We start from the raw sequence: 131,850 nt of genomic DNA, 5'->3' as shown, positions 1-131,850 counted from the left end.
AAGGCTCAACTCATACTTACGCGACTCAGGTGGAGAAGAGACTGGACTCTAGTGGAGAGCATGTGTTTTCAAATGGTGACACTCAGACCAGTCGATTCTAGTCTCTGCGACGTCACCATTTGGAAACACATGCTCTCCACTAGAGTCCAGTCTCTTCTCCACCTGAGTCGCCTAAGTGTCAGTTGAGCCTATAGGAAAATTCCATATAGAAAATATAATTGGATCTAAGAGGTGACAGATATTATGCTGGGAAAAAATATAAAAGATTATTCTCCATATAGAAGAAGAATTTAAATTTGAAGAAGAATAATCTTTACTTTCACTTACATGTTATTAGGTGGATGTATCAGGGTTTGGTGACCTTCTCCTCCTCCTTCACCTCCTCCTCCTCCTCCTCCTCCTCCTCCTCCTCTCCTCCTCCTCCTCCTCCTCTTCCTCCTCTGTGACCTCTGAATTTCTGCTGGTGATTTTCAAATCGGTGGTTTTCATCTGTGGAGTCTGTAGTCACTGTTGACTCTATTCCTCCTCCTCCTCCTCCTCCTCTCCTCCTCCTCCTCCTCCACCACCTCCTCCTCTCCTCCTCCTCCTCTCCTCCTCCTCCTCCTACTCCTCCTACTCCAAGGATGAAATTGATGACGTTGATGATACACTCCGCTCTAAGCCGGAGTCATCCCCCATTTGTTGGGTCCAAGGTGAAACTTCCCTGTACAAAATTAGAGATTAATAAAATTATTGATCTATGATAAAGGAAAGAACTGGCTTATACACGTAGTGGATAGGAAATTCACGAATGACGCATCATCACGTCTCAACTACTCAACTCATTAACTTGAAATTTTGCATATAGATTCTTAATTTACCGAGGATGATCATAGACCTGTTTTCAGTTCATCTTCAAGACTTCAGTACGTCAAGTTTTCAGTGTCTTAATTTAATCTATTTGTGCTTCAAATAGACCTTTGAAGAGTAAGGGTTACCCGCTAGTCTGTGAATAAATGAATGAGCTGATAGCCTAAGTCAGGGCTCTCCAACCTACGGCCAGCGGGCCACATCCGGCCCGCGGATAGATTTTGTCCGGCCCGCCGAGAGTTATTGCTACAGATTTTTTAAAATATATATTTATACACATTTTTGAAAACAGCTGTGAGTTCAGTACTCTTCACTTACCAGCCATTCCATTTCTTAATAAGTGTAAAATTAGCTGTAAACAAGCAGCGATCAACCATTGCGAGATATTAGCAAATGGTCTGCACGGACTGTACATGTCTCTCCCAGAAAAAGACTCCAAAAACATTAAAAAAAAACATGCTCAAGCTATGTTTTCTTTTTCTGGATCTACCTACAAGTGTGAGCAGACATTTTCAAAAATGAAGTTTGTTGAATCCAAATACATATCTTCCTTGTCAGATGAACATTTGAAAACAATTTTAATGATCGGAACCACACAGTTTGATCCTAAATGGGCGGACATTTCAAGTGGAAAAGAAATGCGATCTTCTCACTAAAAAAAAAGCAACTTATTCTCTTTTAGTTTGGTAACTTTCTGTGAGCTCGTGTATTGTCAAGTTGTCTTATTACTATAAAAAAGTTATTAGCATTTTGTTTAACTTGCTAAATTCATGCATTGTCAAGTTTTCTTATGACCTTTTTACACCCAATAAATTGGACTTTGTATTAAAATGAAATGAATTGGTTTGTTTTTTCCTTTGTTTTAATTAAACCTACTTAAAACTCCTCATATTATTTTAATGGAAATATAATAGTTTTACACCCCCCAAATCCGCCGTCGTGTGTGTCCCCACTAGTCGAATTCCACGTACATCCTTGTTGTTGGCCCTCTAAGCTTCCCAAGAATTAACAATGTGGCCCTTGGATAAAAAAAGGTTGGAGACCCCTGGCCTAAGCAAATGAATCAAATCATCAATATAGTAATGTATGAATGAATCAGTAGATTATGAAGTAAATAAATCAGTGGTATATATATATATATATAAAAGCGAAATGGCACTCACTCACTGACTCACTCACTCACTCACTCACTCACTCGCATAACTAAAAATCTACCGGACCAAAAACGTTCAAATTTGGTAGGTATGTTCAGTTGGCCCTTTAGAGGCGCACTAAGAAATCTTTTGGCAATATTTTAACTCTAAGGGTTGAAAGTTCGTCTTTTAGCATGTATATTCTTCTTCTCCCAATCTCTTAATTATAATTGAAATTTCCATATCATATGTTACTATAGAACTATAATCTAGATAGAGTACCTCTTCGAAACAGTTGTTAACTGGCAACTAAATTAATAATTTTGTCAGGTTGGCATTAAGTTGAGTTGACTTTGTTAGGTTGGCACCAAGTTGAAGATCTAAATGCATTTATCGCGAAAAAATTGATTGGGCAGTGCTACTTCAATCCTGGGAATATTATATCACTAGCAGTCAGGCTCGCTTCGCTCGCCATATCCGTTTAGCCAGACGTTTAGTCTGGATCCCCGACTGGATCGTCCTAACATATGATAAAAATGCTCAAATCGCCTGCTGATCTCATTCTTGGACGATCCAGTCAGGGGTCCAGGGGGCGGAGCCCCCTGGCTAGACGGATATGGCGACCGAAGCGAGCCTGACGGCTAGTAATTGAATAGAAACTGCAAGTAAAATCTTCCCTTGATGAATAAAAAATACAGCCTTGAATGTGAAGACTATACACTAGGGAAATTGGTTCAGGGAATCAAGTTCGTGTAGGATTTGGCCACACACTGTAGTGGGGAGAGCGAACAACCCCTCGTCACTTCAGTGTCTTTCGGGGTCTAGAGATGACTGTTTCAAAGTTTGCAGCTGCTGTGGGGGGAATATATATAAATCTATATAATAAGAGAGAGTAGGGTTGTGTTTGTTCGTGTGTTCGTTTGTTCGCATCAAAACATGTCAATTTGTGGATTACATACCGGAAAACGGGAATGATTTAGATCTCCAAATTTTGAACATAGATTCTAAAACTATATCAATCTCGTGCACCTGGAAGCCCAAATTTCAATCTTCCTTCTAGATTTTTCAGAATTAATGTTCAAACTTCATTAATAGTACATACGATTTCATAAAAAAATCACCAAATCATATGGTCGGAATTAAAAAAATTTAGTATATTAAAGAACTGGATTATACACGTATACAGGTGTAAAGTAGTATAGGGAAATTATGTTTGACGCATCATCACGTCTGAACTACTGGACTGATTAACTTGAAATTTTGCATATAGATTCTTGCTTAACCGAGGATGGTTTCAAACCTACCGTATTTTAAATTCTTCAATATTTGATTTCATAAAGTCTTCAGTTCGTCAGGTTTTCAATTATTTGTCATGCTTTCAGTTGTTGTAAGGAAGCAGCAGAACATTTCTCTTTAAAGGGAAATTAGAAGATAGGTATGATTGGGGGAATCCTTTTCGAATGATAAAAACAGGTTTTCCGTCGCACCCAAATTTTTTCCACCATTTTGAATACAACTTCTTTTTTTAATTGAAAGGTGTTCATAAATGATACATGATTCCGATACAGGATTTCCAGAGAAAAGGTATGGTGAAAACCGCACATCGATATCTCAAACCTTTCAAAATTTATTCTCATTCATTTCCTCTATTATAGTATAGAAGATGATAGATAAATGGATGATATATCCATCTATCTATCATCTTCTATATACTATAATAGAGGAAAGAACTGGCTTGAAGATGTACACACACGTGTAGAGGATAGGGAAATTATGTTTGGCGCATCATCACGTCTGAACTACTGGACTGATTTACTTGAAATGCTGCTTATAAATTCATAGGCCTATTTTCAATTCTTCTGGATTTCATTACGTCAAGTTTTAAAATAAACCCTTGCGAAGCACGGGTTACCTGCTAGTAATATATAGATAGAATATATTGCCCAGGCGGACGAACTGAACAAAGTTTTCAATCTAGATTGAAGACCAAGTTTGTCACGAATGTGGTTCGTGGTTCGCCAATGTTCCACATACACTGGGATAATTGGTTCCCAAGAATCAAGTTCGCCGATCCAAGCTCCCTAGTGTATGGGGCCCTCTACAAAGGATTACTTACTTATTTATTTATTCAACAGAGACAAAAAACATATAATCATTGAATGATTGGAAATGAAGAAACAGGATTTAAGTCAATTATATAAACAGAGAATATGGAATGTACTCTCAATATATATTCAACTAGCCGTCAGGCTCGCTTCGCTCGCCATATCCGTCTAGCCAGGGGGCTCCGCCCCCTGGACCCCCGACTGGATCGTCCAAGAATGAGATCAGCAGGCTTCGCTTCGCTTCACTGTAGATGGAAATTTAATGAGCGCTACTATTCAAAAATTATTTATCAGCCTGGAGAATAATATACAAATAATTTTTGAATAGTAGCGTTGTATATTATTATATTATATAGTTGTATATTATTCCCAAGCTGACAAATAATTTTTGAATAGTAGCGCTCATCGAATTTCCATCTAGCTGTTTACCCTGTTGTCAATATTTTCAGTAGCAGAACACTTCGGGGTGATTTACAGCATTTAATTTGGATTCTCGTTCAATAATTATTAGTTCATTAGCATTTCAAACAAAGAGAACATAGAGAACAAAGCCCTTCGAGTTGGTGTAGTGCTAGTGAAGTGAAAAAAGTATAAATCAAATAACTGTGTAGCAAAATAATCTAAAGTAGAGAAATAATTATAGATTAGAACTGTAGGCTTCACTGGAAGACTTAAGCAATAAAAATTAATATGTTAGGATAAGAAATGAGAGTACAAAATTAATGGTTAGTCCTAGTGACTAGTTTTAATATAAATAACAAAAAAATTAGCATTTGAATAATTGCAATATCTCAGTAATTTCCATCAGTTAATTTGAAGACCATTATTCCCATGTACCATGTATAGCCTATACTACATTAGTCAATAATAATTCCATATATAGTATCATGCCAATGTTCCATTATACCCTATCATGAGGTTCCATACCTTCTTCTTCCATTATGTAGAGACTGATATCTCAGATTGTAATCTGATTGATTATTCGCTTGATGATTCAATTGATAGTTTGCTCCTTGAAAATTGTCGATCAGCATTTTTTGGATTCTGATACTGATCGTTTTTCTGATTGCTTTCAAGCTTCTGATGTTGGTAGTTCTTCTGATTGTTTGCAGGGCTCTGATTGTGGTAGCTCTTCTGATTGTTTGCAGGATTCTGATTTTGGAAATTCTTCTGATTGTTTTTGGGAGGACTTTTTGTCTGAAGTTGGAAGCTATTCTGATTGCTCCCAGGACTTTGTGTCTGATGCTGATAGCTCTTCTGATTGTTACCTCCAGGGTTCTGTTGTGTTGATAGTTCTTCTGATTGTTTCCAGGACTCTGTGTCTGATGCTGAAAACCCTTCTGATTGTTGTTCTGATGTTGATAACCCTTCTGATAGTTATTCCCAGGATTGTTCTGATGCTGATAACCCTTCTGATTGTTATTTCCAGAGCTCTGATTTTGTTGATAGCCCTTCTGATTGTTTCTGCCAAGGTTCTGATGTTGGAAATTCCGCTGATTGTTCTGATGTTGTTGATAATGCTTCTGATTGCTGTCGGAGCTCTGTCTGTTTTGGTTGGATGGTCTCCATCTGGTGTACTGCATGTCTAGGCCAATGAGATGCAAGAGATCACAGCCGGAACTGCCGGAACTAGTTGTCATTTTCTCGACAAGAAAAGTGGGAATTCTTGAAAAGTTCAAAAACTGAGGGTTAGGCTCAACTCACACTTAGGCGACTCAGGTGGAGAAGAGACTGGACTCTAGTGGAGAGCATGTGTTTCCAAATGGTGACACTCAGACCAGTCGATTCTAGTCTCCGCGACGTCACCATTTGAAAACACATGCTCTCCACTAGAGTCGAGTCTCTTCTTGACCTGAGCCGCGTAAGTGTGAGTTGAGACTTACAAGTTGAAAGTTCAAAACAAGTTTATTCGATTTCTGATACAAAGTTTATGTAAGATTTCATCCCAATCAGATATAGTGAGGTCAACTTTACAATGGCAGTGTAGAAAGTGTAATATTACATTTTTCTTCTCACATTGGAATCGAATCTTCAATTCGAGATCTATGGAACTTTATAGTAAATGTCAGAGTTATCAATAGACGGACAAATTTTTTGACGGAGAATTTATTATCGTAAATGTTTGTTGCATTGTTCCATGGTGTCACCGAGGCAGGGTTAACAAATTACTAAATAAATCGTTTATTTAAATAGAATATATGTATAAAAATTTAAAATAACATTTTCAAAATAAAGTTTTATTGAGAACAGATGTAGAATGTGAATTCTAAACTTGTAAATTATAATTTTGTGTTGACGTGTCTGTAAAAATCGATACTGAACGAGGCGTTGGCTTTCGTGACTTGCAACTTGTGGTCTTTTTTTTCCTGTTCGACCTTCTTCTGAAAAATGGCTGGCTACAAGTATTGTCGTGGAGTTTTGCTCTAAATCATTTTCGTTTATTAATGTTTTAAATTGAGTTTTATATAAATTTTTGTGCATAATTAGCTATTAGTGTAGTAAAGCCAATAGCCACTGTGTTTCAACTGTAAACTAGATAAGTATTTTAGTTCGTAATAACTCTGAAATAATTAGGCTTAATATATATTCTCCTTCTGTATTTTGTGTAAATTCATCTGAAGATTATAAGTTAATTTGCTCTGAAAACTGGATTTCTCATTCATAGGCAATAGATCCATTCACAGTTTATCAAGAATCTATTTTATTGGAGCCGACAACTATTCTTAGGTTGATAGGTGTTAAATGCTATTCCAACCGTTTAAGGAAAAAATTGGTAGCACGGCAAATGGTACGCCCTGGTGTGGGACTCAAACTACAAAATATATCCCTGGTTATAAAGAAATTATTAGTGGATAGATATCTTGATAGGTTATGAATGGTTTGTTGCTGAGTGGGAAGTCGGTTCAAGAGAGATCAAGTTTTAATGAATCAGTGCATATTACAAAATGGCAAACATTAGAAATGATCTGAATCTTATAGCATTCTTAACACAAAAGTTTGATGAACAAAATGCTAGGTTTGATGAGCAAAATGCTAATTTTGATGCTAGGTTTGATGAGATGAAGCAAGAATTTGCTAACATTAGACTAGAGCAGGTTAGTATAAACCTTCTATTGAAAGATGCACATGAAACATTGAAAGATAGTCATGAAAATGAAAACAAATTGAAGCAGGATGATAGTAGTGTTAAGTTACAAGATCAACTCATTCAAGTTTCTGACAATGTAGGCCTAGTTACTGTTGTTGAAAAAGTCAACCATAGTGAGACAGTAGAATTGAGTAAAGAAGTAAGTAGGGAGTTGTCTTCACTGAAAGTCAACTATCATGAAAGTAATATTGCTACATTGAAGGTTAGGAAAACTATGAACACCACACACACACACCACACACACACCACACACACACACACCACACACACACACACCACACACACACACACACCACACACCACACACACACCACACCACACACACACACACACCACACACACACACACCACACACACACACACACACACCACACACACACACCACACACACACACACACACCACACACCACACACACACACCACACACACACACCACACACCACACACACACACACACACACACACACACACACACACACCACACACACACCACACACACACACACACACACAGACCAATACCCAAAAACCACTTTTTTGGACTCAGGGGACCTCGAAACGTATAGAAATTTAGAAATTTAGAAATATTACCTATGGTAATAGGGCAAGGAAAGTAAAAAAGGATATTTTGAGATATAAAAAATTATAATTGATACCTAGTAAATATTTTAAATGATTTTAAAACTCTACTGCAGTTTAGTTCTGTTTCATTCACAATATTAATCTTCCCACGCCTGTGTTAAAAACAACTAAGAAGGTTTCCAGTACATTCGTGAATTATTGTTATGTTACTGTAGTTGATTTCCTTATACCATGTGAAGAAACTCGAAGACCTTCATCTATATAAAAGCGAAATGGCACTCACTCACTGACTGAATCACTCACTCACTCACTCGCAGATCTAAAAATCTACCGGACCAAAAACATTCAAATTTGGTAGGTATGTTCAGTTGGCCCTTTAGAGGCGCACTATAAGAACGGATTTGGAAAAATTTCCAAATATACTAGAGATGGGAAGTTCGGATCACTTTACTGATTCGGGTCAGTCGTTCACGTTCACTGCCGCGACCCGTTCAATTGAACGGTTAATTTTCTATAGCTTTCCTATAAACAAGCAAAAAAAAGTCCACCACAGTTGATGTGTAAAGACAGTAAAAACAGGGGTTTATCCCAGTTGATGAACGGGTTTTTTGAATAAATGTGATCCGGATCACTCGTTCACCTTAATGACCCGCTTAATTCGAACGGGTCATGACCGAACGACACATCTCTAAAATATACGCCCAAAATCTGCGTTTTTCCAGTGTTTTCTCAGCTTTATCGAGAACAAATGAACAGAAAATGTTTAAATTCAGTACAGAAGCTCAGCTAGGGTGTAGCCTAATAATGCTGTGTTAGAAGAAATTTGCAATAACGACAAAGATACGCCCAAAATTAGCGTTTTTCCAGCTTTTTTCTTTTTTTTTTGCTTCTTCTCAGATTTATCGAGAACAAATGAACAGAAATTGTTCAAATTCAGTAATCCACACGGAAGACTTGTGCTACTGCAAATATTGACAACAGAGTAAACAGCTATAGTAAGGTCCACGTTATAATGCCAGTGGAGAAAGATAGGAGAACAACGTTGCCGATCCTCTGTCTTGTCAACGCCTTCTATAGACAGTAGGTGATACAGATTTATTGATGTAATATTAACTGTTCATTCTCGTTTAAAATAATCATTTATATTTTATTAAACAAGAAACTATATTTTAATCATTTCATAATGAATTTTCAAAATTAATATGAAATATTTTCTTGATCAATTATTAATTCGACATTGTTAAAAGACGATCTGGGAACATAGCAAAGCAAAAAAGAGATAGTGCTATCTGTTTTGTTGAATGATAGACAAGGATAGCAATACCATTGCTAATCAAACACTGCCATTATAACGTGGACATCACTGTAGATGGAAATTTAATGAGCGCTACTATTCAAAAATTATTTGTCAGCCTGGGAGAATAATATACAAATAATTTTTGAATAGTAGCGTTGTATATTATTATATTATATTAGTTGTATATTATTCTCCCAGGCTGACAAATAATTTTTGAATAGTAGCGCTCATCGAATTTCCATCTAGCTGTTTACCCTGTTGTCAATATTTGCAGTAGCAGAAGACTTCGGGGTGATTTACAGCATTTAATTTGGATTCTCGTTTAATAATTATTAGTTCACTAGCCGTCAGGCTCGCTTCGCTCGCCATATCCGTCTAGCCAGGGGGCTCCACCCCCTGGACCCCCGACTGGATCGTTCAAAAATGAGATTAGCAGGCTCGCTTCGCTCGCCTGCATTTTTATCATGTTAGGACAATCCAGTCAGGGGTTCAGACTAAACGTCTGGCTAAACGGATATGGCGAGCGAAGCGAGCCTGACGGCTAGTAATATAATATTCCCAGGATTGAAGTAGCAGTGCCCAATCAATTTTTCCGCGATAAATGCATTTAAATCTTCAACTTGGTCCCATCCTAACAAAGTCAACTCAACTTAATGCCAACCTGACAAAATTATTAATTTAGTTGCCAGTTAACAACTGTTTCGAAGAGGTACTCTATCTAGATTATAGTTCTATAGTAACATATGATATGGAAATTTCAATTATAATTAAGAGATTGGGAGAAGAAGAATATACATGTTAAAAGGTGAACTTTAAACCCTTAAAAACAACCCTTAGAGTTAAAATATTGCCAAAAGATTTCTTAGTGCGCCTCTAAAGGGCCAACTGAACATACCTACCAAATTTGAACGTTTTTGGTCCGGTAGATTTTTAGTTATGCGAGTGAGTGAGTGAGTGAGTCAGTCAGTCAGTCAGTGAGTGAGTGCCATTTCGCTTTTATATATATAGATTAGCATTTCAAACAAAGAGAACATAGAGGATAGAGAACAAAGCCCTTCGAGTTGGTGTAGTGCTAGTAAAGTGAAAAAAGTATAAATCAAATAAATGTGTAGCAAAAGAATCTAAAGTAGAGAAATAATTATAGATTAGAACTGTAGGCTTCACTGGAAGACTTAAGCAATAAAAATTAATATGTTAGGTTAAGAAATGAGAGTACAAAATTAATGGTTAGTCCTAGTGACTAGTTTTAATATAAATAACAAAAAAATTAGCATTTGAATAATTGCAATATCTCAGTACCTAATCTCCATCTGGTTATTTGAAGACCATTATTCCCATGTACCATGTATAGCCTATACTACATTAGTCAATAATAATTATTCCATATATAGTATCATCCCAATGTTCCATTATACCCTATCATGAGGTTCCATACCTTCTTCTTCCATTATGTAGAGACTGATATCTCAGATAGTAATCTGGTTGATTATTCGCTTGATGATTCAATTGATAGTTTGCTCCTTGAAATTGTCGATCAGCATTTTTTGGATTCTGATACTGATCGTTTTTCTGATTGCTTTCAAGCTTCTGATGTTGGTAGTGCTTCTGATTGTTTGCAGGGCTCTGATTGTGGTAGCTCTTCTGATTGTTTGCAGGATTCTGATTTTGGTAGTTCTTCTGATTGTTTGCAGGAATCTGATTTTGGAAATTCTTCTGATTGTTTTTGGGAGGACTTTTTGTCTGGTGTTGGAAGCTATTCTGATTGCTCCCAGGACTTTGTGTCTGATGCTGATAGCTCTTCTGATTGTTACCTCCAGGGTTCTGATGTTGATAGTTCTTCTGATTGTTTCCAGGACTCTGTGTCTGATGCTGAAAACCCTTCTGATTGTTGTTCTGATGTTGATAACCCTTATGATAGTTATTCCCAGGATTGTTCTGATGCTGATAACCCTTCTGATTGTTATTCCCAGAGCTCTGATTTTGTTGATAGCCCTTCTGATTGTTTCCGCCAAGGTTCTGATGTTGGAAATTCCGCTGATTGTTCTGATGTTGTTGATAATGCTTCTGATTGGTGTCGGAGCTCTGTCTGTTTTGGTTGGAAGGTCTCCATCTGGCGTACTGCATGTCTAGGCCAATGAGATGCAAGAGATCACAGCCGGAACTGCCGGAACTAGTTGTCATTTTCTCGACAAGAAAAGCGGGAATTCTTGAAAAGTTCAAAAACTGAGGGTTAGGCTCAACTCACACTTAGGCGACTCAGGTGGAGAAGAGACTGGACTCTAGTGGAGAGCATGTGTTTCCAAATGGTGACACTCAGACCAGTCGATTCTAGTCTCCGCGACGTCACCATTTGAAAACACATGCTCTCCACTAGAGTCCAGTCTCTTCTCGACCTGAGCCGCGTAAGTGTGAGTTGAGACCTAGAAGTTGAAAGTTCAAAACAAGTTTATTAGATTTCTGATACAAAGTTTATGTAAGATAGAATCCCAATCAGATATAGTGAGGTCAACTTTATAATGGCAGTGGAGAAAGATAGGAGAACAACGTTGCCGATCCTCTGTCTTGTCAATGCCTTCTATAGACAGTAGGTGATACAGATTTATTGATGTAATATTAACTGTTCATTCTCGTTTAAAATAATCATTTATATTTTATTAAACAAGAAACTATATTTTTCAATCATTTCATAATGAATTTTCAAAATTAATATGAAATATTTTCTTGATCAATTATTAATTCGACATTGTTAAAAGACGATCTGGGAACATAGCAAAGCAAAAAAGAGATAGTGCTATCTGTTTTGTTGAATGATAGACAAGGATAGCAATACTATTGCCAATCAAACACTGCCATTTAACGTGGACCTCACTATAGTTTTTCTATTGTAAATTATCTCAGTTCTTAATACGCCCAATATCAGCATAAAACTATAAAACTGAATTCAATCTATTTGTGCCTTCAACAGTCCCTTGCGATGTACGGGTAGCAGTTGCTTGTTATTGATATCATATATTATAGCATACCTGGCAATAACTGTAGGTTACCGGTATTAGAAAATATTATTTCCTACAGTTACGTTGAAACGTGGCCATTGCTGCACTGATTACAGAACGCAAAGAATCACTTTTCCGCTCTAGTGCGGGAAAAATTTTTCTGCACTCCAGATTTGCAACATGGCAACGCAAAATACTTAGTAGGTTATATGGAGCAACAGTGCAGCAAAATCAAAATGAAGTTGGTAACAGTGACTGCTGTGGCTGCTATAGTGAGCAGAGGTGCAACCAAGCACAACACGCTAATTATTATTCATTATATATTATAACCAAGGACAACGAGGACTTTAGGATTTAGGATTAAGGTTTTTATCAATAATAAAATTACACAGAAAAACATTTGATGCATTTCAGGCAATTTTACCCATAATTACCCACTTTTCATATTCAATGGTAACTGTAGGAAAAACTTAATGTGAAATACGTGCGCAAAGTTCCTCTGCTTCACTGAAGAAACCATTCCGCCCTCGCCTACGGCTCGGGCATAAACGTTTCTTTCGGTGCAGCAAACTGTCACTTTGCGCACTAGTTGCACAAATAACTATTCTACATCAGTAAAAGTTTAAGGAAAGCATGATCGTGAATAAATTAAATACAACACATGAAAAATAATTGAAAAAATTAATAATAGCGTATTATAGTAATAATGTGGAACTCCAGTTGAACTCATCTCTCCATTGGTCTTTTTTGGTTGGACTCAAACTTTTTTGGAGCTAGCCAAAAATTTCAATAATCTCATAATGAATTTCCAGAGTCAAGATAAAATATTTTGTTTATTAGTAATTATCAATTCTACATTGTTAAAAGACGATCTGGCAACAGAGCAAAGCGAGAGATAGCACTATCAGCTTTGTTGAATGATAGACAAGGATAGCAATACCATTGCTAATCAAACACTGCCAGTATAACGTGGACCTCACTAAATAGTCATGTCTAGAATGAAACATAACAATAAGGGAACTCAACTTTATAATGATGATTCTTTAAGATAGTTCTTAAAATTTTAAGCAGGTAGCCCCAACAAAATAATATAAATATTTATAGTTTCTTAATCCATTCCAAACTACCGTGTAGTAGGCTGTGCAAAGGCTAAAAATAAACTTTTTTACTGGTGATATTTTTCAAAGTTTTCCGATATATATTTATATTATTGTTTTGTAATGTTTTGTGTATTATTTATTATTGTAAATTGTAAAGTGTGTCAATAAATGAATGAATGAATGAATGAATGTATATCATCAAGCTATCAAAATGAAATAGTTTTCTCAGGTAAACATTTTTTTTCCAGTCATTACCTTTTGAGATATCAGCGCCCAAGGTTTAAATGTTTGGGACAGAACATTTCAACTTCGTTTAGAGATAAATCCATGAGATTTAGAGGATGAATTCTTCATGGTATTGTTGATTGAATAAAACAAAAATCTTTTGAAAATATCAATTTCCGAGAAAGTTATTCAATTACCCAAACATAACTCAACTAAAAGTTATTTTTAGTAAATTGAATAACTTTCCCAGGAATTGATATTTTCAGGAAGTCTTTGTTTTATTTAATCAGAATTGACATGAAGAATCTATCTCTATATCTCATGGATTTATCTCTTACCGAATTTGAAATGTTCTGTCCCAAAAATTTAAACTTCAGGCGCTCATATCTCGAAAAGAAATGATTGGAAAAAAATGTTTTCCTGAGAAAACTTTTACATTTTTATAGCTTGATGATATACGAATCAAAAAAACTTTAGAAAATATCACCAGTAGAAAGTTTATTTTTAGCCTTTGCACAGCCTTAAGCTTCTACCAGTCATTGCTGTATAATTTGTAATTATTTTATTGATGAATGTAATAGAATAAATATATAAATTGAGATGTGGGCAACAATAAGATGTATTTTTTCTGATAGGTAATTGTACCAGAGACTGGGGAGCATATATACTTGTAAAGGCGAGCGAAGTTCATTTGGAAAGATGTCTAGATGATTTGAAAGAAAGGTATTTATCTAATTTTTATTACATTTATTCCATCAATTTATTCATAATATTTAAATTTTTTTCTCAATTGTTTTGCTATAATTAATTTCATAAATTAATGCACTCATTTATTTCTGATGTTTTTAAAAATAAAAAAATATTATAACAGTCTCCATGTTACTGATTTAAACAACATATTGAAATACAGTGTAAATAAAATACAGTTCTATCAAGTTCCTATTATAATAATAGATACTTTATTAATAGATAGGTACTGCATGTCGTTGTTTCAAACATCAAAGTAATATCTATTAAATATCTATTTAATCTAGATAAAATACCAGTGAGTTCCTATTCCAGTAAATCATAATAAATAGTGGATAAAAATATCTTTATTATAACGGTAATGAAAAATATTTGAAGAACATAGTTCAATAAAATAACCTTTCAACTCACCGTTTGATAATGGTCATTATTTTTTATATATTTTATTCTTTGATATAATTCTTAAATTTTAAATCAGCCCCATCAAAATACGTCAATCGAATAAACATAATGGTTTCTAGATTCACTCCGATCTGCCATATGTATTGAGGGTACATTTTTTATTATTTAAACTGAAATTTTTAAGTGGTCTCATAAGCGAGTTATGGATTGTTGGAGTGCTAACTCCGTTTTCTTTCCAAAAAACGGTTTAGACTATATTATTAGAACTTCTCTTAAAAATTCAAAAAATGTATCTTTCCAAACTAAAACATTAATTATTACCCATATCGTACATAAATAGAAGAGTAACATTTTTTGTAAATTCTATAACTTGTTTGTTCAGGCATTAATCGCGGAAAACGCATATTAGAACAAAACCAATGTTATATCATAGAGAAACAATAGCGTAAGTAGATATCCCATGGTATAGGGCGTTTATGTCGCAACTTTTACTGTTATCTCAAGCCGATAGTCCACGTAGTTCTTTCCCATGAAGCTGTGTGACACTGGTAGTCTCTCATATTGTGCCGTTCATACACTCTCACCCCAATAAAACAGTACAAATCGACAATAATCGACAGTAATCGGCTTGAGATAACAGTAAAACTTGCGACATAAACTCATTAGACCATGGGATATCTACTTACGCTATTGTTTCTCTATGGTTATACTAAATGTATTAAAAAAAAACTCCAATGGAAAATTCGAAACCGTTCATGATCTGGAAAGAAAACGGAGTTAGCACTTCAACAACCCATAACTCGCTTATTAGACCACTTAAAAATTTCAGTTGCTACTTTTTCTCACTCTTATCTTAATAATTATATTGAAAAAGATTATCCAATTTGAATAAAAATAAACAGCCTTAATAGTGCTGAACAGCCTTAAGACATAGGCCTACACTATTCTGATTTATTCGATAATAAAAAATCAAATATCATAACTGAGTCCATGCCGTGGTTGTTTTAAACATCTAAATAGTTTGTTTGACTTTCGATCTCAAAATTCTATATTTTTTTCAAAGTTTGGAATTTTCTAATTAATTGTGATTGATTCAATTCAATTTAGAAGTATTTTTTTTTAAATTAGGACTGATTTTTTTGTGTTCTGAATTTTAAATTGAGTGTGTAATTGAAGAATGTTGAGTGACACATAACCTAGCTACATTTGGACTCTTGTATAAATTAGAATTGGAACCGTTTTGGGCGTAAATTAGCCTGTGGTACTTTTCTGTAAGTTGTGTAATTCTGATTGATTAAATAAATAAATAAATAAAATAGTGTGTAAATAAGGCCTTTTTAATAATTGACCAAGAAATTGTCAAATAAAGTTTCAATTTTAAACCATTTACCACCAAATGTTCGAGGTTTGAAGCTCAGTGAATTTAAACTAAGAATTAAGATTTTTTATAAAAAATTGTTTTTATAATGTGGATAAATATTTCAATGCTAACATGAAGTCTATCTAGTATAGCCCACTGGGACACGTCAAAAAAGTAAAAGAAAAACAACTCAAATCAAATAAGTCTATCTAGAATTTTAGGTAATTGCAACTGTTGTATGATCTCTAATATAGTTTGTAAAGGTGCGTACAGACTGTCGCTCTGCTCCGCAACCGAACGTCACTCCAGCAGAGCGATTGATGATCGACCGGCGAGCAACAGTGGTTCGACCGGGGAACGCGAGAAGATCTAACATCTTCCGTAACGTTCATGATGGGTGCGTGGGCGGTGCGACTGTCGTTCGATGGTGGTACGAGGGCGGTACGAGGGCGGTACGAGGGAGGAGCGTGCTCGGTGCGGGTTGGAAGCACGAATATGTGTACGCAGCTTAATATTGACGTGGCCGATACAAATTGTAAAGTGGTCTGTGACAATAGATTGATTTGATAAATTGATAAGGAGCTATTATGTTCCTATTTAAGTAGATACTATACATTCAAAGAATCGGACTCTCAATAACTTTATTGGATAAGATAATTTTTGTAATAGTTGAACGTCATAAGCGATGTAGCCTTACTTTTGTAGGTACCTTACTATCATGTTTTGTAAAAATATGCCACTATGTAGCCTTTGTCAATCGGTTTGTTGAATTAAATGTAATTAATGTATTAAATATATTTATTTATTGTATAAAATACTATAATCATAATACAATTATGACATTGGAGGAAAAACTAGGCTAAGCCTGTACTATTTCTCTCCAAAAATTTTGATAAAATGTTAATGTTGTCCAAAAGATATAAGGTTATATAGTCACACACTGCTTCGTCACTTGATTTTCGGTCCAGAAATGATGATTTAAAATTTTGAATTTTGAAGGTTGATTTTATACTCTAAATGAATCACAATAAATTAAAAACTTTAGAAATATTGCACTTATTTAAAAAATTTGAATACAAAATCAAAAACCTACTCACTATTTTTGTTATTCACAGCTCTAAAATATATTTAGACTGATATATATATTCCACCATGATGTGAATTAATATTTTTTGTGTGGAGGATTTGTGACTAGATATAGAATAAATTATTCCATATTTCTGATAAAACTCTTGAAGAAATTTTGGAGGTATGTTGTGAAGAAAATCTGACTTTAAAAATTATAAAATTTGTTGAGAATATAATCTAAAGAACAAAAAATAAACGCTGACTTACACTCACTTACAGATATAGTGGATACAAAACTATTTTTAATAAAGTAGACTAGAAAACATAGTTTAAATAAAAATAATTTGGTTTATAACCTTTCAATTACTTACCGGTCACTTGGTACTCCTTGAATAATTTGTATTAATAAAAATTATTAGGTGGCGAAGTCATTTGGAAGGAACTTTTATTCACTTTTCTATACGATGTGTGTAGTTTTCAAACTAAAAATTACAGAAAATTTAAAACTTTTGTAGAGTTGAGTTGTGAATCATGTTAAAACTTCCTTCTAACCCTGAGAGATGGAAGGCTGAGAATAAAGCTGCATTTTTCTCCTTTCCGATTAACGCAGTCACTATCTTATCAGATAAAATGATTTGATACCTCACAGAGAATAGGCTACAGCAATCTAGAATCTTTTAAAGCGTATTTTCAACATCAAATTATTTCTCTCCTTGTTGATATTTTATACCTTGGTTTATTTACATACTGAACAAGTAGCTATAAAGCTGCGCTTAAACCAAAGCTATGTTAATATCATAATCTTTATAGATTCTATTAGATTGAACATAAATTATCATACACATGATGAACATATGTGTTTGTCAAGTTCCGTTTAATCTAATAGAATCTATAGGTAAGGATTAAAGCTGGGTTTACACCAAAGTTATTAACGAAATGTTAATAACTGAATCCTTATAGATTCTATTAGATTGAACGGTACTTGACAGACACATATGTTCATCATGTGTATGATAAGATATGTTCAATCTAATAGAATCTATAAGGATTATGTTATTAACTTTGGTGTAAACGCAGCATAATCTTCATAGATTCTATTAGATTAAACTTAACTTATCCCACACATGATAAACATATGTGTCTGTCAAGTTCCGTTCAATTCAATAGAATCTATAAGGATTAAGTTGTTAACATTTTGTTGATAAATTTGGTGTAAACGCAGTTTTAAAGTTGGATACATATTATACAAAGTAGACTACGGTAACCTACCAAAACTGTTTAATCAATTCGATAAAATAAATAGTACGACAGATGGAGATTTCTGAGATATTGAAATATTATTAGAATCAAATTTCCATCTAGCTGTTTGTCAATATTTGCAGTAGCAGAAGTCTTCGGGGTGATTTACAGCATTCAATTTGGATTTTCGTTTAATAATAATAAATAGTACGACCATATAATTTTGTTTACAAAATAAACTGTGGTTAAGATTGCATACTGCAAGTCCCAATCCTGTTTTATATAGTTCACAAAATCATGATTATCCTCTAAAGCATCAAAATTTACAAATAATTAGTTACAAATCATTTTTAATTTCAAGAGTACCAGTGTATGAAAGGTAGCTTCTATTGTAAGTTATGAATTTGGCGCTATAAAAATTGTCGAATAACAGGTTGAGATATCGATAGTACTATGTTGAAAATCGATATTGTTGAAGTCGATAGCTGTGATGAGTTGAATCCAACGAGCTAAATAGTAAACTATAGAGTGGCTGAGTGGCCGCTATTCCTGTTACGGGCAGCCATGACAGAGAGAGGCAAGAAGTGGCGGAAAATTTGAATGGCCTTATTGATATAATGGGAACTTGCATAAAATACATGTCGCAAATCAGTTATATTTAATAAATACTACATTGAATTTTTATCGAGCATTTTAAATATACGTATTACAGTTGTTTTGCATCCATTGTTTTGGAATGCTTTACTTGAAGCCTTGGTGGAATAAATGTAGCCTAAGTTACAGTGTTAATACTGCTTAGCCGTACAAGTGCTCTAGTAAGTTGAAATGCCATACCGTAACTGCAAATTTTTTTTAGAGATTGAATTATTTTTTATGTTATTTTGAGTAAGGAATTTTGAGTAAGAAAAAATAGTTCATGAAGACGTTTCTTTAGGTGCGTACAGACTTTCGCTCTGCTCCGCAACCGAACATCACTCCAGCAGAGCGATTGATGATCGACCGGGGAGCAAGAGTGGTTTGACTGGGGAACGCGAGAAGATCTAACATCTTCCGTAACGTTCATGATGGGTACGTGGGCGGAGCGACTGTGGTTCGATGGAGGAACGAGGGCCATACGAGGGCGGAGCGTGCTCAGTGCGGGTCGGAAGCGCGTATATCTGTGGCTTGATGCAAGAACTACCTATGTCAAAATTTCAACTTTCTCACAAATCAGCATGAAAGTTCACCTTGTATTTTCGAACTATGGCATTTCGATACGGTAATGCGAGTGCTAGAAGCTCAAAAGTTGACATTGGTAGTTCTGGCACGGAATATAAAAGTATGAATGACAATCTAAAAACATTATGTCTTCATTGGTAGTTTTTGCACTCTGAGGTTTTCCACCCCTGAGTGGAATAACTAAATCATGACATTGGTAGTATACATTTTATAACTTTTTATTGCTTTGAGATAGGACATTGGCACTTCTAGAACTGAAAATAATCGATACTAGTGATGTATTAGTGTATTGAACTCATTTTTGAAAAAAAGATTGAAATTGGTAGTTTTTGCACCAAGCCACAGATATGTGTAAGCAGCTTAACGAGCTAAATAGTAAACTATAGAGTGGCTGAGTGGCCGCTATTCCTGTTACAAATTGAACATGGGCAGCCATGACAGAGAGAGGCAAGTAGTGGCGGAAAATTTGAATGGCCCTATTGATATAATGGGAACTTGCATAAAATACATGGCTCAAATCAGTTATATTTAATAAATATTACATTGAATTTTTATCGAGCATTTTAAACATATGTATTACAGTTGTTTTGCATCCATTGTTTTGGAATGCTTTACTTGAAGCCTTTGTGGAATTAATGTAGCCTAAGTTACAGTGTTAATACTGCTTAGCCGTACAAGTGCTCTAGTAAGTTGAAATACCATACCGTAACTGCAAATTTTTTTTTAGAGATTGGATTATTTTTTATGTTATTTTGAGTAAGGAATTTTGAGTAAGAAAGAATAGTTCATGAAGACGTTTCTTTGATATCGGCTTACGGTACTTATCCACATAACTCTAAGTTCATAACAAGAAGGCAAAATATAATAGTCAAAAAAAAAAAACAAACTAAGGTCGGTATTAGACGATAATATTTCTGTCATATGCAGATCATATGAAATAAGTTGCACGAAATTATATTTTTCCTACAGTTACGTTGAAAAGTGGCCATTGCTGCACTGATTACAGAACGCAAAGAATCACTTTTCCGCTCTAGTGCGGGAACAATTTTTCTGCACTCCAGATTTGCAACATGGCAATGCAAAATACTTAGTAGGTTATATGGAGCAACAGTGCAGCAAAATCAAAATGAAGTTGGTAACAGTGACTGGGCTGCTATAGTGAGCAGAGGTGCAACGAAGCACAACAAGCAAATTATTAAGTATATATTATAACCAAGGACAACATTTTTATTCAATTTGACAATAAATTAAGGTTTTTATCAATAATAAAATCACACAGAAAAACATTTAAAGCATTTCAGGCAATTTTACCCATAATTACCCACTTTTCATATTCAATGGTAACTGTAGGAAAAACTTAATGTGAAATACGTGCGCAAAGTTCCTCTGCTGCACTCAAGAAGCCATTCCGCCCTCGCCTACGGCTCGGGCGTAAACGTTTCTTTCGGTGCAGCAAACTGTCACTTTGCGCACTAGTTGCACAAATAACTATTTTCATATCATAGAACTATACCGTCTAATACCGGCCTAACATATTATTATATTTGCTGTGGCTACAGTTACGGTAACCGGAACTCCATTCGCGTTCCGGTAAACATTTGCGCAGGCGCGGCTACCGCTATTTACATGTGCATTGTGGTGTTGATGGTTTTTGGGACATCATTATGATAACCTATCGTTTCAATGAAGTTAGTTAGAAATAAGTTTGTTAATAATGAAGTTAGCTAGTTACTTAGAAATCATAACCATGTGACCAAAAACCACAAGCACCACAATGCACATGTAAATAGCGGTAGCCGCGCATCCTCAAATGTTTACCGGAACTCGATACGAGCTACGGTTACCGTAACTGTAGCCACAGCGTATTATATTATGATCATGTTAGGCCGGTTTTGTTTGATGTTAGGCCGGTAATAGTTCTATGATATGAAAAAATATGATTTTGTACAACTTATTTCATATGATCTGCATAATGTGACAGAAATATTACCGTCTAATACCGGCCTTAGTTTGTTATTTTTTTTATGTAATATAAGCTGATGTCTATAGTTCATTCCAGTCAAGTTTGCAATACCATCATCATAATCATAAATATCATAATGATAATATTTAGTCATAGAAATCAATTTAACTCACAAAAACACACCTATTCCTGCAGTAGCAGACTGGCAATAGAGGCTCTTCTTGCCTCTTTCTGTGATGGCTGCCCTTAGTTGGCCGTGTAACACATTGAGAGCGCTGCGCTGAAAGCACACCAACAGCCGCTCTATGGTTTACTATATTTTAGCTCGTTGGTTGAATCAGTTTGTTTATTAGGTAATCGACTGTCTATCCACTGGTCACAGTGTCACAGACAGAAGGAAAATTGAATTGAATACGTTCTCAGTTTTTTGTAATAATGTTACAATATGATTTGTTTTAATTTTGTTGTATTTAATAACGTAATAAGTGTTTATATTGATTTGATCATAATCTTTCAAAATAATTATAAACGATAGTGTTTCACTTGATCTGAGAGTTGATCTCGGTAATCAACATTGACTATCGATATCTAGAAACGATTTTTATATTTTTGTAGGTTATTTTAGTTGTCATTCTGCAGTTGCATCACAGTGGTTGCATTTTACAAGTTAGTGATTGTTGAAACTGAGAAATAAAATTTTGCTTCAATTTTTACAATGTCGTCTCTATTAATTGGGATACGTTCATCTTCAATTGATTTTCAGCGTATTAGAGTGGATAATGTTAGCTTTGAAAGTAAAATTAAGAATTTGAAAGTGGAAGTTGCCAGTAAAGCTAATCTGTCAAAAGATTCTTTTGGTAAGGTCTTTGTTCTAGATCCATCATTACTATTCTGTAATTCTCATAATTAAGATGAAATATTTTGTTAATTAATTATTAATAATTCTACATTGTTAAAAGACGATCTGGCAACAGATCAAAGCAAGAAAAAGATAGCGTTATTAGTTGAATGATAGACAAGGATAGCAATACCATTGCTAATCAAACACTGCCATTATAACGTGGACCTACCGGAGCAAACTATAGATGATATGGCTATGAAACAGTCAATGATAGGCAATGCCAAGACTATATTATCTCAGCTTAAGCTGGGTTCACGTTTTTGCATAAATGCCGTCGTCGACCACGACAGGGAGAGAATCTCAGATTGGGTAGATTTCAATTTGTCTACATAACCTAAAAGATTATGTTCAATTATGTTTTAATGGGGCAGGTTGAGCTTATACTTTTTTAAGGGCCGTTTGCGCAGTATAGATTGCTAAACTCGATTGAGTTAATCTGGAAGTTTAAACTTGAATCGGTTTTCTCAGTGCATTTACTAATCCAGTTCGAGTTAAACTAGTTTAGCGTTTAATGTCCTCGTTTATAATATAAGGAAGGCTGATTTTAACAGAAAATTTGTTATTTGTTTACAAACCATCAGTAAATTGAGGTTATGTAGCTACTATTTCCTTGTTCAAAATCCGCAGAGCTGTAAGCTGTACGGTAATAAAAGTAAAGAGCGATCAAGAAATTCTTCAAAAAATGATGAAATGCTATATTACTTTTGGATACAAACTATTTAGTAGGCACCAAAAAATATATTTTAGAATGTTTTTAAAAAAGCGATTTTGTTACGCTTAAATCTACTACAGTCTTCCTCGTTTATTAGAAATCTCTTGAAAGCAAAATATCTCAGTTATGTGTTATTAAAAATATGTTTCCTAATCAAAGACCATTGTTAAAAATTGTATTTTTTCTATCAAGGGGTTTATTTTATCAAATACTGGATTGGCAGTTGCTTTACTCAAGCAAAACCATTAAGAAAATTCTCCATCATCCCAGAAATTTAAATCATTCGTTTTTGCCCAATTTTTCTCAGTTTAAAAATTACCTCGCAGTCATCTTTATCAATCGCATTAAAAATTTTTATCAATTCCTCCATTATAATTATTTTTACATTCAAATAATGATTTACTAAAACTCAAATATTATTATCGTGTACAGAAGCATTAAAAACAACCGTCGAAAAATAATTTAACATCAGTTGTTTCCCCATCAAATCTTTACAGATGTCAAGTTAATCCAAATTATTTGGTTCAAACCTCCTTGCTTTGGAGGTTTAAACTTTCCCAGAGTTTAAACTCAATACAGAGTTTAAACTGATACTGTGCAAACGGTATTTTAGTTTAAACCAAAAAAAAAAATCCAGATTTGGTTAAACTTACACTGTGCAAGCGGCCCTAAATGGCAATTTGTTGATATTATTAGAAATATTCTTCAATAATAAAGACAAATAATGAAAATTTATTTGATCAGCTGTTTTAGCACATTTGAAATTTGGACAATATACATGTCAACCATGCTTGCCGTCGTCGATTGCGGAAATTTACGCACAAACGAAAATGCACCTTTTCCTACAGTTACGTTGAAAAGTGGCCATTGCTGCACTTATTACAGAACGCAAAGAATCACTTTTCCGCTCTAGTGCGGGAAAAATTTTTCTGCACTCCAGATTTGCAACATGGCAACGCAAAATACTTAGTAGGTTATATGGAGCAACAGTGCAGCAAAATCAAAATGAAGTTGGTAACAGTGACTGCTGTGGCTGCTATAGTGAGCAGAGGTGCAACCAAGCACAACGCGCTAATTATTAGTCATTATATATTATAACCAAGGACAACGAGGACTTTAGGATTTTAGGATTAAGGTTTTTATCAATAATAAAATTACACAGAAAAACATTTGATGCATTTCAGGCAATTTTACCCATAATTACCCACTTTTCATATTCAATGGTAACTGTAGGAAAAACTTAATGTGAAATACGTGCGCAAAGTTCCTCTGCTGCACTCAACAAACCATTCCGCCCTCGCCTACGGCTCGGGCGTAAACGTTTCTTTCGGTGCAGCAAACTGTCACTTTGCGCACTAGTTGCACAAATAACTATTACGGAGGAGGTACAACACTCTCCACAATTTCCTGCATATTTGGTTGACATGGTGCTTCCAACTCAATCTCTCATTCAACCAGAATCCTAAGGCTCAACTGACACTTAGGCGACTCAGGTGGAGAAGAGACTGGACTCTAGTGGAGAGCATGTGTTTCCAAATGGTGACACTCAGACCAGTCGACTCTAGTCTCCGCGACGTCACCATTTGGAAACACATGCTCTCTACTAGAGTCCAGTCTCTTCTCGACTTGAGTCGCCTAAGTGTCAGTTGAGCCTGACTGTTTTCAAGGATATCAACATCATAAGATCCATATATCATGCTTACTCACTCCTTGTTTCAATATGGAATATAATTATGGGGGTTTCCTTTTACACGCAGTTAAATAGACTCTGCAAAAGCATTCAATTAGAGCCGCTCCAAGACAGCCCAGACTGTATCCTATCTTGTTTGTTACTTTCCTTGCCCTATTACCATAGGTAAGGAAAGTATTGCTTTCCGAAAAAATTAACGTACCCCAATTTCTAAATTTCTTTACGTTTCAAGGTCCCCCTGAGTCCAAAAAAGTGGTTTTTGGGTATTGGTCTGTATGTGTGTGTGTGTGTATGAGTGTATGTGCGTCTGTGTACACGATATCTCATCTCCCAATTAACGGAATGACTTGAAATTTGGAACTTAAGGTCCTTACACTATAAGGATCCTACACGAACAATTTCGATCAAATGCGATTCAAGATGGCGGCTAAAATGGCGAAAATGTTGTCGAAAACAGGGGTTTTCGCGATTTTCTCTAGAATGGCTCCAACGATTTTGATCAAATTTATACCTGAAATAGTCATTGATAAGCCATATAAACTGCCACAAGTCCCATATCTGTAAAAATTTCAGGAGCTCCGCCCCATCTATGCAAAGTTTGATTTTAGATTTCCAATTATCAGATCTCAGATATAGTTTAAACGAAAAATTTCGAGTGGAAAAGATTGAGCATGGACATCTCTTCAATTAATGTCCAGTAACATTTTCACCTAAAATTGAAAATAAGCTTGAAATTTGAGAAAATGTAATTATTCAATTGCAAACTGTTGGCAACTGTTGATTCTATTAAATCATTCACTATGAAGAGATAGCAGATCTCGTGTGTATCCAGCGTTATTGAACTGTCACCAGCTGGCTCAGATCTTTGACTTGAGATGCGCGTTTACACTAGCGTCAGGTTACAATTTTCATAACGGCAAGGAAAGTTGTGTGAGTGCGCCACACCAGATTTTTACTCTAATATTGGCGTATGATATTATTAGAAATATCCTTTTTCTTTTTATATTATCCTTGAAATGCAAAATTTCAAAAAACCTTGTACATACGTCGACGCGCAATTAAAAAAGGAACATACCTGTCAAATTTCATGAAAATCTATCACCGCGTTTCGCCGTAAAATGCGCAACATAAAAACATTTAAATATTAAGAGAAATGTCAAACCGTCGACTTGAATCTTATACCTCACTTCGCTCGGTCAAATATTTATACCCTGCAAAAGCATTTAATTAGAGCCGCTCCAAGACAGCCCAGACTGTATCCTAGCAGGAATTTGTTGAGTTTGGGGTTCCAATTCTGAGACAGGTCGTAGGGATGTTCCATGGGAACAATTTGCACCAGTCACGTGATTGAACAATTCACCACTTTTTCGTGTTCCCAGACCGTGCCCATTGGTTCAGAAATTTGTTTTGCTGTTGCCTTTAGCACAAAGGTTTTTTCGCCACACTGCACAGAAAGCAGCTGTTTTCCAGTCCCTGAGTAGATCTGAAAGACATTGTTTGCAGACAACTCTCGTCTGACGTCAGAACAGGTTTCTTTCCGGCCTAGGCCGGAAAGAGTACCCTTTTCCAGCCGCTAACATGGAACTAAGAAAGGTGATCAAAAAACAGCTGATCAAAAAACTTTTCATTATTTGTGTTAATTATTCAATAATTAAATCATTATTTATAATAATATCATCTTATTGTCATTTGAAATAATAAAAAAGTATAAACTCAACCTCCCACATAATTGAACATCATCTTTTAGGTTATTCAGACAAATCAGAATAAAAAATGAAAATATTGGACAATTTCCTGATATTCAGATTACCTCAGATTTGCTAGAGCTATCACCTTCCACTTCTGCTTTCGGAAGTGCTTAGTAAACAACTATTTTCATATAGGCTATATATTGTTTATTTTTGTGTGTGGCGAAAAATAGCGTTCGCACCACGGGCAAAAATGTTTTTCCGGCTCTCAATCTTTTCTAGTCCTCGGCCTACGGCCTCGGACTTGAAAACCGATTTCGAGCCGGAATAATCTCATTTTCTGCTCTAGGTGCGAAATATACTATTTTATTTGGATAGATACCGTAATTCGAAACATTTTCATTCTCGGTAAATTAAGAATCAATAAGCAAAATTTCAATTTAATCAGTTGAGTAGTTGAGACGTGATGATGCGTCATTGGTGAATTTCCTACCCCCTACATGTATAAGCAAATTATTTTCTTTATCATATTATAAATTATGTGTATTTTGAAATGAATGAATGCAGTAACAGGGTTTTGTTGATTTTCCAGAACTGGTTTACTGTGGAAATATATTGGATGATGAAGCAAGTCTCACATCTTGCGGCTTGAAGCATGGCGTGATGGTTCATGTGCTGAAGAAAAAAGCAAAAGGTAAGAGTGATCAGTGGTCTAGTGGATAGAGTGCTTGCTTAGTAACCTAGAGATCCCTGGTTCAAACCCCACTCAGAGCCAAAAGTTTTTGAACAGGTGACTCCCGTGTTATCGGATGGGCACACGATAATTGTCGGTCCCGACTGAAGCATGACAGTCGTAAGGCCCATTGACGGCTAAAATGATATATTCGGGCGAGGTGTAACTTCCGTCTGGAACTCCTCACCAATAAAAGCCATACAAATATCCTTTATAAGTCCGGTGTCCTGGAACAGTGTCTCTAGAACTTTTAATGGAGAAAATAATAGATGACAATCATGGCTAAATCTTCACAATATACTGTACTGGCCCATCTCATTAGTTTTAAAGTTGTATTCATGAGCGAGGTCTACTGTTCGCAGAACTACTAGTTATTAAGCAAAAAGTAAATGTTGAAAACTTATAACTTACTAAATGCTTAGAGAAACAATAGCATAAGTAAATATCTTATGGTATAGGGCGTTTATGACATAACTTTTACTGTTATCTCAAGCCGATAGTCTACGTAGTTCTTTCCCATAAGGTGGGACCTCCACTAAAAGCCTCGCCCGGGAAACTATCCTCATACCGTAAACACTAACTTTCTGTGCTTGTAGCGTAATATACTATTGTGTCTAAAGTCTGAGATATATTACTTTTAACATGAAGAGGAGAAACACATTTCTCCCTCCACAGTTTGTAGCTTAGACACACACAGACAGACGCACATCTTGCGCACAATTGGATGCGCCGTGTCATTTTGCTTCATGCTCTTGTGATGAAAACAATATTATACCTGCTGACCAGTATATGACTTGGAACATTGCCAGCAATAGCTGGAAGGGGAGTGTTGGTGCGTCGCGTTGGAAAGCTCTCTCACACAGACACAAAAGAAGGAGAATGCTGCTAGGTAGTGGGAGTGATTAGTGGAGGATAGAGCATCGGACCTCTCCGTCTTTGAGGAAGAGCCGTGTTAAAAGTAATTTCTCTCCCACTGCTAGGTAGTGGGAGTGATTAGTGGAGGATAGAGCATCGGACCTCTCCGTCTTCGAGAAAGAGCCGTGTTAAAAGTAATTTCTCTCCCACTTTAGAACTGTTTTCGTCCGAACTAGCATCGGCCGAAAACTACCGAACTCGTCCGAACGATCCCCCAACAAAGAAAGCTATAGATGCTCGTCCATTGCAACAGGTTCATACGTCCGTGCACGGCCGATCAAGTTTTCGATCCGGGATTTTCCGGCTCTATCCGGCCGAACTAACTAGTCGAGCTGAGACAACAAAGTGTTCCTAACATAAAATTGTTTCACAGTCTTGTTTGTTTTTTGTTTTGTTTTTTGAAGTTGTTCTGTGTCATAAAGATGTTTTACAAGCATTGTTCTATCTATTTCAATGACGGCTGAAAATTCTCCACATCATCATACTCTATAAATTTTGTCATAACGTTCATCCGCAAATAACCCTCCAAAGTCATTAAACAATATCAGTTTCCAAGATAAAATACTTCCACCTTTGTTGATATTTAGTTAATAAATGAATACTTAATCATGATTTTTACTTTCCTTGCCCTATTACCATAGGTAAGGAAAGTATTGCTGTCCGAAAAAAATTAAGGTACCCCAATTTCTAAATTTATATACGTTTCAAGATCCCCTGAGTCCAAAAAACTGGTTTTTGGGTATTGGTCTGTATGTGTGTATGTGTGTGTGTGTGTGTGTGTGTGTGTGTGTGTGTGTGTGTATGTGTATGAGTGTATGTGCGTCTGTGTACACGATATCTCATCTCTCAATTAACGGAATGACTTGAAATTTGGAACTTAAGGTCCTTTCACTATAAGGATCCGACACAAACAATTTCGATCAAATGCAATTCAAGATGGCGGCTAAAATGGCGAAAATGTTGTCGAAAACAGGGTTTTTCGTGATTTTCTCGGAAACTGCTCCAACGATTTTGATCAAATTCATACTTAAAATAGTCATCGATAAGCTCTATCAACTGCCACAAGTCCCATATCTGTAAAAATTTCAGGAGCTCCGCCCCATCAATGCAGATAGATTCCGAATTATCAGGCTTCAGATACAATTGAAACAAAAAAAATCAAGTGGAGTAGATATAGAAAATTCTGCTGATGTGGAATTGGAAAGTAAAAATAATTATTGTGTTATAATGTATTAATATTGTGATTTTGAAATGTAATAAATAAATAATTGATAATTAGTAGGTACTTTCAAGTAGCATAACTACTGAACTGGGCTGACGTAAACGGTTCCAATGGACGACCATATTCGGCCGAATTGACGGCCGGCAGATTCGTCCGATCATCCAACGGCCGAACGGATCGATTGAATACGGTTTTAGTGGACGGTTACCCTTACTGTTATCACAAGCCGATAGTCCACGTAGTTTTTCCCTTTTAAGCTGTGTGACACTGGTAGTCTCTCATATTGTGCCGTTCATACACTCTCACCCGGCAATAATCGACAGTAATCGGCTTGAGTTGACAGTAAAAGTTGCGACATAAACGCCCTATACCATGGGATATCTACTTACGCTATTGTTTCTCTATGTCTTCATCCACTTACCCTTCAGCAGTATAATGTTCTGATTTGGAGTTTTGAATAAAGATTCCATTGAGATTTCAAGTATATTTGTTTAATTTGAAACTGATATTTTTCAGATCCACCCAAACCGGCGCAAAATATGTCGGAAGCTGAAATTCAAACTTTGGTCTTAGCTTTCAGAGCTTTGACCCGATTTGCAACTTACAGGAACGCTTTACAGGTGAGTAGAACCATAGAAATAGTTATTTGTGCAACTAGTGCGCAAAGTGACAGTTTGCTGCACCGAAAGAAACGTTTACTTGAGTGCAATGGAATGGTTTCTTGAGTGCAGCAAACGAACTTTGCGCACGTATTTCACATTAAATTTTTCCTACAGTTACAATTGAATATGAAAAGTGGGTAATTATGGGTAAAATTGCCTGAATAATGTAGTAGTGTTTGAATGGCGGGGGGGCAGCTGTGTGGTGTGTGCTGTGGTGGCACTGTGCTGTCGTTGTCCTCCATTATAATATAATAATAGTAATAATTAGCGCGTTGTGCTTGGTTGCACCTCTGCTCACTATAGCAGCCACAGCAGTCACTGTTACCAACTTCATTTTGATTTTGCTGCACTGTTGCTCCATATGACCTACTAACTATTTTGCGTTGTCATGCTGCAAATCTGGAGTACGCAAAGTACTCACTTTGCGCACTAGTGCGGAAAAGTGATTCTTTGCAGCCTGCAATCAGTGCACAAATGGTCACTTTTCAGGGTATCTGTAGGAAAATAAAATGACTGTCTTTATTTTTGACCATGAAGATGAAGTTAGGGCGCAGTCGGCCCTCTCTTACACTTATACTTTGTTCAAATTAACTTCCGACTTGGGATGGACATGCACAGCAGAGAAGGCATACAGCGGCAGGGATGCAACGGCTGTTATATTGACGTTTCAACCGGCCACTGCTCTCTAATTTCCAGTGAGTATTCAAGCGCTCATATTAAACCATAGAATAAGTAGATATCCCATGGTATAGGGCGTTTATGTAGCAACTTTTACTGTTATCTCAAGCCGATTACTGTCGATTATTGTCCATTTTTACTGTTTTGACCGGGTAAGAGTGTATGAACGGCACAATATTGATTGATTGATTGATTGAGTACTTTATTTATGTAGATTACAATATATACTGGCTTATACACTTATATACAATAGCTTACAATACAGCAAAATTATAGATGAATTCACATAATATAGACTAAGAAAATAATTATTGAACTGTATATGATATGAAAAAGCAATTTGTAATATAATAACTATAGATAATAATCATATTGTTATGCATCTACATAAATTGGCGGAGCTTTGGACATATCAATGTTCATTCTTTGGAAAGAATATTAAAAATATCCTCCCCACTAACTCTCTACCAACAATATGAGAGACTACCAGCGTCATAAAGCTTCACAGGAAAGAACTACGTGGACTATCAGCTTGAGATAACAGTAAAAGTTGCGACATAAACGCACTATACCATGGGATATCTACTTATGCTATTGTTTCTCTATGGTTGAACGTAGGAAGTTTCCTCTCTGCAATCACAGACTCGACTGACTCTATTCGACAAATTGACAACTACGCTTCCACCTATGACTCAATCCATCACTGTAATTGGCTGATCTCCCTCCTTTTCTCTGCGCCGCAAATTCCTCCAAGTCAGAAGTAATTTTGTCACGAAGTATAACCCTCAAGTCAGAAAAAATAGCATAAGAAGATATGCCATGGTTTGTAGAATTCATTCAAAGTTTAGAAGCTTTGTATCAATTATTTATGGTTTTGAGTATCAAGTTGAGATGATATTGTTGTGATACTGTATCATGTGATGTGATACTGTATCATGTGAGGTGATACTGTATCATTTATGGCGATAGAGAAGAGATAGCATAAGAAGATATGCCATGGTTTGTAGAATTCATTCAAAGTTTAGAAGCTTTGTGTATCAAATTATGGTGTTGTGTATCAAGTTGAGATGATATTGTTGTGATACTGTATCATATGAGGTGATACTGTATCATGTGATGTGATACTGTATCATGTGAGGTGATACTGTATCATTTATGGCGATAGAGAAGAGATAGCATAAGAAGATATGCCATGGGTTGTAGAATTCATTCAAAGTTTGGAAGTTCTGTATCAGATTATGGTGTTGTGTATCAAGTTGAGATGACACTGTTTCATGTTGTGGTGATACTGTATCATTTATGGCGATAGAGAAAAAAATAGCATAAGAAGGTATGCCATGGTTTGCAGAATTCATTCAAAATTCGGAAGTTTTGTGTAACAAATTATGGTGTTGTGTATCAAGTTGAGATGATATTGTTGTGATACTGTATCATATGAGGTGATACTGTATCATGTGAGGTAATACTGTATCATGTGAGGTGATAGAGAAGAGACAGCATAAGAAGATAATATGCCATGGTTTGTAGAATTCATTCAAAGTTTGGAAGTTTTGTATCAAATTATGGTGTTGTGTATCAAGTTGTGATGATACTGTATCATATTGTGCAGGCCTAGCCCAACATATTATCGAATTAGCCTATCTATATACCTAAAAAAAAATCGATATATATCAAAACATAACATATTTATCGAAAATTAAGGTTGATGTAAAACAATTTTCTGAACATTTTTTGTTGCTAATTCAATGTAGAATCTATAATTTCCGGCTGTTACACCATTTGTGGACATACTGTATTGTGAGGTCCACGTTATAGAGAACACTATTACTATATTAAAATATAATTGATTATTTAAAACGAGAATGAACAGTTAATATTACATCAATTAACCTTTATCAGCTACCGTCTATAGAAGGCATTGACAAGACAGAGGATCGGCAACGTTGTTCTCCTATCTTTCTCCTGTTTTTGGTAGAGAGTTAGTGGGGAGGATATTTTTAATATTGTTTCCGAAGAATGGACATTGATATGTCCAAAGCTCCGCCAATTTATGTAGATGCATAACAATATAATTATTATCTATAGTTATTATATTACAAATTGCTTTTTCATATCATATACAGTTCAATAATTATTTTCTTAGTCTATATTATGTAAATTCATCTATAATTTTGCTGTATTGTAAGCTATTGTATATAAGTGTATAAGCCAGTATATATTGTAATCTACATAAATAAAGTACTCAATCAATCAATCCACTGCCATTATAACATGGAACTCACTATAGAGGCAGTGGAGAAAGATAGGAGAACAGCGTAGCTGATACTCTGCCATGTTACTGCCTTTTGTTGGAGATATCTAATATTTTTCTTTAAATTTTACAGAGACTGAGCCGACCTGATATACTGGATAATATAATAGCAATCACTCCTGGATTAAGTCAGGACCCAGTGGCTATTTCAATGATACAAAATCCCGAGCTGCTTGCTCGTATGGGAGATATAGATACTGTGAGACGGTTAGTATTTTATTTTTTAATTGAAATTGATTAATTTTTGGATATTTAATTTACTTTTCCTACAGTTACGTTGAAAAGTGGCCATTGCTGCACTGATTACAGAACGCAAAGAATCACTTTTCCGCTCTAGTGCGGGAAAACTTTTTCTGCACTCCAGATTTGCAACATGGCAACGCAAAATACTTAGTAGGTTATATGGAGCAACAGTGCAGCAAAATCAAAATGAAGTTGGTAACAGTGACTGCTGTGGCTGCTATAGTGAGCAGAGGTGCAACCAAGCACAACGCGCTAATTATTAGTATTATATATTATAACCAACGACAACGAGGACTTTAGGATTTTAGGATTAAGGTTTTTATCAATAATAAAATTACACAGAAAAACATTTGTTGCATTTCAGGCAATTTTACCCATAATTACCCACTTTTCATATTCAATGGTAACTGTAGGAAAAACTTAATGTGAAATACGTGCGCAAAGTTCCTCTGCTGCACTCAAGAAACCATTCCGCCCTCGCCTACGGCTCGGGCGTAAACGTTTCTTTCGGTGCAGCAAACTGTCACTTTGCGCACTAGTTGCACAAATAACTATTTCAACTTATATTACTTCACTTCACATTACTGGTTCGATAATACTCCTTGAGAATTTATTTTTCCTCCACCTACTGTCTAAAGTACTTACTTTACTCCCTGAAACCTAATACTAAAGTGTCACTTTTTCGCTTTCGGTAGTAAAAAACAGAAAAACTCCCTAGGGAGTAAAAGTGACTCCATTTAAATAACATGGGGAGCATCTCTATTTTGAAACTTACATTGTAATAGGTTAGAAGGTCTAAGCTCAGATGAGAAAGCATAATAGAGGTGTCTGTCATTGAGTCAACTGAATTCAATACCACAACCAGAAATTTGATCAACTCATGAAATATATGTTTGTATGATATTATATTCTTAATATTAGTAGATGATAAAAATGTATACAATTTTTAAAATATTTTATTCTATTCAAAATACCAGCCAACAAATATTTTTGATCTGCAATTCAAATCTGAACCGCGTGATCTGGAGTCAGCCATTTTTGGTAGCTGCTCAGCTGATATAATTGTTACAACTTTTGCCGATAGATAGCGCAATCGGCAGTGCCAATCAGACGACCAGTTTTTAGGTTTTAGATTTAGGTTATGTTGTTAGGAATCATTGTCACCAATACGTAAGTTATTAGAATGATTTTATTTGCAGTTTCTATAAAAAAATGTAGATGGAGGAAAAATGTTGTGTACATCACGAGCGAAAAATACTTTTTCTCCCTCAGGAAAATTGCTGCCCTCGGCTTCGCCTCGGGCTTCAAACTTTTTCCCCACAGGGAGAAAAAGTCGTACTTTTCACTCTAGATATACAAATAACTAATTATTGACAAGTGGTGGAAATTTTGAATTTAGTGATTCTGTTAGAAGGACGAAAAACCACTTGAGTGCTTGATAATGGCCCATATGAATAAAACCACAGCAAATGCTCATGAGCAAAAGCATTGAGCATAAGGTTTTGCTCATGAGCAAAATGTAGAAGCAAAAGCATTTGCTCATTTTGATATGAATAAGCTTTACCTTATGCTCCTGAACTCTGGAGCAAATGCTCACGTATTTTAAAGATTTTTCATCAGCTGATTCGCTTTTGTAGCCTTAATTTGTATTTATAGCTCACGGAAGCGCTAAATATGCAAACAGGGGGCACCGCTTGTGTTTGCGTCGTCTGCTCTGTTTTCTATATTTATGAATACAGTTTTAGGTTAGTTGAGTGTAGAATTCTGAAATAATAGCGTGAGAAAATGTCATCTCTATAATAATCTTCTGCATATTCTTATAATATCAATAGCCTTCTTATAATCGTCTACACTCTCATATTCTTAAATGCCTATTTCCTATTTTGTGATGGCTATCTTTATAACAGGTAGCTTTTTTATTTATTCTTTTGGAATAATGGTGATATATATCATGGTTGAATCTAAAAAAGAGTTTTATAGTTCTACACTATTGGTTGTGATAGTATCTGGTATAGTTTCCTCTTCCTCATACGAATTAGTTGAGCCATTCTACTATGAGCAAAAGGTGATAAGCTGCTCTAGACTAGACTCACCTTTTTTGAAGCATTTGCTTCAAAAGTTGAGCAAATGCTCTAGTTTATTCATACAATTTTGAGCAAAAGCTTTTACTTTTGAGCAAATGCTCAAACTATTTTTTTGATGAGCATGAGCAAAAGGTTTTGCTCACGTTTATTCATAGAAAATGAAGCAAATGCTCCATATTTCAGAAGTATGAGCAAATGCTCAACTTTGTTCATATGGCCCAATGTGTTTTCGCCACACTGCACAGAAAGCAGCTGTTTTCCAGTCCCTACGTAGATCTGAAAGACATTGTTTGCAGACGACTCTCGTCTGACGTCAGAACAGGTTTCTTTCCGACCTAGGCCGGAAAGAGTACCCTTTCCAGCCGCTAACATGGAACTAAGAAAGGTGAAAGAGGAAAGAGTTTCTCCTACAACTGCGCGTAAAGAAAAAATTTACATACTCAATTCTTCTCGTATTTCTGAGGTGAATATACTTTTTCGCTCGCTAACCATCCGCGCATGCGCAGAAGAGTTTCTTTACGCTCGCTAATCAGCTGATAAGCAGCTTGCCAAAAGACAAACCACTCTCGGTCAGATCTTAACCTAAAAATTCGTTAATTGTTCCGATTCTGCAGCCATGATGGATATCAGTGTAGACGAATTATTATTAACTCCGCCAGATATAAGAGTGATTTAACAGGTTTGTGCAGTTGTAGAAAAAAATTTGTATAAGAATAAGAATAAGAATAAGAATTCTTTATTGCCGTTGAACAAAATTAATCGCAATAGGCAGTGTCAATATGCAGTAAAGCTTTAGAATACAAACATACACATAAAAAGTCATATTCAAATATACTTAATAATAAATATAAGTCAGGAAACATACAATACAATACTATCAAAATATTTAAAAGTTCAATAAAATATTATAAAAAAGCAGGCTATTGTAATTATTATTATTTTTGTATGGTACTTGATAAACACCTGGAAAACCACACTGTTACTGATTATACACTAACATTTACTACATTTCAAAGCACCAAACATCATCATGATTTTAAATATTCGTCGACCGAATAGTAACCATTCTGTTTTAAAATCAAACTAACTGCATTTTTAAATCTATTAACAGGCAGGGTTTTAACATTTACTGGCAACTTATTAAACAAAGCGAATTGTAAAAACATGTGACTTTTCAAACTCTTGGTCAGTCTTATTTTAGGGGTAACAATGTTTTCTTTATTCCTTGTATTATAGGTATGGTAATCACTGTGTCTGGGAAAGTTCTGTAATCTTTTTTTCACATGCATAACATTATATAGAATATATAAAGATGGCAAGGTCAGAATACCATGTTTAATGAAGTGTGGCTTACATGATTCTCTCTGGGGAAGGTCTAGGATAGCCCTAATAGCTTTTTTTTGCCATATGAAGACTCTCTTGTGTGTTGTCGAGTTCCCCCACATTCTAACACCATAAGCCAAATGAGAGTGAAAAAGACCATAATATGTCATCATTACTGTATCAGAGCTTACAGAATTTTTCAGTCGCCTCAGAAGATATACTACTCTGGCTAAGCGTTTACATAGACCATCAACATGCTCCTCCCAATTGAGTTTAGCATCCAAGATTATACCCAAAAGTTTCACTGGTTTCAAAACTTCTTTGTCAAGACCTGCTGAGTGTCCCAATTGAAATATTATTTTCTCCGTTTTCTCTTCATTTATCTTAAGCTTATTGGTTGAATACCATGTTTTAGCTTGTACCAAAGATCCATCAAGCTTCTTATTGATATTTTCTATGCTCACATCTGACTGAATTAAGGTGGTGTCATCAGCATACATCACGGAAAGACCCGATACATTGAAGCTAAAATCGTTTACAAATACCAAAAAGAGAAACGGTCCAAGTACCGATCCTTGTGGAACACCAGCATATATATTCAAGAAATTGGAACATTTACCATCTATGATAACCCTTTGCTTCCTACCCTGAAGATAACTTCTTAGGAGACTTAGCTCCTTGCCTACAATACCATAATATTCAAGTTTTTTACATAATATCTCATGCGAAACCAAATCAAAGGCCTTGCTCAGGTCTATTAGACTGGATCCTACCATACATTTCTCCTCAAAGCATTGCAAGATTAGGTCCACAATTTTTTCAACCGCATCAATTGTGGAGTGATTAGGTCGGAAACCATACTGGTAGGGATACAATAAGCTGTTATTCATGAAATATTCATATAATTGTATAAGCAGGCAAAATTCTATAATTTTACTGATAATAGGTATGAGAGAAATCGGTCTGTAGTTCGAAGGGTCATTATGATCTCCTTTCTTTAGAACAGGTGTGACTTTGGACAACTTCAGACAATCAGGGAAGCATCCCATGACAATAATCAGGTTTATAATAAACGTGAGGGGAAGCAGAATAACGTCAGTTATCTCTTTAATTAAATAATTAGAAATTCCATAGAAATCTTCACTACGGGAGTTACTCATTCTATTCACAATTGCTTTAACAGAAATCATATCCACTGTCTTCAATTTAAAGTTATATTTCGATTTAGGAGCTTTGATCAAAAATTCTAAAAATGATGCTTCACTTTGTTCCTGAACCTCATTTTGCATTGTATTCGATATATTAGAAAAATGCTCATTCAAAACGTCAGGAGGGATTGTAATTGGCTTCTTGAAGGTTTCAGTATAAGTTTCTTTTTTTACAATCGACCATGCAGCTTTACATTTATTGTTTGCTTTTTCGATAAATTTACTATTATTTATTATTTTGGCTTCTATCAACTTTTTTCGGTAAAGCTTTCTTACATTCTTATAAATTTTTCTATCATCTTCATTTAAAGTATTTTTAAATTTACTGTAGGATGTCAACAGTAAAATGTGTAATTTTCCAAGTTCAGGTGTGTACCAGTTTGTCACAGATTTTTTCTTGCTTCTACTTTCGAATGACAATCTAGGACAGCTGCTATTCAAACACTCCACTACAATACTTAAAAGAGCTTCAGCTGCCTCATTTACATTATTATTGGATTTGTAAACTTTTTTCCAACAAACATTCACAAGAGACTGTTTCAAATTATCCAACTTTTTCTCCGAAAATAACCTGATAGAAATTGTTTTTCCAGGGCTTTCATCAATTTCATTGCACTTATTTGGAGATGATAGCTTATTTTCTAGATTAAAAGATACACAAACACCCGCATGGTCCGATATCAAACCCTGTTCTAATTGAGAGACTTGAACGTATGCAGCAGAAACATTACTAATTACATTATCCAGACATGATTTGAACCTAGTTGGAGAAGAGTTTGCACAATATAAATCGAATGATCTCAACAAATTCAAGAAATGTTGAGTACTAGGTTCTAGGGTTTTTATTATATCAACATTGAAATCGCCTGCCAGTATTAGGTATTTGAAGCCTTTAATCCTATTGGTAACAAATGTTAATAGCCGCTCTAAATTAGTGATAAACTCTTCAAAATTAGAGCTTGGAGTACGATAAAGACTTATTACTAGGGCATTCCATTTGTTAAGCCTAATAGCTGACGCCTCACAACTAGTCTCACAACAATAAGATGATATGTCAATGTGTTTAAAATCTAGCCCTTCTCTAACTAAGATCGAAGAACCCCCATAAGGAGAACGTCGACAATAGAAGCTAGCCAAAACAAAATTTTGAGGAACATAGAAGCAAATTTCCTCCTCTCTTAGCCAGTGCTCACTCAGGCAGATTACCTCAACTTCCCTTTTATTTATAATAGCCTCCAGTTCAAAAAGCTTCATTCTTAAGGATTGAATATTCAGTGACCATACTATTAAATTTCTCTGAAGGTCCTGTTTTTTGCATTTAGAAATTGGTAGATCGCGAAAGATTTCAACAGGACCAACAATTAGTTTTCCGAGTAGCATTCTCCATACCCTAGTTCAATTACTCTTCTATTATCAACTGAACACTTCATTAATTTGTCAATCTTATCAGCCAGTGCCATCTTCCCTTTCCTATTTAGGTGAAGGCCATGCCTGGTAAACATATCTCTTTGCAGGTCTGAGATATCAATAACCCTCACATTACTAAATTTCCCACACAATTTTTTTATTTTACCATTTATTTTTCTAATTTCAACATTAACACAAGACCAGTCAGGCAGGTCATGTCTGACTGGAATTGTAGATACTAAAACATTAGTGAATACCAACAACTGCAGAACAGTGAGCAGACCTCTCAAAAATTTGGCAGACTGGTTGCAATATACATCATTGGCCCCTCCCATTAGCACAACATGGTCATCACTGGTCATATCAGCACTATCACTTTCAACATTACGGGCAATCGGGCTTAATTTTGCACCCGGCATAATAAACCCACTGACTGAATTAGATTTGCCTGAATCCACACTGTTGAGATAGTGAACCAGGTCACGACCGTGACTGTCACTGAAAATTTTAATCTTATTTTTGTTCCGCTTACCAAGATCAGTATTTGTTAATTTCTTCTCAACAGAACTATTTTTAGTTTTAGAAGTTCTTACCTGTCTAGAAACTGAGAAATTATTATGAATGTCATTACAAATTTGTGCCGTACCCTGAACAGTATTTTCTGAATTTCTACATTCTAGTAATCCTAACGACTTGCTAGACATTGTTTTTGGTTTCAGTATCTGACATAAATTACAAAGAATCCTCCATCTATAATTGGCCGCATTAAAATTAGAATCAAAAGAGAGACCCTCTGTTAAATTAGTTATACTGTTTTTTTCACGAAACTTGAACACTTCCTCAAGGAAAAACAGGGCGAATACTCCACAATCATAGTTGTTGTTCTGGCGAGGACAAGGTATATAAGCCAACCTATCTGAATCAAAAATCGAACTTACTCTCCCTATCAGAGCCTCCGCATATTTATCATTGAGTTCACCCATTGAGTCCAGCTTAAAAAACACCTTACCAATTTTATCAAACAGCACAATGCTCCAATGTGAACCACACCAACCATCCCTAGTACTGGAAGGCTGATTATCATTCACCACAAAAGCAATTATATCATTTTTATAGACAATTTCCTTAAGGAAGGACAAATCTGCGTTTTTATCATTAATTATCATGCTAGTTATCGCTGGTAGAACAACATAATTTTTACCTGAAAAAGAATCAATCAAATAGTTACAATAACAGTCCATATCCGTATCAGTCAGAAGTTCATTTTTAAGAAAATGACTAATCCGATCCATAAGTGTAGCCTCACGAGAAGACGTCTCCTCACTCTCAACTCCCGCAGCCCGCACTCGCGATTCACTCGCCGACACCTCCATCAGTCGAAAGTCGAGCTCCATCGAACGATTGATCGCCGCACTCCATTGCTCCTCGAGAACTTTTATCCTATCTCTCAACTGTAGATTCTCAAGCTCCAAGGCAGATTCATGGGTTGTTTGAGACTTATCACAAATATTAGAATCATTGAAATTGATCTCTTTGCCAACATTAGACGGAGATAATAGCAGCGACTCCTCGTCGGTTTCAATAGATGATATAGCCAGACTATCATGTGTATGCGACCCATTAATTTCTCGAATAATAGATGCACTGCTATTTGTCTTTATCGATACAGAACAGTTTTTGACAAGGCAACGCCAGGTAATATCACCTTTACTTGTGCAAGATCCTTTTCTAAATTTAACATTATTATATAAAATAGCAGGGTTGCCCTTTGACGTTTTGCTCTTTTCTATTGTCGATTTCATATTAATCTTACTCGATTTCACATTCATTGACTGTTTATTTGTTTCAATCGTATAGAGCTAATTCGCATACAAGGAAAAACAATAGAATTTTGATTATGCTTATCAAAAGAGTCAAAGGAAGAGTGAGTCAAAGGAGATTAACAGCGCCAAGAGGGCCTTCAAGGCAGGAAACAATTTGGAAGCCCGTGGAAGGAAAGAGTTGGAAAAGACCAAGGATAGTAGCAGACAATCACACGCAAAGATAAGCAAAATTGAAATTCTTTTCCGATTAAGTAAATTAATACGAAGAGAAAGTGACCCGGTGCGTATATTTAAGTATTGGCGCGGCCGGTTTACCGTAGTTATCGTTGGCGTAGGTCAGTTCAGATCAGCTGTTTCGGAATCAAAAGTTACTAACATTCCGTTGTCAAAATAACCAAAAACTCCGGCTACCAAGTATACAATTTACGCCAGTCTATATCTATAGATAGAAACAGAAAGGCCGCTCATCAAATTACCAGCCAGATAAGAGCAAAAGCCTAGTCTCTAGCAAAAACAAGCAGTATTCTCAGTCGCTTGTCAATCAATCTATCACTCTCTCCCTCCTTAATCAGTATACACAAGCACAGACAATCAGAACAGAACACTGCCGAAAAACAGTTTGTCACAGTTTAAAAATGAGGTTAGAAACCCTCAATCGCGAATAAAGTGGATATCACAAGTCTTTACTTACAGTTCACAGGGTCCAAGTGTGATTATAATATTGAACGGCACTATTTGGTTAGTATGATAAAATCTAAAACACTTAATTATTCACTTTAACTGGTAAAATCTCTAATAAATGAAGAGCTACTCATAATGTCAACTTCCCTGTACCTGCGCATGCGCAGTTCTCCTAGTATGTGACTCGCGCGTAATTCTTCCTTATCACTCTTGCAAAATTATCACGCTCCGCTTCGCGTCGCGTGATAACTGTTTTGCGCGAGCGATAAAGTCGCGCATTACGCTCTTAATACTTAATACATGAATAGCTATTAATGATCTTGGGTTTTTTTATCAAGGTTTATAGTCTAATGATAATAATTATAATGCATTTACGCATTACAAATTCAAATTAATTGACCGAGCGAAGTGAGGTCTAAGATTCAAGTCAACGGTCTGGCATTTCTCTTAATGTTTAAATGATTATATTTTGCGCATTTACGGCGAAACGCGGTAATAGATTTTCATGAAATTTGACAGGTATGTTCCTTTTTTAATTGCGCGTCGACGTATATACAAGGTTTTTTGAAATTTTGCATTTCAAGGATAATATAAAAGGAAAAAGGAGCCTCCTTCATAAGCCAATATTAGAGGAAAAATCAGACTAGAATATTATTCATCATAAATCAGCTGACAAGTAGTGATTACACAGATGTGTGGAGAAGCCAGTCTATTGCTGTATTTCCATAAGGTCTATAGTTTCAATTAGGCCGGTTACAGAGCTCGACCGACCGTCAGTGCGTACGTCAGTCGCGCTTGTCTTTTCCATTGATATTCCATGTATCCGTACAGAGTTGGACTGACGGCACGCATGCGCACGGACAGGACCATGCGTTTTATACAGCGTACGAAGACCATCGGTCGAGCTCGTGCGCATCCGTTCCATCGGTCGACTGACGCGCTATTGAAACAAATAGAATCTTTCAGAACTGTACTGATCAGTAGCCCGATCGCAACATAACCAATGTGCTGACTCCTCTGCCCGACAATCAGCTGATATTGAATTGAATAGCATAATGAATGAATTCAATTAATAGTGTCATATTTGAATTCAGAGTTTTGCTAAACATTTCTTCAATAATTTCTAAATTTTTTATTGAAAAAATTATATATTATTAATATTATCTACATTTATTTGATCCTTAGCTTAAAGTGACTGCAAGTATTCCCAATGGTGATACAAGCTCGAAATAACTCATCAAAATTTCTGATGAAGATTCTGAGGTAGTTGAAAAATGTATCTTCACCCCAAGCAATTATATATATAATGGTACTAAATTCCCTTTGGAATGCTCTTTGGGCGACCATCGGGTGAACTTGATATCTACGTCTTTTAATCTTTCGTTTACGAAGATAATAAGCTGCAATTAAACAATCTGTAAAGGCGTCCATTTTGTGAGTCAGAAAAACTGATGTATGGTCAGGATGGTGCACACGCACTGACGGTCGGTCGAGCTCTGTAACCTGCCTAAGATTCAAGTCGACGGTTTGGCATTTCTCTTAATATTTAAATGTTTATATGTTGCGCATTTAAGGCAAAACGCGGTAATAGATTTTCATGAAATTTGACAGGTATGTACCTTTTTTAATTGCGCGTCGACGTATATACAAGGTTTTTGGAAATTTTGCATTTCAAGGATAATATAAAAGGAAAAAGGAGCCTCCTTCATACGCCAATATTAGAGTTAAAATCAGACTATAGAATTATTTATCATAAATCAGCTGTTTAGTGGACTATAATACTACCCGTTCAAAAACATCGAACATCTTGAAATTGTATGTTTCCATCAACGTTGTAGACAGTTGCAGCCAGACCTGATAACAGCGCTCACACTCACATTCCGGGACGACACGTCACGGTAGGATAGGACAGAAAGTTCTATGTTTATTTAGGTTTTTCTAGGTATTTTAAATTCATAAATTATTCATTATTTTTTGAAAATACATAACAGGTCAATGTAACTTACTGAGCGCGAGGTCTACTGTTTACAGAACTACTAGTTAATTTAGTTTTTTAACTTACCATATTAGTTCACTTCCCATTTTTGATTCGATAATACACCTAGAGAATTTATTATTATTGACAAGTGGTAGAAATTTTGATTTTAGTGATGCTGTTAGAAGGTCGAAAAACCACTTGAGTGCCCGATAATGTGTTCAAATTAAAATTTCGTTTGAATTAGAGAAAAAAATTGAGCAGAAAATTTACATTAACAACTTTCACATAACTCACATAACAACAAGTTACATCATAACAACTGGCTGTGATTATCTATCACTATTATCAACCATCACAATATATGATTATTATATGATCTCTGAAGGCCAAGCCATGCGGAGCGTTTTTCCAGGCGTTCACGAACGAGTCGGTAGGGCAGGAATTTTTCCGATTGGCTTACTCTTACAATATTTAAAAAATATTACAAACTAGCCGTCAGGCTCGCTTCGCTCGCCGTATCCGTCTAGCCAGGGGGCTCCGCCCCCTGGACCCCCGACTGGATCGTCCAAGAATGAGATCAGCAGGCTCGCTTCGCTCGCCTGCATTTTTTCATTTTTATCATATTATAATAGGACAATCCAGTCGGGGGTCCAGACTAAACGTCTGGCTAAACAGATATGGCGAGCGAAGCGAGCCTGATGGCTAGTAATATAATATTCCCAGGATTGAAGTAGCAGTGCCCAATCAATTTTTCCGCGATAAATGCATTTAAATCTTCAACTTGGTGCCAACCTAACAAAGTCAACTCAACTTAATGCCACCTGACAAAATTATTAATTTAGTTGCCAGTTAACAACTGTTTCGAAGAGGTACTCTATCTAGATTATAGTTCTATAGTAACATATGATATGGAAATTCCAATTATAATTAAGAGATTGGGAGAAAAAGAATATACATGCTAAAATACGAACTTTAAACCCTTAAAAACAACCCTTAGAGTTAAAAGATTTCTTAGTGCGCCTCTAAAGGGCCAACTGAACATACCTACCAAATTTGAAAGTTTTTGGTCCGGTAGATTTTTAGTTATGCGAGTGAGTGAGTGAGTGAGTGAGTGAGTGCCATTTCGCTTTTATATATATAGAAGATAACAACAAGTTACATCATAACAACTGGCTGTGATTATCTATCACTATTATCAACCATCACAATATATGATTATTATATGATCTCTGAAGGCCAAGCCATACGGAGCGTTTTTCCAGGCGTTCACGAACGAGTCAGTAGGGCAGGAAGTTTTCCGATTGGCTTACTCTTACAATATTTAAAAATCTGGTGTGGTACACTCACACAACTTTCCTTGCTCATTGAACTGTAAGCCTCATTCTTAGACGAGAATAATTTAGGGGAATAACATAATGACGATTGGCGGCAAAATATTTGCAACTACGATCAGACTACTTTATATGTGTATATATAATTGTTTTCAGAGTACTTTTTCCTTTGTGTAAATTGTGAAATTCGATGATTTTTTCAAAAGTCGTCAAAACAGCTGTTCTACAGATGAAATATCTTGACTATGACTGTGTTCTTTTTATAAACTGCTCTACCTACCTACCTCATGCACTAGAAGGAGGTTACAACGTCCATTTCTCAAGGATGGGGTGGACCCCCCATTAGTTTTCCAGGGAAAAGACTCATGCCAGTTGATAGAGCTGATAAATTACTAAACAGGGAATGAATTTGAAAAAAATCGGTCTAGTAATTTTTGAGAAAATCATGGTTTTTTAGTAATTATCCGCCATTTTTCTCAAGAATATTACCTTAAGTTTCAAATTTCAAGTCAATCGGTTAATTAGGAATGGAGTTATCGTGTTCACAGACTTACACACATACACACATACACACACACACACACACACACACACACACACACACACACACACACACACACACACACACACACACACACACACACACACAGACACACACACACACACACATACATACAAACACACACACACACACACAGACCAACACTCAAAAATCATGTTTTTGGACTCAGGGGATCTTGAAACGTATAGAAAACTTGAAATTTGGGTACCTTAATTTTTTTTGGAAAGCAATACTTTCCTTACCTATGGTAATAGGGCAAGGAAAGTAAAAATATTACAAATTAGTGATTTGGGTCGGCGTTCGGGAATCAGCTGATAATCAAACAATATGAGGTGACATTCACTTGTGTTAATACTCCAGAGCTGTTGATCTGTTGATCTCCTATATATTCTACTAGTAGTTCTGTGAACAGTAGACCTCGCGATCAGTAAGTTACATTGACCTGTTGTTATGTTTTCACAAAAATTAATAAATAATTTATCAATTTCAAATGTCTAGAAAATTCTAAATAAACATAGAGCTTACTGTCCTATCCTACCGTGACGTGTCGTCCCGGAATGAGAGTGTGAGCGCTGTTATCAGGTCTGGCTGCCACTGTCTACAACGTTGATGGAAAGATACATTTTCAAGATGTTCGATGTTTTTGAACGGGTAGTATTATAGTCAACTGTCTACTAACGTCGATCTTAGACCAGTTATAGAATAGACACGGCCCATTGTATATTCATACTGAAAGTCGATGAAGCCAACATCTACTGCCATTTCACCATATCGTGACGTCAGCTTCGGATAGAAAACAATGTAAACAAACTCTGCAGAAAAGTTTTCTATCCGATGCTGACGTCACGATATGGTGATATGGCAGGAGATGTTTGCTTCAGAGGCTAGACTTTCCAGCGTGTCTATTTATTATATAACTGGTCTAAGACGTCGATGGAAAGATACATTTTCAAGATGTTCGATATTTTTGAACGGGTAGTATTATAGGCCACTAGACAGCTGATTTATGATGAATAATATTCTTAAGTATGATTTTTACGGTAATATTGGCGTTCAATGGAGACCGCTTTTCTAAATCAGCTGACAAGTGATTACACAGATGTGTGGAGAAGCCAGTCTATTGCTGTGTTTCCATAAGGTCTATAGTTTCAATCAGGTACTTGTGGATGAGAATACTGCGTGAGGTCTACTGTTCACAGAACTACTAGTGAATAGATAGATCGATAACCTGATAGATAGATAAATAGGTAGATGACTACCCAAGAAAAATCTCACAAACTGGAGAAATTGACAAATTGAGGGACTGGAAGTTTGGCACTCTAAAAACTTGACTTACTGAATGCTGATGGATTGTAAACTTGACGTACGGTACTGAAATCTTGGAGAATTGAAAATAGGCCTTTAACCATCCCCGGCACATTGAGAATCTATATGCAGAATTTCAAGTTAATGAGTTGAGTAGTTGAGTCTGATTTTTACGGTAATATTGGCGTTCAATGGAGACCGCTTTTCCTTTTGTATTATCCTTGAAATGCAATATTTTTCAAAAACCTTGTATATAGCCTACGTCGACGCGCAATTTAAAAAGGAACATACCTGTCGAATTTCATGAAAATCTATTGCTGCGTTTCGCTGTAAATGCGGAATATAAAAACATGAATATAAACATAAAGAGAAATGCAAAACCATCGACTTGAATCTTAGACCTCACTTCGCTCGGTCAACGAGGTTTTTGGAAATTTTGCATTTCAATGATAATATAGAAGGAAAAAGGAGCCTCCTTCATACGTTAATATTAGAGTAAAAATCAGACTATAGAATTATTCATCATAAATCAGCTGACAAGTGATTACACAGATGTGTGGAGAAGCCAGTCTATTGCTGTATTTCCATAAGGTCTATAGTTTCAATCAGGTACTTGAGGATGAGAATACTGCGTGAGGTCTACTGTTCACAGAACTAGTAGTTGTAATCTGGATTAAATCCGTATCAATTCTCGTTTGTTGTCATGTGTTTGAGTTTAAGCCACCAGCTGATTAAAATCAGTTTAAGCTTTGACTGTGCTAACGGCCCTATATGAATTAAGGCCGGTTTCCGAGATCAGGATTAATTAAGCCAGGATTAATTGAGTCCAGTCTCTTCTCCACCTGAGTCGCCTAAGTGTCAGTTGATCCTAAGTATGAATAAGAGCCGGTCTGCTGTAAAGAGCTGCGTTTCGCTGTAAATGCGGAACATAAAAACATGAATATAAACATAAAGAGAAATGCAAAACCTTGAATGTTAGACCTAACTTGAATGTTAGACCTCACTTCGCGTGGTCAATAAATAGTAATTATTTCAATTTTGATATTTCAATTTGAAATAATTTTATTTTTGTTTTGCAGGATAGTAGAGGTGCACCCAGCTCTAGCCGAGGTAGCCAATCATATTGTGGCATCTGTGCACGAGGACTGTGCCCAGGGGGGGAGGCAGTGGAGGCATTCTGGGGCCAGGACTAGGAGGGGCAAGTGGCGGCGGGGGAGGAGCAAATGGTAGCCAGTCAGCTGCCCCCGCCTCTGGGTACTCCTATTCTCTGGAGGCACTCAGTGATGATGATGAGATGGACTCTTCTCAGGTAGATAGATAAATAAATTAATAGTTCTGTGAACAGTAGACCTCACGCAGTATTCTCATCCACAAGTACCTGATTGAAACTACAGACCTTATGGAAATACAGCAATAGACTGGCTTCTCCACACATCTGTGTAATCACTTGTCAGCTGATTCATGATGAATGATTCTATAGTCTGATTTTTACTCTAATATTGGCGTATGAAGGAGGCTCCTTTTTCCTTTTATACTAGTAGTTATGTGAACAGTAGACCTCACGCAGTATTCTCATCCACAAGTACCTGATTGAAACTATAGACCTTATGGTAATACAGCAATAGACTGGCTTCTCCACACATCTGTGTAATCACTTGTCAGCTGATTTATGATGAATAATTCTATAGTCTGATTTTTACCCTAATATTGGTGTATGAAGGAGGCTCCTTTTTCCTTTTATACTAGTTGTTATGTGAACAGTAGACCTCACGCAGTATTCTCATTCACAAGTACCTGATTGAAACTATAGACCTTATGGAAATACAGCAATAGACTGGCTTCTCCACACATCTGTGTAATCACTTGTCAGCTGATTTATGATGAATGATTCTATAGTCTGATTTTTACTCTAATATTGGTGTATGAAGGAGGCTCCTTTTTCCTTTTATATTATCCTTGAAAAGCAAAATTTCCTTAAAAAACCTTGTATATACGTCGACGCGCAATTAAAAAAGGAACATACCTGTCAAATTACATGAAAATCTATTACCGCGTTTCGCCGTAAATGCGCAACATATTAACATTTATACATTAAGAGAAATGCCAAACCGTCGACTTGAATCTTAGACCTCACTACGCTCGGTCAATAAATAAATAATATCAGTAATTACATCCTAGTAATTTCCAACTGAAGGCTGGCTGGCCGCTATGGCTTCTTCCTATAAAACTTAGACCAGTTATAGAATAGACACGCTGGGAAGTCTAGCCTCTGAAGCCAACATCTACTGCCATATCACCATATCGTGACGTCAGCATCGAATAGAAAACTTTTCTGCAGAGTTTGTTTACATTGTTTTCTATCCGATGCATTCTTTGGTAGAGAGTTAGTGGGGAGGATATTTTTAATATTCTTCCCAAAGAATGGACATTGATATGTCCAAAGCTCCGCCAATTTATGTAGATGCATAACAATATGATTATTATCTATAGTTATTATATTACAAATTGCTTTTTCATATCATATACAGTTCAATAGTTATTTTCTTAGTCTATATTATGTAAATTCATCTATAACTTTGCTGTATTGTAAGCTATTGTATATAAGTGTATAAGCCAGTATATATTGTAATCTACATAAATAAAGTACTCAATCAATCAATCAATCAATGCTGACGTCACGATAAGGTGATATGGCAGTAGATGTTGGCTTCATCGACTTTCAGTATGAATATACAATGGGCCGTGTCTATTCTATAGCTGGTCTAAGGTATAAAATGAGCGCTGCTATCCAGAGATAGCAAGGGTGGTGAGTTTGGTGTAAGGGTAAGCATTCCTGACCGGCAATTAGGAGGTACTGGGTTCAATTCCGGGCTGACAAATAATTTTTGAATAGTAGCGCTCATCGAATTTCCATCTAGCTGTTTATCCCGTTGTCAATATTTGCAGTAGCAGAAGTCTTCGGGGTGATTTACAGTATTTAATTTGGATTTTCGTTTAATAATAATTAGTATTTAATATTATTAGATTTTAGTAGGTCAAGTCTTCATTTGTTAAGTTTTTAATTAGATCCTTGCGGTGCACGGGTTACCTACTAGTACTTGGATAAATTAATTGACCGAGCGAAGTGAGGTCTAAGATTCAAGTCGACGATTTGGCATTTCTCTTAATGTTTAAATGTTTAAATGTTGCGCATTTACTTCATAACGCGGTAATAGATTTTCATGAAACTTGACAGGTATGTTCCTTTTTTAATTGCGCGTCGACGTATATACAAGGTTTTTGGAAATTTTGCATTTCAAGGATAATATCGTATAAAAGGAAAAAGGAGCCTCCTTCATACGCCAATATTAGAGTAAAAATCAGACTATAGAATTATTCATCATAAATCAGCTGACAAGTGATTACACAGATGTGTGGAGAAGCCAGTCTATTGCTGTATTTCCATAAGGTCTATAGTTTCAATCAGGTACTTGTGGATGAGAATACTGCGTGAGGTCTACTGTTCACAGAACTACTAGTATAAAAGGAAAAAGGAGTCTTCTTCATACGCCAATATCTGAGTAAAAATCATACTATAGAATTATTCATCATAAATCAGCTGACAAGTGATTACACAGATGTGTGGAGAAGCCAGTATATTGCTGGTTTTCCATAAGGTCTATAGTTTCAATCAGGTACTTGTGGATGAGAATACTGCGTGAGGTCTACTGTTCACAGAACTACTAGTATAAAAGGAAAAAGGAGCCTCCTTCATACGCCACTATTAGAGTTAAAATCATACTATAGAATAATTATTCATCATAAATCAGCTGACAAGTGATTACACAGATGTGTGGAGAAGCCAGTCTATATTGCTGTATTTCCATAAGGTCTATAGTTTCAATCAGGTACTTGTGGATGAGAATACTGCGTGAGGTCTACTGTTCATAGAACTACTAGTGAATAGATAGATCAATAACCTGATAGATAGATAAATAGGTAGATGACTACCCAAGAAAAATATCACAAACTGGACAAATTGACAAATTGAGGGACTGGAAGCTTGGCACTCTAAAAACTTGACTTACTGAAAGCTGATGGATTGTAAACTTGACGTACGGTACTGAAATCTTTGAGAATTTAAAATAGGCATATAACCATCCCCGGCACATTGAGAATCTATATGCAGAATTTCAAGTTAATTAGTTGAGTAGTTGAGACGTGATGATGCGTCATTCGTGAATTTCCTATCCCCTACGTGTATAAGCCAGTTCTTTCCTTCATTATGCCGATTCTTTCGTTTATTCTTTTATTATAGACTAGCCGTCAGGCTCGCTTCACTCGCCATATCCGTCTAGCCAGGAGGCTCCGCCCCCTGGACCCCTGACTGGATCGTCCAAGGATGAGATCAGCAGGCTCGCTTCGCTCGCCTGCATTTTCCATTTGAGCATTTTTATCATATGTTAGGACAAACCAGTCGGGGGTCCAGACTAAACGTCTGGCTAAACGGATATGGCGAGCAAAGCGAGCCTGACGGCTAGTAATATAATATTCCCAGGATTGAAGTAGCAGTGCCCAATCAATTTTTCCGCGATAAATGCATTCAAATCTTCAACTTGGTGCCAACCTAACAAAGTCAACTCAACTTAATGCCAACCTGACAAAATTATTAATTTAGTTGCCAGTTAACAACTGTTTCGAAGAGGTACTCTATCTAGATTATAGTTCTATAGTAACATATGATATGGAAATTTGGAAATTTCAATTATAATTAAGAGATTGGGAGAAGAAGAATATACATGCTAAAAGACGAACTTTAAACCCTTAAAAACCACCCTTAGAGTTAAAATATTGCCAAAATATTTCTTAGTGCGCCTCTAAAGGACCAACTGAACATACCTACCAAATTTGAACGTTTTTGGTCCGGTAGATTTTTAGTTATGCGAGTGAGTGAGTGAGTGAGTGAGTGAGTGCCATTTCGCTTTTATATATATAGATTATCTATTGATTGTTTTTTTTAATTATGATTATTTTTTAATTGCAGTCTTCAGACTCCCAACACCATGGTCTTTCCAGGCAGGCATCCTATTCAACTATAACAGCTGCCCATTTAGCGGCTGCTATTGCTTCTGCATCAGGTGATAAAGTCAAATCTAATTTAAATTTATTACAATATCCTATTGCATTAAGGGTCGTTTGCACAGTGTAAGTTTAAGCTAAAGCTTAAACCAAATCTGGATTTTTTTTGGTTTAAACTAAAATTCCGTTTGCACAGTATTAGTTTAATCTCTGTATTGAGTTTAAACTCTGGGAAAGTTTAAACCTCCAAAGCAGGAGGTTTAAACCAAATAATTTGGATTAACTTGAAATCTGTAAAGATTTGATGGGGAACAGCTGATAGTAAATTATTTTTCGACAGTTGTTTTTAATGCTTCTGTAGACGATAATAATTAATTATTATTAATTTAGGTTATAGTGAATCATTATTTGAATGTAATAATAATTGTAATGGAGGAATTGATAGAAGTTTTTAATGCGATTGATAAATATGACTGCAAAGAAATTTTGAAACTGAGAAAAATTGGGCAAAAAACAAATAATTTAAATTTCTGGGATTGCTAAACTCGATTAAGTTAATTATTATTATTATTATTATTATTATTATTATTATTATTATTATTATTATTATTATTATTATTATTATTATTGTCATTTGTTACGTGAAGCCACAAATCTGAGCAGAGCTCAAGTGGCATGTAACATGTCATGAACATTTTTCTATGCAAAGTGTATGCATCTGAATAAACTCAAAGTATGAAGGCACCACAACATTCCTCCATTGTATAGGGACACGCTTCCACAAGTACATTAGTAATTGAAGACAAGAAAAGCCTATGACTACCACATAACCGTATTCTTTCAGGTAGAATCGAGAATCAGGTTAATCGAGTTTAAGTTAATCTGAAAGTTTTAACTTGAATCCAGTTTAAGTTTAACTAGTTTAGCGTTAAGTTGGTAATAGAATGTCATCGTTTATCAGAAATGCTTATTTGTACCACAGTATGCATACAGTACGGAAACTTGGCTATACCCTGACGCCAAAATCCGCCATCTTGTTAGGAAGCGCCGCATTGTAATAGTATTGATGGTAGGTTCGGATCACTTCAATGATCCGGATCAATTGATCTCGTTCACTGCCACGAGCCAATCAGAAGACCAGGATTGGAACTTCCCAAGGTCACGTGACATGTTTAGTATTGGGGTCATTTAAAAAGCATTGGTTAGATAGGCGTTTGATTAAAAGTTTCCATACTGTATCTATTCTGTGTTTGTACAGGAAATTTGTTACTTGTTTACAAACCATCAGTAAATTGAGGTTTTGTAGCTACTATTTTAGTATTTTCTTGTTTTTGTTCAAAATCCACAGAGCTGTTAGTAAGCTGTACGGTTATAAAAGTGAAAAGCGATCAAGAAATTCTTTAAAAACTTGTGTTTAGTTGGCACTAGAAAATATATTCTAGAATGTAAGATAAAAAAGTTATTTTGTTACGCTTGAATCTACTACGTTATTCCTCGTTTATTAGAAATCTCTTGAAAGCAATATATCTCAGTTATGTGTTATTAAAAATATGTTTCCTAATCAAAGACCATTGTTAAAAATTGTATTTTTTCAATACTAAATACTAAATTGGCAGTTGCTGTACTCAAGCAAAACCGTTAAAAAAATTATCCATCCCAGAAATTTAAATTATTTGTTTTTTGCCCAATTTTTCTCAGTTTCAAAATTTCTTTACAGTCATCTTTATCAATCGCATTAAAAACTTCTATCAGTTCCTCCATTACAATCATTTTTACATTCAAATAATGATTCACTAAATTAATAATTATTTTTATCGTCCACAGAAGCATTAAAAACAACTGTCGAAAAATAATTTACTATCAGCTGTTTCCCCATCAAATCTCTACAGATGTCAAGTTAATCCAAATTATTTGGTTTAAACCTCCTGCTTTGGAGGTTTAAACTTTCCCAGAGTTTAAATTGATACTGTTCAAACGGAATTTTAGTTTTAACCAAAAAAAATCCAGATTTGGTTAAAGCTTCAGCTTAAACTTACACTGTGCAAACGGCCCTAAAAGGATAACAATTATTCATCCTTGGAAAAACAGATGATAGTTTCGTCGTCTGTCGAAACAGAAGATGCGTGTGTGGGAGAGAGACAGAATTATTACCAGCTGTGTAATCAATCAGCGAGAAATATTATCTAGAAATTTTAATCGACTTGAGCAAAATAATGTGATTGGTTGATATGACATGATAATCATTCTAAACTAGAGTATATCATAATTTTCAAAGTTATTCATTATTTGACAATTTTAAGTGATGAGTGAGTGTTATTTTGTTATTCAATTTGGTCTGTAAATAATCTGAATTAGAACCTGTTTTTTTAATGTTTGGACTGAAAATTGAACCTTAATTCAAGTGTATGGAACATAACCTACTTTCTGGACTATTTAAATAGTGTATAAATCAAAATCCGGAGAAGAAACAGTTTTGGGCTGTGCCTGTTAGTCCTTCTCCAATCATTCTAAAGAATTGTGTTCTGTTTATCTATGAATAAATAACGAGCGAATCTCGGTGCCCGATATTATATCCTATACGAGCAATTTCTGTTTATATGTTTGTATTTCACCGGATCTCGAAAACGGCTCTAACGATTCTCACGAAATTCAGAACATAGTAGGTTTATGATATAAAGATTCAATTGCACTAGGTCTCATCCCTGGGAAAACTCGCTGAAGGACATCAAAAGGATAATTATTAGGAAAGCTTAGGAGAATTAAAGGAAAGCTCGGTGCCCCGATATTTTGAGTGATCAGAGTCTAATTCAGAAGACTGTAATAGTTATTTGTGCAACTAGTGCGCAAAGTGACAGTTTGCTGCACCGAAAGAAACGTTTACTTGAAGGAATGGTTTCTTGAGTGCAGCAGAGGAACTTTGCGCACGTATTTCACATTAAGTTTTTCCTACATTTACCATTGAATTTGAAAAGTGGGTAATTATGGGTAAAATTGCCTGAAATCCATCAAATAACTTAGTAGTGTTTGAATGGCGAGGCGGCTGTGTGGTGTGTGCTGTGGTGGCACTGTGCTGTCGTTGTCCTCCATTATAATATCTACTTAATAATTAGCGCGTTGTGCTTGGTTGCACCTCTGCTCACTATAGCAGCCACAGCAGTCACTGTTACCAACTTCATTTTGATTTTGCTGCACTGTTGCTCCATATAACCTACTAAGTATTTTGCGTTGCCATGTTGCAAATCTGGAGTGCAGAAAAATTTTTCCCGCACTAGAGCGGAAAAGTGATTCTTTGCGTTCTGTAATCAGTGCAGCAATGGCCACTTTTCAACGTAACTGTAGGAAATGTTTATTTTTTCATCATTTATTTTTTATTTATGTTGTTGTTTGTTTACAGGAGCGGGAAGCGGTAGCGGAGAGAATACAGCTATCACGTCTGAAATGTTCAACCAAGCCATGCAAAGAACTCTCTCCAGTATTGCCACTCCATCCACCGCCCAGGTTGGTATAGTGAGGTTATACATTCACGTTATAATGACGGTGGATAAAGATAAGAGAACATCGTTGCCGTTTGTCTGCCCTGATTAATAATACATTGCTACATTTTTAAAAATCTGGTGTGGTACACTCACACAACTTTCCTTGCTCATGATCTATAAGCCTCATTCTTAAACGAGGATAATTTAGGGGATTAACATGATGCCGATTGGCGGCTAAATAATTAAAACTACGATTATACTATTGTTATTGTGTTCAGAGTACATTTTCCTTTGTTTGAATTATTATGAAATTTGAGGATTTTTTAAAAGTTGTCAAAACAGCTGTTCTACAAATAAAATATCGACATGTGTTCTTTTGAATAAACTGCTCTACCTACCTACCTCACGCACGAGAAGGAGGTTACAAAGTAAATTTCTCAAGGATGGGGTGGACCCCCTGTTAATTTTTTCAGGGAGGAGACTCATGCCAGTTAATAGAGCTGATAAATAACTATACAGGGTATGAATTTGAAAAAATCTGGTGTGGCGCACTCACACAACTTTCCTTGTCGTTATGAAAATTGATCAACTGACGCTAGTGTTCCCGCGCATCTCAAGTCTACTTTTCTAAGGTCTGAGCCACCTGGTGACAGGACAATGGGTATGAATTTGAAAAAAATCGGTCAAGTCATTTTTGAAAAAATCGTGATAGAAATTTAACAAAATTCATTCTTCTCAGGAATATTACGGAGCTCCTGCAATTTTCCCAGAAATGATGCTCATGTCAGTTGATAGGGCTTATAAATAGCTATCTAGGGTATAAATTTGAAGAAAATCGTTAGAGCCGTTTCCGAGAAAACCGTGAAAAAACATGGTTTTTTAGTCATTATCCGCCAGTTTGAATTGAATTTTATTGAATTTTATTGAATTTTCTTATTGTCCGATCCTCATGGTATAAGGACCTTAAGTTTAAAATTTCAAGTCAATCGGCTAATTAGGAATGGAGTTATCGTGTTCACAGACACACACACACACACACCACACACACACACACACACACACACACACACACACACACACACACACACACACACACACACACAATTTTTTTGGACTCAAGGGACCTTGAAACGTATAGAAAACATGAAGTTAGGGTACCTTAAATTTTTTTGGAAAGCAATACTTTCCTTACCTATGGTAATAGGACAAGGAAAGTAAAAACGGATTTGGCGACATTGCGGAGCTAGAAAAGAATAGTGCTATCTGTTTTGTCGAATAATAGACAAGGATAGCAACACCAATGCTAATCAAATACTGCCATTATAAAGTGGACCTTACTATAGACACGTAGAGCTTGAACGCTCATACACCCAGTTGCCCCGTACGTCGGTTAACGTTTAATCAGGATTAAATGCTATACTTTAATCGAGATTAGCGCTTACCGATGCATTTTGGTTGCACAAAACAGAAATCTCAAGCGTTAATTAAACTAACCGGCGTAAATTTTTTTTAATTCTCATTAGTTGGCACCATTTTAACGGCGATTAGCTGAAATGAAGAAAATTTGGTTGCACATAGGTAAAAATCGAAAAATAACGCCGGTTAAACTAATCGATGTAAAAGATTTTTTTTGAACAGGCCATTCATGAGGAATTAAATCCAACTAATGCCGATTAGCTACCTACTGATAGCCTTTGGTAGAGAGTTAGTGGGGAGGATATTTTTAATATTCTTCCCAAAGAATGGACATTGATATGTCCAAAGCTCCGCCAATTTATGTAGATGCATAACAATATGATTATTATCCATAGTTATTATATTACAAATTGCTTTTTCATATCATATACAGTTCAATAATTATTTTCCTAGTCTATATTATGTAAATTCATCTATAATGTTGCTGTATTGTAAGCTATTGTATATAAGTGTATAAGCCAGTATATATTGTAATCTACATAAATAAAGTACTCAATCAATCAATCAATCAATCTTCCAATTAGTTTTTGGTAAAAAAACTACAGAATTCAAAGTATGAGCTAAATATATGAATGAATTTCACCCGTTAAGGCTGTGCAAAGGAAAGTTAGGAGATGGGGTTTTTGCTTTTATATGGCGAAATGCTTGTATTATTTAAGTGTTTTGATAATTATTGTAAGGCAGAAACAGAAAGCTTCCATGTCAGAAAATGTTTGTGCTACATAATTTGACTATACGTCACCCTATGATTTTCAAGAATGCGATATTTTGCCTACTCTGTACTACAGCCTACGTCACGGCTGCAGTTCCCCCACTCCAATTGCATTTCAACTAAAATACTATAGATGAGTGACCAACCTTCTGTCTACTAACTTTGCTACCTACCTACCTCACGCACGAGAAGGAGGTTACAAAGTAATTTTCTCAAGGATGGGGTGGACCCCCTGTTAATTTCTCAGGGAGGAGACTCATGCCAGTTAATAGAGCTGATAAATAACTATACAGGGTATGAATTTGAAAAAATCTGGTGTGGCGCACTCACATAACTTTCCTTGTCGTTATGAAAATTGACCAACTGACGCTAGTGTTCCCGCGCATCTCAAGTCTACTTTTCTAAGGTCTGAGCCACCTGGTGACAGGACAATGGGTATGAATTTGAAAAAAATCGGTCAAGTCATTTTTGAAAAAATCGTGATAGAAATTTTCAACAAAATTCATTCTTCTCAGGAATATTACGGAGCTCCTGCAATTTTCCCAGAAATTATGCTCATGTCAGTTGATAGGGCTTATAAATTTGATAAGGTATAAATTTGAAGAAAATCGTTAGAGCCGTTTCCGAGAAAACCGTGAAAAACATGGTTTTTTAGTCATTATCCGCCTGTTTGAATTGAATTTTATTGAATTTCTTATTGTCCGATCCTCATGGTATAAGGACCTTAAGTTTAAAATTTCAAGTCAATCGGTTAATTAGGAATGGAGTTATCGTGTTCACAGACACATACACACACACACACACACACCACACACACACACACACACACACACACACACACACACACACACCACACACACACACACCACACACACACACACACCACACACACACACCACACACACACACACACACACACCACACACACACACCACACACACCACACACACACACACACACACACACACAACACACACACACACACACACAATTTTTTTGGACTCAAGGGACCTTGAAACGTATAGAAAACATGAAGTTAGGGTACCTTAAATTTCTTTGGAAAGCAATACTTTCCTTACCTATGGTAATAGGACAAGGAAAGTAAAAACGGATTTGGCGACATTGCGGAGCTAGAAAAGAATAGTGCTATCTGTTTTGTCGAATAATAGACAAGGATAGCAACACCAATGCTAATCAAATACTGCCATTATAACGTGGACCTCACTATAGACACGTAGAGTTTGAACGCTCATACACCCAGTTGCCCCGTACGTCGGTTAACGTTTAATCAGGATTATATGCTATAGCTATACTTTAATCGAGATTAGCGCTTACCGATGCATTTTGGTTGCACAAAACAGAAATCTCAAGCGTTAATTAAACTAACCGGCGTAATATTTTTTTAATTCTCATTAGTTGGCACCATTTTAACGGCGATTAGCTGAAATGAAGAAAATTTGGTTGCACAAAGGTAAAAATCGAAAAATAACGCCGGTTAAACTAATCGACGTAAAAGATTTTTTTGAACAGGCCATTCACGAGGAATTAAATCCAACTAACGCCGATTAGCTACCTACTGATAGCCTTTGGTAGAGAGTTAGTGGGGAGGATATTTTTAATATTCTTCCCAAAGAATGGACATTGATATGTCCAAAGCTCCGCCAATTAATGTAGATGCATAACAATATGATTATTATCTATAGTTATTATATTACAAATTGCTTTTTCATATCATATACAGTTGAATAATTATTTTCCTAGTCTATATTATGTAAATTCATCTATAATGTTGCTGTATTGTAAGCTATTGTATATAAGTGTATAAGCCAGTATATATTGTAATCTACATAAATAAAGTACTCAATCAATCAATCAATCTTCCAATTAGTTTTTGGTAAAAAAACTACAGAATTCAAAGTATGAGCTAAATATATGAATGAATTTCATCCGTTAAGGCTGTGCAAAGGCTAAAAATAAACTTTTTACTCGTGATATTTTTCAAAGTTTTTCGATTTGTATATCATCAAGTTATCAAAATGAAAAAGTTTTCTCAGGAAAACATTTTTTTTCTGATCATTACTTTTTGAGATATGTGCGCCCAAAGTTTAGATCTTTGGGACAGAACATTTCAAATTCGGTAAGAGATAAATCCATGAGATGTAGAGGATATATTCTTCATGATCTAGTAAAACAAAAAAAATTCTGAAAATATCAATTTTTAAGATAGTTATTCAATTTACTAAAAATAACTTTTAGTTGATTTATTTTTGTTTTTTTTGGTAAATTGAATAACTTTTTCTAAATAACTCTTAAAAAGAGTTTTTTTAGAATAACTATTTTAAAAATTGATATTTTCAGATAATTTTTGTTTTACTAGATCAACAATCCATCCTTCAAATCTCATGGATTTATATCTCACCGAATTTGAAATGTTCTGTCCCAAAAATTTGAACTTCAGGCCCTCATATCTCAAAAAGTAATGATCAGGAAAAAAATGTTTTCCTGAGAAAACGTTTACATTTTGATAGCTTAATGATATACAAATCGAAAAAATTGAAAAATATCACGACTAGAAAGTTTATTTTTAGCCTTTGCACAGCCTTAATAAAATAAAGAAGTGTATTTAGCTGATATTAGCATTCAAAATTAGATTCTGATTTTTGAGGTTAGTTTTCGATCTGGTTTGTCTGCAGATAGCACGACACTGGCGACAGACAGAACATTTTTATGGCGCATGCGTAATGAATGGTCACCGCTTCAATAACATAACCTCAATTTGGTGTCATTTGTTCAGAATAGTAACATCTGTCGGTTAAATCATGCCAACAAATTATGTTTTCGCCCCACTTGGATGTAATGAGCTGGTTTTCGTGCGTCATATGGAGGCCGAAAATGATTGTTTTCTGACCAGGCCGGTAAAAGTTTTACGGCCCTAGGGCTGTAAAATAACCTTGAAGTCAGCTGATTCTGATTTGATGTGAACGTGTTTACAAAATGGTTTATGAAACAGAATCAGTTTATGCTTCTAGAATTGAGTAAGTGTTCTGCAATAAGATACTATAATTTTATTTGGATGAATAGAATACAGATAAGATATATATTATAAACTATTCAAATTCGATTTTCAGAGTAGGATAGAACTTCTAACCTAAACTTCCAAAGTCAACGACAACAAGCATTGTTGACGTTGACATTCAGATTGGCCAAATTTCAAGTGTGCTAAGACACAGCTGATCAAAAAACTTTTCATTATTTGTGTTTATTATTCAAGAATCAGAACATTTATAATAATATCATCTTATTGTCATTAGGAAGAATAAAAAGTATAAACTCAACCTCTTACATAATTGAACATAATCTTTTAGGTTATTTAGACAAATCAGAATAAAAAATAAAAATACTTGGACAATTCCCTGATATTCAGATTACCTCAGATTTGCTAGAGCTATCACCTTCCTGTTTTGCTTTCGGAAGTGCTTAATAAACAATTATTCTCATATATAATTATATTGTTTATTTTTCTGTGTGGCGAAAAATAGCGTTCGCACCACGGGCAAAAATGTTTTTCCGGCTCTCAATCTTTTCTAGTCCTCAGCCTACGGCTTCGGACTTGAAAACCGATTTCGAGCCGGAAAAGTCTCATTCTCGGCCCTAGGTGCGAAATATACTATTTCCTTCACCCACTGTCTAAAGTACTTACTTTACTCCCTGGAACATAATACTAAAGTGTCACTTTTTCACTCTCAATACTTAAAAACAGAAAAAAACTCCTTAGGGAAGAAAAGTAACTCCATTTAAATAACATGGGAAGCATCTCTATTTTAAAAATTAACATTTGACACTTAGATTAGTTATGGAATAGACACGGCCTTTTTTATATTCATACTGAAAGTCGATGAAGCCAACATCTACTGCCATATCTCCAAATCGTGACGTCAGCATCAGATAGAAAACTTTTCTGTAGAGTATGCTTACATTTTCCCCTTTTTGTGTAGTTGAGAAGTTGATACTGTGGTAATCAATATGCTTACATTGTTTTACACATTGATTGTGTCTATTTCAGCGGTGGCGCAGCTGGAGTTTACCATTTTAATGAATAATAATTTACATCCTTCTGAAATAAACACAATCTGAAAGTTTTCTATCCGATGATGACGTCACGATTTGGAGATATGGCAGTAGATTTTGGCTTCAGAGGCTAGACTTCCCAGCGTGTCTATTATATAACTGGTCTAAAATTTGAAATAGGTTAGAAGGTCTAAGCTCAGATGAGGAAGCATATAGAGTAGTCATTAAACCAACTAAATTCAATACCACAACCAGACATTTGATCAATATATGAAATTTATGTTTGTATGCTAAAATTATTTCAAACTTCATATCACTAAACCAAAAAAAAATGTATAAAATTCTTATATCCCATGTTATTCAAAATACCAGCTAACGAATATTCCACATTAACTAATCAAATTTGAAACGGAAACTTCATCATAGCTGTAGTTGTGGCGGCCATTGTTGTTACAACTTTTGCCGACACAGCGGAGAACTGTGATTACAAGCCAGCTGTTTCTGTTCACTTTTTACTTTCGGAAGTGCTTAATAAACAATTATTCTCATATATAATTATATTGTTTATTTTTCTGTGTGGCGAAAAATAACGTTCGCACCACGGGCAAAAATGTTTTTCCGGCTCTCAATCTTTTCTAGTCCTCGGCCTACGGCCTCGGACTTGAAAACCGATTTCGAGCCGGAAAAGTCTCATTCTCGGCCCTAGGTGCGAAATATACTATTTCCTACAGTTACGTTGAAAAGTGGCCATTGCTGCACTGATTACAGAACGCAAAGAATCACTTTCCCGCTCTAGTGCGGGAAAAATTTTTCTGCACTCCAGATTTGCAACATGGCAACGCAAAATACTTAGTAGGTTATATGGAGCAACAGTGCAGCAAAATCAAAATGAAGTTGGTAACAGTGACTGCTGTGGCTGCTATAGTGAGCAGAGGTGCAACCAAGCACAACGCGCTAATTATTAGTATTAATATTATAACCAAGGACAACATTTTTATTCAATTTGACAATAATTAAGGTTTTTATTAATAATAAAATTACACAGAAAAACATTTGATGCATTTCAGGCAATTTTACCCATAATACCCACTTTTCATATTCAATGGTAACTGTAGGAAAAACTTAATGTGAAATACGTGCGCAAAGTTCCTCTGCTGCACTCAAGAAACCATTCCGCCCTCGCCTACGGCTCGGGTGTAAACGTTTCTTTCGGTGCAGCAAAATGTCACTTTGCGCACTAGTTGCACAAATAACTATTTCCTCCACCCACTGTCTAAAGTACTTACTTTACTCCCTGGAAAATAATACTCAAGTGTCACTTTTTCACTCTCAATACTAAAAAACAGAAAAAACTCCATAGAGCGTAAAAGCGACTCCATTTAAATAACATGGGAAGCATCTCTATTTTAAAAATGTCATTTGAAACTCAGACCAGTTATAGAATAGACACGGCCTATTTGATATTCATACTGAAAGTCGATGAAGCCAACATCTACTGCCATATCTCCAAATCGTGACGTCAGCTTCAGATAGAAAACTTTTCTGTAGAGTATGCTTACATTTTTCCCTTTTTGTGTAGTTGAGAAGTTGATATTGTGTTAATCAATATGCTTACATTGTTTTACACATTGATTGTGTCTATTTCAGCGGTAGCGCAGCTGGAGTTTACCATTTTAATGAATAATAATTCACATCCTTCTGAAATAAACACAATCTGAAAGTTTTCTATCCGATGATGAGTCACGATTTAGAGATATGGCAGTAGATGTTGGCTTCAGAGGCTAGACTTCCCAGCGTGTCTATTCTATAACTGGTCTAAAATATTTGAAATAGGTTAGAAGGTCTAAGCTCAGATGAGGAAGCATATAGAGTAGTCATTAAACCAACTAAATTCAATACCACAACCAGACATTTGATCATATATGCAATTTATGTTTGTATGCTAAAATATTTCAAACTTCATATCACTAAACCAAAAAAATGTATAAAATTCTTATATCCCATGTTATTCAAAATACCAGCTAACGAATATTCCACATTAACGAATCAAATTTGAAACTGAACTTCATCATAGCTGTAGTTGTGGCGGCCATTGTTGTTACAACTTTTGCCTACAGCGAGAACTGTGATTACAAGCCAGCTGTTTCTGTTCACTTTTTTACTTCCTTACCCTATTACCATAGGTAAGGAAAGTTTGCTTTCCGAAAAAAACTAAGGTACCCCATTTTCTAAATTTGTATACGTTTCAAGGTCCCCTGAGTTCAAAAAAGTGGTTTTGGGTATTGGTCTGTATGTGTGTGTGTGTGTGTGGTGTGTGTGTGTGTGGGTGTGTGTGTGGTGTGTGTGTGTGTGTGTGTGTGTGTGTGTGTGTGTGTGTGTGTGTGTGTATGAGTGTATGTGCGTCTGTGCCACGATATCTCATCTCCAATTAACGGAATGACTTGAAATTTGGAACGTAAGGCCCTTACAATATAGGATCCGACACGAACAATTTCGTTCAAATGCGATTCAAGATGGCGGCTAAAATGGCGAAAATGTTGTCAAAAACAGGGTTTTTCGCGATTTTCTCGAAAACGGCTCCAACGATTTTGATTAAAGTTATACTGGGATAGTCATCGATAAGCTCTATCACTGCCACAAGTCCCATATCTGTAAAAATTTCAGGAGCTCCGCCCCATCTATGCAAAGTTTGATTTTAGATTCTCAATTATTAGGCTTCAGATACAATTTAAACAAAAATTTTTGAGTGGAAAAGATTCAGCATGAGAATCTGTACAACAAATGTTCAGTAATATTTTCACCTAAAATTGAAAATAAGTTCGAAATTCGAGAAAATGTGATCATCCAATTGCAAACTGTTGGCAACTATTGATCCTATTAAATGATTCACTATGAAGAGAAAAGCACACCTCGTGTGTCTTCAGCGTTATTGCCCTGTCACCAGCTGGCTCAAATCTTTGAATAGTAGACTTGAGATGCGCGGGAACACAAGCGTCAGGTGATCAATTCTCATAACAGCAAGGAAATTTGTGTGAGTGCGCCACACCAGATTTTTAGATTATGTTATTGTAACACATTATTTGGTCTCATACGTTTTTAAAAATTATTTTATTTGCATTTTTCATAAAAATGTAGGTGGAGGAAAAATGTTGTGTATATCAAGAGTGAAAAATGCTTTTTCTCCCTCGGCTTCGCCTCGGGCTTCAAACTTTTCCCTCAGGGAGAAAAAACAGCTCTTCTTACTCTAGATATACAAATAACTATTTTGACTCAGCAGGTTTTGGAATGGAGCACCTCTTATTGTCTGATGTATTCATTTGTTTTTGATTATTTAGTAATATTTTTTTCCTACAGTTACCTTGAAAAGTGGCCATTCCTGCACTGATTACAGGCCGCAAAGAATCACTTTTCCGCTCTAGTGCGGGAAAATTTTTTTCCTACAGATACCTTGAAAAGTGACAATTTCTGCATTGATTGCAGGCCGCAAAGAATCACTTTTCCGCACTAGTGCGCAAAGTGAGTACTTTGCGTACTCCAGATTTGCAGCATGACAACGCAAAATAGTTAGTAGGTTATATGGAGCACCAGTGCAGCAAAATCAAAATGAAGTTGGTTATACTCATAGTGAGGCCCACGTTATTATGGCAGTGGAGAACAGCGTTGCCTTGCCATTATGTGCCATGATTATTGTCATTTCAATGCTTACATAGATAACCCCCTTCAAGCAGTCAAGCAATTTTCTATTGATCACTAATCTTATATTCAATTATTATTATTCAATTTTAAATAATTAAGGCTTTTATAATAATAAAAATTACAACAGCCATCCTAATCAGCTGTTGGAATGCAAATTTTTGTTCTATATGTATTTTTTCTGATTCTTGAATGAATAAAAATTAGAACTTTGGCTTCAGAGGCTAGACTTCCCAGCGTGTCTATTATATAACTGGTCTAAAATTTGAAATAGGTTAGAAGGTCTAAGCTCAGATGAGGAAGCATATAGAGTAGTCATTAAACCAACTAAATTCAATACCACAACCAGACATTTGATCAATATATGAAATTTATGTTTGTATGCTAAAATTATTTCAAACTTCATATCACTAAACCAAAAAAAATGTATAAAATTCTTATATCCCATGTTATTCAAAATACCAGCTAACGAATATTCCACATTAACTAATCAAATTTGAAACGGAAACTTCATCATAGCTGTAGTTGTGGCGGCCATTGTTGTTACAACTTTTGCCTACAGCGGAGAACTGTGATTACAAGCCAGCTGTTTCTGTTCACTTTTTACTTTCCTTACCCTATTACCATAGGTAAGGAAAGTATTGCTTTCCGAAAAAAACTAAGGTACCCCAATTTCTAAATTTGTATACGTTTCAAGGTCCCCTGAGTCCAAAAAAGTGGTTTTTGGGTATTGGTCTGTATGTGTGTCTGTATGTGTGTATGTGCGTCTGTGCACACGATATCTCATCTCCCAATTAACGGAATGACTTGAAATTTGAAACGTAAGGCCCTTACAATATAAGGATCTGACACGAACAATTTCGTTCAAATGCGATTCAAGATGGCGGCTAAAATGGCGAAAATGTTGTCAAAAACAGGGTTTTTCGCGATTTTCTCGAAAACGGCTCCAACGATTTTGATTAAAGTTATACCTGGGATAGTCATCGATAAGCTCTATCAACTGCCACAAGTCCCATATCTGTAAAAATTTCAGGCCACTTTTCAACGTAACTGTAGGAAAAAAATATTACTAAATAATCAAAAACAAATAAATACATCAGACAATAAGAGGAGCTCCATTCCAAAACCTGCTGAGTCAAAATAGTTATTTGTATATCAAGAGTGAAAAATGCTTTTTCTCCCTCGGCTTCGCCTCGGGCTTCAAACTTTTCCCTCAGCGAGAAAAAAACAGCACTTTTTACTCTAGATATACAAATAACTATTTTGACTCAGCAGGTTTTGGAATGGAGCTCCTCTTATTGTCTGATGTATTTATTTGTTTTTGATTATTTAGTAATATTTTTTTCCTACAGTTACGTTGAAAAGTGGCCATTGCTGCACTGATTACAGAACGCAAAGAATCACTTTTTCGCTCTAGTGCGGGAAAAATTTTTCTGCACTCCAGATTTGCAACATGGCAACGCAAAATACTTAGTAGGTTATATGGAGCAACAGTGCAGCAAAATCAAAATGAAGTTGGTAACAGTGACTGCTGTGGCTGCTATAGTGAGCAGAGGTGCAACCAAGCACAACGCGCTAATTATTCATTATATATTATAACCAAGGACAACGAGGACTTTAGGATTTTAGGATTAAGGTTTTTATCAATAATAAAATTACACAGAAAAACATTTGATGGATTTCAGCCATCATTTTACCCATAATCATTTAATCAATCACTTTTCATATTCAATGGTAACTGTAGGAAAAATTTAATGTGAAATATGTGCGCAAAGTTCCTCTGCTGCACTCAGGAAACTACCCAGATTTGCAGCATGACAATGCAAAATAATTAGTAGGTTATATGGAGCACCAGTGCAGGAAAATCAAATTTATGTTAGTAACACTGACTGTGGTGCACGATATAATATTAAGGCAGTGGACATCAGTGGATGACAGCGACAGCCACTACATGAGTGCCGCCTTCATTCATTTACCACTACATTATTCAATTTTAAATAAATTAAGGTTTTTATTAATAATAAAATTACACAGAAAAACATTTGATGCATTTCAGGCAATTTTACCCATAATTACCCACTTTTCATATTCAATGGTAACTGTAGGAAAAACTTAATGTGAAATACGTGCACAAAGTTCCTCTGCTGCACTCAAGAAACCATTCCGCTTTCGCCTATGGCTCGGGCGTAAACGTTTCTTTCGGTGCAGCAAACTGTCACTTTGCGCACTAGTTGCACAAATAACTATTGACACACTTTTTGTTGGTCCAGGATGCCCCAGCTGCAGCAAGTGGAACCGGACCACCAGCTGGTGGCTTGAACCTGCAGAGACAGCTGCAACAGATGCGCGAGTTGGGTCTAACAGATGATGCACTCAACTTGCACGTACTCGCGTTGACCGGCGGTAATGTCCACGATGCCATAGATCTGGTGTACAGTGGCACCGCGCCACCGCCTCCTTAATCGTAGCAAATCGATTACACTGCTCCACTGCCTTCTTAATTGAAGCAAATCGATGGCACTGCTCCACTGCCTTCTTAATCGATTAAACTTTGTCACAGAGATAAAGAAATGGTAAAAAACAGTTCATATACAGTAAAACTTGATAATTATTTAATTATTTTTCTGTTCATTTATGTTTCGATTAAAATTTGTCAGAGATGAAAAATTGGCAAAAACACAGAGTTTCTATCCAAGTCTATTTGAAAATATATACAATAAGCAAACAGTTACTACATTTTAACAGAAGTAGTTGATTTTTTCCCTCTCATACTCCTTCTCCTTCTTCTTCTTCTTCTTCTATTATTTAATTATTTATTTACAATGCAAATGACACTAATGTAATAACACTGAAAGATAAAATAATAAGATAGTCCTTGTGCTATTTTCCTTCCAAATTTATAGGTGAAAAAGTCCGAAATAAGGTTAGAATTTCACGTGTACAATTTTGATAAAATTTCTTCTTCTCCTCTCTTCTTCTTCTTCTTCTTCTTCTCCTTCTCCTTCTTCTTCCTCCCATTCTTCTTCTTTTCCTTTTTCATTTTTGTCTTCTTCTTTTTGTTCTGGTTGTTTTTGTTGTTATTCTTATTCTTCTTCTGGACGGACCTGTTTTTTATTCTTCTTTCACTCTGTTTACTTGACAACGGTCAATTTTTCAGGAAATTTATTTAGGATTGAGAATATAGAGCTTGAAATTCTACACAATTTGAACCATGATTGAGCTAAATCTGTTCACAAATAGCAGAGTTATGATGTAGGTATCAAAGATATTCAAGGTGAGACAAATCAGTGGATTCCCAACTTTCAATCGAAGATTACTAGAAAACGGTCAATTTATCAGGAAAATTGTTAAGGGTTGAAAATATAGAGCTTGAAATTCCACACAGTTTGAACTGTGGTTGAGCTTAAACTGTTCACAAATAGCTGAGTTATCATTGAACAAAGCTATTTTCGACATGAAAATCAGTGGATTCCTAACTTTCAATCAAAGATTACTTGAAAACGGTCAATTTATCAGGAAAATTGTTAAGGGTTGAAAATATAGAGCTTGAAATTCTACACAATTTGAACTGTGGTTGAGCTTAAACTGTTCACAAATAGCTGAGTTATCATTGAACAAAGCTATTTTCGACATGAAAACTGACGAGGAGGAGGAGGAGAAAAAGGTTGAGAAGTAGGACGAAGGGGAGGAGGAGGATAGAGTTAATATTAAAAAGAGCTTTTTGAAGAAGCAGGTTTTTCTGATTATCAAGAAGGAGCAGGTTTGAAGGATTCAAAAAAAAATAATCATCTTAGAAAAATACTTTTATAACAATATTCAATCAACATGTGCTATCTCACGACAAACAATAATTTCGTTATTGATCATCAATAATTAATAAAACAATAATATTTTATTAATAATAAAATATTATTGTTAGCGATAACAATTTAATAGAGTTGCAGCTATAAATTTCATCAACCAGACTCCAAACAGAATTAGCAGCGTGCAAGTGGCATAATGGACGACTTTTAGTCTGTAAAGAAACAAAATTAAAATTTAACTTGAATTAAAATTTAATTTCAACTGTAGAAAAGATTAAAATTCACATTGAATTTCAAATCTTGAATATTATTTTCCATACTGTAAATTATGAAACCTTGATTCCAAAGATTAGACTATTGTATCAAATTATGGTGTTGTGTATCAAGTTGAGATGATACAGTATCATATTGTGTTGTGATACTATGTGGTGATAATATGCCATGGTGTTGGACCGTTATGTTGCAAATGTGAGTGTTAACTGAAGCCGATAGTCCTAGTAGTTGTTTTTGGTGAAGCTATGTGACGCTGGTAGTCAGGTATATGTTCTTTAGTTAGGTCCACGTTATAATGGCAATGGAGAAAGATAGGAGAACAACGTTGCCGATCATCTGTCTTGTCAATGCCTTCTATGAAGGTTAACTGATACGGTACCGGTTCTCGTTTAAAATAATCAATTATATTTCATCAAGCAAGAAATTATATTTTTCAATAATTTCATAATTAACATGAAATATTTTGTTAATTAGTTATTAATCCTACATTGTTAGAAGTCGATCTGGCAACAGAGCAAAGCGAGAAAGAGATACGGTAGTGCTATCCGCTTTGTTGAATGATAGACAAGGATAGCAATACCATTGCTAATCGAACACTGCCATTATAACGTGAACCTCACTATAGAATCACAAATCATGAAACCTTGATTTCAAATCAAGATCAAATTCTCAATTGAGAATTTGTTTAGAATCGAACCCAGTACCTCCTAATTGCCGGTCAGGAATGCTTACCCTTACACCAAACTGACAATCTCTGGATAGCAGTGCTCATTTTATACAAAGCCATAGCGGCCAGCCAGTTTACAGATGAAAATTACTGAGATATTGCAATTATTCAAATGCTAATAAATCAATAATTATTATTATTCAACAAAAATCCAAATTTCGTGGAAATCGTTAGAGCCGTTTTCGAGATCCGTTAAACATAAATAACCAGATATAAAAATAACCAGATATATAAATACAGAAATTGCATAGGGTATGCTTTTCGTGTAGTTGAGAAGTTGATATTGTGGTAATTATTCATACTGAATGAAAAAGAGTAAGAAATTGTCATAAAACCACTGATTTATTGATACTTAAAAAGACCGGTTTCGGTTATTACACCATTGTCAATCTATGATAGTCTATCATATCTGAAATCGACAATGCGGGTGTAATAACCGAAACCGGTCTTTCTAATTATTAATAAATCTATGGTTTTTTGCCAATTTCTTAGTCTTTTTCATTCAATAATAGTACCGGGCTTCATGATTCAGAGGCCCGGGTTCAAATCCCGGCCCGGGCAAGATATTTATCTCGGGCCACTCCCGTGTTTCGGATGGACACGTTAAGCCGTCGGTCCCGCTGCCTAGCAAGCAGTCGTTAGGTCATGTCAGAGGCCCTGAAATTGATCAGTTGCAACCTGAAAACTCTGACACCAGACCTGAGCCAGCCAGGTCACTCGATATTATTATTATTATTATTATTATTATTATTATTATTATTATTATTATTATTCAATAATAGGATATGAATCAGGTACTTGTGATTTTCATGAAATTTTACAGGTATGTTCCTTTTTTAATTGCGCGTCGACTTATATACAAGGTTTTTGAAAGTTTTGCATTTCATAATAATATAAAAGGAAAAAGGAGCCTCCTTCATACGCTAATATTAGAGTGAAAATCAGATTATAGAATTATTCATCATAAATCAGCTGACAAGTGATTACACAGATGTGTGGAGAAGCCAGTCTATTGCTGTATTTCCATAAGGTCTATAGTTTCAATCAGGTACTTGTGGATGAGAATACTGCGTGAGGTCTACTGTTCACAGAACTACTGGTATAATAGGATATGAATACTTACGTTTTCCGTCTCTTATAGCATTTATTCATGGAATCCATATCAGTCGATTCTTTGAGCAAATAAACCTTGAGACCTCTGGCATAGTTATAGTAATAAACACTCCAGTCAAAGTCTACAAGAGAGAAGTTGAATTTCTGTCTGTCTTTGTCAGTCATTTTGTTCCAAATGGCGTAGAGGTTATCGTCATCAAACTCCCATACTTTGCTGTTGTAGATTGACATCACGTCCATCAGATAATAGGCTTTACGGTAGAGTTTCATCAACCTGCAACATAAAATATAATAATAGAAATAATAAGCAGTCGTTAGGTCATGTCAGAGGCCCTGAAATTGATCAGTTGCGACCTGAAAACTCTGACACCAGACCTGAGCCAGCCAGGTCACTCGATATTATTATTATTATCATTTATAGAAATAATGATTTTATTTATCACAAGAATTCATAATACAATACAATAATTTGGGTAGCCGTCTAGTTGGCACCCCGACTACTTGACACCTGGTCATTTTGGCCATAGGCGACTACTTGTACCCTCGTAAAAATATACCATTGCCGTCAAGTTGTCCCCCGACTACTTGACACCTACTGGACCGGAGGTGTCAACTAGTCCCGACCGTAAACGACAACTTGACACCTCGCACCCTCACGTCAGAGTGTCCCCCCGACTAGTTGTCACCTCCTCAGAAAGGAGACAACTAGACGGGTATGGCTCATGTCTACTTATCCCCTAAAAACCGGTTTTAAAAGGGGACAAGTAGTCGGGGTGTAAAGTAGTTTGGGTGTCAAGTAGTTAGGATGGCAAGTAGTCGGGGTGTTAAGTAGTCAGGGTGTCAAGTAGTTAGGATGGCAAATAGTCTGGGTGTTAAGTAGTCGGGGTGTCAAGTCGTTAGGATGGCAAGTAGTCGGGGTGTTAAGTAGTCGGGGTGTCAAGTAGTTAGGATGGCAAGTAGTCGGGGTGTCAAGTAGTCGGTGTGTCAAGTAGTCGGGGTGTAAAGTAGTTTGGGTGTCAAGTAGTTAGGATGGCAAGTAGTCGGGGGTCAAGTAGCTAGGATGGCAAATAGTCGGGGTGTCAAGTAGTTAGGATGGCAAGTAGTCGGGGTGTTAAGTAGTCAGGGTGTCAAGTAGTTAGGATGGCAAGTAGTCGGGGTGTCAAGTAGTTGGGGTGTCAAGTAGTTAGGATGGCAAGTAGTCGGGGTGGCACCTAGTCGCGTACCCAATAATTTCTGTAATAATAACAACTGAAAATTAATATTAATGATAGAGTAAGATGATAGATATGAAATACTCATTGACATTACATGGTTCATATACATTAGAAGGGGAAGATGACAGGATGGGGAAAGAAGAAGAAGGAGATGGAGAAGAAGAAGAAGAGGAAGAAGCAGGAGAAAACAGGTTGGGAAGAAGAGGAAGACAAAGATAGAGAAGGAGTCGGGACTAGAAGAGGGGGAAGAAGTAGACAGGTATAGAATAGAATAGAATAGCTGCCTTTATTTTTACCTAGGAGGGCGGAGTTAGGGCGCAGCCGGCCCTCTCTTACACTCAACCCTCAAAAGGGTGGGAGAGAAGAAGAGAAGAAAACAGCAGGACGAGAAGAGGAAGACAAAAATAGAGAAGGAGTCAGGACTAGAAGGAAGAGAAGAGGAAGAAGATATGAAGAGGAAGAGAAGATGGAGACAGGAGAAGGAGAAGAAGAAGAAGAAAGGAGGAGGAGAAGAAAAAGACAAAGATAATGAAGAAGACTGGACAAGAAGAAGAAGAAGACCGGAGGAATAGAAGAAGAAAAAGACAAAGAAGAAGACATGAAGAGGAGGAGAAGATGGAGACAGGAGAAGGAGAAGAAGAAGAAAAAGAAGAAAGGAGGAGGAGGAGGAGAAAAAGACAAAGATAATGAAGAAGACTGGACAAGAAGAAGAGGAAGACCGGAGGAGTAGAAGAAGAAAAAGACAGGACACCGAGAAAAAGGCAGGAGAAGAATAAAAAGACAGTATGAGCAGAAGAGGAAGAAGAAGAAGAAGGAGACAGTAGGGGAAGAGGAAGAATAAGAAGAAGATGAAGAAGAAAACAGGAGGAGGAGGAGGAGGTGGAGGAGGAGGAGAAGACACCTGCTAGCTAGTATTTCTAAAAATATCGAGACACTGAGCTTCGCTCGTTATTTATTCATTGATAAACAGAACACAATTCTTCTAAATGATTGGGGAAGGACTAACAGGCACAGCCCAAAATTGTTTCTTCCCCGAATTTTGATTTATACACTATGAGGGCCGGTTTCCGAGCTCGGTATTTTTCTAAGTCCTAGACTTTAAACAGCTGGAGTCAGAAAATTGGCTTTCCAAAACGGGGCGTAGTCGCAGTCACGATTGAATTAAATTTCAAAAAAACTAGAAAATTGAACACAAAATAGAATAAAGAAAAAATAGTGTAAAGTTTCAGCTATTTTTAATTATTCAGAAATGTTTAATTTCGTCAAGGAAAAACGTTTCAAATTATATAAATGAGAAAATAAAAACTGTGACTACTGTTATAAAAACTGCGACTACGCCCCGTTTTGGAAAGACTCCAGCTGTTTTAAGTCTAGGACTTAATTTATATTTATACCCTAGATGGCTATTTATAAGCCCTATCAACTGACATGAGTCTCATTTCTGAGAAAATTGCAGGAGCTCCGTAATATTCCTGAGAAGAATGAATTTTGTTAAATTTCTATCACGATTTTCTCAAAAATGACTTGACCGATTTTTTTCAAATTCATACCCTGTATAGTTATTTATCAGCTCTAATAACTGGCATGAGTCTCCTCCCTGTGAAACTTACAGGGGATCCACCCCATCCCTGAGAAATTTACTTTGTAACCTCCTTCTCGTGCGTGAGGTAGGTAGGTAGAGCAGTTTATTCAAAAGAACACATGTCGATATTTTATTTGTAGAACAGCTGTTTTGACAACTTTTAAAAAATCCTCAAATTTCATAATTCAAACAAAGGAAAATGTACTCTGAAAACAATAACAATAGTATAATCATAGTTTTAATTATTTAGCCGCCAATCGGCATCATGTTATTCCCCGAAATTATCCTCGTTCAAGAATGAGGCTTAAAGATCAATGAGCAAGGAAAGTTGTGTGAGTGTACCACACCAGATTTTTACTTTCCTTGCCCTATTACCATAGGTAAGGAAAGTATTGCTTTCCAAAAAAAATTAAGGTACCCTAATTTCATGTTTTCTATACGTTTCAAGGTCCCTTGAGTCCAAAAAAATGATTTTTGGGTGTTGGTCTGTATGTGTGTGTGTGTGTGTGTGTGTGTGTATGTGTGTATGTCTGTGAACACGATAACTCCATTCCTAATTAACCGATTGACTTGAAATTTCAAACTTAAGGTTCTTATACCTTGAGGATCCGACAATAAGAAATTCAATAAAATTCAATCCAAGATGGCGGAAAAAATGGCGGATAATTACTAAAAAAACATGTTTTTCACGTTTTTCTCGAAAACGGCTCTAACGATTTTTTTCAAATTTATACCATGGATAGCTATTTATAAGCCCTATCAACTGGCATAGGTCTCATTTCTGGGGAAATTTCAGGAGCTCCGTAATATTCTTGAGAAAAATGGCGGATAATGACTAAAAAACCATGTTTTTCACGGTTTTCTCGAAAACGGCTGCAACGATATTCTTCAAATTCATACCATAGATAGATATTCATAAGCACTATCAACTGGCATGAGTCTCATTTCTGGGAAAATTCCATGAGCTTCGTAATAATCTTGAGAAAAATGGCGGATAATGACTAAAAAACCATGTTTTTTCTCTATGATATGACTTACAATGGTTTTTGGCCCTTGAATTTCAGCATAGCATCCATGATTATGCCTGGAATAATGTGTAGAAATAGATTGAGTACGTTGTAGAGTAGGCGGTTTTCTGTGAGTATTCCGAAGGGTTCCCACAAGTGGCGTTCGGAGGCCAGGTTAGGGTGATTCAGGTCTGTTTGCTCATAGAATGACGACATATATTCCCATGTGATTGGACTTTTGTTGCAGGATACTATGTTGTAGACTGGCATCTGGGAACTTGCAAAATAAAACAAACAATTATCAACCAATCAAATTATTAATAGTAATTTACGTAACAAGTCCGGTAACGATAATTTACCGCATAAGTATGATAGTTTCTGCCCGAAACGTAGTTGAGGGCAGAATTATCATATGAATATATTCATATAAATACGTTACCGTACAATATTTTTTTCCTACAGTTACGTTGAAAAGTGGCCATTGCTGCACTGATTACAGAACGCAAAGAATCACTTTTCCGCTCTAGTGCGGGAAAAATCTTTTCTGCACTCCAGATTTGCAACATGGCAACGCAAAATACTTAGTAGGTTATATGGAGCAACAGTGCAGCAAAATCAAAATGAAGTTGGTAACAGTGACTGCTGTGGCTGCTATAGTGAGCAGAGGTGCAACCAAGCACAACGCGCTAATTATTAGTATTAGATATTATAACCAAGCACAACATTTTTATTCAATTTGACAATAAATTAAGGTTTTTATCAATAAAAATTACACCAGAAAACATTTGATGCATTTCAGGCAATTTTACCCATAATTACCCACTTTTCATATTCAATGGTAACTGTAGGAAAAACTTAATGTGAAATACGTGCGCAAAGTTCCTCTGCTGCACTCAACAAACCATTCCGCCCGAGCCTACGGCTCGGGCGTAAACGTTTCTTTCGGTGCAGCAAACTGTCACTTTGCGCACTAGTTGCACAAATAACTATTGTCATACTTATCTGAGAAAGAATAATATTACGGAGAAACAGGAACCATTATCTACTGCTGCTTGAGCTACTGCATTCTATAAACATGACCTAGTCCGTAGCGCCTAGTTTATAACAGACAGAACCTTGAGCTCAAATTAAATATAAAGGCCTAAATTATAAGATTTCAGATGAGTTCTTATAATTTGAAACTCCTTAAATGAGTTCCTTAATTATTTGAGTTAATAAATCAATTACTAGCCGTCAGGCTCGCTTCGCTCGCCATATCCGTCTAGCTAGGGGGCTCCGCCCCCTGGACCCCCGTCTGGATCGTCCAAAAATGAGATCAGCAGGCTCGCTCCACTCGCCTGCATTTTTCATTTGAGCATTTTTATCATATGTTAGGACGATCCAGTCGGGGGTCCAGACTAAACGTTTGGCTGAACGGATATGGCGAGCGAAGCGAGCCTGACGGCCTGACGATATTCCCAGGATTGAAGTAGCAGTGCCCAATCAATTTCTCCGCGATAAATGCATTTAAATCTTCAACTTGGTGCCAACCTAACAAAGTCAACTCAACTTAATGCCAACCTGACAAAATTATTAATTTAGTTGCAAGTTAACAACTGTTTCGAAGAGGTACTCTATCTAGATTATAGTTCTATAGTAACATATGATATGGAAATTTCAATTATAATTAAGAGATTGGGAGAAGAAGAATATACATGCTAAAAGACGAACTTTAAACCCTTAAAAACAACCCTTAGAGTTGAAATATTGCCAAAAGATTTCTTAGTGCGCCTCTAAAGGGCCAACTCAACATACCTACCGAATTTGAACGTTTTTGGTCCGGTAGATTTTTAGTTATGCGAGTGAGTGAGTGCCATTTCGCTTTTATATATATAGACTCAGATGTTATTAGTCCTAATATACTCGACTGTAAAGAGAACATATGATCTCTTTACAGTATAGTATGCTGTAATGAAAATCACTTGTTTTCTTCTTCTGAAAACAGCTGTTTACAGGCTGATTTAATGCATGGAAAACAGCTGCAATTGAGTAAGTATGACAAAAACAAATTTGAAGTAATTATATGGGTTTACTCTCTATACAGAATGTTTATGAACTCCTTACCCTCTAGGGATTTGTTCCTAGGTAAACTAGTAGTTCTTTGAACAGTAAACCTCACGCAGTATTCTCATCCACAAGTACCTGATTGAAACTATAGACCTTATGGAAATACAGCAATAAACTGGCTTCTCCACACATCTGTGTAATCACTTGGCAGCTGATTTATGATGAATAATTCTATAGTCTGATTTTGACTCTAATATTGGCGTATGAAGGAGGCTCCTTTTTCTTTTTATACTAGTAGTTCTGTGAACAGTAGACCTCGCGCTCAGTAAGTTACATTGACCTGTTGTTATGTTTTCTCAAAAATTAATAGACAATTTATCAATTGAAAATGTCTAGAAAAAATCCTAAATAAACATAGAGTTTTCTGTCCTATATCGTACCGTGACGTGTCGCCCTGGAATGTGAGTGTGAGCGCTGTTATCAGGTCTGGCTGCAACTGTCTACAACGTTGATGGAAAGATACAATTTTCAAGATGTTCGATGTTTTTGAACAGGTAGTATTATAGTCAACTGTCTACTAACGTTAATGAAAAGATACATTTTCAAGATGTTCGATGTTTTTGAACGAGTAGTATTATAGTCTACTAGACAGCTGATATATAATGAATTATTCTAAAGTCTGATTTTTACGGTAATATTGGCGTTCAATGGAGACTCCTTTTCCTTTTATATTATCCTTGAAATGCAAAATTTCCAAGAAACCTTGTATATACGTCGACGTGCAATTAAAAAAGGAACATACCTGACAAATTTCATGAAAATCTATCACCGCGTTTCGCAGTAAATGCGGAACATATGAACATATAAACATTTAAACATTAAGAGAAATGCCAAACCATCGACTTGAATCTTAGACCTCACTTCGCTCGGTCAATAATATTTAGACTATTTTCAAGTCTCTTTCTTGAAGTAGTCGTGAAAAAATCGATTTTACATTAATTCTAGCTTGTTATCTCATGTCTATGGAAAAACGCACTAGAAATCACGCAAGGTTTTCTTTGGAGGGCGCTGGAGAACTCATTTTTTGATGTACAGCGCATGAAGATATATTGTTTCAAAGTTGAAATAACGCTCTAAATTTCATAGATTTGAAATTCCTCTGTATCCCTTGCACAAAATGTTATAATGGAATGGAATTTGAAAAAAAATTAGAGAGACGTTTTTTGGGCTTTTGAAGGTTATAACTAAAAAATATGTGTTTTAGAGGAAAGTTTTATAGAACATAAATTGTAGAGGAAGATTTTATAAATATTTTCGTCTAGAAAAACGGTTGAATATCTTGAACGGTTTTTGAAATACAAGTGATATAGCAAACCCTGAAAATTTTGGCAGCCATCTTGTTTGTGAGGTGTTTGCCTGGGAATTTTGACTTATCATCATCATGATCCTTATTATGCTAGACCTATCGAAGGAATCGAGACATCTTCCAAGGCTGTTACCCAAAAATGACATTCGCGCCCAGACTGTAACATGACATAACCTCAATTTCAATGTGGAATTCACAAAATGGCCAGCTCGAATACTGCCATAACTGAAGATGTGGCAGTCTTGCAGCAGATTGAGTTGGTAGTCCTTCTGATGAAATAAATACATAAATATGATGCTATATTGGCATTGGCTTGTGGTACTATTGCAGCATATGTAATAGTGTATTGACATAATTTTAGCATGAGGAGCAGGATTTTGTATTTTTACTTTCCTTGCCCTATTCACATAGGTAAAGAAAGTATTGCTTTCCAAAAAAAATAAAGATATCCCAATTTCTAAATTTCTATACGTTTCAAGGTCCCCTGAGTCCAAAAAAGTGGTTTTTGGGTATTGGTCTGTATGTGTGTGTGTGTGTGTGTGTGTGTGTGTGTGTGTGTGTGTGTGTGTGTGGGGGTGTGTTGTGTGTGTGTGTGGTGTGTGTGTGTGTGTGTGTGTGTGGTGTGTGTGTGTGTGTGTGTGTGTGTGTGTGTGTGGTGTGTGTTGTGTGTGTGGTGTGTGTGTGTGTTGTGTGTGTGGTGTGTGGTTGTGTGTGTGGTGTGTGTTGTGTGGTGTGTGTGTGTGTGTGTGTGTGTGTGTGTGTGTGTGTGTGTGGTGTGTGTGTGTGTTGTGTGTTGTGTGTGTGTGTGTGTGTGTGTGTGTGTGTGTGTGTGTGGTGTGTGGTGTGTGTGTGTGTGTGTGTGTGTGTGTTGTGTGTGTGTGTGGTGTGTGGTGTGTGTGGTGTGTGTGTGTGTGGTGTGTGTGTGTGTGTGGTGTGTGTGTGTGTGTGTGTGTGGTGTGTGTGTGTGGGTGTGTGTGTTGTGGGTGTGTGTTGTGTGTGTGTGGTGTGTGTGTGTGTGTGTGTGTGTGTGTGTGTGTGTGTGTGTGTGTGGTGTGTGTGTGTGTGTGTGGTGTGTGGTGGTGTGTGTGGTGTGTGTGTGGTGTGTGTTGTGTGTGTGTGTGTGTGTGTGTGGTGTGTGTGTGTGGTGTGTGTGTGTGTGTGTGTGTGTGGTGGGTGTGTGGGTGTGTGTGTGGTGTGTGTGTGTGTGTGTGTGTGGTGTGTGTGTGGTGTGTGTGTGTGTGTGTGTGTGTGTGTGGTGTGTTGGTGTGTGTGTGGTGTGTGTGTGTTGTGTGGTGTGGTGTGGGGTGGTGTGTGTGTGTGTGTGTGTGTGTGTGTGTGTGTGTGTGTGTGTGTGGTGTGTGTGTGTGTGTGTGTGTGTGTGTGGTGGTGTGTGTGGGTTTGTGTGTGTGTGGTGTGTGTGTTGTGTGTGTGTGTGTGTGTATGAGTGTATGTGCGTCTGTGTACACGATATCTCATCTCCCAATTAACGGAATGACTTGAAATTTGGAACTTAAGGTCCTTACACTATAAGGATCCGACACAAACAATTTCGATCAAATGCAATTCAAGATGGCGGCTAAAATGGCGAAAATGTTGTCAAAAACAGGGTTTTTCGCGATTTTCTCAAAAATGGCTCCAACGATTTTGACCAAATTCACACCTGAAATAGTAATTGGAAAGCTCAATCAACTGCCACAAGTCCCATTTTTGTAAAAATTTCAGGAGCTCCGCCCCATCTATGCAGTTTCATTTTAGATTTCCAATTATCAGGTCTCAGATATGATTTAAACGAAAAATTTCGAGTAGAAAAGATTAAGCATGACAATCTCTTCAGTCCAGTAACATTTTCACCTAAAATTGAAAATAAGCTTGAAATTTAGAAAATGTGATTATTCAATTGCAAACTGTTTGGCAACTGTTGATTATTAAATCATTCATTTTGAAGAGATAACAGATCTCGTGTGTACCAGCTTCATTGTCCTGTCACCAGCTGGCTGAGATCTTCGAAAGTAGACTTGAGATGGACGTGAACACTAGCGTCAGGTGATCAATTTTCATAACGGCAAGGAAAGTTTGTGAGTGCACCATACCAGATTTTTTTGACTTGTGCAGTATTGCAGCTGATAGGAAAAGTCTGATAGGAAAAAAGGATTGCATCCTCCTCCACATGTGCATAGGCTGTTGAAACGTATGTCTTTTCAGAAGTCCCTAAGAAAACGGCCTACGCTCATGTGGAGGAGAATGGGGACGATGACAGACTGTGCTGACGCCAACCTTTTCTGTCGGCAAAGTGGGCTACCGCCAAAGTTGAACGCCGTCAAAGTTGGCTGCATTCCTTAGAGTGCAGGTTTGGCGGTGCATGCAATGACAAACTGGGCTGAAAAACCAGCCCAGTTTGTCATCAGCCCACTTTGTCACGAGCCCAGTTTGTCGTCGGCCCACTTTGTCTCCAGCCCAGTAGCTATTTGTTCTCTATGCTACAGCATACCTTGAAGGTTTGTGACGTGGCAGATCCCATGTAGCGGCTACAATAGCTGAAGCCACCTTATCTGCAGGAATAAGATCAGTTTTCTTTTCTTTGCCTATACATATAGCCCTCATAATTCCCAGTAGAACACCCAGAAACATGGCGGTTGGTCCGTTTAGGCCTTTGAGCCAGTTGTCGATTGGCTCCGCTCCTGTGCTTATTACTGGAAATGAAAATAGGTTAAGCGTGAATTAGTATATCATGTCACATGAACGGGAAGGGACCATTTGCAGGCAAGAGGATTATGTTTTCTATAGTGAGGTCCACGTTATAATGACAGTGGATAAAGATAGAAAAAATAGCGATGCCGATTCTCCGAATAAATCATAGTTATTTGTGCAACTAGTGCGCAAAGTGACAGTTTTCTGCACCGAAAGAAACGGCTCGTGCGGAATGATGGTTTCTTGAGTGCAGCAAACGAACTTTGCGCACATATTTCACATTAAATTTTTCCTACAGTTAACATTGAATATGAAAAGTGGGTAATTATGGGTAAAATTCCCTGAAATTTTATTATTAATAAAAGCCTTAATTTATTTAAAATTGAATAATAATAATTGAATTATAATGATTAGTAATTCAATTGAAAATTTATCTGACTGCTTGAAGGGGGTTTATCTTATGTAAGCATTGAAATGACAATAATCATGGCACATAATGGCAAGGCAACGCTGTTCTCCACTGCCATATTAACGTGGGCCTCACTATGAGTATTACCAACTTAATTTTGATTTTCCTGCACTGGTGCTCCATATAACCTACTAACTATTTTGCGTTGTCATGCTGCAAATCTGGAGTACGCAAAGTACTCACTTTGCGCACTAGTGCGGAAAAGTGATTCTTTGCGGCCTGCAATCAGTGCACAAATGGTCACTTTTCAAGGTATCTGTAGGAAAATTATATTCCTACACTGTCAAAAACATAATTGGCATCGTTGTGAACCTAGAATTGGATAGTACTACCGGCTTTGTTGAATGATAGACAAGGATATCAAGACCAAAGTTGATCAAATACTGTCATTATAACGTGGACCTCACTATAGTCGATGCGTTAGCCAAGATCCATATTATAATGGAAGTGTTTGTTTATCACAAGTTGTTCTCATTACAGCATACTCTACTGTAATTAAACCATATGTTTTCTTTACAGTCGAGTATGTTTCCTAGTTCCGAAATAGGAACAGAAAAACTGCCACAAAAAACCACCTTCAGCGCTCCAGGTGGAAGTTTTGTCAACTTCAACAAAATTCCTGATTCGAAATTTGTAAACTAGGTTATGTTTATGGAATGCATGTAGTAACTTTCCTGATAGTATTGCTATCATGTCTATCAACAAAGCAGATAGCACTATCTCTTTCTCGCTTTGCTCTGTTGCCAGATCGTCTTTTAACAATGTAGAATTAATAATTAATCAACAAAATATTTTATCTTAATTATGAAAATTCATTATATGAAATAATTTCCAAATATAATTTCTTGCTTGATAAAATATAATTGGTTATTTTAAACAAGAATGAACCTTTAATATTACATCAATAAACCTGTATCAGCTACTGTCTTTAGAAGGCATTGACTAGACAGAGGTTCGGCAATGTTGCTCTCCCATCTTTCTCCACTGCCATTATAACGTGGACCTCACTATAGAATTTCATTCGAATGTTTATGAGATGTATTCAGCTCCTAATAGTATCTTAAGACACAAGGACGGGAAGAGGCATTTTGCAGGCGAGAGGATGTTTCTAGTCGAGGCATTAGCCTCGACTAGAATTTCATTGGATCACTGCACAAGAAATTCACGTCCAAGTAACATACACTTGTAATAGTGTGAATATTGAGTGGGTATTATTGTAGTTGTTTGTGTGTATCTTATATTATTTTTCAGGTTTTTGAACTGGAATGAACTTCGATTTTTACTGTTTGTTGAACCCTGCGTTTTTAGTGTGAGAATTGACTCTGTCTTGTTTGAATTTGCTAACTTGTTGCTTAGTTGTCAAAATTAAAGCAATTTTCGTGCATTTTCCAAGTGCAGTTTCAATATCATGTCGAAAAAGCCACTGTATTTGAAAATTGTACGAGCATTGACCTTTTTGCAGCTTTGGCTTTTCCACTGGAAGTTATGCTCAACGCTCGTGGAGGGGGAATAATTTTCAGTGAAAAGGCGACAGTGGGAATTGAGACGTAACTGGGAAAACATGTAACGGTGTGCGAGCCTCGGTCCTCTGATTGGCCCATTCCCATTCAGAGGGACAAATTGTTATGTTTTCAGTTATCAGTAATTTTTATCTAGTTGAATAGGAAACAAAATTTTATAGAGTTAGTGGAGTAGAATCAGGAAATTATTTGTGCGTGTGAGTTCAAGTATAGTGAGTGTTATTAAAGCGTATGTGAGTGTTTCTGAAGAGTCCAAGTTTGAATATTGTTAAAATGGTGAGTGCCGAACTTTTGTTGTTTTTCTTATTAAGCTCAAAATTTAATTCCATAGAATGGCCGAGGCCCAAATTTAAATGCAGCAAGTTAGCAGGTTCCCAAAATGTATAGATTAAAAATTGAATATGTCTTCTTGACCTGAATCGATTGCTGAATAACTTTGTTATGTTTGAAAATTTGACATGTTACCTGACTTTTATTAATTCGTTCTACCTATTTAGAGTTCAATAAACCTGAAGTTGAATTATATTAGTATTTTTCATTGAAGTTCCTGGCTCGTAGTTGCTAGTTGCTATAATAGGTGACAATTTTATAATAATGACTAGCCGTCAGGCTCGCTTCGCTCGCCATATCCGTCTAGCCAGGGGGCTCCGCCCCCTGGACCCCCGACTGGATCGTCCAAGAATGAGATCAGCAGGCTCGCTTCGCTCGCCTGCATTTTTTCATTTTTATCATATTATATTAGGACAATCCAGTCGGGGGTCCAGACTAAACGTCTGGCTAAACAGATATGGCGAACGAAGCGTGCCTGACGGCTAGTAATATAATATTCCCAGGATTGAAGTAGCAGTGCCCAATCAATTTTTCCGCGATAAATGCATTTAAATCTTCAACTTGGTGCCAACCTAACAAAATCAACTCAACTTAATGCCAACCTGACAAAATTATTAATTTAGTTGCCAGTTAACAACTGTTTCGAAGAGGTACTCTATCTAGATTATAGTTCTATAGTAACATATGATATGGAAATTTCAATTCTAATCAAGAGATTGGGAGAAGAAGAATATACATGCTAAAAGACGAACTTTAAACCCTTAAAACAACCCTTAGAGTTGAAATATTGCCAAAAGATTTCTTAGTGCGCCTCTAAAGGGCCAACTGAACATACCTACCAAATTTGAACATTTTTGGTCCGGTAGATTTTTAGTTATGCGAGTGAGTGAGTGAGTGAGTGAGTGAGTGAGTGAATGCCATTTCGCTTTTATATATATAGATGATAATCTGTGCATTTGAATGAACGATTCCACTAAAAGCTCCCAACCAATCAAGAATTCAAATACCGGTAGATGATTTGATAGCAGTAAACTTTAGCCAATATTATAGAAAAGAATAAACAACCCCCCTCCGTTTACACACTTTTTTTTGTCATAATAGTCTAAAGAAGAATAATTGGAAAATTGAAAACATCAGCTGCTTGTGCTGAAGTTACTACATGCCAAAGTTAGTAGATCACTCACAGGTGTAAGATTCGAAGTGGTGGGGGGAACGCCAGTGTGACGTCACGTGTAGTAAAAATGTTCTAGAGTAACCACACTGAGCATACAGTTTATTCACTGTATCTTCAAAATACATCGTCGTTTAATCCCCTCAAGATTGACCTAGAACTTGAAAATTTTCCATACTTATAGCGATTGAATCACTGATTCTAATGATGTTGTTGAATATTTCAAGTTCATTCAACTTGTTTGAATAAAGTTAAGTTGAAAGTTTTTCAAGAATCTAAAAACGTGACACGAAAAAGTTAATAAGCTGGAAAAGCGTTAGTAGACAACGTTATACTATTATAATTTCAGATTAACCCATAAAAAATCTTGATAAACCAATGCATTGCGATAAACCGATAAACCGATCCCAATAAATCCGAAGAATTTCATTCATATAAATGCACTGAACACATGCTGGTATCGAGCTCATGTTCTACGAGAATCAAAATATCTCATCCCCGAAATTCACAAGTTGATGTATAGCCAAACTACAAAATATGAACACGACCTAGAAGATGAAGAAACCTTAAGGGTTCAAAAAGGAGGGTTAGGAGGTGGGGTTTTTGATTTTATATGGCAAAATACTAGTATTATTCAAATGTTTTTGATAATTATTGTAAAGCAGAAACAGAAATCTTGCATTTCAGAAAATGTTTGTGTTATATAATTTGACTATACGTCACCATATGATTTTCAAGAATGCGATATTCTGCCTACTCTGTACTACAGCCTACGTCACGGCTGCAGTTCCCCCACTCCAATTGCATTTTAACTAAAATACTATAGATAAGTGACCAACCTTCTGTCTACTAACGTTGACTACATGCATTCTATAAACATAACCTAGTTTACAAGTGAAGGTGCATTTTCGATTGTGCGTAAATTTCTGCAGTCGACAACAACAAGCATTGTTGACATTCATATTGTCCAAATGTCAAGTGTGCTAAAACAGCTGTTTTCGGCGTAATTTCATGCAGTAGTATATTTCGCACCTAGGGTCGAAAATGTGCGTTTACCGGCTCGAAGTCAGGTTTCAAGAAAAGATTGAGAGCTGGTAACACATTTTTGCCTGTGGTGCGAACGCTATTTTTCGCCACACCGAAAACTAAAATATATATACTAGTAGTTCTACGAACAGTAGACCTCGCTCATGAATACAACTCTCAATCTAATGAGAAGGGCTGGTAAGTACAGTATATTATTGTGAAGATTTAGCTAATGAAGAAAGTGCTATAGAGACACTGCAGGGACACCGGACTTATCAAGGAGGTACCTTTATATCGTCTCCATATTCATAATATAAACATATATTACAACTTTTCTAATAATTATAAGAAATCGGTCGACTGACGGAAAAATGGAATATGCAGTAGGCAATTTAGATAATGAATCGTCTCACAGACGATGGTCAGATGGAAAATGATTCTAAATAAGATGGGTTTGTTGGTGACAATGACAGGAGGTTGCTAATGATATTTTTCATGAAAAGTGGGTTCAATGTTATGGCTTGTTATGCCTATGCAGAATGTTAATGCTCACAAATCGGTTTCCGATCTCATACCGGAAGGAAAACAAAAGACTTGACACTGTAGAGCGTCTCAGCAACACAAAAATGCATACAATACAATAATTATTGTTCCTGATAAACTGAAAATTCAGTTAAAAATAACTTAAATGATAACTGATAGTTATGAATTAAATAAGTTGGAGAGATTCATAATTTATTGAATATTTTAAAAAAAAATTTATTAATATGACATTGTTAAAAGATGATAAGGCAACAGAGCAAAGCGAATCGAATCGAATTGAATGACTGCCTTTATTTTGACCTAGGAGGGCGAAGTTAGTGCGCAGTCGGCCCTCTCTTGCACTTAACCCTCAAGATATCCGCTTTATTGAATGATAGACAAGGATAGCAACACCAATGTTGATCAAACACTGCCATTATAACGTGGACCTCACTATAGGAAGATGATTCAAAGATTACCACAAAATGATACAGTATCACCACACATGATACAGTATCACCACACATGATACAGTATCACCACACATGATACAGTATCACCACACATGATACAGTATCACCACACATGATACAGTATCACCACACATGATACAGTATCACCACACATGATACAGTATCATCAGAGCTTACCGATGGATGGCCTAACTATGCCAATGGGAAGTTGACGGTGATATTCCTGTACCACATTCTCTGCAATCGACTTCATTACACTATAGGTTGTACCAACTCCGGTCAGTCTGTAACATAATTATTATTAAAATTTAACTACAGTTATTATTATTAATTCGAATAAACATAAATGTTATACACTAAGGGCCGTTTTCTGAGCTCGGGATTTTGCTAAGTTCTAGATTTTAAACAGCTGGAGTCAGAAAATTGGCTTTCCGAAACGAGGTGTTCTTGTTTTTCCTCTTCTTCTTCCTCTTCTTCCTCGTGCTCTTCCTCTTCTTCTCTCTTCTTCTTCTTCTTCTTCTTCTTCTTCTTCTTCTTCTTCTTCTCCGTCTTCTTCTTCTCCTTTGTTCTTCCTTCTCTTGTACTCTTCTTCTTGTTCTTCTTCTCTTCTTCTTCTTCTTCTTCTTCTTCTTCTTCTTATTTTCTATTCTTATTCTTTTCTTCTTCTTCCTTCTTCTTCTCTTCTTTTCTTCTTCTCTTCTTCTTCCTCTCTTTTCTAAAACTAAAAAACGCCAAATTAGACATATAATTTCGTCTCACAGTCACCAGAAAGAGCTTATTATGTACTAGCCGTCAGGCTCGCTCCAGGGCTCCGCCACCTGGACCCCGACTGGATCGTCCAAGAGTGAGATCAGCAGGCTCGCTTCGCTTGCCTGCATTTTTCATTTGAGCATTTTTATCATATGTTAGAACAATCCAGTCGGGGGTCCAGACTAAACGTCTGGCTAAACGGATATGGCGAGCGAAACGAGCCTGACGGCTAGTAATATAATATTCCCAGGATAGAATTAGCAGTGCCCAATCAATATTTCCGCGATAAATGCATTCAAATCTTCAACTTGGTGCCAACCTAACAAAGTCAACTCAACTTAATGCCAAACTGACAAAATTATTAATTTAGTTGCCAGTTAACAACTGTTTCGAAGAGGTATCTATCTAGATATAGTTTATAGAACATATGATATGGAATTTCAATTATAATTAAGAGATTGGAGAAGAAGAATATAAATGCTAAAAGACGAACTTTAAACCCTTAAAAACAACCTTTAGAGTTAAAATATTGCCAAAAGATTTCTTAGTGCGCCTCTAAAGGGCCAACTGAACATACCTACCAAATTTGAACGTTTTTGGTCGGTAGATTTTTAGTTAGCGGTGAGTGAGTGAGTGAGTGAGTGAGTGAGTGAGTGAGTGAGTGAGTGCCATTTCGCTTTTATATATATAGATCCAAAAGCTGAAAACGGTCAGTTAAGTTATGGGCCGGTTTCTGAGCTCGGGATTTAGGTTAGCTCTAGACCTTAGACAGCTGAGTCAGAAAATTGGCTTACCTAAACGGGGCATAGTCGCAGTAAATAGTTGAAGCAAAATAAATCTTCATTTTCTCATTTCTATAATTGGAGACGTTTTTCTCCACAAAATTAAACATTATAATAATTCAAAATAGCTGCACTATTTTCTCTTTTTTTATTTTGTGTTCAATTTTCCAACATTTAATTTTCGCCACACTGCACACAAAGCAGCTGTTTTCCAGTCCCTACGTAGATCTGAAAGACATTGTTTGCAGACGACTCTCATCTGATGTCAGAACAGGTTTCTTCCCGGCCTAGGCCGGATAGAGTACCCTTCCAGCCGCTAACATGGAACTAAGAGAGGTGATCAAAAAACAGCTGATCAAAAAACTTTTCATTATTTGTGTTCATTATTCGATAATTAAAACATTTATAATAATACCATCTTATTGTCATTTAAAAGAATAAAAACTTTTAAACTCAACCTCCACATAATTGAACATCATTTTTAGGTTATTTAGACAAATCAATAAAAACTAAAAATACTTGGACAATTTCTGATATTCAGATTACCTCAGATTTGCTAGAGCTATCACCTTCCACTTTGCTTCGGAAGTGTTTAGTAAACAACTATTCTCAATACTGTAATATATATATATATATATATATAATATATATATATATATAGTATATATATGTTTTATTTTGTGTGTAGCGAAAAATAGCGTTCGCACCACAGGCAAAAATGTTTTTCCTACAGATACCTTGAAAAGTGACCATTTCTGCACTGATTGCAGGCCGCAAAGAATCACTTTTCTGCACTAGTGCACAAAGTGAGTACTTCGTGTACTCCAGATTTGCAGCATAACAACGCAAAATAGTTAGTAGGTTAATGGAGCACCAGTGCAGCAAAATCAAAATTAAGTTGGTAACACTCATAGTGAGGCCCACGTTATAATGGCAGTGGAGAACAGCGTTGCCTTGTCATTATGTGCCATGATTATAGTCATTTCAATGCTTACATTAGATAAACCCCCTTCAAGCAGTCAGATAAATTTTCAATGAATTACTAATCATTATAATTCAATTATTATTATTCAATTTTAAATAAATTAAGGTTTTATAATAATAAAATTATATAGAAAAACATTTGATGTATTTCAGGGAATTTTACCCATAATTACCCACCTTTCATATTCAATGGTAACTGTAGGAAAAATTTAATGTGAAATACATGCGCAAAGTTCCTCTGCTGCACTCAAGAAACCATTCCGCTCTCGCCTATGGCTTGGGCGTAAACGTTTCTTTCGGTGCAGCAAACTGTCACTTTGCGCACTAGTTGCACAAATAACTATTTCCGGCTGTTAATCTTTTCTAGTCCTCGGACTTGAAAACTGATTTCGAACCGGAAAAATCTCATTTACTGCCCTAGGTGCGAAATATACTATTGTGTTCAATTTTCCAAAATTTAATTTAAACGTGACTTTGACTATGACTATGACTACGCCTCAATTTGGAAAGCCAATTTTGTGTCTCCAGCTGTTTAAAGTCTAGAACTTGACTAAATCCCGAGCTCGGAAACCTCTGAAACACCATATATTCATACAACACTTCCAAAATTCGAGTGAAATCTACAAACCATGGCATATCTTCTTATGCTATCTTTTCTCTATCGTATCACCACACCACAATATGATACAGTATCAACACACATGATACAGTATAATCTCAACTTGATACACAACATCATAATTTGATACAAAACTTGCAAACTGAATGAATTCTACAAACCATGGCATATCTTCTTATGCTATCTTTTCTCTATGGTATCACCATAAATGATACAGTATCAAGACAATATGATACAGTATCACAAAAAATATGATATAGTATCAACACAATATGATACAGTATCATCTCAACTTGATACACAACACTATAATTTGATACAAAACTTCCAAATTTTGAATGAGTTCTACAAACCATGGCATATCTTCTTATGCTATCTCCTCTCTATGGTATCATCACAAAATGATACAGTATCACCAAAATATGATACAGTATCATCACAATTGACTTCACCGTACAAGCTACTCACTTTGGCATCAAAGCAGTGATCTGTTCATCTGTGAATTTTTCCATCAGGATTTTCATCTCTTCAAAGGAAAACTTGGATTTTATGAACTCCTCCTTCAGGACATTCTCCTCCACATGCGCATAGGCTGTTGAAACGTATGTGAATGCCTGTAAAAATTGAAAAAAATAATATATTTCCTGACATTTTTATCCGGGAACACTTCTTGAACTTGAGGAATGAAAAAAATATGATTTATGAAGTTTTTGTCCGGGAACATTCATGAACTTGAAGAATGGAAAAAACGTGATTTATCCGTGGACATGAATTTATGATTTTGTTCGGAAACATTTTTTGAACTTGTAGAATGATAAAAATTATGATTTATGAAATTGTTGAAAATCTTACTGAACATTAATTGTAGAAATTTTCATGCTCAATCTCTTCCACTTGAAATGTTTTGTTAAAATTGTATCTGAAGCCTGATATTGAAAGAAAGAAAGAAATATTTATTGCCAAAATCATTAAACAAACTTTACAAATGTGAAAAATATAAAAATTATTTTCATATACAATACATTACAAAAACTTGAAATTAAAATATTTTCCATTTAAAAATCGATTATAATATTATCATTGGCGTTACCAGCAAAACTAAGTAGTTTGAGCGATGGCAACCAGTAATCAGTCGGCTATAAATTAGTGGCTTGAGATTCAGTCGAAAATAGAAAAAATATAATAAAGAAAAAAGAAACATATGGAATGTATGAAAAACTAGAAAAAAAAATAAAATTTCAATCCGAAAAGAAGAAGTACTAAGAGTGAAATACTAAGAGAGCAGAAAAACTAGAATGCCTGAATCTAATCTTATTGGGAATCTAAAGTCAAACTTTGCATAGATAGGGCGGAGATCTGAAATTTCTACAGATATGGGACTTGTGGCATTTGATATAGCTTATCAATGACTATTTCAGGTATTAATTTGGTCAAAATCGTTGGAGCCGTTTCGAGAAAATCGCGAAGAACCCTGTTTTTGACAACATTTTCGCATTTTAGCAGCCATCTTGGAATGCATTCGATCGAAATTGTTCGTGTCGAATAAGACTTATATTGTAAGGACCTTGAGTTCAAAATTTCAAGTTATTCCGTTGATTGGGAGATGAGATATCGTGTACACAGACACACATACACTCATACACACACATACAGACCAATCCAAAAAACCACTTTTTTACTCAGGGTACCTTGAAACATGTAGAAATTTAGAAATTGAGGTACCTTATTTTTTTCGGAAAGCAATACTTTCCCTACCTATGGTAATAGGGCAAGGAAAGTAAAAAATCATGATGGCATATCCTATACTATCAAACGAGCAACTTCTGTTTATATGTTTAGATGTTTGGCTGTTTAGATGTTTATATGTTTGTATTTCACCGCATCTCAAAAACGGCTCTAATGATTCTCACGAAATTCAGAACATAGTCGGTTTTATAATATAAATATTCGATTGCACTAGGTCTCATCCCTGGGAAAACTCGCTGAAGGACATTAAAAGGATAATTATTATTCATCCTTGGAAAAACAGCTGATAATAATAGATTATTTCGTCGTCTGTTGGTGATGGAAGTGAGTGAGCAAGTTCATGTGTGTGGGACTGTGTCAAAATTATGACTCAGCTGTTGGACTTTTGTAATCATTCAATCAGGTACTTGGTGCCGGTTGCAAAAAAGCCGGGTTATTTTCAAACCTGATCAATTCCAGTAGATCCATGTTTTTGAAATGGTCTTCTTTGATTTGCTTCACGTGAAGAAAGTCAGGATTAAAATTTAACCGGCTTTTGTGCAACTAAGCCTTTGTGAGGGAAATTTTTTCATTCCCCTGGGAATTAATCTCAATTTACTGTGATTAGATAGAACATTTCTGTATGAATCTATATATATATATATATATATATATATATATATATATATATATATAAAAGCGAAATGGCACTCACTGACTGACTGACTGACTGACTCACTCACTCACTCACTCGCAGAACTAAAAATCTACTGGACCAAAAACGTTCAAATTTGGTAGGTATGTTCAGTTGGCCCTTTAGAGGCGCACTAAGAAATCTTTTGGCAATATTTTAACTCTAAGGGTTTAAAGTTCGTCTTTTAGCATGTATATTCTTCTTCTCCCAATCTCTTAATTATAATTGAAATTTCCATATCATATCATGTTACTATAGAACTATAATCTAGATAGAGTACCTCTTCAAAACAGTTGTTAACTGGCAACTAAATTAATAATTTTGTCAGGTTGGCATTAAGTTGAGTTGACTTTGTTAGGTTGGCACCAAGTTGAAGATTTAAATGCATTTATCGCGGAAAAATTGATTGGGCACTGCTACTTCAATCCTGGGAATATTATATTACTAGCCGTCAGGCTCGCTTCGCTCGCCATATCCGTTTAGCCAGCCGTTTAGTCTGGACCCCCGACTGGATTGTCCTAACATATGATAAAAATGCCCAAATGAAAAATGCAGGCGAGCGAAGCGAGCCTGCTGATCTCATTCATGGACGATCCAGTCAGGGTTCCAGGGGGCGGAGCCCCTGGCTGGACGGATATGGCGAGCGAAGCGATCCTGACGGCTAGTGTTATTATAATTTTTTCTTTCCTAATAAATTTTTCGCCACACTGCACAGAAAGCAGCTGTTTTCCAGTCCCTACGTAGATCTGAAAGACCTTGTTTGCAGACGACTCTCGTCTGCCGTCAGAAAAGGGTTTCTTTTCCAGTCTAGGCCAGAAAGTGGTCACTTTCCAGCCGCTCATGGAAGTCCGTAGTTAATAAGTCATCCGCTAGATCGGGCGAGTGTCCACTTTCTTCATCAGCTGAAGTCGCCATGATTTCAGTTCGAGTTTCCAATCAAACTAATTCAGCATTCGCTTCGCAACCAGTTTTATTCAATTATTTATTGTTGACTAGCGCATTCCAAATTTTCAAAAATGCTTGAAGATGACAACGCCCGTGATATTCCAAGTGAAATTTTAAAAGAATCTGAAATCCTGCCTGCAAATCTTCTACCACTAAAATCAAGAGATAGGTACGATAACAAGTATTCTTTATTTTGTATTCTTTATTTATTTTGTCAGCAATACCTGTAGTGTGGCAAAAAATATCGTTCGCACCACGGGCAAACATGTTTTTCCGGCTCTCACTCTTTTCTAGTCCTCGGCCTACGGCCTCAGACTTGAAAACCGATTTCGAGCCGGAAAAATCTCATTTTGTGCTCCAGGTGCAAAATATACTATTTTATGCTTTTGTACTTCTGAGCGAAACTCGGTCACCGATATTAGGTATTATTAGTGCAAAATTTTACCTTCAAATGTTTCATATCCTTTGCGATTTCCAGTAGATCTTTGGTAGCCTGTACATTGGTTTGGAAAGAATGTCTGTAATGATCATCAAATCTCAATGTGGCTGCTATATGGAAAACTATATTTGTATCCAAAACCATTTTCCTCTCCTTCTCTCCAAGGCCCAAATTTGGCAAACTGCAGTCACTAGCTACCACCACGATTTTATCCATGAAATTTGGATTTTGCTTTCTCACATGATCAAAAACCTAGAAAAAAAAAATATTTAGAATTACCTGATTAGGACTTCAATCAGGACTTAAATCTGTCGACGTTATGTATCAAATTATGGTGTTGTGTATCAAGTTGAGATGATACTGTATCATATTGTGTTGATACTGTATCATGTTGTGGTTGTTCTCGTTCTATAGTGAGGTCCACGTTATAATGGCAGTATTTGATCAACATTGGTGTTGCTATAGTGAGGTCCACGTTATAATGACAGTGGATTGAGATGGGAGAACAGCGTTGCCGATTCTCTGCCGTGATTAATTATCTTTCTACATTGTCAAAAACAGATTTGGCATCGTTGTGGAGCAAGAAAAGGATAGAAATACCTGCTTTGTCGAATAATAGACAAGGATAGCAACACTTAAGTTGATAAATTACTGTCATTATAACGTGGACCTCACTATATCCTTGTCTATCATTCCACAAAGCAGATAACGAATGTATCAAATCATAGTGCTGTGTATCAAGTTGAGATGATACTGTATCATATGTATTGATACTGTATCATGTTGTGGTTGTACTTGTTCTATAGTGAGGTCCACGTTATTATGACAGTATTTGATTCAACATTGCTATCCTTGTCAATCATTCGATAAAGCAGATAGCACTATCCTTTTTACACTGTTGCCAAAGATTAAAAGTTTTGTATCAAATTATGGTGTTGTGTATCATGTTGTGGTTATTCTCGTTCTATAGTGAGGTCCACGTTTTTATGACAGTATTTGATTAACATTGGTGTTGCTATCCTTGTCTATCATTCGACAAAACATTAACGCCAATGACAGTATTTGATTAACATTGGTGTTGCTATCCTTGTCTATCATTCGACAAAACAGATAGCGCTATCCTTTTTGCACTGTTGCCAAGGTTTGGAAGTTTTATATCGAATTATGGTGTTGTGTATCATACTGTGTTGATACTGTATCATGTTGTAGTTGTTCTAGTTCTATAGTGAGGTCCACGTTATAATGGCAGTATTTGATCAACATTGGTGTTGCTATCTTTGTCTATCATTCGACAAAGCAGATAGCGCTATCCTTTTCAACCTCCACAATGTTTCCAGATCGTTTTTCAAAAATGTAGAAATATGATAATTGACAAAATATTCGCTCTCAACCTTGAAAGATTTTTATTCAATCATTAAATGGTTATTTGTGCAACTAGTGCGCAAAGTGACAGTATGCTGCAAGGAAAGAAACGTTTATGTTTGGAATGATGGAATGGTTTCTTGAGTGCAGCAGAGGAACTTTGCGCACGTATTTCACATTAAAATTTTCCTACAGTTACCATTGAATATGAGAAGTGGTTGATTATGGGTAAAATGATGGCTGGAATCCATCAAATGTTTGTCTGTATAATTTTGTAATTGATAACAACTTTAATTTATTTTAAACTTGATGATCCAATTAATTTGAAAATTTGAATAATTTTGAGTAAATCTTGATTTCTAAATAATTTTTCAACCAATCAATTTATGAATGAAAAAATATTTTTCCTACAGATACCCTGAAAAGTGACCATTTGTGCACTGATTGCAGGCTGCAAAGAATCACTTTTCCGCACTAGTGCGCAAAGTGAGTGCTTTGCGTACTCCAGATTTGCAGCATGACAACGCAAAATAGTTAGTAGTTTATATGGAGCACCAGTGCAGCAAAATCAAAATGAAGTTGGTAACAGTGACTGCTGTGGCTGCTATAGTGAGCAGAGGTGCAACCAAGCACAACGCGCTAATTATTAAGTAGATATTATAATGGAGGACAACGACAGCACAGTGCCACCACAGCACACACCACACAGCTGCCCCCCGCCATTCAAACACACATACATTATTCAGGCAATTTTACCCATAATTACCCACTTTTCATATTCAATGGTAACTGTAGGAAAATTTTAATGTGAAATATGTGCGCAAAGTTCCTCTGCTGCACTCAAGAAACCATTCCATCATTCCAAACATAAACGTTTCTTTTCGATGCAGCAAACTGTCACTTTGCACACTAGTTGCACAAATAACTATTTTGAAATAATGAATAATTAATTAATAATGCATAATTTAATGAGTTCTCATTTTTATTCTTTTGAAAAACAAAAAAGGAAAAAATAGAATAAATTCACATTCAAAATACACGCCAAAAATGTCAACAGCTGATTGGGATGGCTGCAAGATAATACGCTAAGTATTAAGAGTACGCAAAGTAATACTTTGCGCACTAGAGCGGAAAAGCGATTCTTTGCGTTCTGTAATCAGTGCAGGAATGGTCACTTTTCAAGGTAACAGAGCGAAAATAGTTATTTGTGCAACTAGTGCGCAAAGTGACAGTTTGCTGCACCGAAAGAAACGTTTACTGTACTGAAAGGTTTGTTGAGTGCAGCAGAGGAACTTTGCGCACGTATTTCACATTAAGTTTTTCCTACAGTTACCATTGAATATGAAAAGTGGGTAATTATGGGTAAAATTGCCTGAAATCCATCAAATGTTTTTCTGTGTAATTTTATTATTAATAAAAACCTTAATCCTAAAATCCTAAAGTCCTCGTTGTCCTTGGTTATAATATATAATGAATAATAATTAGCGCGTTGTGCTTGGTTGCACCTCTGCTCACTATAGCAGCCACAGCAGTCACTGTTACCAACTTCATTTTGATTTTGCTGCACTGTTGCTCCATATAACCTACTAAGTATTTTGCGTTGCCATGTTGCAAATCTGGAGTGCAGAAAAATTTTTCCCGCACTAGAGCGGAAAAGTGATTCTTTGCGTTCTGTAATCAGTGCAGCAATGGCCACTTTTCAACGTAACTGTAGGAAAAATATATTCTCTTGGCTAATGGAATATAATTGATTATTCTAAAATAAGAATGAACATTTGAGGCCGGTTTCCGAGCTCGGGATTCAGCTGAATTCTAGACTGGAGTCAGAAAATTGGCTTTCAGAAACGGGGCGTAGTCACAGTTTTTATGATAATCTTTATTTTCTCATGTCTATAATAATAATAATTATTGGAAACGTTTTTCCTTGACGAAATGAAACATTCCAAAATAATTCAAAACAGCTGAAACTTCACACTATTTCTCTTCATTTTATTAAGTGTTCAATTTTCTAGTTTTTACTTTCCTCGCCCTACTACCATAGGTAAGGAAAGTAGGCCTATTGCTTTCCAAAAAAAAATTAAGGTACCCCAATTTCAACTTTTCTATACGTTTCAAGGTCCCCTGAGTCCAAAAACATGATTTTTGGGTGTTGGTCTGAGTGTGTTTATGTGTGTGTGTGTGTGTGTGTGTGTGTGTGGTGTGTGTGTGTGTGTGTGTGTGTGTGTGTGTGTGTGTGTGTGTGTGTGTGTGTGTGTGTGTCTGTGTCTGTGTGTATGTGTCTATGAACACGATAACTCCATTCCTAATCAACCGATTGACTTGAAATTTTAAACTTAAGGTCCTTATACCATAAGGACCCAACAATTAGAAATTCAATAGAATTCAATCCAAGATGGCGGAAAAAATGGCGGATAATTACTAAAAAACCATGTTTTTCACGGTTTTCTCGGAAACGGCTCTAACAATTTTCTTCAAATTTATACCATGGATAAGCCCTATTTATAAGCCCTATCAACTGACATGAGTCTCATTTCTGGGGAAATTTCAGGAGCTCCGTAATATTCTTGAGCAAAATGGCGGATAATTACTAAAAAACCATGTTTTTCACGGTTTTCTCGAAAATGGCACTAACGATTTTCTTCAAATTTATACCATGGATAAGCCCTATTTATAAGCCCTATCAACTGACATGAGTCTCATTTCTGGGAAAATTGCAGGAGCTCCGTAATATTCTTGAGAAAAATGGCGGATAATTACTAAAAAACCATGTTTTTCACGGTTTTCTCGAAAATGACACTAACGATTCTCTTCAAATTTATACCATAGAAAGCTATTTATGAGCCCTATCAACTGACATAAGTCTCATTTCTGGGAAAATTGCAGGAGCTGCGTAGTATTCTTGAGAAAAATGGCGGATAATTACTAAAAAACCATGTTTTTCACGGTTTTCTCGAAAACGGCTCTAACAATTTTCTTCAAATTTATACCATGGAAAGCTATTTATAAGCCCTATCAACTGACATAAGTCTCATTTCTGGGAAAATTGCAGGAGCTGCGTAGTATTCTTGAGAAAAATGGCGGATAATTACTGTATAGCTATTTATACCTATAGCTATAGTACCTGTATAGTTATTTATCAGCTCTATCAACTGGCATGAGTCTTTTCCCTTGGAAACTAATGGGGTCCACCCCATCCTTGAGAAATGGACTTTGTAAACTCCTTCTCGTGCATGATGTAGGTAGGTAGAGCAGTTTAAAAAAAGAACACATAGTCGAAATATTTCATCTGTAGAACAGCTGTTTTGACGACTTTCAAAAAATCATCGAATTTCACAATTTACACAAAGGAAAAGTACTCTGAAAACAATTATACCACATATACAGTAGTCTGATCGTAGTTTCAAATATGTTGCCGCCAATCGTCATTATGTTATTCCTCTAAATTATTCTCTTTTGAGAATGAGGCTCACAGTTCAATGAGCAAGGAAAGTTGTGTGAGTGTACAACACCAGATTTTTTGAATTTCAATTCATATGTGGACGGCGTTTCGGAAAGCCAATTTTCTGACTCCAGCTGTTTAAAGCCTAGAACTTAGCTAAATCCCGAGCTCGGAAGCCGGCCTTTCATATTACATTGGATAATCTTCTATATAATTTTATATAAAAGCGAAATGGCACTCACTCACTCACTCACTCACTCACTCACTCACTCACTCGCAGAACTAAAAATCTACCGGACCAAAAACGTTCAAATTTGGTAGGTATGTTCAGTTGGCCCTTTAGAGGCGCACTAAGGAATCTTTTGGCAATATTTTAACTCTAAGGGTTGTTTTTAAGGGTTTAAAGTTCGTATTTTAGCATGTATATTCTTCTTCTCCCAATCTCTTAATTATAATTGAATTTTCCATATCATATGTTACTATAGAACTATAATCTAGATAGAGTACCTCTTCGAAACAGTTGTTAACTGGCAACTAAATTAATAATTTTGTCAGGTTGGCATTAAGTTGAGTTGACTTTGTTAGGTTGGTACCAAGTTGAAGATTTAAATGCATTTATTGCGGAAAAATTGATTGGACACTGCTACTTCAATCCTGGGAATATTATATTACTAGCCGTTAGGCTCGCTTCGCTCGCCATATCCGTTTAGCCAGCCGTTTAGTCTGGACCCCCGACTGGATTGTCCTAACATATGATAAAAATGCCCAACGCGAGCCTGCTGATCTCATTCTTGGACGATCCAGTCGGGGGTCCAGGGGGCGGAGCCCCCTGGCTAGACGGATATGGCGAGCGAAGCGAACCTGACGGCTAGTCCTCTATAAAAGGCAGAGAATTTAGAAGTTAAAAGTTTCTAGAACTTATTGAAAACTCACCAATTCGTTTATCACTTCTAAAGCTCTCTCTTTCTCCGATAAATTCTTCTTCAGCCGAATAAAAAAGTATAACTTATTAATCCCTGGGCAGCATCTATAAAAATAAGATAGAAACTGATGACTCAGTTGACTCATTCACAAGATGAAGAAGAAGAAGAAGAAGAAGAAGAAGGAGAAGAAGACTGAGTGCCGGTCAGAGAGCCAATCAGAGAAGCCTTCTTATTAAAATTATTTTCTTCTCTGATTGATCTTGTTGCATTTAATCGTGATTTAAATTCATCAGGTTTTTGTGCAACCGGGCCTTAATTAGAAATTCCAGCTCACCAAACCTTTAAATTATACAGTATCAACACAATATGATACAGTATCAACACACATGATACAGTATCACCACCATATGATACAGTATCATCTCAACTTGATACACAACACAATCATTTTATACAAACCTTCAAACCTTGAATGAATTCTACAAACCATGGCATATCTTCTTATGCTATCATCTTTCTATGGTATCACCATAGATGATACAGTATCACCACAATATGATACAGTATCAACACAATATGATCATAACTTGATAAGCAACACCATAATTTGATACAAAACTTGAAAACTTTTAATAAATTCTACAAACCATGGCATAATTTCTTATGTTATATTTTCTCTTTGCATGAAATAAATTCACCTTAAATAAAAATACTAAGAAATTGTCAAAAACCACAGATTTATTGATAGTTAGAAAGACCAGTTTCGGTTGTTACACCATTGTCAATCTCTCATAAACAAAAACTAAATACAAGAGCAGCAGAATTTATACTAGTAGGCGAGTACTGCTTTTGGGCAAGGGCAGTCTCCTCCCACTTAACGGTGTCACAAAATGGCGGCTTAAGCAGCAGACTCGCCATGATAACAAAGTGGGAGGAGACTGTCTAGCTGGGCCAATTGCAGGCGTTCATGCCCTTGACCAACAGCAGTACTTGCCTACTAGTATAAATTCTGCTGCTCTTGTATTTAGTTCTAGTTTATCAGAGATTGACAATGGTGTAACAACCGAAACTGGTCTTTCTAACTATCAATAAATCTGTGGTTTTGACAATTTCTTAGTATTTTTATTTAAGGTGAATTTATTTCATGCAAAGAGAAAATATAGCATAAGAAATTATGCCATGGTTTGTAGAATTTATTAAAAGTTTTCAAGTTTTGTATCAAATTATGGTGTTGCTTATCAAGTTATGATCATATTGTGTTGATACTGTATCATATTGTGGTGATACTGTATCATATTGTGGTGATACTGTATCATCTATGGTGATACCATAGGAAAATGATAGCATAAGAAGATATGCCATGGTTTGTAGAATTCATTCAAGGTTTGAAGGATTGTATAAAATTATTGTGTTGTGTATCAAGTTGGGATGATACTGTATCATATGGTGGTGATACTGTATCATGTGTGTTGATACTGTATCATATTGTGTTGATACTGTATAATTGAATAATATGAATAATTACCACAATATAACTTCTCAACTACACAAAAAGGGAAAAATGAATTTACCTTAATAGCTTCTCTACGACTAGGTTCCCAATGAAGCCAGTGACTCCGGTTACAAGAACATTACATCCGTCAAAGAAATCTTCTATGTTCGACTTTCCATCCAATTCTGGTAAAATATTGTCAAAAGAGTTGTCCCGAGCTTCATAGAAATCCATTTTCAAGTCCTTCTGTCACTGAATAAATAAATTAATAGATAATAAATAATTTGGAACCAGTTTCCGAGCACGGGATTTAGCTAAGGCTCAACTGACACTTGGGCGACTCAGGTGGAGAAGAGACTGGACTCTAGTGGAGAGCATGTGTTTCCAAATGGTGACACTCAGACCAGTCGATTCTAGTCTCCGCGACGTCACCATTTCAAAACACATGCTCTCCACTAGAGTCCAGTCTCTTCTCCACCTGAGTCGCCTAAGACGTGTCAGTTGAGCCCAAATTCTAGACTTAAACAGCTGGAGTCAGAAAATTGGCATCTGAGACGGGGCGCAGTCGCAGTCCACGTTTGAATTAAATTTCGAAAAACTGGACAATTGAAGACCAAAATTTTGAATTATAATTTCAGCTATTTTGAATTAAGCTCGAAACTTGAACACAAAATAAATTAAAGAGAAAATAGTGTGATGTTTCAGCTATTTCGAACTATTTAGGAATGTTTCATTTCGTCAAGAAAAACATTTCCAATGATAGAAGTGAGAAAATGAATATTATCATAAAAACTGCGACTACGCCCCGTTTCGGAAAGCCAATTTTCTGACTCCAGCTGTTTAAAGTCTAGAACATGGATAAATCCCGAGCTCTGAAACCGGCCCTAAGTTAATCAATTAATACATTATTAGATTAATTAATGAATAAATAAATACGAAATTACATAAATAAATAATTAAATATAGCCTAATGTTTTTGTAAGCAACCCACAAAGCTCTAAGTCAACATAATTATGTTATGTACATTGAAACATAAACAGTCACTGTCAAATAATATACTTTGTTGACTATCTTTCTAAATATTGAATGAAAAAAGACTAAGAAATTGTCAAAAAACACTGATTTATTGATAATTAGAAAGACCGGTTTCGGTTATTACACCATTGTCAATCTCTGATAAACTAAAACTAAATACAAGAGCAGCAGAATTTATACTAGTAGGCGAGTACAATTTTATTATCATGGCGATTCTGTTGCTTAAGCCGCCATTTTGTCACACCGTTGAGGGGGAGGAGACTGTCTAGCTAGGCCAATGGCAGGCATTCATGCCCTCGACCAATAGCAGTACTCGCCTACTAGTATTTAGTTTTAGTTTATCAGAGATTGACAATGGTGTAATAACCGAAACCGGTCTTTCTAATTATCAATAAATCAGTGTTTTTTTTACAATTTCTTAGTCTTTTTTCATTCAATATGAATAATTACCACAATATCAACTTCTCAACTACACAAAAAGGGAAAATCTTTCTAAATTGTCAGAAAACGATGTGGCAACTTCGTGGAAAGGAATAGCACTATCTGCTTAGTGGAATGATAGACAAGGATAACAACACCAATGTTAATCAAACACTGCCTTCACAACGTGGACCTCACTATACGAATATGATACAAAGATGATAATATGAAGATGATAGACAAGGATAGCAATACCATTGCTAATCAAACAATGCCATTATAACGTGGACATCACTATAGAAAAGGATAGCGCTATCTGCTTTGTCAAATCTAAGACAATCTTAAGACAAGAAATGTCTTAAATCTTTATTATTCATTATTATTATTATTATTATTATTATTATTATTATTATTATTATTATTATTAGACAAGATAGCTACACCATTGGGAAACTAAAGCGGCTTATTGACATGAAATGTACAACTGTAGTGAGGTCCACGTTATAATGGCAGTGTTTGATTAGCAATGGTATTGCTATCCTTGTCTATCATTCAACAAAGCAGATATCGCTATCTCGTTCTCGCTTTGCTCTGTTGCCAGTTCGGTTCTCAACAATGTAGAATTAACAATTAATCAACAAAATATATCATCTTAACTAGTAGTTGTGTAAACAGTAGACCTCACGCAGTATTCTCATCCCCAAGTACCTGATTGAAACTATAGACCTTATGGAAATACAGCAATAGACTGGCTTCTCCACACATCTGTGTAATCACTTGTCAGCTGATTTATGATGAATAATTCTATAGTCTGATTTTTACTTTAAAATTGGCATATGAAGGAGGCTCCTTTTTCCTTTTATATTATCCTTGAAATGCAAAATTTCCAAAATCCTTGTATATACGTCGACGCGCAATAAAAAGGTAACATATCTGTCAAATTTCATGAAAATCCATTACCGCATTTCGCCGTAAATGCGCAACATATAAACATTTAAACATCTGAACATTAAAACATATTTAAACATTAAGAGAAATGCCAAACCGTCGACTTGAATCTCAGAACTTACTTCACTCGGTCAACTAGTAGTTCTGTGAACAGTAGACCTCGCGTTCAGTGAGTTACATTGACCTGTTGTTATGTTTTCTCGAAAATTAATAAATAATTCATCAATTAAAAATGTCTAGAAAAAATCCTAAATAAATATAGAGCTTTCTGTCCTATCGTACCGTGACGTGTCGTCCCGGAATGTGAGTGTGAGCGCTGTTATCAGGTCTGGCTGCAACTGTCTACAACGTTGATGGAAAGATAAACATTAAGAGAAATGCCAAACCGTCAACTTGAATCTTAGAACTAACTTCGCTCGGTCAACTAGTAGTTCTGTGAAACAGTTGACCTCGCGTTCAGTGAGTTACATTGACCTGTTGTTATGTTTTCTCGAAAATATTAATAAATAATTCATCAATTAAAAATGTCTAGAAAAAATCCTAAATAAACATAGAGCTTTCTGTCCTATCGTACCGTGACGTGTCGTCCCGGAATGTGAGTGTGAGCGCTGTTATCAGGTCTGGCTGCAACTGTCTACAACGTTGATGGAAAGATACATTTTCAAGATGTTCGATGTTTTTGAACAGGTAGTATTATAGTCAACTACTGTCTACTAACGTTAATGGAAAGATACATTTTCAAGATGTTCGATGTTTTTGAACGGGTAGTATTATAGTCCACTAGACAGCTGATGTATGATGAATAATTTTATAGTCTGATTTTTACCGTAATATTGGCGAATGAAGGAGGCTCCTTTTTCCTTTTATATTATCCTTGAAATGCAAAATTTCCAAAATCCTTGTATATACGTCGACGCGCAATAAAAAGGTAACATATCTGTCAAATTTCATGAAAATCCATTACCGCATTTCGCCGTAAATGCGCAACATATAAACATTTAAACATCTGAACATTAAAACATATTTAAACATTAAGAGAAATGCCAAACCGTCGACTTGAATCTCAGAACTTACTTCACTCGGTCAACTAGTAGTTCTGTGAACAGTAGACCTCGCGTTCAGTGAGTTACATTGACCTGTTGTTATGTTTTCTCGAAAATTAATAAATAATTCATCAATTAAAAATGTCTAGAAAAAATCCTAAATAAATATAGAGCTTTCTGTCCTATATCGTACCGTGACGTGTCGTCCCGGAATGTGAGTGTGAGCGCTGTTATCAGGTCTGGCTGCAACTGTCTACAACGTTGATGGAAAGATAAACATTAAGAGAAATGCCAAACCGTCAACTTGAATCTTAGAACTAACTTCGCTCGGTCAACTAGTAGTTCTGTGAACAGTTGACCTCGCGTTCAGTGAGTTACATTGACCTGTTGTTATGTTTTCTCGAAAATATTAATAAATAATTCATCAATTAAAAATGTCTAGAAAAAATCCTAAATAAACATAGAGCTTTCTGTCCTATCGTACCGTGACGTGTCGTCCCGGAATGTGAGTGTGAGCGCTGTTATCAGGTCTGGCTGCAACTGTCTACAACGTTGATGGAAAGATACATTTTCAAGATGTTCGATGTTTTTGAACAGGTAGTATTATAGTCAACTACTGTCTACTAACGTTAATGGAAAGATACATTTTCAAGATGTTCGATGTTTTTGAACGGGTAGTATTATAGTCCACTAGACAGCTGATTTATGATGAATAATTTTATAGTCTGATTTTACCGTAATATTGGCGAATGAAGGAGGCTCCTTTTTCCTTTTATATTATCCTTGAAATGCAAAATTTCCAAAAACCTTATAAATACGTCGACGCGCCATTTAAAAAGGAACATACCTGTAAAATTTCATGAAAATCTATTACCGCGTTTCGCCGTAAATGCACAACATATAAAAAGATGAACATTTAAACATTAAGAGAAATGCCAAACCGTCGACTTGAATCTTAGACCTCACTTCGCTCGGTCAAATTAATTATATAAACTATGAATGTTAAATAATTAATTATCAGTAAAGTAGAGAATTTTAATTTCCTGCAGTATGAAATTATTTTGTGACAAATCAGTATAAGGAAATTATGATTGATGTTAGAAATTAGAAATTGATTTTCTGAAAAATTCTCTCTTATGGACTTATTGGATTTTCCTTGTATGCCCATTTATATGCAAAATTTCAAGTTAATGAGTTGAGTAGTTGAGACGTGATGATGCGTCATTCGTGAATTTCCTATCTCCTACGTGTAGAAGCCAGTTCTTTCCTTTATCATAGACAAGATTAATATCTTACCTTCTTCAATAGAAGTTCACAATATTATAGACTTAAACGTGAAAGTAAAAGTCGAGGATAAATTCCAGTTATACTATCAGAAAAAAATCGACACAATGTCACTGCTTTGATATTGAACCACGGAATACAACTGTGACAATTCACTTTCACTATGGCAGGCGCTAGGTGTTTAATTAATTAAAAATTCCGAAAAGAGTTCATTATGGATGTAATTTGCTTGCGCCGTTTGTAGCTTCCACAACTCTATTTGCATACAATCGATCCTTTTAATCAGTCGACAACCAAAATCGAATAACACTCACTTCGTCGCGAAAGAGAAAAAAGTGAAATGGATATAGAAGTGGGAGAGAGAGAGAGCGAGTGAGAGTGATAGAGTGAGAGATTGATTGATTGATTGTTACTTTCCTTGCCCTATTACCATAGGTAAGGAAAGTATTGCTTTCCGAAAAAAATTAAGGTACCCCTATTTGTAAATTTCTATACGTTTCAAGGTCCCCTGAGTCCAAAAAAGTGGTTTTTGGGTATTGGTCTGTATATATATTATATATATATAATATATATATATATATATATATATATATATATATATATATATATTATATATATATATATATAATATAGTTGTGATGTGTGTGTGTGTGTGTGTGGTGTGTGTGTGTGTGTGGTGTGTGTGTGTGTGTGTTGGTGTGTGTGTGTGTGTGTGGTTGTGTGTGTGTGTGTGTGTGTGTTGTGTGTGTGGTGTGTGTGTGTGTGTGTGTGTGTGTGGTGTGTGTGTGTGTGGTGTGTGTGTGTGTGTGGTGTGTGTGTGTGTGTGTGTGTGTGTGGTGGTGTGTGGTGTGTGGTGTGTGTGGTGGTGTGTGTGGTGTGTGTGTGTTGTGTGTGTGGTGTGTGTGTGTGTGTGTGTGTGTGTGTGTGTTGTGTGTGTGTGTGTGTGTGGTGTGGTGGTGTGGTGTGTGTGGTTGTGTGTGTGTGTGTGTGTGGTGTGTGTGTGTGTGTGTGTGTGGTGTGTGTGGTGTGTGTGTGTGTGTGTGTGTGTGTGGTGTGAGTGTATGTGCGTCTGTGTACACGATATCTCATCTCCCAATTAACGGAATCACTTGAAATTTGGAACTTAAGGTCCTTCCCCTATAAGGATCCGTCACGAACAATTTCGATCAAATGCAATTCAAGATGGCGGCTGAATTGGCGAAAATGTTGTCAAAAACAGGGTTTTTCGCGATTTTCTCGAAAACGGCTCCAACGATTTTGATCAAATTCATACCTAAAGTAGTCATTGATAAGCTATATCAACTGCCACAAGTCCCATATCTGTAAAAATTTCAGGAGCTCCGCCTCATCTATGCAAAGTTTGATTTTAGATACCCAATTATCAGGCTTCAGTACAATTTAAACAAAAAAATTCAAGTGGAAAAGATTGAGCATGAGAATCTCTACATTAATGTTCAGTAACATTTTCACCTAAAATTGAAAATAAGCTCGAAATTCGAGAAAATGTTATTATTCAATTGCAAACTGTTGGCAACTGTTGATTCTATTAAATCATTCACTATGAAGAGATAGCAGACTTCGTGTGTCTCCAGCGTTATTGTCCTGTCACCCGCTGGCTCAGATCTTAGAATAATAGACTTGAGTTGCGCGTGAACACTAGCGTCAGGTGATCAATTTTCATAACGGCAAGGAAAGTTGTGTGAGTGTGCCACGCCAGATTTTTCCGGTATGCAATCCACAAGTTGACATGTTTTGATGCGAACAAACGAACAAACACAACCCTATTCTCTCTTATTATAAAATGCATTTATTTCTTATATCATATAGTATGGATATAGATATAAACGTAATAATATAGACAGATATTCAAGATAGACGATTCGGTTTTTAATCATCAGTTTAATGAAGATGAACAGTTTGATTTTGATCTACCAGCTCAAGAACTTCCAAACCTTGATTAATGAATATTTATTGTAGGAATTTTTAATTGGCAGGATGTGATTTAATGATTTAATGAGTTGCCGAAAATTTGAATACAGCTCGTCACAAATGTAGAGGTAGGCCATTCGTAATAGAAAATATTGCAGATATATTTGCAGTACGGTATTTTTGTTTGTGAGTTGATAAAATTCTTATTTCTCTAATCCTATTATATCAAGCGAGCAATTTCTGTATAAATATTCATATCTGGTTATTTTTATATCTGGATATTTATATGGTTACTAGCCGTCAGGCTCGCTTCGCTCGCCATATCCGTCTAGCCATATCCGTCTGGACCCCCGACTGGATAGTCCAAGAATGAGATCAGCAGGCGAGCTTGAGCATTTTTATCATATGTTAGGACGATCCAGTCGGGGGTCCAGACTAAACGACTGGCTAAATGGATATGGCGAGCGAAGCGAGCCTGACTGCTAGTAATATATCCTATTAATTCCCAGGATTAAAGTAGCAGTGCCCAATCAATTTTTCCGCGATAAATGCATTTAAATCTTCAACTTGGTGCCAACCTAACAAAGTCAACTCAACTTAATGCCAACCTGGCAAAATTATTAATTTAGTTGAATGAAAAAGACTAAGAAATTGTCAAAAAACCACTGATTTATAGATAATTAGATAGACCGTTTTCGGTTATTACACCATTGTCAATCTCTGATAAACTAAAACTAAATACAAGAGCAGCAGAATTTATACGAGTAGGCGAGTACTGCTATTGGTCGAGGGCATGAACGCCTGCCATTGGCCTAGCTAGACAGTCTCCTCCCCCTCGTATAAATTCTGCTGCTCTTGTATTTAGTTTTAGTTTATCAGAGATTGACAATGGTGTAATAACCGGAAACCGGTCTTTCTAATTATCAATAAATCAGTGGTTTTTTGACAATTTCTTAGTCTTTTTCATTCAATATGAATAATTACCACAATATCAACTTCTCAACTACACAAAAATTAATTTTGTGGCCAGTTAACAACTGTTTCGAAGAGGTACTCTATCTAGATTATAGTTCTATAGTAACATATGATATGGAATTTCAATTATATTAAGAGATTGGGAGAAGAAGAATATACATGCTAAAAGACGAACTTTAAACCCTTAAAAACAACCTTAGAGTTAAATATTGCCAAAAGATTTCTAGTGCGCCTCTAAAGGGTCAACTGAACTTACCTACCAAACTTGAACGTTTTTGGTCCGTAGATTTTTAGTTCTGCGAGTGAGTGAGTGAGTGGGTGAGTCAGTCAGTCAGTGAGTGAGTGCCATTTCGCTTTTATATATATAGATTTATGTTCAACGGATCTCGAAAACGGCTCTAACGATTTTCACGAAATTTGGAACATAGTAGGTTTATGATATAAAAATTCGATTGCGCTAGGTCTCATCCCTGGGCTAAATCGCTGAAGGACATGAAAAGGATAATAAACATTTCACCTGGGAAAAACAGATGATAATTTCGTCGTCTGTCGAAACAGAAGATGCGTGTGTGGGAGAGAGACAGAGTTATTTTCAGCTGTGTAATCAATCAGCGAGAAATATTATCTAGCAATTTTAATCGAATGATCAAAATAATCTGATTGGTTGACATGACATGATAATCATTCTAAACTAGAGTATATTATAATCTTCAAAGTTAATCATTATTTGACAATTTTAAGTGATTAGCGAGTGTTATTTTGTTAATCAATTTGGTTTGTAAACAATCTAAATTATAATTTTTTTTTCAAATGATTGGACTGAGAATTCTAGGGTATTTAATGAGTTGAGTAGTTGGGACGTGATGATGCGTCATTCGTGAATTTCCTATCCCCTACGTGTATAAGACAATTAATTCTTTCCTCTATTATATTATAGACTAGCAGGTAACCCGTGCTCCGCAAGGATCTATTTAAAAGCTTGACAAACTGAAAACTTGACCTACTGAGATCTTGAAGAGTTCAAAATAAGCCAATAACCATCCTCTGTAAATTGAGAATCTATGTGCGAAATTTCAAGTCAATCAGTTGAGTAGTTGAGACGTGATGATGCGTCAATCGTGAATTTCTTATCCCCTACGTGTAAAAGCCAATTCTTGTCAAGCCAGTTGACAAACTGAAAACTTGCCGTTATAAAATCTTGGAGAATTCCAAATAGGCCTATAACCATCCTCGGTAAATTGAGAATCTATGTTTTCTCGAAAACGGCTCTAACGATTTTATTCAAATTTATACCATGGATAGCTATTTATAAGCCTTATCAACTGACATGAGTCTCATTTCCGGGAAAATTGCAGGAGCTCCGTAATATTCTTGAGAAAAATGGCGGATAGTGACTAAAAAACCATGTTTTTCACGATTCTCTCAACAATGACTTGACCAATTTTTTTCAAATTCATACTCTGTTATTTATCAGCTCTATCAACTGGCATGAGTCTCCTTTCTGGGAAAGTAATGGGGGTTCCACCCCATCCTTGAGAAATGTACTTTGTAACCTCTTTCTCGTGCATGAGGTAGGTAGGGCAGTTCATAAAAAGAACACATAGTAGAGATATTTCATCTGTGGAACAGCTGTTTTGACGACTTTTTAAAAAATCATTGAATTTCGCAATTTACACAAAGGAAAAAGTACTCTGATTTAGTATATTTCGCACCTAGAGCAGGAAATAAGATTTTTCCGGCTCGAAATCGGTTTTCAAGTCCGAGGCCGTAGGCCGAGGACTAGAAAAGATTGAGAGCCGGAAAAACATTTTTGCCCTTGGTGCGAACGCTATTTTTCGCCACACACAAAAAAAAACAATATATATATAATATATATATATATATATATATATATATATAATATATACAGTATATGAGAATAGTGTTTACTAAGCACTTCCGAAAGCAGAAGTGGAAGGTGATAGCTCTAGCAAATCTGAGATAATCTGAATATCAGGAAATTGTCCAAGTATTTTTATTTTTTATTCTGATTTGTCTAAATAACCTGAAAGATGATGTTCAATTATGTGGGAGGAGGTTGAGTTTATACTTTTTTATTCTTTCAAATGACAATAAGATGATATTATTATAAATGTTTTAATTATTGAATAATGAACACATATAATGAAAAGTTTTTTGATCAGCTGTTTTCTGATCACCTTCTTAGTTCCATGTTAGCGGCTGGAAGGGTACTCTTTCCGGCCAGGCCGGAAAGAAACCTGTCTGACGTCAGACGAGAGTCATCTGCAAACAATGTCTTTCAGATCTACGTAGGGACTGGAAAACAACAGCTTTCTGTGCAGTGTGGCGAAAACAATTATATATACACATATACAGAAGTGTGATCGTAGTTTCAAATATGTTGCCGCCAATCGTCATTATGTTATTCCCCTGTATTATTCTCGTTTAAGAATGGGGCTTACAGTTCAATGAGCAAGAAACGTTGTGTGAGAGTATCACACCAGATTTTTTTTTGTTTACTCATGAAATATGCTGTGAGTAAACAATTAACTCCGATGCTCATTCCTCACACCCAGACTTGTTGTCTTTGTGGGGAATATTCACTATTTATCTAATGTTTCTGCTGCTGTGTTACTTTTTTTGTGAATAAAGATCATTTGAATTTGAATTTTGAATTTGAATTTGAATTCAAAAAAGAGTATTCAGATTTTTAGTTTTCATTTCTAGTCCTAGAAGCTATAGAGACAAGTGTGAGAGGGGTCAAGGTCTATAATAATAGATTCAAAAACAGAAATAATGGATTATTTATCTTTAATCAAGAGCATACAAAATGTTTTTGAATGTATAATTTACATTTTCTTACAACTTAAAATGTAACATGAAACAACTAAACATATTCTGAGGAGCAACTTGTTCATTATTTATGCATTGACAATAATTATTACAAATAAAAAATAATAGATAATTAATTTCATGAATCGACAATAAAAACACTGGGGGAAGATTGAACAGAAAATCATCAGAGCTATAAACTTAAAGTTGAATACAATAAGGTGTATTACTATTGAAATTACAATTTAGACAATTTAGAATACTCAATACAAAACAAAAATTTACAGCAACATAAAAATTAAAAATATTCTGAGGAACAGCTGTCCATCCATCAATTTAATCATTCATTCCTTCACTGACAATAATAATTATTATTATTATTCACAACTAATAATAGTTCATGATAAATTTTTTCCACAACTGCACGTAAAGAAAGAATTTACATACTCAATTCTCCTCGTAAAACAGCTTATTTCTGAGGAGAATCTACTTTTACGCTCACTAACCATCTGCTCATGCGCAGTAGATTTTCTTTACACTCGCAAATCATTCGCGCATGCGCAGTAGATTTTCTTTACACTCGCAAATCATTTGCGCATGCGCAGTAGATTTTCTTTACACTCGCAAATCATTTGCGCATGCGCAGTAGATTTTCTTTACACTCGCAAATCATTCGTGCATGCGCAGTAGTTTTTCTTTACACTCGCAAATCATTCGCGCATGCGCAGTAGATTTTCTTTACACTCGCAAATCATTTGCGCATGCGCAGAAGAGTTTCTTTATGCTCTCTAATCAGCTGATGATAAGCAGCTCGCCAAAAGACAAACCACTCTCGGTCAGATCTTAACCTAAAATGTCGGTAATTGTAACGATCCTACAGCCATGATGGATATCAGTGTAGACGAATTATTATAAACTCCGCCAGATATAAGTGATTTAACAGGTTTGTGCAGTTGTAGAAAAAATTTTGTATGTAATTCGCGTGTAATGCTTCTTTATCGCTCTTGCAATATTATCAGCGTGATAAATGTTTTGCGCGAGCAATAAAGTCGCGCATTACGCTCTTAATACATAAATAGCTATTTCGATGGACAATAGAATACACTGAGAGAAGTTTCAACAGGCAATTACACACAATTCAAATTAGACTTGAAGAGTTCTTATGTAAACGAAAATTAACTTTATGTTCATTTTATGAATAATATCAAATAAAAAATATTGATACTGTTGATGGTGAGATAATGAAAACCCTACATTGTTGTCAAAATATCACTTATTTATTTTAAAAATCTCAAACATGTTTCACTGAAGATGTTGGTGTTGAAAAATGTTTGTGTTTTTTTGAAATGAATAAGTGATATTTTGACAACAACCTAGGGTTTTCATTAAAAGAATGTTGATCTCAGGCTCAACTCACACTTGGGCGACTCAGGTGGAGAAGAGACTGGACTCTAGTGGAGAGCATGTGTTTCCAAATGGTGACACTCAGACCAGTCGATTCTAGTCTCCGCGACGTCACCTTGGAAACACATGCTCTCCACTAGAGTGGAGTCGCGGAGACTAGAATCGACTGGTCTGAGTGTCACCATTTGGAAACACATGCTCTCCACTAGAGTCCAGTCTCTTCTCCACCTGAGTCGCGTAAGTGTCAGTTGAGCCTGATTCTAGAATTTCGAATCCTTCTGACAGTCAATTCTTCTAACTGCTCTATGTAAACCCTCCCCTAAATCACTAGAGGTTTCAAAATCCGCCCATAAGTAGATTTGTATTGTACAACCAACTATTCTATTCCTAGCATTTGAAAAAAATTCACCAGTGATTGCTCCATTAATATTAGAAATCTATTTATTCTTAGATAACGTACGTTGCTTCTCAGCGCTAGCAACCACCTGTTGACGTAATGGTAGCCCTTTGCGTTTACGTACAGCGTCCACGTATTTGAGGGCGCGATTTGCTGAATCGGCCTTCTCACCAAAATGCACATATTCCTCCTCAGTACTGGGCTCCCAAAATGGATCTACGTCCAAAACCTGCAAAAAACAGCGAATACGAATCTAGAATTGGAAAGAAAATTGAATCAAATTATTGAAAAGAAGAATAAGAGGAAGAAGAAGAAGAAGAAGTTGAAGAGAAAGAGAATTGATTGATTGATTGAGTACTTTATTCATGTAGATAACAATATATACTGGCTTATACACTCATATACAATAGCTTACAATACAGCAGAATTATAGATGAATTTACATGATATAGACTAAGAAAACAATTATTTAAGTGTATATGATATGAAAAAAGCAATTTGTGATAACTATAGATAATATTGTTATGCATCTACATGAGAGAGAGAGAGAGATTGATTGATTGATTGATTGATTGAGTACTTTATTTATGTAGATTACAATATATACTGTCTTATACACTTATATACAATAGCTTACAATACAGCAAAATTATAGATGAATTTACATAATATAGACTAAGAAAATAATTATTGAACTGTATATGATATGAAAAAGCAATTTGTAATATAATAACAATAACTATAGATAATAATTATATTGTTATGCATCTACATAAATTGGCGGAGCTTTGGACATATCAATGTCCATTCTAAGGAAACAATATTAAAAATATCCTCCCCACTAACTCTCTACCATAGATGGTGAAGAAGAGGTAGGGGAAGAAGAAGAAGAAGAAGAAGAGGAAGAAGAAGAAGAGGAAGAAAAAGAAGAAGAAGAAGAAGAAGAAGAAGAAGAAGAGGAAGAAAAAGAAGAGGAAGAAGAAGAAGAAGAAGAAGAGAAGAAGAAGAAGAAGAAGAAGAAGAAGAAGAAGAGAGAAGAAGAAGAAGAAGAAGAAGAAGTTGAAGAGAAACAACAAGTTGAAGAGAAAGAGAAAGGAGAAGAATAATAAGAAGAAGGAGGTGAAAGAAGAAGATGGTGACGATAAAGTAGCAGAAGACATAGATGGAGAAGAAGAGGTAGGGGAAGAAGAAGAAGAAGAAGAAGAAGAGGAAGAAGAAGAAGAAGTTGAAGAGAAACAACAAGTTGAAGAGAAAGAGAAAGGAGAAGAATAATAAGAAGAAGGAGGTGAAAGAAGAAGATGGTGACGATAAAGTAGCAGAAGACATAGATGGAGAAGAAGAGGTAGGGGAAGAAGAAGAAGAAGAAGAAGAAGAGGAAGAAGAAGAAGAAGAAGAAGAAGTTGAAGAGAAACAACAAGTTGAAGAGAAAGAGAAAGGAGAAGAATAATAAGAAGAAGGAGGTGAAAGAAGAAGATGGTGACGATAAAGTAGCAGAGGACATAGATGGAGAAGAAGGGGTAGGGGAAGAAGAAGAAGAAGAAGAAGAGGAAGAAAAAGAAGAGGAAGAAGAAGAAGAAGAAGAAGAGGAAGAAGTAGAACTAGAATAAGTTGAAAAATGAGAAGTAGAAGAAGAAGAAGAAGAAGAGTAAAATACAAGGAGGGCAATATTAGCTAGTGACACCTGTCCGATATTCCCACACTTCTCATACGCCCTCAAACCCTCTTTCACAAACACTCTCTCTCTTTCTCACTCTCTCTCTCTCTCTCTGTCTCTTCCAAAATAATCAATGACTCCTCTTCCTCACTAACATTCTCTCTCTCACTCTCTCCCCTCACTCACTTACAAGGTGCGTCGAATTTGTTGTTTCTAAACAAACACCTGCTACCCTTGTAAGTATTTTTATCCTCTTCATCTTATTTTTTCTTCCTCTCTCCCTTTTTTCTCCCTCTCTCTCTCTCTTTCTCTTTCTCTGCCAGTATATATTATTGTAATCTACATAAATAAATTACTCAATCAATCAATTAAATCAATCTTTTCCTCACACACACTCTCTCGCTATCTCTCTTTCTCTAATTTGTCTATTTTCTTTGCCACTGTCACTCTTTCTCTCTCTCTTCTTCATCATCTTCTTCATCTACGTCCTCTTCTACTTTCTTCTTCTTTCATCACATTCTTCTTCTTCTTCTTCTTCTCCATCATCTTCTTCTTCTTCCTCTTCTCCTCTTTCTACTTCATCAACGTCTTCTTCCACTTTCTCGTCTTCATCTTCTACTTCCACCATCCTCCACTTCTCATTCTTCTTCTTCTTCTTCTTCCTCTTCTCCTCTTTCTACTTCATCAACGTCTTCTTCCACTTTCTCGTCTTCATCTTCTACTTCCACCATCCTCCACTTCTCATTCTTCTTCTTTTTCTTCTTCTTCCTCTTCTCCTCTTTCTTCTTCATCAACGTCTTCTACCACTTTCTCGTCTTCATCTTCTACTTCCACCATCATCCACTTCTCATTCTTCTTCTTCTTCCTCTTCTCCTCTTTCTTCTTCATCAACGTCTTCTTCCACTTTCTCGTCTTCATCTTCTACTTCCACCATCATCCACTTCTCATTCTTCTTCTTCTTCCTCTTCTCCTCTTTCTTCTTCATCAACGTCTTCTTCCACTTTCTCGTCTTCATCTTCTACTTCCATCATCCTCCACTTCTCATTCTTCTTCTTCTTCTTCTTCTTCTTCTTCTTCTTCTTCTTCTTCATCTACGTCTCCTTCTTTTTCCTCGTCTTCATTTCTTTTTCCATCATCTCCATCACCTTCAACTTCTTCTTCTTCTTCCCTTTTTTCTCTCCCTTTTCAACTTATTGTTTCTCTTGAACATACTCTTCACCATCAAATTCTTCTTTTTCGTCTTCTTCTTCTTCTTCTTCTTCTTCTTCTAAATCATCAAGATTCTGTTTGAGTAATTCGATCAATAAAATCCAGTGAAAAATCTGTTCAAATATTTTCTTTCTCTTCCGACATGGTTTGTAGGATTCATTCAAAGTTTGGAAGTTTCGAATCAAATTTTTTGGAGTTGTGTATCAAGTTGAAATTATATTGTATCATATTGTCTTGATACTGTATCAAGTTGAGATGATACTGTATTATATTGTAATTATACTGTATAATTTATGGTGATACCATACAGAAAAGATAGCATAAGAAGATATGCCATAGTTTGTAGAATTCATTCAAAGGTTGCAAGTTTTGTATCTAATTATGGTGTTGTGTATCAAGTTGAAATGATACTGTATCATATTGTGTTGATACTATATCATATTTTGTTGATACTGTATCATAGTGTGATGATACTGTTTCATGGAGTCGTGTATCAAGTTGAAATATTAAATGAAAAAGACTAAGAAATTGTCAAAAAACCACAGATTTATTGATACTTGGAAAGACCGGTTTCGGTTGTTACACCATTGTCAATCTCTGATAAACTGAGAAATTATCAGAGATTGACAATGGTGTAATAACCGAAACTGGTCTTTCCAAGTATCAATAAATCTGTGGTTTTTTGACAATTCAATCTCGTTTATCAGAGATTGACAATGGTGTAATAACCGAAACCGGTCTTTCTAATTATCAATAAATCAGTGGTTTTTTGACAATTTCTTAATCTTTTTCATCAGGGCCGTACCCAGAAAAAAATTTCGGGGGGGGGGGGGTTGTTGTGATACTAGGCGGGGTCCGGAGGGCCCAATATAACCTTTTAAAAATTGTTAAATAACCCTTTTCATGACCATAATGTTTCTATTGACAAAAAGAAGCTTTGATGAGCTTGCCGCTTGGACCATTTCCATACAAACCCATTTTGTTGTTTTCTCTGGCTGGCTTAAAAAGGTGTTCATGCCATTAAGGCTGATCGGTACACTTTTTTTATTTAAATTGGATCATCTTTTTCAATATAATTGTTAAGATCATTATAAGAGTGAGAAAAAGGGGCAACTGAAATTTCCAAGTGGTCTAATAAGCGAGTTATGGGTTGTTGAAGTGCTAACTCCGTTTCCTTTCCCGATCATAAACGGTTTCGACTATATTAACAGAACTTCTATTAAAAATTCAAAAAATGTATCTTTCCAGACTAAAACATTTTATTCCCCAGATCGTTAATAAATAATTAAAAAGTAATATTTTTTTGTAAACTCGATAAATTGTTTATTTTGGCATGAATCGCGAAAAACGCATATTAGAACAAAGCCAATGATAATTATACCATAGAGAAACAATAGCGTAAGTAGATATCCCATGGTATAGGGCGTTCATGTCGCAACTTTTACTGTTATCTCAAGTCGATTACTGTTGATTATTGTCGATTTTTACTGTTTTGTTGGGGTAAGAGTGTATGAATGGCACAATATGAGAGACTACCAGCGTCATAAAGCTTCACAGGAAAGAACTACGTGGACTATCGGCTTGAGATAACAGTAAAAGTTGCGACATAAACGCCCTATACCATGGGATATCTACTTATGCTATTGTTTGTCTATGATTATACTGAATGTATTGAAGAAACCGTTTATGATCTGGAAAGAAAACGGAGTTTAGCACTTCAACAACCCATAACTCGCTTATTGGACCACGTGGAAATTTCAGTTGCCCCTTTTTCTCACTCTTATAATGATCTTAACAATTATATTGAAAAAGATTATCCAATTTAAATAAAAGTGTACCAAACAGCCTTAAATAAACTACGTATATGAAAGACTAGCCGTCAGGCTCGCTTCGCTCGCCATATCCGTCAAGCCAGGGGGCTCCGCCCCCTGGACCCCCGACTGAATCGTCCAAGAATGAGATCAGCAGGCTCGCTTCGCTCGCCTGCATTTTTCATTTGAGCATTTTTATCATATGTTAGGACAATCCAGTCGGGGGTTCAGACTAAACGTCTGGCTAAACGGATATGGCGAGCGAAGCGAGCCTGACGGCTAGTAATAGTATTCCCAGGATTGAAGTAACAGTGCCCAATCAATTATTTTTCCGCGATAATGCATTTAAATCTTCAACTTGGTGCCAACCTAACAAAGTCAACTCACTTAATGCCAACCTGACAAAATTATTATTTAGTTGCCAGTTAACAACTGTTTCGAAGAGGTACTCTATCTAGATTATAGTTCTATAGTAACATATGATATGGAAATTTCAATTATAATTAAGAGATTGGGAGAAGAAGGATATACATGCTAAAAGACGAACTTTGAACCCTTAAAAACAACCCTTAGAGTTAAAATATTGCCAAAAGATTTCTTAGTGCGCCTCTAAAGGGCCAACTGAACATACCTACCAAATTTGAACGTTTTTGGACCGGTAGATTTTTAGTTATGCGAGTGAGTGAGTGAGTCAGTCAGTCAGTCAGTGAGTGAGTGCCATTTCGCTTTTATATAATATATAGATAAGATATCTTTGATATCCCCGTTATGTGGTCTGTAGTGAATAGGAAAATGAAATAGTGTGGTGATACTGTATCATATTTTGTTGATACTGTATCATTCGTGGTGATACCATAGAGGAAAAGATAGACAATACAAAGATAGACTTAGTATCGTTCAAAGTACAACAAAATTGTGTACATAACGTACTTATCACTGGACATTGTTTTATCCAGCAATTATTCTTTAAGAAGATATGCCATGGTTTGCAGAATTCATTCAAAGTTTAGTATCAAATTATGGTGTTGATAGTGTATCATTTATTCTTTTGCTATTGTATCATTTATGATTATGCCATAGAGAGAAGATAGCACAAGAAAATATCCCATGGTTTGTATCTAATTGAGGTGTTGTGTATCAAGTTGAGATTATACTGTATCATGTTGTGTTTATACAAGTTAAGATGATACTGTATCATTTATGGTGAAACCATACAGAAAAGATAGCATAAGAAAATATCGTTTGGAAGTTTTGTATCTAATTAAGGTGTTGTGTATCAAGTTGAGATTATACTGTATCATATTGTGTTTATACAAGTTAAGATGATACTGTATCATTTATGGTAAAACCATACAGAAAAGATAGCATAAGAAAATATCGTATGGAAGTTTTGTATCTAATTAAGGTGTTGTGTATCAAGTTGAGATTATACTGTATCATATTGTGTTTATACAAGTTAAGATGATACTGTATAATTTATGGTGAAACCATACAGAAAAGATAGCATAAGAAAATATCGTTTGGAAGTTTTGTATCTAATTAAGGTGTTGTGTATCAAGTTGACATTATACTGTATCATATTGTGTTTATACAAGTTAAGATGATACTGTATCATTTATGGTGAATCCATACAGAAAAGATTGCATAAGAAAATATGGTCTGTAGATTTCATTTTTCAAATTATATGGAGTTGTGTATCAAGTTGAGAATATACTGTATCGTATTGTGATGATACTGTATCATATTTTGTTGATACTGTATCATTCGTGGTGATACCATAGAGGAAAGATTTGTTTGTGTAAAGAAATGTTATGTTGCAAATTTCTTCACCAATTGGACTGTGTGTCATCACCCATAAATTTGGAAGAAAAATAGCAGATGGGCTACCTTATTATTTTATCTACCAATGTTATAACATCAGTTTTATTTGCATCGTAATAGTATATTTAGCACCTAGGGCCGAAAATGAGACTTTTCCGGCTCGAAATCGGTTTTCAATTCCGAGGCCATAGTCCGAGGATTAGAAAAGATTGAGAGCCGGAAAAACATTTTTGCCCGTGGTGTGAACGCTATTTTTCGCCACACACAAAAATAAACGATATATATATATATACATAATATACATATATATATATATACATGTATATATCATAATAGTATATTTAGCACCTAGGGCCGAAAATGAGACTTTTCCGGCTCGAAATCGGTTTTCAATTCCAAGGCGATAGTCCGAGGACTAGAAAAGATTGAGAGCCAGAAAAACATTTTTGCCCGTGATGCGAACGCTATTTTTCGCCACACACAAAAATAAAAGATATATATATATGAGAATAGTTGTTTACTAAGCACTTCCAAAAGCAGAAGTGGAAGGTGATAGCTCTAGCAAATCTGAGGTAATCTGAATATCGGGAAATTGTCCAAGTATTTTTATTTTTTATTCTGATTTGTATTAATAACCTAAAAGATGATGTTCAATTATGTGGAAGGTTGAGTTTATACTTTTTTATTCTTTCAAATAACAATAACATGATATTATTATGAATGTTTCAATTATTGAATAATGAACACAAATAATGAAAAGTTTTTTGATCAGCTGTTTTTTGATCACCTTTCTTAGTTCCATGTTAGCGGCCGGAAAGGGTACTCTTTCCAGCCTAGGCCGGAAAGAAACCGGTTCTGACGTCAGACGAGAGTCGTCTGCAAACAATGTCTTCCAGATCTACGTAGGGACCGGAAAACAGCTGCTTTCTGTGCAGTGTGGCGAAAATGTTATGTTGCAAGTTTCTTCCCCAATTGGACTTTGTCATCATCCATAAACTAAGGGCAACTTATTATTTTATCTACCAATGTTATAACATCAGTTTTATTTGCATCCTATAGAAATGAATGAATGGATGATTTACTGTCGACTACTGCCTATTACCATAGAGAAACAATAGCATTAGTAGATATCCCATGGAATAGGGCGTTTATGTCGCAACTTTTACTGTTATCTCAAGCCGATAGTTCATGTAATTCTTTCCCGAGAAGCTGTGTGACACTGGTAGTCTCTCAAATTGTGCCGTTCATACACTCTCACCCCAACAAAACAGTAAAATTCGACAATAATCGACAGTAATCGGCTTGAGATAACAGTAAAAGTTGCGACATAAACGCCCTATACCATGGGATATCTACTTATGCTATTGTTTCTCTATGCTAATACATACCTGCCAATGGCTGAAGACTAGTTGCATAGAACTATTGTGGTGATACTGTATCAGATTGTGGTGATACTGTATCATATTGTGTTGCCACTGTATCATTTATGAAGAAGCCAAACAGAAAAGATAGCACGAGAAAATATCCCATGGTTTGTAGATTTCATTCAAAGTTTGGAAGTGTTTTATCAAATTATGGTGTTGTGTATCGAGTTGAGATGATACTGTATCATATTGTGTTGCTACTGCCATGGTAAAGGACCGTTATGTTCCAATTTTCTTCGCCGATTACTGTCGACTACTGTCTATTGGGTGTTGTTGGGAGTGTAAGAGTGTAAGAAGGGCACAGTATGAGAGACTACCAGCGTCACATAGCTTCACCAAAAACAACTACTAGGACTATCGGCTTCAGTTAACACTCACATTTGCAACATAGACACCCTATACACTGTCTATTATTAGTGTGTTGTTGGGAGTGTAAGAGTGTAAGAAGGGCACAGTATGAGAGACTACCAGCGTCACATAGCTTCACCAAAAACAACTACTAGGACTATCGGCTTCAGTTAACACTCACATTTGCAACATAGACACCCTATACACTGTCTATTATTAGTGTGTTGTTGGGAGTGTAAGAGTGTAAGAGGGCACAGTATGAGAGACTACCAGCGTCACATAGCTTCACCAAAAACAACTACTAGGACTATCGGCTTCAGTTAACACTCACATTTGCAACATAGACACCCTATACACTGTCTATTATTAGTGTGTTGTTGGGAGTGTAAGAGTGTAAGAAGGGCACAGTATGAGAGACTACCAGCGTCACATAGCTTCACCAAAAACAACTACTAGGACTATCGGCTTCAGTTAACACTCACATTTGCAACATAGACCCCTATACACTGTCTATTATTATGTGTTGTTGGGAGTGTAAGAGTGTAAGAAGGGCACAGTATGAGAGACTACCAGCGTCACATAGCTTCACCAAAAACAACTACTAGGACTATCGGCTTCAGTTAACACTCACATTTGCAACATAGACACCCTATACACTGTCTGTTATTAGTGTGTTGTTGGGAGTGTAAGAGTGTAAGAAGGGCACAGTATGAGAGACTACTAGCGTCACATAGCTTCACCAAAAACAACTACTAGGACTATCGGCTTCAGTTAACACTCACATTTGCAACATAGACACCCTATACACTGTCTATTATTAGTGTGTTGTTGGGAGTGTAAGAGTGTAAGAAGGGCACAGTATGAGAGACTACCAGCGTCACATAGCTTCACCAAAAACAACTACTAGGACTATCGGCTTCAGTTAACACTCACATTTGCAACATAGACACCCTATACACTGTCTATTATTAGTGTGTTGTTGGGAGTGTATGAGTATAAGAAGGGCACAGTATGAGAGACTACCAGCGTCACATAGCTTCACCAAAAACAACTACTAGGTCTATCGGCTTCAGTAAACACTCACATTTGCAACATAACGGTCACTTACCATAGTATATCATGAAAATATGATACAGTTTCACCACAATATGATACAGAATCATCTCAACTTGATACACAACACAATAATCTGATACAGAACTTTCAAACTTTAAATGAATTCTACAAACCATGGCACATCTTCTAATGCTATCTCTTCTCTATTGCCATAAATGATACAGAATCACCTCACATGATACAGTATCACCACACATGATACAGTATCATCCCAACTTGATACACAACATCATATTCTGGTACAAAACTTCCAAACTTTGAATGAATTCTACAAACCATGGCATATCTTCTTACGCTATCTCTTCTCTATGGTATCACAATAAATGATACAGTATCACCACACATGATACAGTATCACCTCACATGATACAGTATCATCCCAACTTGATACACAACATCATATTCTGGTACAAAACTTCCAAACTTTGAATGAATTCTACAATCCATGGCATATCTTCTTACGCTATCTTTTCTCTATGGTATCACCACACATGATACAGTATCACCTCACATGATACAGTATCATCCCAACTTGATACACAACACCATAATTTGATACAGAACTTCCAAACTTTGAATGAATTCTACAAACCATGGTATATCTTCTTACGTTATCTCTTCTCTATGGTATCACAATAAATGATACAGTATCACCTCACATGATACAGTATCATTTCAACTTGATACACAACATCATATTCTGGTACAAAACGTCCAAACTTTGAATGAATTCTACAAGCCATGGCATATCTTCTTACGCTATCTCTTCTCTATGGTATCACAATAAATGATACAGTATCACCACACATGATACAGTATCATCCCAACTTGATACACAACACCATAATTTGATACAGAACTTCCAAACTTTGAATGAATTCTACAAACCATGGCATATCTTCTTACGCTATCTCTTCTCTATGGTATCACAATAAATGATACAGTATCACCACACATGATACAGTATCACCACACATGATACAGTATCACCACACATGATACAGTATCACCTTACATGATACAGTATCACCACATATGATACAGTATCATCTCAACTTGATACACAACACCATAATTTGATACAGAACTTCCAAACTTTGAATGAAATCTACAAATCATGGCATATTTTCATTACATACCTGCCAATGACTGAATACTAGTTGTGTGGATGCAAGACCCGACGTCTGTTTCCTGATTTCAGCAGCCAAATTAAAACTCTCGATCACCGGTAGCAAAGCAACCACACTGAACATATTCGATCCTTGGGCTAGATCACTTTCCAAAACTCTACCCTGGCGTCTGTTCAAAACACCGTACAGTTTGCCTGAAACATACAAATAAATAATATAATTAATAGATAACTTGAATAAGTTCAATAATGAATTTATTCACACAAAATATCTTTCCTCTGCCTAACAGGTTCATCTCTTCTTTATTGAAATTAGAGTTGGAGAGGTTAATGACTCTATTTGCAAATTTGAATTTCTCTGTTGGTGAAATAGGTTGTGGTTCCCTATTGAGTTGTTGTTGCATTAAAACATAGATTTTTCTTTTTTGAGTTTCTGATTTTAAATATAGTTTTCCTGTGATCCTCTCCCTTGTGAGTTTATAAAAGTCATCGAATTCCCAAGCATTCAATTTATGAATTAGTTGTGTATGTACAATGAAATAGTTATTTGTGCAACTAGTGCGCAAAGTGACAGTTTGCTGCACCGAAAGAAACGTTTACGCCCGAGCCGTAGGCGAGGGTGGAATGGTTTCTTGAGTGCAGCAGAGGAACTTTGCGCACGTATTTCACATTAAGTTTTTCCTAGAGAACTCAGGTACAGCTTGAGTTCGTCCTTGTCGAAGTTGGTAGACTGCGACGTCCTTTCTCTTTCTTTCTCTCAACTTTCCCTTTACTAAAGTCCTTCTAGCTCTCAGGTACAGCTTGAGGACTTCCTCGCCGAAGTTTTTAGACTGCGGCATCCTTTCTCTTTCTTTCTCTTAATTCTTCCTGTGTTAAAATCCTTCCTGATCTCAGTTCCAGATTCGAGATCGTCCTAGTCGCGGGTTTTCAGACCCGCGAATCCTTTCTAAAATTCTTAGAAACCTGTCTTCTTTAATAGCAAATATTATTTGCTGGTTTTCCCTGTGGAAAATTCACGAATTTTCCCGTGATCTCAGTTGCAAATTAGAGATCGAACTTGTGGTAGTCCTTAGACTGGCAATTACTTGGAAAAGTCTATTGAAATCTTTTCCTGAATTAGGAGTCTCTGACTCGATATTTTCCTTGTGGAAAATCCTGGAAAAATCCTTCCCTACCCTGACAACGACAGACTGTTGTCTTCCCGATATTATTCTACAGACTGTGTCTGTGAAAAATCTTTTCTATCCTCTCATAATAGTCGACATACTGACTATTAATTTAAAAGCGTTTCGGACGATTGAGAGCGATTCCCATACCCTTAAGGGCAGTCACAGATTGGCCCTTAATAACCGGCGCGCAGTCACCAGATTAGCGCGGAAATCCTGTTTAGCAGTTTCAGAATTGCTGAAAATCCTTTCGCAGCTGCAGACTCGCGATTCAGAAATCCTCCACCTAAAACCTTATCCTCTAAACTTTAATTACCAAATAATTGAAATTGATATACTGTATTTAGCTAGCAGGTCCAGCTTGCTGAGAGCTAGAGCGCAATTCTCAGATTGCGGATTATTGAGCGGATATTTATTTGCTGTAGAGAATAATAATCTTATTATTGATTCTCTGTTCCCTATACCCTATACCGTATACCTCATACCCTGCACCCTATTCTCTATAGCTTACACCCTATACCGTGCCCTATTTAACTACATCTTAAATACTACTAATAACTCCATAGTTCCGTCATACCTTTACCCCATAGCTCTCACCTTAAACCCCATAGAAAAACCACATCCCGGGCTTGCAGGTACAGCTTGCTCGCCGTCAATTCGCAGTTGGTCCAGATTGTGTACTACCTTTATAAATAGAATTATTGGTAGGGATCTGATAGTCAGATCCGTCTCCTTGTATAGGGTTATCTTAATCTCCCTTAACACCCACCCTGTATTCCAAAGGCCGAGGGCCGAATCGGCCAGCAACGGCACGGGCAAACACTCTTCCCCTGAAAGTAAAAATCTCGCGAAAGAAGCAGAGGGTAAAGAATCAGGATAGAGGGAGAAGTGTAGGTCCGGTATCTCCACCTGTCAGTACGGCTACTGACCCCGACCCATACCCGGCTGTAGCTAGTCCGCGTTGTAGCAATACTTCGCAATTATTAGAAAACCTAGAGGGTGGAATAGGACATCCTAATAACAGTTACCATTGAATATGAAAAGTGGGTAATTATGGGTAAAATTGCCTGAAATGCATCAAATGTTTTTCTGTGTAATTTTATTATTGATAAAAACCTTAATCCTAAAATCCTAAAGTCCTCGTTGTCCTTGGTTATAATATATAATGAATAATAATTAGCGCGTTGTGCTTGGTTGCACCTCTGCTCACTATAGCAGCCACAGCAGTCACTGTTACCAACTTCATTTTGATTTTGCTGCACTGTTGCTCCATATAACCTACTAAGTATTTTGCGTTGCCATGTTGCAAATCTGGAGTGCAGAAAAATTTTTCCAGCACTAGAGCGGAAAAGTGATTCTTTGCGTTCTGTAATCAGTGCAGCAATGGCCACTTTTCAATGTAACTGTAGGAAAAGATAAAAACTGTAGCTGTCCCTTCTCTTGTACCATAGGCTAACCTCATTTTTTAACCAAATTTTCATACCCTTATCTAGTGTTTTCCTAGCTGAATCACACTCATTGTTGCACTTTAATGACACATATTTGGGAGTTAGAGAGTTCTTGATACATTGCTTGTTGAACCAGATGTTCCTTTCTGCTATTCCAAATTTCAGTTTCTGGTTGTGGTATAGTTTCTTCTGTTGTGCTAGACTTGCACTTTTTATAAAATTAACACCTTGCACAGAGATGTTGTGGAATTTCTCCTTGAAATGAATTTATTGCCAAATACAAGAAATATTTTCACAAAGAAAATAATCATTAAATTACAATAGTTTTTGGCGTGACTGGAAAAAGAATCCTTGAGCTCAAAGAAAAGAGTTCGAAGAATAAGAAATACGTTTTTTAATCTAATGACAGCTGCAGTACAAATGATACAATTCTGTTGATGTATCATAATCTATAGATGATGAATATTATCTACTAGCCGTCAGGCTCGCTTCGCTCGCCATATCCGTCTAGCCAGGGGGCTCCGCCCCCTGGACCCCCGACTGGTTCGTCCAAGAATAAGATAAGCAGGCTCGCTTCGCTCGCCTGCATTTTTCATTTGAGCATTTTTATCATATGTTAGAACAATCCAGTCGGGGGTCCAGACTAAACGTCTGGCTAAACGAATATGGCGAGCGGAGCGAGCCTGATGGCTAGTAATATAATATTCCCAGGATTGAAGTAGCAGTGCCCAATCAATTTTTCCGCGATAAATGCATTTAAATCTTCAACTTGGTGCCAACCTAACAAAATTATTAATTTAGTTGTCAGTTAAAAACTGTTTCGAAGAGGTACTCTATCTAGATTATAGTTCTATAGTAACATATGATATGGAAATTTCAATTATAATTGAGAGATTGGGAGAAGAAGAATATACATGCTAAAAGACGAACTTTAAACCCTTAAAAACAACCCTTAGAGTTAAAATATTGCCAAAAGATTTCTTAGTGCGCCTCTAAAGAGCCAACTGAACATACCTACCAAATTTGAACGTTTTTGGTCCGGTAGATTTTTAGTTATGCGAGTGAGTGAGTCAGTCAGTGAGTGAGTGCCATTTCGTTTTTATATATATAGATAATCGAGTAGGCCTACTTGATAAACAAAAAAATCTGGTGTGGCGCACTCACACAACTTTCCTTGCCGTTATGAAAATTGATCACCAGACGCCTAGTGTTCCCGCGCATCTCAAGTCTACTACTATTCAAAGATCTGAGCCAGCTGGTGACAGGACAATAACGCTGGAAACACACGAGGTCTGCTATCTCTTCATAGTGAATGATTAAATAGAATCAACAGTTGCCAACAGTTGGCAATTGAAATAATTCAATTTTCTCGAATTTCGAGCTTATTTTCAATTTTAGGTGAAAATGTTACTGAACATTAAATGTAGAGATTCTCATGCTCAATCTTTTCCACTTGAAATTTTTTGTTTAAATTGTATCTGAAGCCTGATAATTGGGAATCTAAAATCAAACTTTGCATAGATGGGGAGGAGCTCCTGAACTTTTTACAGATATAGGACTTGTGGCAGTTGATAGAGCTTATCAATAATTATTCTAGGTATGAATTTGATCAAAATCGTTGGAGCCGTTTTCGAGAAAATCGCGAAAAACCCTGTTTTTGACAACATTTTCGCCATTTTAGCCGCCATCTTGAATCACATTGGATCGAAATTGTTCGAGTCGGATGGTGTAAGGACCTTAAGTTCCAAATTTCAAGTCATTCCGTTAATTGGGAGATGAGATATCGTGTACACAGACGCACATACACACACACACACACACACACACACACACACACACACACAACACACACACACACACACACACACACACACACAGACCAATACCCAAAAACCACTTTTTTGAACTCAGGGGACCTTGAAACGTATAGAAATTTACAAATTGAGGTACCTTAATTTTTTTCGGAAAGCAATACTTTCCTTACCTATGGTAATAGGGCAAGGAAAGTAATATAGATGCACTGAAAAATATAATAAAACTTGTCGAGTTTTAATCATTTTTACACAATTAATATTGCCAAGAATTGTTAATTGATGATTCAGTCTTGTTGACTCAATTCTCAATTATAAAATAATAGTTTAGTTTTACTCACGATTTTATTAATCTCAATATTTATCCTTGATTAAGTCTTCCGGAATTTTATTTAGAACATTTTTAACTTTCCATATTTTTATATTCTTTCTAATAATTTTCATAAAGTAGCCCATAGTGAAGTGATGCGGAGCTTGTACACGTAGGAATACGAAATTCACGAATGACGCATCATCACGTCTCAACTACTCAACTGATTTACTTGAAATTTTGCATATAGATTATAAATCTACCGAGGATGGTTATAGGCCTAATTTCAATTCTTCAAAATATCATTACGTCAAGTTTTCAGTTTGACAACTTTTCATAGACCTTTTCAAGCTACAGTAGACCCTTGCGTGGCACGGGTTCCTGCTAGTCCATATAATATAATAAAGGAAAGAGCTGGCTTATACACGTAGGGGATAGAGAATTCACGAATGACGCATCATCACGTCTCAACTACTCAACTGATTAACTTGACATTTTGCATATAGATACTTAATTTACTGAGGATGAACATAGCTTTATTCACATTTCTTTTAATTGATTTTAATTCAATAACTGGAAAAATTATTCAATTTGTGTTTCAGAGTCTTTGCATAATCGCAGAGCTTTTCCAAGTGATACCGGGGCGTGATTGGTAGCAAACGCCATTCATGAAGTTTTTGCTGAGAATTTTCAACCCTGACGAAGACTATCGAGGTATTTTTGGCTAAATAACAAATATAATGAATAATATAACATAGCCACCTCTAATACAAGGCCGTGACTACGATGTTGCAACGTCGCAGAGTAAGCCTAGAATCTAATACATGATTGGTGGAAAAGATCAGCTGGTATTTTTTAAAATCTTTTTCGCCACACTGCACAGAGAGCAGCTGTTTTCCAGTCCCTACCTTAGACCAATTATAGAATAGACACGCTGTGAAGTCTAGCCTCTGAAGCAAACATCTACTGCCAAATTCACCCACCTTGACGTCACAACAGTGACGTCACGCATCGTATTGAAAACTTTCAGATTGTGTCTTTAGGTTATTTCTAGCTACGGGCAAAAACGATATCTTTTAATTTATGATGTGTTATGTGATATTGGCTTCAAAGTTATAATGTGTTTTGAAAATAATAAGGTACGGTAGCCTACAAAACTAATTTATTGTCATGCTGCAATGAGTTCACTTACATCATAACCAAGAATAATATTACAGTTACAACTTACAATATTTATGTGTATAAATTTCAACTTACGCATGAAAAGATATTCCACTTTTTTCCTAAAAATTTCAGTGCAATTATATGCTGCGCAGGAGATTAAATAATAATTACATAAATAAATGATAATCTGCTATGGAAAACAAGCTATGTTTAACAACAATGTCTATACGATGTCACTGTTGTGACGTCAAGATGGGTGGATTTGGGAGTAGATGTAGGCTTCATCGACTTTTAGTATGACTATACAATTGGCCGTGTCTATTCTGTAACTGGTCTAAGGTCCCTACCTTAAGACCAGATCTTAAGACTACCTTAAGATCTGAAAGACATTGTTTGCAGATGACTCACGTCTGACGTCAGAACAGGTTTCTTTCCGGCCTAGGCCGGAAAGAGTACCCTTTCCAGCCGCTAACATGGAACTAAGAAAGGTGATCAAAAAACAGCTGATCAAAAAACTTTTCATTATTTGTGTTCATTATTCAATAATAAAAACATTTATAATAATATCATCTTATTGTCATTTGAAAGAATAAAAAAGTATAAACTCAACCTCCCACATAATTGAACAACATCTTTTAGGTTATTTAGACAAATCAGAATAAAAAATAAAAATACTTGGCCATTTCTGATATTCAGATTATCTCAGATTTGCTAGAGCTATCACGTTCCACTTATGCTTTCGGAAGTGCTTAGTAAACAATTATTGTCATATATATATATATATATATATATATATATATATATATATATATATGTATAGCACATAACAGAAGACACTTTAAAGTTTGTAATATAAATTAAAACAGGAGACACGATATAAATAGATTGAAAACTTAAAAACTTACATTAGAAATGGGGGAAATTTTCGGAGACTGTGTCCCCTTTCTCAACCGAGAAGACTGCAGTTTTCAATCTATTTATATCGTGTCTCCTGTTTTAATTTATATTACAAACTTTAAAGTGTCTTCTGTTATGTGCTATATATATATTTTTTTTTTCTGTGTGGCGAAAAATAGCGTTCGCACCACAGGCAAAAATGTTTTTCCGGCTCTCAATCTTTTCTAGTGCTCGGCCTACGGCCTCGGACTTGAAAACCGATTTCGAGTCTGAAAAATCTCATTTTCTGCTCTAGGTGCGAAATATACTATTTCACCAATCATGTATTAAGGTACGTACAGATTTACGCGCCGCGAACATGAGCAACACTTTTAATCAGCTGATGCCAAGCTTTTTATATCTGTATCTTACCGTTTCTGTAGAATACAGATTTAATCAGCTGATTGAAAGTGAATTGCTCATGTTCGCGGCGCGTAAATCTGTACGCACCTTAATACATGATTGGTGGAAAAGATTTTAAAAAATACCAGCTGATCTTTTCCACCAATCATGTATTAGATTCTAGGCCTACACTGCGACGATGCAATAAGGTAGGCCAGGGCCTTGTATTAGAGGTGGCTATGTTATTATTCATTCTATTTGTTACATTTTCAGGAGAGTGTAATCTACACAAACAAATCAAATCAAATCAAATCCATTTATTTTCCATTTATACAATCTATATATATAAAAGCGAAATGGCACTCAATCACTCGCATAACTAAAAATCTACAGGACCAAAAACGTTCAAATTTGGTAGGTATGTTCAGTTGGCCCTTTAGAGGCGCACTAAGAAATCTTTTGGCAATATTTTAACTCTAAGGGTTGTTTTCAAGGGTTTAAAGTTCGTCTTTTAGCATGTATATTCTTCTTCTCCCAATCTCTTAATTATAATTGAATTTCCATATCACATGTTACTATAGAACTATAATCTAGATAGAGTACCTCTTCGAAACAGTTGTTAACTGGCAACTAAATTAATAATTTGTCAGGTTGGCATTAAGTTGAGTTGACTTTGTTAGGTTGGCACCAAGTTGAAGATTTAAATGCATTTATCGCGAAAAAATTGATTGGGCACTGCTACTTCAATCCTGGGAATATTATATTTCTAGCCGTCAGGCTCGCTTCGCTCGCCATATCCGTTTAGCCAGACGTTTAGTCTGGACCCCCGACTGGATTGTCCTAACATATGATAAAAATGCTTAAATGAAAAATGCAGGCGAGCGAAGCGAGCCTGCTGATCTCATTCTTGGACGATCCAGTCGGGGGTCCAGGGGGCGGAGCCCCCTGGCTAGACGGATATGGCGAGCGAAGCGAGCCTGACGGCTAGTATAGTATAAACATATACAACAGTATCATATCAGATGAATCAGTTTGTTTCCG

The 131,850-nt window shown here is 36.0% G+C and overlaps 4 protein-coding genes across 7 annotated transcripts in view; 1 reads left to right on the top strand and 3 right to left on the bottom strand.

Moving 5' to 3' along the window:
• Positions 1 to 554: 554 nt before the first annotated feature.
• Positions 555 to 17,661, bottom strand: LOC120353168 (GATA zinc finger domain-containing protein 14-like). Of its 2 annotated transcripts, none has more exons than XM_039435948.1 (3): positions 17,381 to 17,597; positions 5,015 to 5,752; positions 555 to 703 (listed from the first exon to the last, which is right to left on the bottom strand). In XM_039435948.1, exons 2-3 carry the CDS (start codon positions 5,725 to 5,727, stop codon positions 613 to 615), a joined length of 804 nt encoding a protein of 267 aa, XP_039291882.1. In that variant the 5' UTR covers positions 5,728 to 5,752; positions 17,381 to 17,597; the 3' UTR covers positions 555 to 612. The 2 variants fall into 2 exon arrangements, with proteins under 2 accessions (XP_039291882.1, XP_039291881.1); XM_039435947.1 differs by lacking the exon at positions 5,015 to 5,752 and adding an exon at positions 10,550 to 11,320 and having other exon boundaries at positions 582 to 703; positions 17,381 to 17,661.
• A 4,128-nt stretch (positions 17,662 to 21,789) lies between these two features.
• On the top strand, positions 21,790 to 68,100 carry LOC111054738 (ubiquitin-like protein 7). The gene is made up of 9 exons (XM_039435946.1): positions 21,790 to 22,286; positions 27,013 to 27,114; positions 29,807 to 29,910; positions 33,015 to 33,148; positions 47,966 to 48,049; positions 48,117 to 48,195; positions 51,910 to 52,003; positions 55,339 to 55,442; positions 67,640 to 68,100. Exons 1-9 carry the CDS (start codon positions 22,145 to 22,147, stop codon positions 67,829 to 67,831), a joined length of 1,035 nt encoding a protein of 344 aa, XP_039291880.1. The 5' UTR covers positions 21,790 to 22,144; the 3' UTR covers positions 67,832 to 68,100.
• A 926-nt stretch (positions 68,101 to 69,026) lies between these two features.
• LOC111062040 (fatty acyl-CoA reductase wat) lies at positions 69,027 to 105,888 on the bottom strand. 2 transcript variants are annotated; one of them, XM_039435939.1, is made up of 10 exons: positions 105,596 to 105,888; positions 100,933 to 101,105; positions 99,372 to 99,465; positions 93,644 to 93,889; positions 90,303 to 90,448; positions 86,877 to 86,983; positions 80,989 to 81,190; positions 75,120 to 75,365; positions 71,296 to 71,559; positions 69,027 to 69,384 (listed from the first exon to the last, which is right to left on the bottom strand). In XM_039435939.1, the coding sequence occupies exons 2-10, from the start codon at positions 101,085 to 101,087 to the stop codon at positions 69,285 to 69,287; spliced, it is 1,560 nt and encodes a 519-aa protein (XP_039291873.1). In that variant the 5' UTR covers positions 101,088 to 101,105; positions 105,596 to 105,888; the 3' UTR covers positions 69,027 to 69,284. The 2 variants fall into 2 exon arrangements, with proteins under 2 accessions (XP_039291873.1, XP_039291874.1); XM_039435940.1 differs by lacking the exons at positions 99,372 to 99,465; positions 100,933 to 101,105 and having other exon boundaries at positions 69,155 to 69,384; positions 105,596 to 105,759.
• A 7,032-nt stretch (positions 105,889 to 112,920) lies between these two features.
• The window catches only part of LOC111057319 (elongation factor-like GTPase 1), a 286,987-nt gene continuing 268,057 nt past the window's right edge, over positions 112,921 to 131,850 (bottom strand). For both annotated transcript variants that reach the window (XM_039435938.1, XM_039435937.1), the window contains exons 19-20: positions 123,643 to 123,827; positions 112,921 to 113,349 (exon numbers count right to left, since the gene is read on the bottom strand). In XM_039435938.1, coding sequence (XP_039291872.1) covers positions 113,161 to 113,349; positions 123,643 to 123,827 — 374 coding nt within the window. In that variant the 3' untranslated portion in view covers positions 112,921 to 113,160. The remainder of the gene's footprint in view (positions 113,350 to 123,642; positions 123,828 to 131,850) is intronic.

Source organism: Nilaparvata lugens, chromosome 9 (genome assembly GCF_014356525.2).
Source record: "Nilaparvata lugens isolate BPH chromosome 9, ASM1435652v1, whole genome shotgun sequence".
Classification (NCBI taxonomy): Eukaryota; Metazoa; Arthropoda; class Insecta; order Hemiptera; family Delphacidae; genus Nilaparvata; species Nilaparvata lugens.
This window is presented reverse-complemented; position numbering and strand designations above follow the sequence as displayed.

What these genes read in the sequence shown, in the direction of transcription:
- LOC111054738 (XM_039435946.1), top strand. Translation starts at nt 22,145, where the DNA reads ATGTCGTCTCTATTAATTGGGATACGTTCATCTTCAATTGATTTTCAG. An exon ending in TCTGTCAAAAGATTCTTTTG is followed by an intron (nt 22,287 to 27,012) that starts GTAAGGTCTTTG and finishes TTGATTTTCCAG; the next exon opens with AACTGGTTTACTGTGGAAAT. An exon ending in GACTGTGCCCAGGGGGGGAG is followed by an intron (nt 48,050 to 48,116) that starts GCAGTGGAGGCA and finishes AGCAAATGGTAG; the next exon opens with CCAGTCAGCTGCCCCCGCCT.
- LOC120353168 (XM_039435947.1), bottom strand. Translation starts at nt 11,295, where the DNA reads ATGACAACTAGTTCCGGCAGTTCCGGCTGTGATCTCTTGCATCTCATT. An exon ending in CTACATAATGGAAGAAGAAG is followed by an intron (nt 704 to 10,549) that starts GTATGGAACCTC and finishes AATTTTGTACAG; the next exon opens with GGAAGTTTCACCTTGGACCC.
- LOC111062040 (XM_039435939.1), bottom strand. Translation starts at nt 101,087, where the DNA reads ATGGATTTCTATGAAGCTCGGGACAACTCTTTTGACAATATTTTACCA. An exon ending in GTCGTAGAGAAGCTATTAAG is followed by an intron (nt 99,466 to 100,932) that starts GTAAATTCATTT and finishes TTATTTTTATAG; the next exon opens with ATGCTGCCCAGGGATTAATA. An exon ending in TAGAAGTGATAAACGAATTG is followed by an intron (nt 93,890 to 99,371) that starts GTGAGTTTTCAA and finishes TTTTTTTTCTAG; the next exon opens with GTTTTTGATCATGTGAGAAA.